This window comes from Strix uralensis, chromosome 2, assembly GCF_047716275.1.
Source record: "Strix uralensis isolate ZFMK-TIS-50842 chromosome 2, bStrUra1, whole genome shotgun sequence".
Classification (NCBI taxonomy): domain Eukaryota; kingdom Metazoa; phylum Chordata; class Aves; order Strigiformes; family Strigidae; genus Strix; species Strix uralensis.
In genome coordinates, this window is record NC_133973.1 from 113502939 (window position 1) to 113617457 (window position 114519).

Below are 114519 nucleotides of genomic sequence, written 5' to 3' on the forward strand. Positions count from 1 at the left end.
TGAATAATGTTTTAATGTGATTCAGAAAACTCACTTCCTCCTTGTGTTGCTCAGTTATGGAAGAAAAAGTTTTGTTTCTCTCTTACCCTCTTTTTCTCTCCACTCTTCCTGTGCTTTTTGGGTGGAATGTCTGCCCTCCACACCAGGGGTGAAGAGCTGTAGCACTGCTTGTTGCAGGCAATGGACAATGTGAAGTTTACAATCATTTGGTTCCCTGAACACGGAAGTTGCTTGGGTTGATTTATAGCCCTTAGTGACTAGTTTTTGAGTAATGTTACAGCTGCTCACTAGTGAAATCCCTGCACATGAACTCCTGTGAGACTCTTTCAAGTAATTTTACTCCATGTACTTTACTGCTCCTCTGGCAAAGGGGTATGGGTGATGTGGGCAGAGAGGTACTGCTGGATGCTGAAGCTGGTTGATGTATGAACTCCAGGTAGGGTCCTTTCCAAATCAGGTTTCAGTTTGCAACAGGACCCTGTGATTTTGATCTCCCTCTTCTCAAATGAGACCTTCATACCTGGCTTTTGTACTGACCCCCTCCACTCAGACGTACAGCCTGCTCGCCCTGGATTTGCTGTGCCATGGTAGCCCACGGTGTCTGCATGGACCAACAGCCTTGTACTAGGGGCTGCACAGCGTGGTTTGGAGGGGTCTCTGAGAGCAGCACCTGACACTTTCCACACCTCACATGTGACAAGAAACCCTGGTCCCCGGGTGCACCTCCCAAGGAAGGGTGCAAGCAGTAGTCAGTGCCAACCTTGCACACTAGTCTGCTCTCACATGAAGGTCTCCTGCTTTCTTGCTACCCTTCCCTGTCAGACTCATCTGCTTTGCTGAGGGCTTGGGAGGCACAGGGCTTCCCAGGGCTCTGGGTAGTCTGTGTCTGCTGTCTGCAAGCCCAGGGTGGCCAGGGTGCAAGACCAAACTGCTCTGTGCCACTTGAGGGCAGCAGGGACTACATACACAATTTTACCCTCCCGTCGGCCCCCTGACTGATCTCTCTGCCCTGAAGGTCACCTCCTGCCCCACGGGGATCCTTCCTGAGATACCAGGAAAAAGCTGGGTCTGGGATGGGCTGCCCTGAATCTTCACCCAGCTTTGAGGCAGAAGCAAGACTCCTTTGCTTAGAGTAACCAGTTGTTTCATGCATGTGCCAAGGAGTCCTCCAGGAATCAAACCAAATAACACATTAATCATATGGTAAGATCCTAGAGCAAGTATGTTAGAGTTCAGTTAGTCCTATCCATTTATTCCTTTATAATGTGAAGTTATAATAATATGAAGTTAACATGTTAAAACAATCCTCTTTTAGGTATCATTTCCAAGAAGAAATTTTTCAGAAAGTTCCCCCCACCCAATCCTTGATGAAAATACATGTGTGCCAATGGTGCTGATGCCAGGAAAGTGGAGACATCATAAGCAATCTGAAGACAGTGTTCAATATTGCTCTGATTTGGATGAAAGACAGCATGCCTTCTGCATCAGGATTGCCTCTGCCTGGTGTTCCCCTGCAGTGTTCAGTTCACCTCGAGGGAGCAAACATTGGCTGTGCAGGTCTCAAAGACCTTTTAGGGTCTTTTCCTTGATTTTTCTTAGAGGGAAACAGAGTCAAACTCTGTTCTGCATACCTCTATTAACTGTTTTAAGAGAGATCCGCACCTTCAAAAGAAACTCATAAAACATGCAAACAAACATGTATTATTTAAAAGCAGCTGTTGTTGTAATGACTACGTGCAAAGAAAAACAGAGCCACGAATCCTAAGCACCATATCCTGCAAAGAATTCTGTGCAGATGTAAACCTAAGACCTCATAAGCCTGATGGGACTAAGTACAGCTAAGCATGATGCTGATACGGGCCCATGGCTTTAATATTTTGCAGTCCAAAACTCAGTTTTTCCCCTTACTTCCATCTGTTTCGTCCAGCCCTGGAAATTTTGCCACTGAGAGTCAGACAGGTTGATAATTGTTGCTTCAGCTCAATTTTCTGCATGCATGAGAAAACTTGTGGTGGGTTGACCCTGGGTGGATGCCAAGTGCCCACCAAAGCTGCTCTATCACTCCTATTCTCAGATGGACAGAGGAGAGACAATATAACAAAAGGCTCATGGGTTGAGATACAGACAGGGAGAGATCACTCACCAATAACCATCATGGGCAAAACAGACTTGACTTGGGGAAGTTAGTTTAATTTATTACCAATCAAATGAGAGTAGGATGAGAAATAAAACCAAACCTTAAAACACCTTTCCTGGACTCCTCCCTTCTTGCCAGACTCAAATGCACTTCCAATTTTCTCTACCTCCTCTTCCCCAGCAGCGCAGGGGAATGGGGAATGGGGGTTGCAGTCACGTGTTGTCTCTGCTGCTCCTTCCTCCTCAGGGGGAGGACTCCTCACACTTCCCCTGCTCCAGTGTGAGGTCTCTCCCACAGGAGACAGTCCTCCATGAACTTCTCCAACGTGAGTCCTTCCCACAGGCTACAGGTCTTCATAAACTGCTCCAGTGTGGGTCCCCCACAGGGTCACAGCCTCCTTCAGGCATCCATCGGCTCTGGTGTGGGGTCTCCCACGGGCTGCAGGTGGAGATCTGCTCCCCCGTTAACCTCCGTGGGCTGCAGGGGCACAGCTGCCTCACCATGGGCTGCACCAGGGGCTGCAGGGGAATCTCTGCTCCGGCAGCTGCAGCACCTCCTCCCCCTCCTTCTTCACTGACCTTGGTGTCTGCAGAGTTGTTTTTCTCACTCCTCTCTCCAGCTGAAATTGCTGTTGCACAGGTCTCCCCCCACCCCTGTCTTCTTAAATATGTTATCACAGAGGCGCTGTCACCGATGGGCTCGGCCTTGGCCAGCAGTGGGTCCGTCTTGTAGCCGGCTGGCACTGGCTCTATTGGACATGGGGGAAGCCTCTAGCAGCTTCTCACAGAAGCCACCTCTGTAGCCCCCCTCCACTACCAAAAACCCAAGTACAACTGTTAACACATGCACTGAGTCCCAGTAGTAGACAATGACAATTTTGGATGTATTTGGCCTAACAATGAAAAAACGCAGTATCAGTGATGGCTTGTACTAATTAAAGCTACCTCCCTAGAAGTAGGCCATATGCGATATTGATTCATTCAGTCACGGGGTTTCTCAGTGTATATGTAATGATAATGCAGAGACAGCAAGCTGAGAGGCTCTCAGCAGTGTACAGAGCAAAATACCCAACAGACACACACCACCAAGAGAAAATAGCCAAAAAGCACTAGGCAAAGCTCTGGAAGTACTGCTCACATGATCTTGGTGAAAGTTCCAGAAGGGAGCTTTTTGGATGCTGTTTTAAAAAAACAGAGGCTCGAATCTGTTCAGTTTTCCATGCCCAAGGCACTGCAATTTGTGTAAGTGCACACTGAAAACCAGTAACTATTTCTGTTGCATTTTCTGGCTGAACGCTGAGGCCAAATGGTCAGTCAAGTGAGCAGGAGAAGGGTTGGTCCCTGTTAGGGATCTTGGGAGAGACAATTTTGTGCATGACCATTGTACAAGATGAAGTACAGTGCCAGTGTCCCCAGCACAGACATTTATCACCCTGCCAGGCACAGGGCGTTGTTAGCTCACTTCTCACTATGAAACCACAGATGTTACAGGTTCTTTGATAATTGAGCACTGAGGAAAGCTCAGCGACCTTTAGAAGTTTGGTTTCACTCCAATCTGCACTGCAAAGGTGAGGGAAGATGTTGCAGCGACACTGACCCCCCCATGCACGGCTCCACTGAGCTGAGCCCAGACAATCCAGACTGCAGCAAATGCTGGCCTTAAACTCTTGCTTTTCATCCCATGTCAGGGCAAAAGTTGAGACATATGATTTTGAGGAATATCAGAATAAATCTCTTCAGCATTTGCAGAATTGGGGTACTTTGTTTTGACACACTGAACTGATCTTGTCACTAAGTTCATTTGATATTTTCTACTGCTTCATGGGCATTTCAGCTCAGGGTTGATGATTACCTGACTGATCCCTGTGAGCAAGAGTTTGGAACAAATTCAGGGTGGTGTGACCTCCACAACATGCTGTGTAACACATCTGGAAGGAAGCATGTGTTGTCCTACGGGACATATCATTTTCTACAAACCCTGTCTCATGAGAGGAAAGGAAAGGGAAAAAAAGCCAGAATTTCTTGAATCCTGCAGTATCAACACAATTCATAACAGTTGACAGAACACTTCAGACCTATACAAAAAGAAATTTTCCCCAGGAAAAAAATGATTTAAAAAAAAAAAAAAATCCCTTAAATGTCTTTCTGATTAAAGTTTTCTGGTCAACTCTAACTTTGTATTTAAAAAGTATAATCAGAAGTTAGTTTTTTGAAGGCATTTTTGTAGACTTACCAGCTTGGACTTTTAAATAAGGTAGGAAATCTTTTCTGACAACAGAATATCAGAAAAAAAATCTCTTGTTCTTGTTCAGATTTATTGAAATGAGTAGAAAACCCAAGGAACTGTTTTGAGATCCACTTCATTCCCATGAAAGACTATCCCAGGCTGCACAGTATAAGATGGACTGCATAACACACTGCAGAGCTTGAACATCACTCAGAGAGAAAAAGGACTCCAAAACCACCAGGTCATAGGTATTCTGCTCTCCATTACTTGATAAAAGGATCATTTCAAAAAACTCCAAGGAGTTTAAACAAAGCCAGCTTGCAGAGGTTACATGCAGACACAGAGGAGGTTTCGAGAGGGCTTCCTCAACGGGTTCCCATCCTGTGCTTGTTCCCGTTATCTCACTAAGGGTGGAAGGCAGTTATTCAAATACAACATTCACAGAAATTTCCATTTTGGCAAAAGCTTAGTTTGCACAGCCTCTAAGAGGTGAACTGGACAGACAGTACCTCTCTCTTTGATCCCAAATACAATCCCTGGGGATGGGTTTGAGCGTGTTACATTTGTGGTGGAACCCTACCCACCACCTCCTCAAAGCAAAGCCAGCCTCCGAGCCTGCTTTTAGTTTGCCATCTGCCACGAGGCAGTTGCAGTGCTTGCCATGGCAAGCAGTCTTACATTAATCATGTGCGATAAGACTGTCGGGCAGCCCTGCCTTCCACACAGCTGATGCTGCGGCTTCCATTTATCTTCCTGTTTTCTTTGAAGGCAAACAATTCACCTCCGCTTTAATCTTGAGTTTAAATCAAGAGAAATATTTGTTTTTTCTTAGACTTTTAAATATTTTAATCTATTCCTTTCTGACAGGCAGATATAGCTAGAATTACCACTAATGGGTTTCAATACATTAAGTTTTATGACTCTGTGGCTGACATTGTTTATATCATATAGGTTTTCATTTATGTACATTCTGTTTGTCTCAATTCCCAAACCTCAAATTTATTAGCAAAGAAGATCTGGCAGAGCTGATGTAAGGAGCAATATTTAAAATATATTTCTCAGCCAAAATGAATCTGTGATATAAAGTGCCTCTCTGTGGGTTTCATAAAAAAAAGCCTTGTTGAAAAGCTTTTTTTGCAGAAGTTGTGCAATTACCCTGCTCATATCATAGAATCATAGAATACCAGGTTGGAAGGGACCTCAAGGATCATCTGGTCCAACATTTCCAGCAAAGTCATGGTCTAGGCAAGATGGCCCAGCACCCTGTCCAGCTGAATCTTAAAAGTGTCCAATGTTGGGGAATCCACTACTTCCCTGGGGACATTATTCCAGTGTCTGAATGCTCCCATTGTGAAAAGTTTTCCTCTTGTGTCCAGTCAGAATCTCCCCAGGAGTAACCTGTACCCATTACCCCTCATTCATCTTTTCCATGTGACTCCTTGTAAAAAGGGAGTCTCCATCTTCCTTTTATACTTTGTATGCTTTGTATACTCTTTAAATAGTGGAACATGGTGATAAGGTCTCCCCTAAGCCATCTCTTCTCAAGGCTGAACAAACTGAATTCTCTCAGACTGTCCTCATATGGCAGGCTTCCCAGTCCCTTGATCATATTTCTGGCCCTTCTCTGGACCCTCTCCACAAAAATATATACGTGTACCAAACAAGTACCGATGACTCATTTATCATGTATAACACACAAGCAGAAACAATATTTACCTTAACCAAATATATAGTTTTCTGAGGCTACAGATTATTACAGTGACCAGGAAACTAAGGTAAAACAAAATGAAGACCCACATTTCACTAAAGGTTTTTTGGTTTCAGGTATCTAGCCTTAGATATCTGATTTACTTTCAAATCCACAAACTTCCATGGACTTAAGAGCCATGAAACTGGTACTGGTTGACATCTGAAGCTATCACATCTCACCAAGCACAAAGCAACTTGCCTGAGGTCATGCTAGGTTTTGCAAAAAAACTCAGAACTTATTTTTCCTGTCCTGTCCTGCCTACTTCAACCAGTATGTGCCCTACACCCATTGTCTTGCTGGCAGACTGCTGCTGCTTCTGCAGCACTGCTGCTCCAGCTTCTTCTTCATGTGCCCCACTGATGCTGCTCTCCATGGAAGAATGTCCCAGGAGCCAGCAGAGGAAGGTGACTTTTCTAGCAGTCCCATAGAGGCTCCACACAGAAATTATGTACCCCACAGCGACCCTTGTTGGGGGTTGATTCACATTCTCTCAGTCTCTGTGGAGCTTCATCACCTTTGCCAGGACTGCAGCACAGAGCAGTGCTCTGGAAGGAGGAAACACCCTTGAGCAACATGTATGTGCAGGAAAAATTGCCACAGGACTTGAAATTCGGCTGGGAAGGCATTTTATGGGATGACCAAAGTGTACAAGGAAGTAGAGACTGTCTGGAAATCTGCAGGTGGAGAGAAGAAACTTTTATGGCTGACCTCTATTTAAAAACCTTGATCAAAGATAAGCCATTACTGGGGCCTGGTTTTGAATAAAATTTTGCTTAGAGTCATAACTAAATCATCACAAAAAAAGGATTTCAGTGGAAACTGACATGATAAAATATAACTGAGATGCCATCAGTCTGAATATTTGAGTTTATGTACATTTTTTCTAATATTCAAGCACAATTTGGAGTAAAGATCCATATTTATCTATACAGTAATATTTTGGTTTATAGATGCCAGTGAAAGCCATGCACTCCAAAACATGAATTTTACTTTTTTAAAAAGGAAATAAATTGGTCCCTTCAGTGTTGTATTTTTATTGTAGTTAGCCCTTAAAGAGATCTTACAATAACAACAGAGCAGCTGGTCTCACACTGTTTGCTCTGGTCTCCTTTCCTTTCCTCTGCAAGCCTTAGAGCTCCTCCCACTCCTACCACATGTATCCCCTCTGTTCCTGCTTTTTGTGACCACTCAGCCCCCCTAAATCCATGTGTGCTATTCTCCTCTTCCCAGGGACACTGACATGCCTCCCTCCAGCAAGGTCCTGTCTTGACCACCTCACTCTTCCCCCAATTTTTGCACCCAGCATCCCAAAGGGCATACGGCTTTCATTCTGCAGCACATCAGACTAGACAGACTAGATTCCTTCCAATCTTAAAGCCTGTGGCTGAATACAGTGATATTCATAGTGAGAAGAGGATTGAACCCTGTAATTTCAGGTACCTTTGAGTATCTGTTACTTCTCGGGAGACCTGCTCTAGTAGCGGTGAGGAGGTCCCAAACACATCGGTTTACAATGGGTACATGTCCCAGAGAAATCTGCAGCATTACTTTTATGCCTTTATTGTTTAAATAGAGAGAAGCAAATGAAGTTGTGGAAATAAAATTCTCCCCATGTCCAAAATGTGAACACCGCAGCAGGGGAACTGTAAATTCCAGTTAAACTTGGAAGTACAAACACACAGAGCTTGAAAGCAAATTTGATGCAGGCAAGGGAATGTTTCTAGAAAGGGATTATTGAACTTTTTATATTCAAGAACAAAGATGAAGCATCCCTTTTTCCTCTTAATGTGGGGAAAGAGCCTTTCCATGTGTCGGAGAATAGTCCCTCTCTCTGCTGGGAGCGTGAGGCTGCTCTGGCATCACCTGCTGAAGCTGTGCAGACCCAACATGACACCCTGTGCTTCAGTTAATCGGGACTGCCCTGACAAGCAGCGTATGAGGCTCATTAAGTTTTTCTGAGTAACAAATCATTTCATTTCACCTTTAGGAAGCACAACATGTGAGTGCAGGACTGGTCCCTGGCTGTTGTCCATCTCAGCACTTGCGTGAGCTCCCTGGGGTGGTGTTTTGATGCAGTTCCCAAGGATAAAAAGAACCAAAAACCAGAAAGCTTTTCTCACTGTGAACATAGTTAAGAAGCACTCTGAAGTTGTTTGATTACTGCCTTAATGTAATACTGCCTCTTACTAAACAGTTTGAAATCCCATTGTCAAATCCTCTAAGATCTCACTGGCCTGCTAAGGGCTGCCTCCAGCTCTTTGCTAACCTGTGTGATATCTACTGAAGGCCATGGGGGTTTAACCAGTGCAGCTGAAAGCAGCATGTAAAGCATAATCCTGGACGGTATTTTTAGAAATTAGGGGATTAAGTAAAAAAACTCAGTCAGTAAAGTTTGTCTGAAATCCCCCTGATGCTGCTTGGGATCTGCAGCAAACGGAGAGAGCCGAAGGGGAGGTATGAAATACCCAGCAATGAATGGCAATACCTCATGTACTTAAGACATCATGGGCAGTGCTGTCCCCATGAGCGCAGGAGAGAGAATGGGTGAAAACTGAACATTTTCCCAGATCCAGCTCTGTGGGGTAACGGGGGATATAGGGATCTTGCAGCTGAATGCTATATGGGCATACAGAGCCCTGGCTGTGTGTTGGGACCCTGGTGAGACACAGAGCTCCTCTGCCCAGGCTGTGCTGTTGCAATTACAGGTGCTGGAGGAGGCTGTTGGTGGCTGGCCTGCCCATGCAGAGCAGGCTGAGGGGTGAAGGAAAGGGTGGAGTGAGCCCCAGATTTGTTGCTGCTCTGCCCCAAAGCTGGTGCTGTGGGCACCAGGAAAAGCCATGCTGGCACAGGCTCGAGCCTGAGCACAACGACCATGGGATTGTCCAGTCCTCTTGGCACTCCTGAATTCAGACAGGCACTAGGTGCACGGACCTGGAGACTCTTAGTCATATGTAGCAAAACAGCCTGATTTCTTGGGAAAAGGATGTTAAGAGGAATCCCACTGGCTATGGAGAATTTTTCTCCCAGTTTTGCAGAGAAATGATACCACTGCAGTATTCACGGGTACTGGGTGCAGAGGAATTGATTAAAGACAAAATAGCAACTGTGTACTGGTTTTTAAAAGGCTGCAGAACTCCCCCCTTTTCATTGGGTTTTTATAGCACTGAGGTCTGTCTCCTCCTATAAAGCTATTCAGTTTTGGATGTGTTCTTCCTTCACAGTAACTTAGGCCAAATCCTAAATGCATTCAGCATTTACATACAGGGACCTAAACATCAGGGAAAAATAGAGAAGACAGATTTGCAAAGGTGCTGCCAAGTGTCCGAGGTGGCTGAGTGCTGTTAAGCAAGAAAATACGATGGTTTTTCCAGAGTATTTGTTGCAGCAGGGACCAGTGGAAGTACTGACACTTGGTGGACCTGGGACGCTTCTTTGTGTCATCCCTGTCAGCCGACGGCACAGCTGTCTCCTGTGAGAGCAAAATGTACTAAAATATGCTGATATATGAGTACTAGAAAAAAAGTGGCAAAAATAGCAAGCAGGAGGAGCATGAGAATAAATCTGAGGTGCTCTGGGCATTTTCTACTTCACAGGTAGCCTTGGTTTAAACAAGATGGCTGTGCTGATGTCAAAGGGCACACCAGCCTGGTTGGGATGGGGGGATGACTAAGGTCCCCTCAGCCTCCCTGAAAAATGTTAGGATGGTTCATTAGGAAAAAAAATAAAACCAAAAAACCCAAAAAAAACCAACCTCTGAGGGGAAGAAAAGTATTGAGAAAGAAAGAAATAGAGAAGAGCAAGGAAGTCAAATTTAAGACTGCATGAAAAAGAGTTTAAGTCTTCTATGCCATGGGATTTGTTAAGCAATACTGGTTCTGAGAGCCAAGTGGTGTGAAAGTTTAATTGTTTCAGGAGTAATCAACAGACTTGCAATTATCCCTGCAGGATTGGTGAAATGTCTGGAGCTTCGCAGCACATCTGTGAAGAAGCCCCACCAGGTTATTTCACTTCCATTGTTTTTACAGAGCATTTCCCCATGCCTGTCTGACAGGGCTGATTTACAACCCTTGACAAATAATTAGAGAAACATAAAATTGTTCTTTTCTTCTGCCTGTGAGTAAATCTCCTTTTTCATATCCCTTAAAGAAAATGATTTGAGACACTTGCTCAGCAAAGATGATAATGTTTGCTATTCAATATCTTCTTGTATAAAACTCCTACTTCCTTCTGCTAGGTAAAACAAACTGTCATAATTTTCTAGTCAATAACCTCTTCTAGTAAGCAACTGCAACTTAGGCTTTACCCTGATTTTGTTTAAAATCAGACCATGGTTTTAGATCAGCTGTGGACTAGTGCTGGCTGGGAAGGATGCTGCTGCTGCTGCTCGGAAATGGAAGTGGTGCGGAGAGGTCTGAGGCACGAGGCTTGCTCTAGAAAGGGGTGCTGCAGGCAGGGTGTACCAGGGAGTCAATACGTCTTGCAAGAACTGTTGGTGATCTCAGGAGCAGTTCTGCTCCCAGAGGAGTCAACAATGTGAGCTCACTGGTTGCTGTCAGGGCGACACAATGTTGAATAAAAAAGGATTCAGGGATTAAGGTATGATTTTGTCCAGGGAGCTCTACATTCCAGTGAGCACAAAACTTGTAGCAGTATGCTCAGTTATGCATGGGTGTTTTATACTGGCTTTGAACCTATCTTGAAACTAAACAGAAATTCACAAAGGTATTTGAAGCTATTTGTTTCCTTCTTAATAAATTTTTAAACGTATATGATAATTTCAGTAGGAAGAGAACTCTTATGCAACATTTGGATATGTACTTCTTGAATAATTAATTGTACCCTGAAGGGGATGACTCAGTCAGCTCAAATGTGATTTGTATTTGTCTAATGCGGGCTATTTCTGTTTGTGCAAAGTTATTCCATGAGATATATTACAAAGAGTGCATTTAAAAATAAATTCTAAAAAGACAGAATTAAGATAGTCTGGCAACATTACTCAGAGTGCCTGAGATGTAAAAGTCCGATATCGACTAACAAACAGAACTTTTATTTCTTTACTTTGGTCTCTCAGCTACTGTGAGAGAGGATGTAAATGACCCTCTGCTGCAGAGAGACACTCTATGTCCGCAAAGATATAGCCAGAACTTTGCTAAACGTTTCTCAGTAGGAAAGATTGGCAACGGCAGCCTTGTCACCTGCATGTGGACCTTATACCTTTCTTTATCTCAGCAGATCCAGCAGCTACTCAGCCAGTAGAGAGGGTGACCTGGGATCTATATATACTGCTCCTCTGTAAGTACTCCGCTCAAAATGGAACATCTTCAACAGCAACCTGTCCACCACTTCTGCTCTGTGTAGTCCAGTGGCTCCAGGTAGCACAGAGGGTTTCTGCTTAAAGCTTAGAGATGGGCACTCAGGGTCCCTCTCAGATGACTTCCCATCTTGTAGGTAGTGCTGTCACCACCACGTGCTTGAGTAATGCAAAAGTTTGTGCTCTGAATGGGATGAATGTTGCCGCACCACCACGACTGAGGATGTTCTAGCTGTTCTCACTAACGGGTCCTTCAGCATCTGAATAGCATAGATAGAAATAGTTGCAGTTGTGGAGTCTAAAACCTTGAACTTTAATGCTTGAATCCCTTTGGGGTATTTCAGCCCAGGTGAAGAGGCAACTTCAGAAATGTATTTGGCCAACAAAGGCATTAGGAACACCTGAGAAAATTACACAGGACAGTATAAATCCTTAACTGTATGCTCCCCTATATTGTACCATTATTACCCAGTCCAGTGATAGTGAGATGTAAATATAGGATCTTAGTGTGGTGAATGTAAAATCAGTTCCTTGGAGCTATTAGCACAGGTTTGACAGAATTTGAAATAAGTTGAAATGGTCTTTGAAATAGGTCTTAAAAATGTACATATGTAATGTATAAGAACACAGATCTATAAATTCTCTTAGGGCACACACTCCACAGAGATTGCTACTGAAATTTAGGGTTTTTTTATTTGCAGGTGGGAGATGAGAATATATCATGGCTATCTGGAAATCTGCAATTAATAACTAATTTTTCACTATTCAGGAGGACTTAATGGAGAAGAGAACACATTTTGGAGGGTCAGAAACATTACAGAAAACAATATTCAAATCTTACAAATTTAAACAGCTTACGATTGTCTTCTCTAAGCTATCACCCACAGGTCAGATCCCTGAGAGCTGACTAAAAAACATAGTCATATTGCCTCTTTAAATGATTCCAGTGAAAAACTTTGCTCTGCTCAGCCCAGCCCTTCACCCAGCAATCAGTAATTCCTCTGAAGGCTGACACAGAGGCACGAGAAGCCAACAGCAGCGAGGGGCTCCTTGCAAGAGGGCAGCGATTCAGGGCTCCTTTGCAGATCCTGGCGCACTCTGCACTTAGTGGTGGGGCTGCCGTTGAGCTAATTGGCTGCTCCTGATGTGCTTCAAGGATAGAAACAGGTTCTTCAGTCCTATTGGGGCATCACTGAAGAAATACATTAATTTTTTTCTCACCATGGAAGCAATTTCTTGTGAACATTAAGGGAGATATCTGCCTGCACCAATCCCTTAGATGCTTTGAACCCTCTGCTCAGCCTCAGCAGCAAACACTTTTCTTCCATTCTTTGCACCGGCACAGAGGCTTCTGGCATGGAGAAGTCTCAATCTGATGCTCAAATAACTGACACAAGGAAGTGTGCACTTTTACGAGCAGATCGCCTGTGTGCTGGCGGGAAGAGGGCACTTCCACACTGGAGTGTCAGGGAAGCCACAGAGCAAGCAGGGAGTTGAAGGAAATCACTGATCCTGTCCCCAGCAGCTCCAGTGCTTCGCCTCCACCATCCAAGTAATGCAACCCCTAGGAAGGCTGCAGTAAACCCCTAATGCTAGATACGGGTAATGAGCCCTGCAAGGGGGCAAAGTGTTAATTGAAAACAGACTCTCCTTCATAAGCAAAAGATTTAAAACCTTCAGATCACAGAGGTAACTGCCCAAATAATTTCCAGCAGGATGAGGGCAGCAGGAGGAACATACTGCATAACTCACTGCAGGTACTGGGGGACTGATGTGCAGATCTGGAGAGCTAGATACAGTGACAGGGTGTCTGGAGGCAAAACCAAGCAGGAAAGTGAGGTAATAGGAGAGACGGGCTGAGCAGTGATGTGAGGTAAGCGATGCAGACAGCCTGAGCAGCTTCCTACAGGGGCATGAACTGCAGGCAATTCATTCTGCAGAAAAGTGCCATGTGCAGGGTGCCGGGGCATTGAGGAGCTCGTGTGTCTCTCCAGCTCCCAGTGCTGCTGGCACCAGCCTTGCAAGGAAGAGAAACGGGGCTCTGGGTGGGGGATTTGCTCTGCATAGCAATGCAGGTGGGATGAACCTCAGGGATCGAGGACTCACAGAGGGTTTGTGCTGCTGCTGACAGGAACTTTCAAAAGCAGTAGCATTTTGTATAAATGTTACATTTGAATCTCTCTGACATTTCCTCTCAGTGCTAATTATTCCCAGCAGCTTCTCACCATGCAGCAAATGCCTGGCACTGTGACAGTTATTAAAAACCTGTAAACAGGCTCTGGAGGAAAGTGCCTGGAGTCACCTTGCCTGGTTAAAGGGAGCCTGCCAAATAAGCAAAAATAAATTGGATCTAAACCCCTGTTAGGCAGCTTCAGAGAATTCTCAGAGGCTGAGGCCCAGGGAGGATCTTATCAATAAGTATGTGATGGGAGGGTATAGATTAGACAGAGCTGAAGTATTCTCAGTGGTGCCCAGTGACAAGACATGAGGCAATGGGCACAAACTGAAACACAGGGAAGTCCAATTAAACATAAGAAAACCCTTTTATATTGTGAGGATGGTCAGACACTGGCACGGGTTGCCTAGAGAAGTGGTGGGGTCTCCATCCTTGGAGCTATTCAAAAGCCATCTGGACAGGGTCCTGGGCAGCCGGCTCTAGGTGGTCCTGCTTGAGCAGGGGGGCTGGACCAGGTGACCTCCAGAGGCACATGTGCTGTTTTCTTCAGGCACTCCCCAAGGCAGGCAAAGTACAAGGGATCTGCTCACCCAGAAGCATCTAGCATAGCATTGGCGCCAAACCTCTCAGGGATTGAGTGTTATAATACTGACAGGAGTCAATGAAATAATCACCTGGAGTACATATTTCAGCCCAGCTAGAGCTGGGCTACATTTTCTTCTTCTTCTCAAGCCAGGAGAAATGGCATGGCTCTGTTTACAGGTCCAGCATTAAAGGGACCGTGTAGAATGTACAAAGCTAGAGTTTCTTCCATGAACAAATGGAATTTATAGACAAGACCAAGAAACTTCCCTGCTTGGAGGTTCAGTTTTCAAGAAGCAAGTCCCTGAGAGCAGGGTTTGGACGATGGTGGCGCTGCACTGGCTCAAGGCTGTGTTTCCACACAGCTACTTCCCTCATCTCTCTGCCAATATGCTGTGGTTTTAGTAATAAATTACTAACTTTGGAGCCAAGTGGCAGCAGAAATTGCCATGTATCAGAAGCCACCACAAACCTTGGGGGGAAGATATCACTTCTGAATTACTGGAGTTGTCTGAATGATAATTTACATGTAAATTCAGGTCTTATGGGCCCATGTGCTGTCCAGACGGGGAGCTGGTGGAAGTATTGCTCCATGGGTTATCTGTAGTAGGTGCACAGGTCCCCTGATGGTGTATTTGCCAGAGCTGTGCTGAGGTTGCTGTTTGCATAAAGGTGTTCAAGAACATTGGGCGTCAACCAGATGTGTAGCCTAAAATGTCCCTTTCTTTCAACCTGCAAAGCCAAAAAAACATGGTGTAGCAAAGCACAAGGAAGAAAAAGCAGGGGGTGGGGAAGGTGGAATGTGGATCTCTAAGTCTGAGAGAAGTTTCAAAGAGCTGGTAAATCACTGCTTCTTTGGTCCTCAGATGGCCATCCAAACAATCTGAGTTGCTTGGCAGAGCTTACCAGAGTATCAGCAACCTGAAAGGAGACTATGAAGTCCTGTAGGGACACTCAGCACAGCTTTGCCAAGCCCAACCCAATTCCTCAATACCTCTGGGCTAACAAAGTGTCTGAGGAAGCAGTTCCCACTAGCTCATCCAAGGACGTCTGGAATGAAGATGTGGCCTAGCAGGGCTATCAGAGTGACTGCTGGATTATGTCCAAGAGGTTTGGCCCTGTGAATCAAAAACGACAGAGCTTTCTTGGGATCCAGCATACCCAGGATCTCAGTGTTGATGGTGTTATGTCTAGGGAAAGAAAACAGGTCATCTGAACACCTAGTTTAAAGGAAACTGTCATAAGCATGGGAAAAGCTTCAGATATCTGAAGGGGCATCCCACTGATGAAGAAGTTTGCTAAGGGTGACCTACCACTATTTTTAGTATGTGCCCAGCAAAAGCACTGGCTATCAGGAGGTCACCTTCATGAGTAACTATGGCAGTGAGTAAAATGTCCAGAAATTCAAAGGAAGATGCTGTGACAGACATCAGTCCTTCTGAGGTGGGGCATCATTCAGGAAAAACCTTAACTACGGCCCACAAAAACCCAGGAGAACTGTGGGATGTGGAAATCTTTGAAGAGGCTTTACTGGAAGGTGATCTGTGGAAATCACCCACAAAGAACTGAGTCGCTCACCCCTAGCAGACAGCACAAAATAAGCAGTGGGAAGAGAACAAAGAGTCTGTTAGGCAGCCGTGGGTGGCCACCAGGTCTCTGGCAGCTGCTCGCCAAAGATGAACGTATTTCACCCAGCACCTACGCTGTGATGGAGGACAAGTCTGCAGAGCGGGTCCTCCCTGAGTGCTCTGTGAGCAACCGGGGCAGGAGGGGAAGGGGCTCTGGGTTTCTCCCTGCCACATTAGGAAAAATGGGAAACAGAACTGTTTTGTCCAGGTGGAGACATGCTCAGTTATGGTGCTCTCTCTGAGGACCCTGGAAGTCAGCCAAATGATGGAAAGGCATAAATTATTCCTCTGAAACACAGGATTTGGAAAGAATCCAGGTTCAGACATACCTTCCACAGAATATCTGGCATTTCTAGTTAGACTTTGGAGCAGATTCACCTCAAATCACTTTGTCCTCAAATATGATCCCAGGAGACCAAACCCTAACTCCCCTTTGTAACGCAGGGCTTAGAAGTGGTTGAGACCATCTCCCAAAGTGATCAGCCCTACTGACAGATAGGTCTGATGCTGTTGACATACCAGCTCCAAAGCTCATTCAGTTCCCGATACGAAAAGTTGCTCAGTTTCTCTGGGATCCTAAAACAATATTCAGCAAAGAGAGCTTGGCTGGCTGCCCTGCAGAGCCCAAGCTTTGCGGTCTTTGTCTTTGGCATGTTTCTTGGCCCATAAGTGGTGGTGAACCAGCACTTAAGTTTGCATGCATGCGTGGCCCATCGTCCAAGCCTTGAGAACCATCTTCTTGTCTGGAGTCTTCAGACATTGTCACAGCAGAGGAAAGCAGGGGTTTGACAGACTCTCTATTTTGATCCATTATCTCTGAGGTAGCTCTGGATTTGTACAACCACAGGATACTCTGATACTCTATAGGCACAGGAACCGAAGCACTACCCGTAACCACCACTGGTAGAAACCAAAAACTCCAAGCTTTTGCTTTGAACTGAACTGTGTACGTACCAGTATTGCACAGGAAGAGTCATACTGAGTCAGGGCAAAGGTCCATTTAGCCCAGTGTACCTGCCCAGTGCCAGGTAGCAGTAATTCAGAGCCTTACCTTGAAGGTGTTGAAATCCATTGTGTTTATTAACCATCTATGAACCTTTCTATTGTGATTTTGTACAATCCATTTTTAAGCCCTTTTGCGCTTTCCAGCCTCTGCCCAGCCTGTGCCATCAGGTTCTGCAGTTCAGTTTAGTGCTACAGAAACGCACTTGCCTGTATTGAAAATACCCTGACAAGTTTGTTGTGTACCTCTCTACCCTTGTTATGAGAGAGTAAAAAATCACTCCCTGTTCACCTGTCCCATACCATTCATTAGATGGACTTCTGCTCCACTCATGCCTTTTCAAATGGATACTTCTAGCCTATTTAGTCTTTCACCGAACAAAAACCGCTCTGTATTTTTACAGATATTTATCGCCCTTTTCATTGTTTCTCACTATCTTTAGAAATAAACCCAAGCAAGTTCTGGAATATGTTACTTTTTAATCTGAAAGGAAGATATTTCCTACTTACATCAGTGTTGACAAGCAAACAACTCCAGGGGCCATAAGAATTTGACTCATCTCACTGCATTTAATGTTTCCATTCAATATCTCTTCACATGTGATACAGGCAATGACAATGCAATGAGCCAGACCACGTTTTCGCTTCTTGGGATCTATTCAGTCCCGTAGTTGGACTCTTCTGCAGCACAATCTTGCCTTTGTCAGCGCATGGAGAATTGTGGTGCTTCAATAGAGCTTTCCAAGAGGAGCAGCACTTTTATTATGTTTGCCCAAGGAGCCATAAGCAGCATTAGCTGTGTTGTTTAAAACTGCCTGTAACTTCAGCTATTTTGGGATCTTGCCTGTGGGCAGGTGGACATAAAGGTGGGAGTTAACTCACCCACTCAGAGTCCCATTTCTGCAGAGGCTGGAGAACAATCACAAATTTCTGCGCATGAACCAAAGCAATGAATTGCAGCATGAGCTTGTCCATCGATAAGGTAAATCCACAATCCTTTGACCTAGCAGTAATGAGTATGATAGAAACTTCCCAGAAAGGTTTTCCAAGACTGACTCAAACGTGGAGATCTATATCTAAATCTATGAGCATATGGCTGCATGCACTAATGTGAGGACATAAAAGCTGCACAGATTCGGTACGTTTTTACAGCTTAACTTCGGTATCTCTTTCCTTTCCTTTCTGCATTTCCACCATCTCTACCCTCTTCACTGTAACCCATCCAACCTTCCAGGATATTCATTCAAGAAACCAGGTAAGAATGAAGTGGCCAAATTGCTAACAAAGGTCATGAAAACACTCATTATAAGCAGCATCTGCAATGATACCAGAAAGGCAACAAATATTTTATTAGTTTTTGAAATATTGGCAGGACAATTACAGGCTTCTAAAGCAAGTATTTGTTGAAGTGTTAATTATACCACTTAGGTGAACTAATGGCAAGCCATGATAGAGACAAGTCAGGTCTTGTAAAGCAAAATCATGTCTTATTCTGATAGGCCTTTTAATCTTTTTCAGACATTCAAACTGCACTTAACAGAGTTCCTCACAAGGTAATAACCTGGTAATTATGGGATGATTATCCACTTTTTTTTGTTAAAAAAATATATTTTGCTGTTTATTAAGTGTAAAGTCATTCCAGAACTAGCATTTATAAGATCAGAAGCGTTCTGGTTAACATACAACCCATCAACAGGAAAATTCTAGCCTGAACAAACCACAACGGAAAGAGAAAGAACAAATGATTCACTTGGTTTGCGGGACGAGAGATAGACAGAGACCTTCTCAGCAGAGCTACGTGAGTGGGCAGAATGTGTCCATGGGACCACAGCATAGGCTGAATCAAAGCACCGTGCCTGGAGCAGAGCTCCTGATCTGCGCCGTGTGAAGGGCTACCTCAAGCACGTATCCCTGATGAACAGAGCCATACTTGTTTCCAAACGCACGCAAAGGCAGCTTGCAAAGAGAACAACAGTGAGATGAGTAGTCTTAAGAAGTTTTTGGAAAAAAAGGCTGGTGAATTGGCCAACACCACCCATCAGCACTTGTGATTGACTGTCCTTCATAAGCACAGAGCTACTAATGCCTCCTGAGCTGTAATGGAGCTTGACCTGACATGGGCTATTATTTCCCACGTTTACTTAGTGTTACATTCTGTATCACTTCCACTACCTTGCTAGCTAGGGAACAGCTAACTTACTGAAGCAGGACCAGTAAGAGCTCTACTTAAGACAATCAAGGAACTCACAAGATCGTCAGTTGTACAATGTTTCCCTCCTTCCTGAGGGATACATGCTGTATTTCTTGCCCTTCTCCCAGGCTTTTGGGGAGCAGGTGCCAGACACTATCATGCAGCACCCCTGTAAAGATAGGGTGCAGTGCTTGCCTGGTCAGTATGACTAGGGCTAACACATGAGTTCCTGCTATGAGGACCTTGATGGACTTCACTATAAACAGGCTGATTAGGCCTTCATCTGGACGCCCAATGCCTCCTCCAAAGCTCACATGGCCTATCCCCTTTGTCTTTGACCATGGTCCACAACTGCTACACTTCAGAAGGAATTTCAAGAGTAAATGGCAAGGATGGCTGAGAACTTGAGTTGTAACATTGGCTATGGTTGGTGTTGACTTATTTCAGCATCTCTTCTTTCCATTATTTAAGTGATTTTGAGTTAGATCTGAGTACACAGCATACACACCAGTCCACTTCATTACTGCTTTCACATGAAGAGAAGGCACCTTAACACTTTGTCCCACAGCATCAACGAGCAACAGATGTTCCTACAGAGCAGATGTTCCTTCCTGTTTGAAACACATACAAGAGAAGTGGGCACACACTAGCTGATGATACACAATAATTTTCCCAGCAGAAAATTTTCTTTACTGGCTTTTTATTATGACAATTAACAAACTGCTTATACTCTAGATTTTTTTTTTTTTGTAAGTCATCTATAAAGTATAAACCTACTGCTTTTTAGTTTTTTGGAGTTGTTCTGTTTAAGAGCTAGACTCTTAAGTGTTCAAACTTACAGAAACATTGCTTTAAAAATTTATTTCTCACAGGAATAGCTTAGCATTTTTTTTAAGCTTGCAAAAGCAGCATGCCTATAGATTTTCCATAAAGAATGTTTCATGCTACTGCATTGATGTAATTTCCTATCACTCCTCTCCATAGCCTGATTTCCAAACCAGTTCTTCCTTTCTTTGACTGTGAATCCTTTTGGCCTCTGTATGCACTTGCATAATATCTACTAACCTCTTCATCTTTAAACACATTGTTTCTATTGTGTATTTTCCCCTAGTGTTCAGAACTAACCAGTATACAGACACTCTACCAAAGCTGTTTCAATTCCTGCCATCCAAATGCAAGTCCTAGTTAATCTCATGAGATTCTGCTGATTTCAGTGGAGGCACTGCTGCTTCCTGACTGACAGGGGCACAAATAAACACAGATGAGTCAAGGGAATCAGCAAAAGCAGCTAGATGCAAACAGACAGTTCACTTCTCTGCTTCCTCTAGTCCCACAGGTCGTTAGGCCCACGGGTATCTTCCTGTAAACCACAAACTGAGATTTGAAAAGCCTGCGGAATTTTCTTCTCGGGACACAATTTAAATAATCAAGTAGTTAGCTACATGATGGCTACCACTACAAGACTGTATTAACAAAGCTAATCTTTATACATACACATAACATGCAACAAACTGAAACAGAAGAATTAACCACCTACAAAGTAATATTGCATCTATTTTTTGCTGAATGAAAAGATTACTTAAGGATATCATCCTCAGTGTGACTAGCGAGGTGAATTTGTTCTATGCTGACAAGGCAGGTGTGTGCACCTGGGTAGTTGGGAGGGGGAAGCAACCACGCTGCTGTAACCTCGGACCTGAGAGCCAGAGCTGCACCAGGCAGCGTTAACGGCAGAGATTCAAGTGCTTTTAGTTTCCTCAGTAAATGTATGATGAGGTGGCATCATCAGGGAGCATTTTGCTCATTATTCTAAATGTCTCCTTTAGTTTTGTATCAACAATAAGCAGAAGCAATTCAATTAAAGCAAACTCAAATATATTCATTATCATGAAGTTCAATGAACAAAAGCCTTTGAAGTTTTATGGTGCTGTAAAAAGCAAACCTCTTGCTACTTTTCCACGTAATGAAGTGGTATTACTGGCTTTGGAGGCACTTCACAGTAGCCTCTTATGGTAGTCTTTACCCAGTGTTGACCTCACTTTCCAGAATTCTAATGGAATGGCGCCTTGAGCCTCTGGCTGAGATATATCCTAAGAAAAATCCTAAACCATGAGAAATTAAGGAACTAAAAATAAAGTCATTTGGACTCGTTCCTCCAGTCAGCATTCATTAGAACTGATGTTAGTTTTCCTCCACAAAAAAGAAAGTTACCCAGCTGGCAAGCTGCCTCAGACTCTTGCCCATTTTCCTGCTCACAGAGGAAGAGACAAAGGTCAGTTCCTTTTGGGACTCTCCATACCTGGGCCATCTGCAAATGTAGGTTAATAAAACCAGATTCACAGTCCTCATTCTCACTTGTGATCAAATATAGGACTCAAATTCTTCAGCACTCATCATTTACATATGCTGCTATATTGAAGGCATCAGTATTTCAAGATTTTTTTTGGCTCCTGAAAGCAGATTAACCAAACGAGCAAATTATCAAGAGAATTTCATGAAATAAATATATTAATACATCATAATTTTCTGTTATAAACATTAAAACCAAACAGTCAATAATGATTCCCAGATTTTCTTTTTCACACAATTCTCAAATGTTCCAGAAAAGGGAACTTCAAGCAATCAACTATGCAGCCCCGTCTTAATCTGCCTGTTATGGAAGTGAGTTGTGAATTCCCCTTCACTTGCTTTTCTTCAACATTACACCATTTATAATCCCTTTGATATTCCTTAGAAACATTAGTACTGTTCAGGTTCATTAACGTGCAATTTTGTCTTTAGATTTCAGATAGTAGCAGCCTTGCTGAATCTTCTAAAACTAAATTTAATATAGAAGGCTTCACATCTTGTTTTCAGAAACTCTCTGGGATCCGCTGCGAGAAAAAAAAAATCTTTAATTTTTTAGTTCATGGAATAAAAGGTCACTTTTGTTATGCTGCTGCTAGGGTTGCATATCATTAGTTATGTCTCAAAGTCAGAGTTTTGGGGGCAGAATACTTGAGTAAATTACTGCTTTATTGCTTTCAAAACTATGAAGGCTGGGATCAGAAGTCTAACGCTTACTAATATGTCCAGAATCCTTGCAGTGAAACCCAGAGCTAATGGCACGAGAAAAGATGGACTTTAAGACAGCTACTATTACATTTATCAGACCAGAAGTAAAAGTCCAAGTAAGAAATGAGTTGATGGCTCCCAATCTCTAAATAAGTCAGAAGTCTACAAGTGCAACACAGCATGGATCCAAAGCTAATTGTCTTTGCCTGACCTATCCTACCTTCGCAGGGCTCAAGGAGATGTAAAATACCACCAGTTTGAAGTTGAAAGTGATTGGACTACACTGCAAGACCTTTGGAGAATTTGATAATGACATTTTGTGATAGCATCAAGATTCCAAATCACATGAGGTGTCTATTGCAAAAGCATTTTTCATTTGCACAAAACCAGAGACTTGAAAATTAACCTAATCTGGTGAAGCATGTCAGGACAGAATATGAAAAAAAAAAGTTTAAGCTGCCTTTTAGTACAACTGACCACAGAATACTATTCAGGTGATAAAATTCTGACACGGGTGCTTAAATAATCCTGTACTTGGTTTGCAAAGAGGAAGAAGGCAGAAAAGGTTAAAGAAGAATGCTTTTATTCAGCTTTCATCTCTCACAGTTCTAAACAGTAAACATAATTAACAATTCATCCATGGTACTGGAGAACATAGTCTTGGCATCAGTAAAATGTCTACTGTTTAAGGCACTGATAGTGGGAAGAAAAAAGAAAAAAAAGACATAACATGGACTGCTCCTATTTAATCAGAATTTGAATCTGTTATGAATATGTGGTTGCTATTCAAATGCTTAAAATTCCACAAGCTACATTCACAAACAAATTTTATACAACTTCAGTAATTACTGAAACAGGAATCAGTGGCTCCCCTATTTTGACTTAAGAGCAAGTATTGCATTACTTTGTAGTGGAATCAATTTTTAACCTACTGAAAGAAAACAAACCACAATTTACTTCAGCAGTATGACTGTAAGACCCTGTATTTGGTTACAATATAGCAAGCAAAGTTAAATAACAGCATACAAGTGTCATGTAGTGTCATCTTAAAAGGAGTAGTTTTACAATATAAAAATTAGTTTAGAACATACTAAAGCCAGTTTTTGTACAAACATTTTTACAAAACTGAATTACTCAAAAAAAAAAATCAACTTTTTAAATATGAATCACTCTTTACATGCTGTATGCATAAAATTACTTACCTTGATGATATAAATTAGGAACACTACAAACTTTTTAAAGCTGGCACCCATATACTATTGAAATGCACACATCAGAAATACTGAAGTGTTAGTTCTGCAAAAATCCTTAAGAGTCACATTTATACTTGCCAAATAGATACACAGTGACTTAGGTTTCTGAAGGAGCCACAGTGACCTCCCGCGGCCATTTAAAGAATCCCCGTCCTTAACCTTTTTTTCAATTTTGAACATGACATTTCTGACAAATGCTAATAAATTTAAAAGGTACAACAATGGTTCATGCTTGGTCCACCTATCCCAGGAAACTATAATATTTCTATTTGAAACGAGTATAAAGGAACATGGCCTTCACACAATCTAGCTCCTGGTCACAGAAACAGTGTCATGTCTCCTCTCTGATTTATTAAGAACCTGTTCCAGAACAGCTTAGAGAACCGTTTTCTGTAGGTCAGTGGGAGACGATGTTCAATAGATGTTCAACACATGTTCAATATCAGGCTCCCAAATACACTTCAGCTTTTGAGAGAACAAAGGAAGGAAATGTAAATTGATGTTGTCTGACTCAAAGTCCAAACCAGAACACAGGTAAAGTTGTAAGAGACATTTTAAATGTGTGTCAAGTTCATTGGTATACAAATCCCAAAAATATTTTAAAAAGAAAACAAGTGTAACAAAAGAATCCAAAAGTCAATTTAGGTGCCTTCTTCCATTGCTCTGAAGGAATGCAACAAACGGGAACAAAACATTTTCTTCTATGTCACGAAGAGATGAACAACGTGAGAACACCACAAAAATCACAGTAGTGACTGTCTCTCATCTGCAGGACATGAATTGACACTTACATTCTTCTACTGCTTATAAATCCTCTCTGTTATATCTAACTTTCTTTCCATTAAGCGACTCTTCTGTGTTTGGTGCCAGCCATGTGAAATATACCTTCACTGGATCAATATTCCAATGTTTGTGAAATGATACTGGAATTTGATGAGAAAGGTAGTCTTTTGGGTAGTCCATTGGCCTTGCCTAAGGTGGAAGAATAAAGCAAAAGCACTAGTACTCAGTGATGAAGAATAATTTTAGAACAAGAAAATATCACTGTTCAGTGGTCTCTGTATCATAACAAAAGCAATGTGGCACTGACGAAATATACAAGATGATAACAAAGGGGTTTTTACATCGTTGTGTTAAATCGATTGATAAGCATTCAGTTTAGATCTTCAACTCACGCTGCAGTCACCATGCTATGAAGTACACTGATATTAAATATGCCCTATTTCTCAGGATGAAATGGTCACCATCTCTGAAAGCAAGTGACAAACTGTATCGTTTGTATGGCATCTTTTTAAACATACAGTTTTGGTTCAGTAATGACAAAATTATTTCAAGTAATATTCTCTTGCTCCTCCCCTTAATGAGAGTTGCCAGCACTGCCAGTGTGACTGTACGATCCTAATAAGGCCATAAGCAGCTGAAATACATGAAGTTTTTTCATGGGGAAAGGTTACCAAACACAGGAAATATTGTGGTGCTGGAAAACTGCATTGTTATTCTTTATCAGGTTATATCAAAAGAGACAGAATAACAACACAGCTACATGATGCAGCTGACTTCTTAATGCACCAAGCATGTTTCATTTCCTCTGACAGTTTAATGGCATGTAAGTGCATCATTGTATAAAAAAGCCCCAGCTGCAGTGGTCCCTGGTAAAATAACTAGATTTTGCCATTGTAAATAGTTTTTGTAAAGAGAAACGCATGAAAGGCACACATTTGGTTTTTTCTAGATGTAAAACACAAGAAGAAAATTGAGTGATTTGGATACTGAATCACTGATTTGATGCCTAAGCTAGTAACTGATTTAATACTGCACGCTTCACCTACTTATGGTGGTATTAATGAATTCCACATGCTGTGTTCTTCACACAGTTCCTTATACACTCCAGTCATAAAATTAGGCAACAGAATTTGACATTAAGAAATGTGAATATGTGTTGCTGTTGGGTATTTTTATTTTGACATTTAAACCACAGAGTGCTTATTTTTAAAAATTCCACTGGAGGAATCAAGAGGGAGCCTATCTCCCTCAAGACTTTTGAAAAAAACTTTAATGAACATTTAGGTTGGAAAAACCTGAATAATTTACTTTGGATAGAGACAGTTTTTAGATATCTGAGACCAAAGTTTACTGCTGTTTGAAAATCAATCAGCTTTTTATGGAGCTATAGACAAAATTTTGGTGTTCTGATAATTCTAAAAGAATGAGAACTTCTCTAATAGCTATCATTTTATTATATTACTCTCTAAGAATCACACCACTTCATAGGTGGTTGACCTTGAGATATAAATTCCCTGAATTTCCTCTTCCTTACATCCTGTGGAATCAATTATTGTAATCTTCGCTTTTTTTTTTTTTATGGTAGAATTTGTATTTGGTATTCTACAAAAGCCAAGTATGTTGCTCTTGACCAGATTTTATATTTTAAGACCCCAATCCTGGCTGCTACTCAACATGGGAAGGTTCCTGTTCTCTTTAAGAGTTTCACCATATCCAAAGCCTCTGAAACAGGTTACAGAATACGTATCTACCTTAGCATGCAGCGAACAGGAAACCAGTAAGAGTGAGCAGACACTGTAACATCATAGACATTCTAAGGATGAAGATATCTTTGCTTCTGTTTAATAATACATACTCAGTAAAATTTTGGATTCGCGTACTTCAAGGAACATTGTACACTGTAATACTTCAGTCAAGTCTTTAAAAAATAATTTTCTGGTTCACAGAAAATCCAATTTTGGTTTTCTCATTTTTAAAATATTTGTTGCATAATAGTGGAATTCATAAAATAAGCACACTCAACTTTTATTCAGTAGTTTTCCACCCAGGCTTAATTTTTATTCAATGTACGTTAAACCAGAATTTGTTATAAGCGACACTGAAAGATAAATTACAATTCAAGTGTAATTTTCTATGTGGAAAATCAAACTGCTAGGATTTTACATTCAAAGTGATTAAGTATCAAATGAACACTATTAAGGATTACAAGGGGGTGCTTTGCTTTGTTGTATAAGGGCCATTCCTACAAATCTGTAGGAAGAACTCTGTTCTTTCTCACTCTCCTTTAATTAGGTACTGATTTTTTAAAAAACACCTGTGCAAGCTCAAATTATTCAGTAACTGTTGATTTTATAACATGCATTACTTGCTTTCTTTCTATACTGAAAGGACTGATGATAAACAAAACAGGAAAGTAAACAGATATGATTTTTTCATATGGACAAGAAATTATTAAAATACTGAATAGCGTGTTCTCAGTCTTCCCATTTCTCTGAATAGTAAATGTAATCAGAAAGAGAATCTTAATACAGGAAAAACTGATAATTTAAATAGCAAACTTATACCCCCCCACTGACAGCTGCTTTGAATTACATAGCAGTTTACTAATGTTCAAGTAGCCCATTATCTTAACCTCAGTTCACATTCAAGATACACAGGTCTTCCCAGTTTTTAAACTAGATTAACACCCGAAAAACATCAAACACTACACTGATTTTAATGCTGGTTTTTAAAAAAGTTGTGCACTGTTTGGGAAAAATCATAAGTCCTTCTTCTCTTTAGGGAGGAAGGTAAAGTGTTTATTTGGTTTACAAGGCAGCAAATCTCTCTGCAACTCAATGCACTGTGTTTTCCACTGTGTGACACAGATTGTTAAATATTCCGGAAGACAGAAACAAGATTCAAATCTATTCCAAGCCACTCCTCTCAAACAGGAGAATATACTCACAAGACAATTATGTTTTGTGACTTCTTTTTCCCTTGTGTTAGCATAGGGCAATTTATCATATTTATACCATTCTTCAGAATCCACCACAAAAGCAACAGTGCTGGGAATACTTTTACATTTTATATCTTCACTAATGAGATGTTTCAGCATAGTAAACACTGAATCAATAGAAAAATTGGGTAAGTGGAGAAGACTAATTTACTGAAAAATTTCACAGTCACTTCTCCATTACCTGATGAAAAAAGTATTGTGGTGTGGGATTTTTGCTTGATCAGACTTGTTCTGGAGAGAAATAAAGTATAGCAGCAGCATCTTGGTTATTATTACTACACATTGATCAAGTTTGCAATATTTATGAGTCCTGTTTTATGTGTATACTTAAAAGAATGAAATATATTTTAAATACTAGTAAAAATAATTCTCTGACCTGATGGAAAAGTGGACTATGTGTTATAGGGATTCCTAAGCCACTGAAACACATCCCAAGGACCATATCATCAGGCGCATCCATGCTGTAACATCGGCATTTACTAGCAAGTAGTTTCTGAACAGCTATTCTGCTGAAGACCATTCTGAATAAAAAAAACAAACGAAACACATAAGACAATAACTACTAGTGAAGCCAAATGACTGTAATTAAATACTGCTAAAAAAATATTGCTAAATGATATAAAACTGCACGACAAAATATAGCCCTCTGGTACAACATATCTGAAATTTCAAAATTTGAGGAGTCAGTACTGACAAGTAGTGCAAGAGGCATTTTCTGAAAGACTTTATATAATGAAAATTAATTATACCAATTATGCCAATTGTTGTTATTCCAACAATTAATTACTTATCCACCATTTTTACTGCAGCTGATAGTTCTTCCTAAATTTGGCCAGGACTTTTAAAGGGATATTCTTCTCTATCTTACTCAAATGTACTGTCCAGCTGGTTATCATGTAGCAATTAAATGAAAAGAACTCTAAATCGGAACTGTCATTCCTTGAATCCTCTGTTATACAGAGTTCTCTCCAGAAGTGAAAAATGTTCCCTGAAGCTATTGCAAGGCTCCTCTATACATCCTAATTTTCTTGCTCATCTAAATATCAACCAGAGCCTGGAGCTGTTAGATCATTATCACTAAAATAAGCCTTTAATAGACCAGAAACATGATGATGTTTTAAATTCAACAGCTGATGGAATATACTCTTGTCTACTATTCCATAGCTGCCTTTTCTGAAGTTACGTCATCCACCCAGTACAATCAGAACACAGGGTACTCTAGCTACTACAAGTTATACCAGAAAGATTCACGCTCTGAAATCACTACATGGCTTCATGAGTTTATTCACTATATAACAATCCTTTGCTTGACACTGTGACATGGCAAAACTACAAATACTGAATGCTAAGGCAAAAAGACTGACCTGAGAATATTGTCAGACTGAAGTTGCAAAAGACTCCATCACTATCATTGCAACTTTGAAGACAGCATGTATCATAAAAAGAAAAAAAAAACGAGAGCACAATAGGAAGTTGTATCTCAGTACTCAGATCAAACAGAGAAGGAATAATAAGCTAAAGACATGGCGGGGGGGGGAAAAAAAAAAAAAAGAGTTGGAACTTGTGACCAGCATGTGTTGGTACACAGAAGGTGTGATGTAAATTGCACACATTTGGGGAACGTACTTGCTAGTTGATTATCTGGACCATGTCCCTTCAGTTATATAGAATTCTTCACTTACAATGAACCCTCTCAAAATTAGGGTATGGAGCAAGATGGATGATCTGTACCTCTATCTGCTCAAACCTAAGAATGACCCAAATTTAGAAACTAAGAGATAAACGCTAAAAGGATATAGAAGTATAGGACTGGTAACCAACAAACACACCAACACCAGTAGAAGGTTTATTTCGCAACTCAAGCATAAACCCTACTTACATAAGACCTTATGCAACTATGCAAAACAATGAGGAGGCCAGTCAATTGATTTTTGCTTCCTCATGGATGCATAAGTATCTAGGAAGTTAGTATAGCCATTACTTTTCACAGAGAAAGACACTAAGGACATTCAGCCATCCACAGTACTTGCTTTAGACACACAAGATAGACAGATCTTAAGATCGTTCTTACTGCAATATGATCCAGCCTGAAAGTTCATATACATGCTAATTTAAACCAAATTTGGCATACAATCACAGGGACCCATGTGTCTCATGCATGAGATCAACCCACAATGATCTCTTTCTATGAGAAACTATTTTCCAGGATATCAACATGAAACTCCTTCCTCAGCCACCTCTCCATAAATCACCACATGAAGTTCAAAACCAGAAGGAGAATCATGATCATTTTTCTCCATGCTTGGACAATGAAAGAGAACAGGAACGAAAGTTTTCATTGCAGCAGTTTGTATCCCCTGGTGTGCTGCTTTCGTTCTCCTGCAAACTCCACAACAGTTCAGATCATAAGGGGGTTTTTTTAAGCAACTATCCCAATTTTTTCTGCTTACTACACTTCAAATCACATTGTAAGATGGTCCCTGAGTATGCAGAATGAATTCTATCAGATGAAACAGGCCTGCATGATGTGTATCAGGAGAACTTGTGGTGTAGATAACTAATAATAGGCACTTAATTCACTGGACCAATTAAGCCAAAATGACCCCTTCTGAAGCACACATGGTCCTCAGCACCAAGTGTTTTGCTCTAGAAATCTGTTCCCAGTGGGCAGCACAACTTCTTACTAGTTAGGACATTTGTGCCTTTGAGCATCATTACATTTTAATCGTACTAAGACACATCACTGTTTCCGTTGAAACTGATTTGTGTTGTAATTCAAAACATATGCACCCGAAGCAGGGACTGAAGTAGAGTTTAAATAAATTACCCTCCTCCGCCAGTGATATAACTATATCCTCCTGTTCCCAAGCCGTAACCATAACGCTCTCCAAGAAATACTGGTTCATTTGGATCATAGCAGCTGAGCAATTTTCGGAGTCTGAAGATACTATAATATGAAAATCCATTAAAAAAAAAAATCATGTAGACATTCATTTTGAAACAGACATTGCTAGCCTAAATGGCATTCTATTAAACAGCACAAAAACTATAGGAGAAATTAAGAAATTCTAAAAAAACCAGAGATACAAACTGTTAAACAGAAGTTTATGATGAGTTATTTACTATGAGATATAATGGCTGCATTCGGTCAAATAAGGAATCAATTAGCTTAAAATATTCTCCTGAAGCAGACAAAGTTTCTCAGCAAAACTGAGTCTCCTCTCAGAGAAAATCTGAAATTATTTTTTCCAAACAATGGTTAAGATCTTTGCAAATGATCTTTTCTCGCCAGGAATTGAAAAACAAAAAGGTAGATTTAGGTATACAAATACTGCTTTATCTATAGTTATAGCCTCTTTCCTCACATGATTTAATGCAAAGTATTGTCCTGAACCACTTATTCTCATGTTCGTGACCATGTGATCCTGCTGGTTGATCACCGTGCCTTATTTCGCTTATACTGCAGTGTCAGTTTTCATATGAATGGGATCTATTTTCTAGCAAAGGCAAGTCCATGGACACTGTTCTGGGTGGCTCTGACAACTGACCCTAGCTTATGGAACCTTTTCTGATGCATTTATGTGAGGAATACACCTTAGAAATTGTATTAGCAAATGACTAAAAGCAATTGGCTCAGACATACCTACACTGAAGAATCACAACGTGTAATCATATTCAGACTATATGACTACATAACACCAATATGCATAGTCTTTATCAAGTTACAAGATTACATGGATTTTAATATCAGTCAAGGAATGCTGAAGGAAAGTGATAATTTTTTTCCTTAAAGGAATACAAAGCTACATAACTAATAAACCAGCTGTATCTCTTAAATACAGAAGAAGAGATGAATATTGCTAGAACTCCTACTGACATGAACAGTGGTAATTCTTGAAGTATTGCAATGTATACCTTATCAGTGTGTCATCATCCACTACAACTAACCAAGGAGTTCTGGGAGAGCTATGATTTGAAAACCTTTCTAAAATGGCAAAAGTTTTCCCACAGTGACCTAAAGGAAGAGAAATAATAGAATATACATTTAAATAAAATGAAATTTTGTAATAAACAATTATTCATTAATTAAATATCTTACTGCACTATGCAAAACATTTTAGAAATGACTGGCAAAATATTTGAGATGCAAGTTTAAATTACATCCTTTGTTGTGCTGAATGGTATTTGTACAAATTGTTCCAACACAACCATTTCTTTCTATGCAGGAACATACTTTTGAAGGATGCTGAAGTATGGAAATTCTTTGAATTATGGAAACCTGAAAAATAAGCTTTATTCCAGCTAACATGTTAAGCTGTCGGACAATACCGGGCAAACTGCTACTCTTAATTTCGAACACTGTAAAATAAGGAGACTATGATAGGAACATGTTCTGCAAAATGCTCCAAGATATTTCATTGCATTTCATGATGCATCAGGCAGGTCCACTGCTTTTACATAAATATTTCAGTCTACATTAATCTACTGTACTCATCACTGGCAACTCAGGTCCTGATAACTTCCTACAGGGAAAGGTCTTAACATTTATCACAAGACTGTAATGAAATTGAGAGGTAAAACACCCTTTACTAGGAGTTGAGAAGTTAAACAACCTTGTTCCCAATGAGCAGAACAAGAGACAAGTTTCAGATTTTGACTGAATCTTCTTTAGATCTCAGAAAAATCTAACTGCAAACAGTCTTTATTCATCTAGATTACAGTTGACTGTCTAAAGCAATTATCGCTATCAATATTACACAATATTATAATTACTACACAATCATTAAAATAATTAAAAAATAAGGATAGGATACTATATTTGAAGCTACTTCCAGCTAAAATATTATACATGAAATATACATATCATCCGTAAAATTTTCCATCCTTAGACAGTTATTTGTGCAAAACTGACAACAGTCAATAGCTCACCTCTGTCAGTATTAGGTATGCCTAAATCTATAGTAGGAATGGAGATGTCTGCATAATCACTGTAGTATTCAATAAGGGCAGCTTCTCTTTCCCAAGTCTGCTTTACAACTGGTACTGCAAAACAATCATTGACATTGAAACACAAGTAACTTGATTAAAATAAGTACTTGATCAAAACATGCATGCACCTTGTTAACTGACATACTCCTTCGCATGGTAATGAAAAAGCTGTTTCAAATACAGCATCATGGTTCTAAATGTTCATTCTTTTTTCTTTCCTACAATATTTAGAGACAAACAATTTTACATTTTTATGAAAGCTAATCATGGCAGTTTTATTTATAGACTAATAAATTTTCTTTTAAAATATGACTATAGTTTCATTCATATTACATTGAAAACTGTGATGTTTACATTTATGCTAACCAAAGTATGGAATTCATTACTTTTATACTTGCTATGCTAGAATTTATAGCACACATCAGCATGAACACTATCAGAGATCAATCATTCTTCCAGTATTGAAAATGTAGCATTTTAAAACAGCACATCCAACTGTACAGCATATAAAATATTCTGAATCAGAAACAGACCAAATATACTTTTGAAATACTACACTTGTGTTACACGCATCATATCTGACAGCACATATTAATGCTCAAAAGCACCTGTCTGGAGACACATTCACAGAAAGACATTTATAAATATCATACAACCAATTGTGATCCCATGGAGATTTTATTCAAAGCAGGACTGCTTAATGCTTCTCTACAAAAGCAATCCTCCTCTTATTAGTTTGCCACTTCACATAAACATTTAAAATTGATCATACAAAATTCTAATAACAATGCTATGAAAGTTTAAACTATATCCAGAAGAAAATAAATTACGAGTAACACAAAAAGAAGCTGAACGCCTGCAGGGTATTTGGAAGAAAACTATTCAGATTAAAATAATGACCTTTTTTCCATTAAAAAAATTAAGTGGACTTATATGAGCAACTACTCTGAAACACTGTGCTGCCATTGTTTGTCTGCTTTATGGTCTCTGACACCATCCAGTAGGTCTCAATGGTAGCAGCTAGTTATTTAAATGGAAGAAATATTTATGTAACTTCCCTTTGCTGCTATGTAACTGATGCTTGTGAACAACTGATTTTAGCCCCCTGCTGGAATCATCCATCACCTAATTTGATTTTTCCTGCTGTACTGGGTTTGCATGCAAAGGTTTTGGTAGCAGGGGGATACAGGGGTGGCTTCTGTGAGAAGCTGCTAGAGGCTTCCCCCATGTCCAATAGAGCCAGTGCCAGCCGGCTACAAGACGGACCCACTGCTGGCCAAGGCTGAGCCCGTCGGTGACAGCGCCTCTGTGATAACATATTTAAGACAGGGGTTGGGGGAGACCTGTGCAACAGCAATTGCAGCTGGAGAGAGGAGTGAGAAAAACAACTCTGCAGACACCAAGGTCAGTGAAGAAGGAGGGGGAGGAGGTGCTGCACCTGCCGGAGCAGAGATTCCCCTGCAGCCCCTGGTGCAGCCCATGGTGAGGCAGCTGTGCCCCTGCAGCCCACGGAGGTTAACAGGGGAGCAGATCTCCACCTGCAGCCCGTGGGGGACCCCACACTGGAGCAGCTGGATGCCTGAAGGAGGCTGTGACTCTGTGGGAAGCCCACACTGGAGCAGGCTCCTGGCAGGACCCGTGGACCCATGCTGGATCAGCTTTGCAAGCAGAACTTGTGACCCTGTGGGGGAGCCACGCTGGAGCAGTCTGTTCATGAAGGACTGTACCCCGTGGGAGGGACCCACGCTGGAGCAGTTTGTGAAGAACTGTAGCCCATGGGAAGGACTTGTGTTGGAGAAGTTCATGGAGGACTGTCTCCTGTGGGAGGAACCCTATGCTGGAGCAGGGGAAGAGTGTGAGGAGTCCTCCCCCTGAGGAAGAAGGAGCAGCAGAGACAACACGTGATGAACTGACTGTAACCCCCATTCCCCGTCCTCCTGTGCCACTTGCAGGGAGGAGGTAGAGAACTCAGAAGTTAAGCCTGGGAAGAAGGGAGGGGTGGGGGAAAGATGTTTTAAGATTTGGTTTTATTTTTTATTATCCTACTCTGATTTGATTGGCAATAAATTAAATTAATTTCCCCAAGTTGAGTCTGTTTTGCCTGTGATGGTGAATTGCTGAGCGATCTCTCCCTGTCCCTCATCTTGACCTTTTGTTATATTTCCTCTCCTCTGTCCAGTTGAAGAGGGGGAGTGATAAAAGTGGCTTTGGGGGGCACCTGGCATGCAGCCAGCATCAACCCACCAGTTCTTTAAATGGAGGAAATATTTATATAACTTCCCTTTGATGCTATATAACTCTGACATTTGTGGATAACTCATTTTAGCCCCTTGCTGGAATCATCCATCATCTAAAGTGATGTTTGCTGCCTACCTACTTGCTTACTTGACCAACAGTCAGTTTGATAACACTAAAATGAATTGAAAGGTAACTGTTAAGACAGAGTAACAATAACTCAATGCACTAATGGAGAGGCTTTAATATTTGGAAAAAGAATATATCTTCACTTCTGTAGCACTGTGAAATTGCCAATACTGCTTTTAAAGGTTTTTAGAGAAACGTAAAACTGCTCTCAATTTCTGCATAAAAAAAATCCAAAGGGAATTACGTACAAGAATTTGTTCATACAACATTACAGTGGAGTTTTGAAATGCAAAGCCAGGAATTTCACAATGCATTAACTCTACCTCTTATGTAATAAAAGTCACATTACCTCATATAACATTGCATAATCAGGCATTAATTGGCAGAGAAAGCCACACAAACATTTATTTTTTTTTCAACTAGAGTAAGAAAACAAGTAGGCAGGAAATTATTTTCTTACTTTGTGGAAATGTTCTATTGAAAAAATGTTTCTCAAAAGAACAAAACCAGATTGCTTTCAGAAAACAAGGCCCCAGTACAGAAGCATCACAGATACACAAAATGCTTCCAACCTTCACCTGGCAGAAGAGATGCACCTCTAAAGTCTGTTTTACCTTGCTCCAACCAAGGACCTCAACCTCAGTAGGGTGCTTTAACAACTATCTGCTATTACAGACTGAGCCTCTCAGTTTCTTCAGTGGAGTGCCCCTTCTTTGTATAAAGTAAAAATGTCCACTGAAGCAAGGACTGGAGTCTCACCTCAGTTAAATGGTCTAACAAGGAGGCTACTAGCTGAAGTGTCTTTCTCATTTCCTTGCTTGTTTTGACTGAAGTGTCACCATCCAGACTAACGTAAATTGTAAACTGAATCCAATACTTCAGAATTTCTAACGGCTCGTATGTTCCAAAGAAAGAGCAACTGTATGAAATTTTGGACTAGATATTGATGCAAATATTTATCAAATTGTATTAATACTTGTGATCACATGGAAGTTTTAATACCTACAAAAATATTTATAGAAGGTCAGCTCTAAGCTCTTAATTATATTTTACTTGTGCTACTTCTAGAACCTTAACACATGTTTGCAGTCTTGAAATTTTCTCACATAACTATATGGTATGTGCAAGAAGGAGAGTTGTATCAAGTAAATTCTGAAGTAAAATTTAGCTTCTTTTTCACATTGAATTCCAAGCCTTAATGTTGCACTAATGTAGTTTTTGGCATACAATAAAAAATGACTTACCAGGTAAAAAGAGCTCTCTGAAGCTGGCATCCATTAATCTTTCAAAATCTTGAGTAAGATTATCCTCTATTGCATAACACTGGAAGCTGTGAGGAAAGTTCAAGAATTTTCCTCAGTCTTCAACAGGTGTTTCTTGAAGGATGTTTACAGTATCTTTTTGAAGCCTTATGTTCTTTTCTGACTTTGTAAGGGTTTTTTTTGTTTGTTTTAATTTTGATGTAAGAAAATAAGCATGGATCCAGAAAGGAGAACTCTTCAGTGAACTCCAATTACAGGACAGTCAATTTTGTTTTGTCAAAAGCTACTTTAAAGATAGCCTAATAATTAGGTGATTAAAATACGAGAAATGTGCTTTCATCAAGTGCAGTAACATTAAGAAAAAAATTCCATAAATCTTATTTTGAAGAAAAAAAACAGCAATCGCCAAATAGTCTAAATTTAGAAGTGACAGAACCTACAGTTTTGGATGCATTAGCAAAGGGGGACTTAGTTAAGAAAAGAGCTTTTATCTTCATCCTGTCCTCTGACAATAGGTGTGGCAAAATGCCCAAAAAATTTGGTACAACTACTAGCCATTACTCAATTTTTGCCAGTAATAATCACTTTAAATTACTTTTATAAACAATTGAGCCTAATGGCGACAATATTACGTACCTGGAGTATTCAAGGGCATACAAAATTCAAGTACATTCCTGGAAATAAATCCATTCAATTTCTTTAATAACAAAATGTCTAGAAGTAAAATAGAATGGAGTGGTAGTCCATTCCTACCACTGTACCTACCAAGTAGGTAGAGTGTCTTCTGTTAAATCAGTGGATTTGGAATTTTTCCTTCCAAGTTTTGTAGACACTGGATCTACCTCAATTTAGCTGAGCCTTACTGTGTACTAGCTGAAGCTGAGTGTCTCTCTGTGTCTTTATTTTCCATGTCTCTGAGCAGGAGGTTAATACTCGCTGGATGTATCTTGCTGGGCTGTGCTAGATTTTGTTTTTATCACAGATATCATGGGCATTTTTCCATGGCGACTATCATTGCTTGTATAACACTACAATTTCCAGATAAAATATGCTATAGTGTTGGACACTTGGGAGACTCTTTATCTGGGGCATAGTTTGGACAAAGACCAGATTTCTACAAGAGACAAAATTTCTCATTCCAAGCATTACAAAACATTATGTGCACATCCAATTACATAGGGTGGCAATGGACAGAAGCAATAGGACAGCATAAGCTGCTCAGTCTTTCACTGGAGGGAAGGACAGGACAAAAAGAAGGAGGGCAGAGACCTTTCAGCTTGTTCAAATTTCTCAATCAGCCACCATACAGCTGCACAATTATCACTGTTAGTACAATGAATAGAAGTGAACCAGTTAGCTGGGGGAAACACACTGAAGGATATTAATAACTGCTATGTTAATTAATATTGCAACAGCTCCAACATACAACAATATAAGCTAACTTAAAGCATATTTTTAATTTAGTTATTCAATTTCAAGATTTTTGCCAACCAGTTACTAGTGATGAAACATCAAACGACCACAACTTTTAAACAGTTCACAGCACTCCTGGAGAACTCTGAATAGCAAAAAAAAATTCTACTTAAAACAAGTTGTTTACAATTCTAAAGCTTTCATGTTTTCCAGTGGATTTTGCAAACATTTAGTCCCAAGAGCTACACAGACAGCATATATCAGCTTGGTTTTTAAATATAAATTTCATAAACTATATTGCACAGAACTACTACCTTGACCAACCGACAACTTACTTCTGTCACCATGAAATTTCCGACATGTTTTTACAGCAACAAAAATGTCTTCCTTTTTCACTGGCTCTCCCTATATCAACAGAACAAAAATTATTTTTTTAACTGCAGGCTCTGCCTGTTACATTTCATAGGATATATGTGCCCATACATATAATAAAACAGAAAATACCTTTTCATTGTATAGCATATTGGGTAGAATAGTGTACTACTGATACATTAGAAAGTACGTTTCTATCTCTTGAAAAAAGGTCACTAGTGGTTTAAAATTCCTGAAATAACATTATTGAAATACTTTTTCCATCGGTGTAGTATTCTAACATGAACTAAAACACCTATCACTAGGAAAAGAGAATGAGTAGTAGAACTTGAGGAAGTAAGAATGATTCATCTGAAAAAGAATGTTTTCTTAATTTCTTTGAAATGAATCACTATGTGAACATGTTGAACTGTATCATGCTTAGAAAAAGAAGCTTAAATGTTACACACTAGAAATCTCTGAATTTCCTCAACTGTAATAAAATCATTTAACAACTTTTATTTGTTTTCCTTTTTGGCACCTACAATTTTGCTCTCCTGAAAGCACTGAACGCTTTTTGGCCTCTAGCAACACTTAACCCATAATATCATAAATGTATTCTCTAGAGGTGGAATAGATGGGTTGTACTTTAACGCACCAAATACTACCTTACATTTTATCTTTAGCCTCAAGTTTTAGATTTCCATCTGTGAAAAAAAGATTATCTATACTTCAGTATCTCACAGAAATGTAAGGATAAACACTTTATAGAACATGGGCTGATCAAACATTGTTGTAGAAAGACCCATTAAAGCATATGCAATATTTGTTTGCCAGGAAATATTCTGTGCCACAAAGACTGAAAGCATATCCAAAGACAGATGAATGCCAGAACAAACTCTTTTTTTTAACTTATTGAATAATATTTTCTTAAGAGTTTGAGATTTTTAAAGTCAAGTATTACGCATTTTAGTAGGAGTTTTACCTTTACTAAGCAAGTGGTATTAAAAATATGGTACTTACACAAAGTGGCAGAAAATTACTGAATGTTGTTGCACAATGCTCAACCTTATATGAGTTCACATCATCTGTGCAGAACTCAGGCACTGGAGTAAGATGTGGTCCTTCCCCTCTCTGCCAAATATACAGGGCAATCTACCAAAATAGCAAACATTTATATCAGTAATGAAACTGGATAAAAATTCTCAGGGCATACAAAGAAATCATATTACAGGACAAACTTAACAGGAAAACTGAAAAATAGGAGACACTGTAGAAGACTTGTTGATTAACTAGCCGCATACCTTACTTCTTGTTCATGTTTCTAAAGCCAACATGTAATTTTTTTGCTATAAAGGAAATTCTATAGACATACAAGTTTTAGAATTTGTTTCATAGAATTACAATTTCATATATTTAAGCATGTCAGAACAACTCAACTTCTATAAGAAGAGTGAAGTAAAGTAAAGAAAAATCCTTATTGTGTTGCTCTTTTAAAATTATTTTGATAATTTGGAATAGCTAGGCCTTTTTCACCCTATGTGGCAATTTTCTGCTTTACAAAACAGAACCATTCTCTGGTGACAATTTAAAGTGCTCAAAATCAGTAATGAAACTGTGACAAGCTGTAAAATACAATGAAGGATAATGTAATAGATATGCTTATCCTATAGTAGACTCTTGTACATTTTAAATGCAACAACAAAAAAAAGCCAGCCAAAATCTAGAGAAAAAGGAAGAAGCAAACCAGTGATTCTGAAGATTAAAAAAACCCCAACCCTTTGTATTTACATTCAATTCATAATAAAAAGAGTAATATTTCAATCTGTACTTCATGACACATCAAGAACACTTAGACCTGCCCAACATTTCTATTGCAGTATTTTTCCACTGCTTATAACTTTGCCAGAGTAAGTATTCAGGCAGGAAAGTTCTATGCTGGGTGCCTACCTCAGAACAGTTAAAAGATTAACTTAATTTCCTATAAAAGTGTTCAGAAACTTGTAAGAACAAAATTAAATTCTTAAAAATCTGAAAGGCAGAAAATAACATCTCAGTAAGTATGTCGATTCAGAGGTTCCCAGCTGCACTGTCATACACTCCAGATTCTGAATGGTTATGTCTCTCTTGAGGATAAGCCAAACATACGGAGGTATCTTTGGACAAGAGCTGTTCAAGCATATACTAAAGATGTAGGAGATCTGGGTTCTAGGTTTGCTTCTGCCTAATGCAGTCAGAAGTTACAGCTTCTAGTTTTCAAAAGGGTGCCTACACCCACAAACCACAGATATTCTGGGACAGAGACTTTCCATGCTACCTCATGAAACTGCGTCACTGTGCAAAAAGTAAGATTCATGGAACCAACAAGATAGTGTAGGGAAGGGGAGCCTGACTCTACTGCACAGGGGGAAGGAGACTCCTCCAAGGGAAGAGAATCAGTCTTTGGTTCTAGTTCCTGTTTTCCATGTTATTTACACATATTCCCAGTGATTCCTGCATGGAAAACAAGTGCTTCACTGGAATATGGCACCAGACCAAGCACACATCAAAGGCATTGAAAACGAATCTCCTTTTCACTGTTTTACTCAGGAACCATTGGCTTTAAATGCTACCAGGGCCAGAATTCAGCTCTTCTTTTAGCAAATGTGATCATTAAGCTAGTATTAAGAGGGCACAACATTTCCTCTCCCCAGCGTTCAGGAAGAACTCAGTGCAAACCAAGTGCATTAAGTATGGTCTGGACAAGCCCAAGTCACCAAACCAGTTACAGATTTCAAAGTTATAGATGACAATTTTCCTGCTCACCTGTTCTGGTTTTGGCTGGGCTAGAGTTAATTTTCTTCACAGGAGCTTGTATCGGACTATGTTTTGGATTTGTGCTGGAAACAGTGTTGATAACACAGGGATGTTTTCATTGCTGCTGAGCAGTGCTTATACAGTCAAGGCCTCTTCTGCTTCTCACCCCACCCCACCCCACCAGTGAGCGGGCTGGGGGTGCACAAGAAGTTGGGAGGGGACACAGCTGGGACAGCTGACCCCAACTGACCAAAGGGATATCCCAGACCATATGAGGTCATGCTCAGCAGTAAAAGCTGAGGGAAGAAGAAGGAAGCGGGGGACATTTGGAGTGATGGTGTTTGTCTTCCCAAGTAACCGTTACACATGATGGAGCCCTGCTTTCCTGGAAATGGCTGAACACCTGCCTGCTGATGGGAAGTGGTGAATGAATTCATTGTTTTGCTTTCCTTGTGTGCACAGCTTTTGCCTTACTTATTAAACTACCTTCATCTCAGCCCAGGAGTTTCCTCACTTTTACCCTTCTGATTCTCTCCTCCATCCCACTGGAGGAGAGTGAGCAAGTGGCTGCATGAGGCTGGGGTTTAACCTGGGGTTTAACCCTGGCTGGGGTTAAACCACAACACCATCACATTTAGGTTTCAACATCCTCAGAAAATCTCACCTATCTGCGCACAGCCATTTCTGGAACTTCAAGGGAATAAAATAGAAGCACCAGTTTGTTACAGGCCCTGCTACAAACAGAACATTCTTGCTTGAGTATACAATCAGATTTTTGAAACTTAAGCTTCCAGATTTGAAAGATTTTCAATAGGGTACAGTGACATACCAGAACACAATTACCTGATGGCTTTTTAGCAAGTTACTGTTTGTAACTGGACTGTCATAACTACACATGCACTCTTACACCACCTCAGCTGCAAAGTAAAAACATTTAATTTGATTGCACTGAAAAGAGCTCAAATTACTGTATTTGTCCTTGTAATTGAGTGAAAGCATACAACTGGGAGCTGTGAGTATAAACAAGGTCACTACTACTGCTCACCTGACACTGACTTGCTAAACCACTCTAACTCAGCTGCAGGTTCTTTCATTAGAATGAGTTTTGTAGTTGCAAGTTCTGATTTCTCTTAGTCTTGCCATTATTAAGTGGTCTGTTTATCTGTTGTTTTAGCAATGCTTCTGAAAACACAGATGATCTTAGCATTACAGATGAGTTCAACAAAGTACTAAAGGAAATGGCCACTCTATAGGGAAGAAAATGCTTAAGCCTGAGTGGCAGAACAAACACTGTTCATAGTGCTTGGAGTACAGGAGGAGTATGGAAGTGATGTGTAACACATACACACTCGTGGTAAGGAGCGGACAATAAACACACATACATCTCCAAAGTTATCTTTTTGCCTTGTCACCACATTCTCATTATGGGATGTAAGTGGTTCTTGACTCTGCCTTGTAGCTGGAAAACTACAAAACAGCAAGGGATGGGATTTCTAAAGAGCTTCCAGTACATATTAAGATTGTATTAGTTCAGAATTCAGCTATTCAGAATTAATGTCTATCACAGGAACCAACAAAGAAGCAATGCTCCTGCAGCACAAAGAATATTTAACAATTGTAACCTAACATGAATTATTTATGAAAGTTCATAATGTGCTAAGATTTCCCACTAAATAATGAAATGTTCAGTAGAAAGCCTTGGAATGGTGTGAAGCTATCATATTTCAGAAGTGAGGTTAGAGTGCCATTCTGGGTTATGGAACAGTATGACAGACTGTTCGTAAAATAATAGAAATGGATTTACAATAAAAAGACAAAAAATAGTCTTAGTCCTAGTTCAAATCTAATGCTAGATATACAGAAAATCCATCATTTGCTTCCAGTTTTGAATAAGCATCAGAGAATATGCTATATATTGTGCAGTTACAAAAAGTCTAAAAAACAACCTACAAATGAGCAGCAGCATGACAAAAACCCTTCACCATATTTGCAAGATAGGCCTTCCAGATGGAAAGCGATATAAATGTTACGAATATAAGAAACAGGGACTTGCAAAGTAGTAGGGTGAAAAAAACCTGACACAGAGCACAATAAAATACCAAACACTAGAGGCACATGTTATTAGGACTCTGTCAAAGTAAAACATTTCTTAAAACATTTATCATTCTTTATAAATTTAAATATTACACACAATCATTAAAGATCACAGATTATATCCTTTGATTTGTTGTCAATCTTGATTCACACAAGGAGGATGTAGAGATAAAAATGATTTAAGAAGGAGAAGATGGTGATGTATAAAATAAATGAGGGGGAATAGAACTGTCTCAAGGGAGACACAAGACTGTGCAGAAAGAATAACTACAGGGCGGAAGTAGGTTATCAGTGGCAATAAATTTGAAATGAAACATATGCAAGGAACTGCTAACAGAACAAGAAGTGAATGGAAGTAATTTTGCCAGTCGATTCATCAATTGTTTTTCATTAAGCAATCTGTGGCACATAAAAGAAATGTCTACTAAGGATTTATTTTTTTTTATGACACTCAGTTTAGAGGCTTTGTCAGTGCTGAGGTAGACTGGAATATTGGGAATATACAAATGACTTTGAGGTAACTTATAATAAGATTAACAGTGTGAAGCCCAAGGCCTTGCATTTAGAAAAATTAACAAGAGGAAGGAAACAGCTTGTTGGCTTGTTTCACATAGCAAAATGAAAGCTGAGAGGGGTCCAGTTGCTTTTGAGAAATACATCAGTCAAAGAGGGAAACTATGTGAAATAATAATGTGGGCACAAAACCAAAGTCATTTAAATATGCTACCAATTTATACTCTATAAATACACTGTTGATTGATGTTGGAACTGAAGAGGTTTATAACCATTACAGAATAAAGATCTGGAACAGCAGCAGTAGATTTAAGATTTTGGTTTTTTTCCGGGCCGGAACCACAATTTATAGCTGACTTTTGGGAGTTTTAAAAAATTAAAATGAGTTCAACATCACTCATAATTTTGGTCCAAAATCAGCAAGCTTATTCCAGATTCATCCTCCCCTTCCACCCTGGTTCAGCAGTTCACTTTGGTGACAGTACAAACATTCTAAGGGCAGAAAAAATAAAAAAGCTTCAGAAAAAGTAGCACTAACATTCTTTCAGATCCCCCCAGTCCTTTTGTCTCATGTTCCTTTCAGTCAACTCATTCTCTGAAAAACCTAGTGGCTACCTTTTAAAACTTCTGCAAAACTGAGGCCAAAAAAAAAAAAAAAAATCCAGACTTCCATGCTGCAGGTTGCAGAGTTGATTGTTCATACAACAGTTAGGTTCCTCAGACTGTTTAATACAAACTCCATCACGTTTAGCTCTTAGAGTCTGATTTAGAAAGTGAGTGAGGCTGACTAGTATGTGAGATACTATTCATGTCAGCTTATGCTTAATGAATTGAAAGTCTCTCTCCTTCTCTATAGAGCAAGCCTTAGAAGATACCTTACTGTATACAACCATATATGCATTCATGTGTGAATGCAATTTTATTGAATTCCTCTATGCTTGAAATATATTTTTAAAGTATCACAATATTCTAAAAGAAGGGAAAGAAATTAAACATGCCTGCCATTGCAGTCAAACTTTTTAACCATGTCTAAGAAAAACCTGTTATTTCCATTTTCAAATATATAGATTTGAGACAATTTTTTTTCACCACATCACTGCTTACCTCATGCTTTAAATCTATTGTAAAGTCTGACTTGAGTGGTTCACTTTTCAACTTCTTTGCAAGCCTATACAATTAAAGATGAAGAAATTCACTCAAAAAAAATATTAAAAAATAAACAATCACTAGTGTATGCAGCAAAGTGTGCTGGTATTATTGACCATCTTATAAGGAGAAAAAAAAAAAAAAAAAAAAAAAAATCACACTTCTGTATTTATTGCCCCAAGAAGCAACTTACATTTCTTTTTCATGTACATTTTTTTTTATTCTGAGCACAGTATGATGATGTTTAATTTATATTTCAGGACACACATTTTGATACATTCTTCCTGCCCAAGAAGAAAGATGTCATCTGGAGTAGATGGGAAGTGTGGCATAACATTTTCAATAGATTTGAATTTCAATGCATTTGAAACTCAATATTGATCAAAAATTTCAGACAATATTATCTTTTTATGTATTCCAAAGCACAGTATCTAGGCACTTTTGATTTATGAAAACATCAATCCTTGCTACAGCAAGATGTATTCAACTTCTGAAATCTATGAACTTTTCATATCTCATTTAAAAACTAAGCATCTAATCTTTAATAAGTATCTAGGTTGTCTCTGTACCATGAGGAGCATTGCTAGAGGGCAATGCAGTCACTCTAAGATCCAGGAATAAAACTTCTGTCTGGTGGAGAACACATTTTTAAAATGACAAGTGATGGTATTGAACTAATTGAACTACTGGACAGCTATTAACTAGCTGACATGATGTTAACTTTCAGATAGGCAGAGTGAAGCAAAATAAATCACATGCACAGCAATGATACAGAAATCTGTTTCTGTACCCTTGTCTACTAATGAATTCTTAAGTGTTTAATTATAATAATTATGCTTGGAATGTGTAGAATAAGGAAGAAATGGAAATTTATCAAAGCAGTATTTTCTGGGTAAGTTTATAGAGGAAGCACAAGTCTACGTAGGCATACCCAGAGCTACCTGTACATTATTGTGCCTGGTTGAATGTCTTGCTACGCACCTTAGATACTCAGACTAAAGCAGACTTACATGTATCAACATGAATGCTGATAATACAGGTAGCAGCAGCAAAAGCTCAGCAAAGGCTCTGAAGTCAAATCTATGAGAGGCCAGCCTGCATTGGTTGAGTACATCCCAAGCTGTCTGCCATAGCTAAGCTGCAACCAGCAGTTTCAATTCAAAGACAGCTCAAAATTAAAATTGGAATTTGCGTATCTACATGATCTGCAATATGACCTTCAACTGCAGGAACACCTCCATCTTTTATAAAAAATATTAATTCATATTAAATCATAACTCATTAAAATAATATTGATTTACATCTAGAAAAAAAGTATAAATTAAACATTTTTAATTCTAACAATAAACAAGGAGTGATTAAAAATTCAATTCTTACTTGTTAACAAGTGGAATGCTAAGTGCCCAACCAGCAGCAAAATCTGGAAATTTAAAGACTGTAGGATTTTCGGCAAAGGCATAATGGTGAATTATTGTAGATTCTTCATCATATAATGCTTTACCTAAAAACCACTCCTGTAAAGGAATATAGGAAACAATTTTGTTCATCTACAGTATCCTTTTAGTGAAGATGACGACTGCATTCATGCTGAATAAAGCAAACCTGAAAACAAAAACAAGGGAAGCGTATTATTCACAATAATCCAGACAAAAAGTGTACTTGGTAAGAAATGAAACTAAAGACAAGTAATTCAAATACACACTGTATTTTCAAACTCCAGCATAATCCCTGGATTCCACCTGTTCAAAGTGCACTGAACCTCAGAATCATAGAAGGAATGAGGTTGAAAGGGGCGTCTTGAGATTGTCTAGTCCAATCCCCCTGCTCAAGCAGGGTCGGCCAGATCAGGTTGTCCAGGATTCTGTTCAGTCATGTTTTGAATACATCCCACAACCTCTCTGGGCAACCTGTTTCAGTGTTTGACCACCCAAGCTGACTACTGATGAGACAAGACACTCAAAAGCACTGCATTTAGGAACTTTATATACATTTCCATTTTGAATTTCCATCATCTAGCCTCTTCTACACTAGGGAACTTAAAAAGCAAATACATTTTAAATACCTTGATCTTCAAAAGAGTTAAATGAAGAAGGTCCCAAGTATGCATTTGTAAATTAAAAGATTAAGTATTATTATTAGTTTTAAATAACAGTGTTTAAGAATTTACTACTGACTCTGCTGTATCTGAAAATAATTAACGACTTACTTTTTTAACATTACTGTCAGTTATCTTAATCTTTCTGTTTAGAATGGATATAAAACAAGTATACCCTCAATTTTTTTCAGAATAAGGACTGTGATGAAGGGAAAAAAGAATATATGTGTGTATATGTAATTTTAAAAAAAAAAAAATATATATATAAACTGCTTTTCAGGCCCACAAGTACAAATGATGAATCAGAATTCCAAATCACCTTAATGGTTACATTAGATCTTTAAAGTGTGAAGTTCTTTGCATTATGACAGTAACTCAGGTTTTCCTTTTTCATGAAAATTTATCAATTCCTGACAATTCATCACTAACATAGATACATAGATTCATAGTTAGGGCAACTGTTTTTCACAAAAGATTCTATTTCTCCAGCCTCCCTGCCATATTTATTTTTTTTTTAAAGAGGCAGATATTAGCAACAATGAAAAATTCCTTCAAGGCATTAGCACAGTTCACATACTTCACATGAGAGAAATAAATTTACACAAAATTCAGGACAAAAGGGAAAATATTCAAGAAAAAATACTGTAGAAACATCCAGGGAAAAAAAACGGTCTAACTCCAAGAGGATCTTGCATCTCAGTAGCCATCCTCCTAACTCCAAGCAGATGTGGCTATACAGACTGAGCTAAATTTTATAGCTCCCCAGAGTCAATGAGGAGCGATGAGTGACATTTGGCCAGCGTGCAGCAGAATCAGCAAACAGCAGAAGAGAGGTCTTCATGCAACAGGAGACACCTCCAGCCAAAACCAACTGGCTGAGCCCGGCAGGAGCATGCAAGTGGGGCTGCCCTAGAGGACACTCAGCCTGGCAACCCCCCTGGCTTCCAGCCAGAACTCAACCTGGCTCCCCAAAAGGCAGTAAAAGGGCAGCCCTCAGGAGCTACCAGGGATGTGTGTCTTGCCACACACACTGAGTCAAAGCTATGGGCTGCTGTCTTCTTCAAGAACCCCACCTCTGCAAGGATGGCCAGGACCCACATAAACAACCATGAGTCAAAGATATGGGATGCCACCCATGCCAGGAACACTGATTCTCTGAGGGACTGGTCTAAGTTTAACGTGGTATGCACATGCATGTGTACGTGTGTGAGGTGCTAAGTGCATTTCCCATGAATTCTTCACATTTCTCCCCTCTACTTTGATCAGCTACTCTCAACAAAACTAAATTGAATATATCTTGTACTTGACTAGTGACTTCTTAAGGTAACACAAATGCTGAAAACTTGTTTGCTCCCATAATCCCAATGTGCCTCCTGAGGCTGAGGTAGATGTTCAGCAATCTGTCGAGGAAAGAGCCAGTTAAACTGACACTACTCAATATATGGAGAAGGCAAGGATGGAGATTTTTTCCCCACCGTTTTTTTAACCACCTTCATAGGAGTTGCTACCTGGTACCTACTCAGATTCATACCTTCAATCACAACAGACCCTGCTTTCTCCCTCCCTCCTTTATTGGAAGGATTCAATAGTGTTCACTGGATGGATTGAAAAATAAACAAAATATTGGGAGGTAAAATAAAATGGGTAAACATACTCATTTTTATGCACAAAGATGACTGCCTTGAAAGAATCAAAATAATTCTTTAGAAGCATTTGTGCACACCATTTTTTAACTCTTTTAAGGCTTCAAAACATTCATAACACAAGCACACTACTCTGTTTCAGAAATAGTTAATAAATAGTAACATTTTAATATGATAATACCATCTGCAGACAATTTTTTCCTGGACTTCCACTTTGTTATGCTACAGAGTGAAAAAAAAAAATCTTTACTTACTCTAATTTTGCATGTTAATTTTTACACCAAAACAAGCTATGGATTTAAAAAACCAACCTTACTTTCCTTTCTCTATAAAGCATAGAAAATTAAACCCATACATATACCCTCCTCAGGCTTTCACATAATATTATTTCTGGCAATATTAAGCCACAAATCACAGTGATGGCATTCCAGGTTACAGTCAATACTCTCCAAGCTTATTTGGTCATAACATTTTGTGCAGGCTGGCTTTACAAGATTAAATTAGTTATATGAGAAGGAACTTAAGGAATGATGGTAATCAAATTGCATATAGGAAAATGTGTGGATTAAAAAAGGAATGTGATTCATTGCATTATAGATAACTACCATCCACTTGGATCAGACACATACTGTGCTTCAAAAATGGCAAAAAATCAGCTAACTTTACTAAGAGCACTCAAAATTCTTTAGAACACTTTAAACTAGTAGCTGAAGGAATGTGATGCCACAAAATTCAATACCAGACCTCAGAGAGGGCAGAGGTGACTTTACCTAACTTACTAATCAAGTTGATTCTACCCACTCACTGTCGTATCCTCTTATTCACAAATACCAAGACAAGTGTGCCAAATTAATCTGTTCAAGATTTGTGTCTGACACACAGGACAGGAGATTTCAGCTGTCACATCCTCACTGTATCTTACTACATCATCTTAAAAGAGTTCTTACGATCTCAAAGACAAACTGTTCTTTAGACAGATCTTTTATAGCCTTTAGGTATCAACAGCTACTAAGTCAGCTTGGTTTACTCATTCAAAGTATATCCATTTCTTTGGGGCTGTAGTCTATCATCTTGTTAGGATAACAGGAAGAGGAGTGGCACATACAATTTGCTTTAACCTTGCTGCCATCCTTCATTATGAAAGCACAGGTTGAATCAATCTGCCATTGAAACACAGAATCACAGCGGGGTTGGGGTTGGAAGGGACCTCTTGGGATCATCAGGTCTAAATTCCCCTGCTCAAGCAGGGCCACCGATACAGCAGTTTGCTCAGGACCATGTCCAGACAGTTTGTGAGATATCTCCAAGGACAGAGACTCCACAACCTCTTTGGACAACCTGTGCCAATGCTCAGTCATCCTCACAGTAAAAAGTGTTTCCTGATATTGATATAATTCACCGTCTGAGTACTTGCCTTGAGGTCTGTATGTAAATCAGATATTCCTCACTCTTTTTTAGTTTTACTGCAGTCAATAATGTCCTTGATTAACAATGCAGGTCATTCTCTTAACATTCCTCCACAGTCTCTTACAATGCTTTCACACATCTGTTTTCACTCAATATTACATTCACATCAGTCTCGGTAGTTCTGCTACTAATCTCTACATATCCACATTGAAAAGCTGCAGATTCATCAACTATCCACATGCCCCTTGTAGACCTTTTATTGTGATTAATGTATATCAGCTTTTTATTATGCAGACTGCTGACATTTTAAAATGAATAATGAATGAGCTCATTCCAGTCTAACTCACCTTAAATTTTGTGACTGATGGATTACTACTATATATAAGGAATCAGTTATGGACTGTTACGCCATGTACAAAAGCAAAACAGTTTATTTTCCTTTTAATGCAGGTTGGAACATAATTTATTACTGTAATGGAATTTACATGTAATGCAAAGAAGAGATTAAAACTGGCACAAGGGCAGCAACTAGAACAAAAATTGTTGTTTCTATTTTGAGAACATCAAGTAGGAGTAGTGTTCTGAAACAGAAATAAATGGGTATTGCAAAGGCCTAAATATATTCAGTCAACTATTGTGAAGACACAGTGTTTAAAAATGTAAGATCTCTGAATTATTATTATTATTACCATTTTAGAAAACAATTGTGAGAAAGCACGACAAGGCCATGTGCCTGCAAAAGAAGTAAATATGCTAAAGTGAGACCCAAAGTAGAGTTCAATACTCAGTCAAGGTATCAATAAACAGGCAAAACATATTTCACACAGGAGATTTTGGTGGCTTCTATTCCAGGCAGAGGATGGACATCAAGCTGAATTTTTTTCTGAACCCTGAGAATTCTAAACATTAACAGCTTTCACGTTAGTTGTATGGCCAAACTTCCTTTGTTCCTTGGTGACTGCATTTTTCTTTTGTTCTGCAAGTGTTTTGGTGTTGTTCCTTTTCCAGCAGGTAAAGAAAACTGTCTCATCACCATGACAGTTCAGAAACAGAATGAAAATAAAATACCTTACTATATTAGATCTGAGACAGTTAGTCAAACTAACATCTGTCATTCTGCCTGATGATAATCAGAACTGACGACAGACAAGAAAATGGGAAAAAGGGATCACACAGCAGACTATACTCATCTTTTTACTGATGCTACATCATTTTCAGGCTATCCACAGAAGGAATCTTTTCTCTGCTGAATTTTAACAGTTCTTTAACAGCTAGACAGGTGCTCATACTGCTTCATATTAAATACCTTGCTCACTCTCAGCCTCAGCAACAGAAATCTATCCCCTTATTTTAAGCTGTTTGGATACATCTTTTCCAATGACTGGAGCTCTGAGCCATCCAGGCAGTGATATAAAATTAAATTATGGGTCACAGATACCGTTCCATAACTAGGAATTCTAAAATTCTGTATTTATCATTTTGTACTTACTTAAAATGATTTCACATTTCATCTGAAAGCACATTCAAAAGAAAGTTAAATATCTAAATTTTTATTTCACCTTAGACCCGTCAAATCTTCCAAGTGTTTCTAGCAGCTTTACAACTTGTATTCTCGTATCTTCTTCACAGAAGAAAATCCATGAGGAGTTCCTACCATAGGTAACAGAGAAGCTAACAAAAGAAATTAATATTTAACTAATAAACTGGCTTATGAACAGAATGATTGATTCAACCCACATTGCCCAAATATAATCAATTTGCAATCAATTATTCATTTACACAGAAACAGAAACTTTTACTACTTAGAATTACATATCAAAGGACTACAGTGAATGGATAAAGATATTGCCTCTGCTGCTATCTATTGATATAACACCAGTTATTCCAGAAAGAAGGGAACAGAAACACATAAAGAATGTCCACTCAGAAATGTATAGGTAGTACAGGTCTAATAGCCATCTGTGAATTCAGAAGTTTGTAGATAGCAGTTTAAGTTACCTTCCCCTCTGTATCTTAACTTTCTTCTAAGCAGCCCCACTGTTGGGCATCTAACACCATTGCAACAATCATGAAAATGCCTAATGACAGTTTTTCTTACAACTGATAATCCCCAACCTAAAACCTTTGTTAGCTTTTTCAGTACAGTGAAACTACACAGATTAAAGGGACTCCCCTAGCTTCCTCAAAGCTAACACTAATCTCAATGCAGGATTCCTGACTCCTTCAGAAAATTCTCATTCCTTCTTTCTCTACTCCTCCCAGCCTAATTCTTCCACAACTTAACAAAACAAAGCCTTATTAAATCATGACATCCTAATGGAAAAAAAACCCACAATTTTTACTTGTCCAGTTTCCTTTGCATAGCTTTTATGTTGATTTAATTAAACACATCATCTGAAAAGAGGGATAAGAAAATTAGCACCTATAAAATTCAGATTTCTTCTGCTACAGCATTGTCTACTGATAAAATCAGCACTGAAATTAAACAGTAGATATGTAAGTCAGCAAAAATAAATAAAAAAGGGTGATAGGATCATTTATGTTTTAGGGAACAGTATTTGCCTAAAAAAAACCCCAATCCCCCAAAAAACAAACCCACTATCTGAGAAATACTTATGCTAGAACATGTGATACCTGCCTCTGCAGCTCTTATAATTACATGCTAGAAGCACCAGAGAGTTGCCAGGTGCTAAACTAGTTCAGTCTTTTTCCATCTGGGACAAGTCATTGTGCTGGTTTTGGCTAGGATAATTCTCTTCACAGGAGCTTGTATGGGGCTATGTTCTGGATTGTGCTGGAAACAGTGTTGATAACACAGGGATGTTTTAGTTATTGCTGAGCAGTGCTTACACAGAATCAAGGCCTCTTCTGCTTCTTACATCACCCCACCAGTGAGCGGGCTGGGGATGCACGGGAAGTTGGGAGGGGACACAGCCAGGACAGCTGACCCCAACTGACTAAAGGGATATTCCAGACCATATGACATCGTGCTCAGCAATAAAAGATGGGGGAAGAAAAAGGAAGGGGTGGATATTCGGAGTGATGGTGTTTGTCTTCCCAAGTAACCATTATGTGTGACGGAGCCCTGCTTTCCTGAGGATGGGTGAACACCACGCCTATGGGAAGTGGTGAATGAATTTCTTGTTTTGCTTTCCTTGTGTGCACAGCTTTCGCTCTACCTATTAAACTGTCTTTATCTCAACCCATGAGTTTTTTCACTTTTACTTTTCCAATTCTCTCCTCCATCCCACCAGGGGGGAGCGAGCAAGTGGCTGTGTGGGGCTGAGTTGCTGGCTGGGGTTAAACCATGACAGTCATCTCCTTATGAAGCTACCTTTCCTCTGTGTCTTGCAATGGAATTTGATGATTCACTGCTTTCTGATTATGATACTTAATCTGCTAAACTGTAATAGCCAGAAGAACTCACGATCCATTCATCCTTTTAGTACATAAAAGCATTTTTTGTTGCCTACTCAACACTGAAATCTAGGCAACTCTTTGCTCAGGCAAGCAAACAAGATACAATCAGCCAGGAAAGACACCTCCTAGCTGTTCCTTCCAAACTTGCCAAACAAGTACAAAAAGGGTATCAGATACTTTCACGTTTGTAAATACGTACAGTATTCAATGCCCTGTGAAGACTGAAGGCTTTTCTCTCACACTTTTGTGTTCATCTAGAACTTTAGGAGAGAAATAACTGGATTTACATGAAAGCAGCTGCGTTAAGGGCAAGGAGAAAACACTAGAATGCTCCCCACAAAAAGATTACTCCGTCTTGTGAATACAGCACATAAAAGTTCACAAAACAAATAATGTGCTCATCTAGCTATTGACGGACAAACAGGATGATTTTCAAGGCTAAGTATTTAAGGCCTGCAGAGTCTTACGAAGACCTCACAGCACACAAATTTGGAGTTCAGATTGCAAGGGGCCATTGGAGATACTCAGGTAAGATCCCATTTCAGAGTAATAATTTAAAAAGGACTCCTCGTCTGCTTAGTGAACATGGTTACTAAGAAGAAATGTAGTGGGCCTTCTGGAGACAGTCATAGACATCCATTGTTGTCTTATTATTACATCTTCTGAAATGAAGTCTTTTGTGCAAGTTAACCTGTGCCCAAGAACTAAAAATTTAGAATTGTCATAACTGTTTAGAGGCCTCCTTAAAACTGACAACTACAGAACTGAGGTAAGCCATTCTTCTGAAACCAGTTTTCAGTTAAGAATGCACCTTATATCACAATTCCAAGCATGATCAGCTGCTGCAGAATGGGCTGATCTCCCTTCCTCCTCCTCTGTCCATTGAGAAAACTGAACAGTATAAGCCTCACAACATCGATACACTTCTAAACTACTCCATGTCTTTATTCTGCCAAAAGCGGTAAGCGAAACAGTAGACACAAAGAAATTCATATTCCAGAATTCTCAAGATGGAAATCCTCTACTTAAGATCCTCTTCTGATTTCTGATGAATTTTCTTCTGCTTTATCACACAAATGAACATTTGTATTTCTGGTTTCAAGTTTCACTATCTTGTAAGAGCTGTATCTGTAAACCCTGTCACCAAGACATAAATAATTCAGAAGATGAACCACTAGGTCATTGAAACAGGAGCTAAGAAGGAATAACAATGATGACTGATAGTTGAAACATCATCTTCCAGTCTTTCAATTTAATTCTCCTTTTGCGTCTTTTCAGAGTTTACATGTATTTCAAATAGAGCTATTATAACAAACACTATTTTCATGTTTCTACACATACAGAAAACAATGGAAAGCAGGAGCATCCTATCCTGCAATCACTCTCATGCAAAAACCTCAAACCAAAACAGAAACATTCTTCTGAGTAACTCTAATAAATTATATTAACTAAATTAAATCTCAAGAGGCTTCAGTGCCTCTGGCATCAATTTCAAATGCAAGTTTTAGGCAAAGGATAGCCTTCAGCACCATGGAGCTTTAGGACTTTCTAAAACAAGAATCATTGCTTTGTGATGGTTTGCAACATACTACCATGTAAATACAGCACGTCTTCCTTGGAGCCATCTGCATAAACTAAGAAGAAAAGATATTTGAGACTATCTGTCTTCTCTGACCATACTAAGAAAACTGGCTATATAAGCTTCTAAAAAGATGTTGAAACCTACACCTTTTCACTCTAAAGGCATACCACCTCTTAGAAACGCTGTAAGCAAAAAAAGACAGAAACCCCAAACAGGTATTATTATCTATTTTTTTAACAATTATTTATCCACTTCATTCAGCCAAGTAATCTGAAAGGTCAAAATTCTGAAATACCTCACACCTTACACTGTGAGAAGTGGGGACCAAATAGGAAAAAACACATTTTTAAGTGGTATTTCTTTTCACTAGTTTACTTCCCTAATAATTTTAAAGCCCACAATGATTTGAAGAAGGTAGTTGTTCAGTTACATTATATTATTGTTGTTCTTTTATTTAAAATAGCTTTCTCTGATTTAATGAAGTTTAACAGAAAATTGCTTTGAAAAGCCAAAAAAAAGTAGAGTAAGAAAGTGAAAAGATAAGGTTGCAACTCTCATTCAAAAACTTTACTTCTGAAAAAAGAGGTCTCTTTATATTCTTGATTACCAAAAATTCTGAAAATAACTGGCATTCATTACACTTACTCTCTCATTAATGGTAATATTGTCCATGCACCTTCATGCCCATCCATCTGATGAATAAGCAGAACCGTAGGCAATTCCTTTAAGAAAAATAAAAATACTCCCATTAAACTTGAATTATATGCACTTTTTTTTCCTAAACACCAGATAATCTTAAAAAAAAAATTTCTGGAATGACTACTTAGTTCTTCACTGTTTTTTACCAGCAAGTGGGCCCAAAGAATAGATGACTTCGGATGATACGAAACAAGGTGACATGCCATTTAGGGAAAGTGCTTATTCCAACTCATGATTTCTTAATTCTCTATTAGATATAAAGCTAATACAATTCAAGTGAAATGTTTTGTATAGGTCTCATGTAATCAATTAAGCAATATATCATACTCATTTCTTTACCATATCATGAAATCCCATATTGTAAAGAAAAAACATAAATATGTAGGGTATTCTACAAAGGCTTCCTTTGGACAATCACGTTACACAGAGCTTATGTGAGAGTTTTAACACACTTTACTTTGCCAAGGTCAGCTTTGACCTGTCACACTAACATCATGACAAAACCCCATGGGTTTATGCAAAAATCAAAATGAGGAGTTAGCATTTCTTCTTACAGGAAAATCAAAGAAGCTTCCTAAAAAGGAAAATCTTGTCATAAATTTCTTTGCTCTTTTGTTACTTGAAATCTCTTTGGTGTGGCAGATCCTGACTTCTAGCAAACAAGCTATCATTTTGGGATAGTTCCCAAGAAAACACCCTTTAAACACGGCCCAGTGATAAACCAAACTGCATAATTAATTCACTAGTTCATACAGGTTAAAAGTGGGAGATGTATCTCCCATAATATAGGGAGAGTATCTTACTCCATTGATTTACTACATTTACGAGTACAATCCTCTACTGCAGCGTCATTAGGGTCTTAACCACCTCACAAATGTCTAAATCCTTTGGGTTAGGTAATTGTACTAGTATGGAAGCAAAAATCTTCCTGTCAGGAGATTTCCTCACCATCTAAGTACATCCCATTACAACAATTAACCTAAGAAGCACTGGTGGTGTCAATGCACTTTAACACAAATTACCTAACAGGAGCACATAAATGATCCCACCTTTCCATTACACAGCCTGTTAAATTATGTGATTAAAGGCTCATCACCATAAACACAAAGAAGCACTGAGGAACAGTAACAGGGTAGAAACCCCAATAATGTAATTGGAGAAAATGGAGCACCCTGACCCAGCTCCCCCCAGGGCTGTCCCAGGAGAGCCATCAGCCTGTCCAGGTGTGATGCTCACCAGCTGAGAGAAGGAAGAGGCTCCCCACTCACCTTACAGTCTGACAGGGGGTTACTGCCTACAGGGGTATGGGAGTTGTTATAGGATTCAGGGGAAGAGCACTATGGGATGGTACAAAACTTATTATGAGATGCTTAGGGAAGACGAAAGCCAGAAAAAGAGGGATCAGGGTGGTAAACACAGGGAAAAAAGGGGTTGGTCACTTGAAACAGATCGCTGGTCAGGATGCTTGTCTGACCATGCCCTGCACTGACCACTGCAGTCTGTCCTGTCTTCTTAAATTCCATTTCTAACTCCTGGGCAGGAGGCTCTTGGTGTCTGTGTATTTGGAAGTTTCAGTGCTTGCAACTGGAGAGAGGACCATGAGTCATAGGGGTGCACATGACTGTGCTGTCAGGAACTTGGGAGAGTGGGGTGCATGCATGTTGCGTGGGAGCGTGTTTCAGTGTGTGCAATTGCTCACGAGCATCAAGCTGGAGTAGAAGAGGCTTGGGAGCCAGGTATCAGAGCAGCCACAAGTCTGAGGCAGACACTGGGGAGACCGAGGGGCCTGACAGCTGGTTACTGGAGGAACCAGAAGATCCCAGCTACAGGAGGGCCTCTGGGATGCAAGGGTTGGCTACTGGTAGGGTTGTAAGTCTGCACCAGGTACCAAAAAGACCCTTTGCATGTGTGTGTCTGTGCATGAGGAAGTAGAGAGGCCAGGGGTCAACTACTGGATACACTGAGTTGTCTGAAGCTCCTGGGAGGACTCACAGTGTGTGCACGGGTGCGTGTGGGTGTGCAGGAGCAGGGCTGAGCACCAGCAACTGGAACGGAGCTGCGAGCCACACAGCAAGCCTCACATGCCCACGTGCTGGCAACTGCAGAGACTGGGGATGAGAGACCAGCAACTGCATAGACTGAGTGTCAAAGACCAGCTACTGGAGGCATCCATACTGTAGATATGTATATTTATGTATATATATATATTCCACTAACAGGCTTTCATCCTAACCAGCCAGAAAGGTGAAACAAGGTCAGGCCATAGGTGCAGTTGTGTTTGTGAGAGTGCTGTGGTTTCTGCATTGATCTGTGTGGATGACCACGTATGTATGTGCACGTAGTGTGTGTATGCGTTCACATGTGACTATGGGGAACACGTGCTCAGCCTCGCTACTGGCTAGACCTGGGGGCATGGAGCTGCAGCAGCCTTGCCTCTGTCAGGCTAGCAGATTCAGCAGCTCCTAAGACAAACCACTTTGATCTTTCAAGGTCCTAATTCCTTTCCACTTACACCATGCATATGCCAAGCATTTTTGTCTGATGAATGCTTCTTATGAATATAAGCCAATGCCATTAACATAAAATTCACATTTAAACACAAAAATAATTTATTCACTAAGAAAAGCTATAAAGTTCACACTGCTTGCTGACTCTGTCAAGTTTACTTTAAATCCTTTTGAAGGACAGTTAAGCATAGCACGTAGAAATATGTAAAACCTCTAAACTTCATACACTAAAGGAAACATCTCTACCACTCTAAATAACAACTGTGTCTTTCTGGAGTGCACTAACCCTATAAAAAAATAATGATCTACTGCTTTTAAAAATATTTATGCTATTATGAATGACCCAAATTGAAAAGAAACAATGCCAAAACTCTAATTTGGAACAGGATATTCACCTGCATCTAAATTATCAGGAGTTCTGATTTACGGTTCTAATTCAAGCCAATCTACCAAATATGTTTCTGGTTAGTTTCAATTTATTGCAAAACCGAAGTAGCCCAGAGGTTTTTAGTAGAAGTGGCAAATCTTAGTAACAGTACGCTCAACACCTGGTATTTCACTAAAATGTAACCACTTCATGGTAAAACCATAAAAATATGTTTGCTTATGGGATTGCAGACAGGAAGATAAAAGGGCAAACCTCTCTCTTTACAAGAACATTTGTTTTTACAGGCATACAAACCCTGCAGTTACACTAGTATTTTTATGTGATCACATATTTTGTGTACAATAGGAACTAGACAGAAATAAAAATAGTTAATAATAATATACTCAGTGTCTATATCACACTACAGCCTGAAGTTGCATTCATTTTAGACACAAACAACATTTGCCCATGCAAATGGGTATGATGTAAATTACATGATCTAAGTAGCTGTACCATATATTCAGGTATCTCCTCTTCAACAAAAAAATCCCAATTCTTTCCTTTGTGCTGATTAAAGGAGTGATGCTAAAGAAAAAGCACTCCTTCCTGAGCTAATCAGATACTTTCGCAAGGTATCTTTCCTTCCTGACATTCTCATAAGCCTGCTCTCTTTCTCCACCCAACTTCCTCTAAAACATGGAAATACATGTCCTGCATATACCTTTCCTTCCACTCATCTCTAACAATGCATCAATTCTGATTTAATACAGAACATGCTTAAAAAACACTGTACAGGCAAAATAGCCTCTTCCAAAAATACAGGAGCATCTCTGTTGCTTTTTCTTTCTCATTTTATGTATTTTCACTCTGAACCTAGTGGAACTGGGCTGACTTACTAAGTTTATTTATTCTACCTTCAGTACAAGGACAGAAAAAAGGCAAAAAGTACCTGATGCCAATTTTGGGGAGTAAAAGGGCATGTGCAGGCTAGCTCATCAGGGGACAGCTAGATAGTCAAGGTAGTTTTAAGTAACTTACACACTGTGTCTGTGTATCTCATAAAACTCTCTTACAAATGCATCCATATCCTGTACTGTGTTCACTGTTTTTTATCATTAAACTATTGTTTCCACAGTTACAGAGCCCATATTCTTTCACATATATTAACACTACATATAACACAAGTCAAATTTAATCTCAATAAAATAGTTTAATCACTTTTGAAGACCAGGAAACTACCCTCTCCACTTGCACAACTGAGCTGACTTTAAAAGGGCAAAACCAAACAATGGAATCACTTGTGGTCTGAAATACAGTATGAGAATTTTTACCCCAAAGAGCACCTACTGTATCAGCACAATGAGAGCAGTAATACCTGCCACAGAACACAACTGCAAACTCTACACAAACAAAAATCTAAGTGTGAATAAAGGGGTTAGATCCACATCCTCAAAGCAATTCAAATGACATTGACACAGCCTCACATGTACCTTTAAAATAATTTAATGTTATATATGCAAGTCAAAGTACAAAGATGCTAGCGACATGCTCAATTTCACAGCAAGTCATCAACAGAATTGAAATCAAACTCTGGTTCTTGAATCTAAACATTAAAAGTCCCCTTCATTAACACATGAAAAACCTTGGAATAACATATCCAATGAGGAAAAAGATCATTCAGAATAAAAGAGTTTTTAACAAATAATTGAGAGAATTCCTAACCTGAAACAAATATCTGAAATTTTTCTGTACTACATTCAATTTCATATTAATCTACCAAAACCTATATAAGAAATCCACAATTACAGAATACAGAACAAAACAGTACCATGTGAAAACAAAGAAAAGGGCTAAAACTGCACAGACTACCAGGTCAAAAGGGACCTCTGTAAGCACCCAGGATGGCAGAGACCATCCCCAGCCAAAAGGGGATTTCCAGAGCCACAGCTAGGTCACATCCTCTAAGACCCCCCAGTAGACCCGCGCTTGCTTTGTTTTTCTGCAGAACAGAATCCATTGAATTTCATCTAAGCATAACCAAACCTTGCCTTAAGTGTATGGTTTATGAGAACACACTTTTTAGAACATAATTCAAATTGGATGTTGCTCACTAGTATTTATTATATGCCCTATGTGACATATTGTTAAGTACTACATATGAACAGACATGGAACTGCAATGAAATGCAAAAATGTGACAGTAATAAATTTATTGTTATATTACTGAGTCACCTGATCAGAGCAAATAGCAAACATAACATATTATACAAAAATAAAGTAGTGTATAGGAATCTGCTCTTAATGAGTCAGAGCAGTATACTGGTATCTGCAGATGTCTTGCATATATCCCCGTGCTTTTTAAGTTTATTAAACTGCCTCATGAAATCCAGAACTGGGGGGCAGGAGGGAAGATCCTAAACCCTAGACACTGCTGTTGAATCGCACAGTTCCAGAATTAGAAATGTTTTCCCAGTTTTTGCTCTGTGTGCTCTACACACACTTAACATTTTCCCTGCTCTCTTATCCTCTTTTCAGAATTTAATCCTCAGACACATTCAGAGCTAGCATATCTACCCTCTTCTTAGCCCTCCCTCAGGAGGTTAAATAAGCCAGGCTCTTCCAGTCATCTGTTAGCACTACTTTGACAAAGCAGAGATGTGGAACACACACTGAAGCCTCCCTACAGCTTTACTTTCACAAATACACCATTTCTGTAGACACCCTGAAGGATTTCTAAAGTGACAGAAGGTAAGAACAAATATCCTACCTCTAAACCCAGTTGGTCAGTCAATTTGCTAGGAATTGCCACCATCAAATACTACCCTGTACACTACACATTCTCCATATTCTAACAACTCGCTTAAATATTAAAAACTTCAATATAAGTTTCAAATATTTTTCATGTTTTAAAGACATAAGTATCAACATTTATCAGAGCATCAAGTCCAAGAATCCAAGGCAGAACACTATTTTAATATATCCCTTCAAACAAAACCCACGAATGATTTAAAGTACTATTTTACAATACAACTGTAACAAAAGTAACTCGTTTCTGTTTAACAAGTCAGTTATTTGGGAGCTTCTCCAAGATGGTCATGACCTTTTTAACCTTTGCTCTATTTCACCCTTTAAAAAAAAAATCCATATTTCTAACAAAGCGTAATATCCAATAAATTAGACATTTTGTCTTTTGCTCCTCAGGAAGCCTAGAGTAATAATCTACTATTTTCCATTAGAGAGTATCTCTACTTCTGTTCTACTCTCAGATGCCTGGTTGTCATTTTAAAAAAGAACCGAGTTTTCATAATACATTATGTGCAGTTTCAAAGGGTTCAGGGAAAGGCCACAGCAGTATCCTGCTTTCATAAATCATGATGCACACTGTGTATAGGTCTGTCATCAAATGATCTTATGTTAAAGAAAAGATGGAAGCATTTACCCAATCACATGGAGGTAATAACTGCAACTTAAAAAAGTGATTTTAAGTGTTCCTGACTATAACATCAGGTAAGAGACAAAAAAAAAGGAAGGGTTTTAATGAAGAGGAAGTAATTTTATTCCTTCTTCGTACTGTTCATTTTATAGAAATACCCAGAACACAACTTAGCTACCAGAAAATATACTTCAATACATAACCAAAGCACTGACTCCTGAGTGCTTGCATGCTAGATCCAACAACTCATTGCCTGGGAAAATGGCTACAATAAGTATTTGTATCTGAGGGGACTTTTTAGGCAGTTAGCTGCAATATTAATCCTTATGCAAAAATTTATTTCTTCAAAAAGAAAGGTTTCTACTACAATATATTTCCGTCTCAAACACATGTAATTATCATTAATGTAACTTTTTCATGTATGAAAAATGCTGGTAGCCACTGATTTTTTTATTTTACCTGGTTGTTCTTCAACAGCAGTGGGAACAAATTTCAGCATGCATATTACAATGCTGTCAATTGCTAACATGCTGCCTAGAGTTCCCACAATTACAAAAGTAGTAAAAAGTCCAGTAAGATCTTGTGATCAAGAAATAATTCACCTGTGGTCTGTAGTAATCAGTGGTTTACATCATGTTGATGTCATACCACAAGATTTTCCTCAACTACTGGTACAAACAAGTGTCCTGCAGCAAACTGAAAAACAGTCATACAAAGAATTTATAAATGTGCCTATGCTTTCCATTATCAGGAGCAGAATATGTGTTGACATCAGCACAATTGCCTCCAATCTGGTAGATGAAAACCTGAATAGATCATAATTCAGATGATCAGGACATGAGAAAACTCAAGAAACTACTAAACTGAAAAAAAAATTATTTTTTCAAACTATCTGTTAATTAACAAATGAATAATGCGCCCCCCTCCCCCAACTATTCAAAAAACATAAAATACTTCTATTTTCATCTGTTTTAATTTAGACCGGGCTACATGTTTCAAAGATCAAAATTAAGTCTGGAGTCTTTGATTAGTGCTTGCTGATAGAGTTGTCAACTCCTGACTTTTCAAACTGAACAATGTAAAAAAAAGAATTTATTTCATTCTTGTAATTACTGAGATGTGAACAACATTGAGGTATTGACCAATTTCAAAATTATCATAAATCTTAATACCTAGAAAAAAAAGACTTATTTACTAAATAAAGGTCAAACCTAATTGCAAGATTGATACTTAGACAAAAAGCAGCTCCTACTACTTCCTAATACTATTAATGTATTCAGTTTAGGTCAGTCCATTTTTGTGCATTTTTTTCCTAGTCACCACACTATCTTGCAGCATAGAGTGCACAAACTGTATGCCTTTGGGATGAAACTAAACCAAAGGATGTGCTGCAACTGCTAATGGACCTCCAGTTCATAGAACCAAAACAGAACTGGTTCAAAGTAAAACCCTTTGAAATGTCATGTAACACGAGTGCTAGCTCCTCAGCAACAACCGCACTGCTCTGTGGTTTGCTCCTATTACACCACACTACCTGCTAATGTAGAAATAGTCCAAATAAGCAGTATGGCAGATCTGTTACACTTTCAGTTAACCAAGATTTAATAAAATAATTGCATGGATTTTGAGTCAGTCTAATACTTAGTTTGAGCAACAGTCTGAATTTTGAAAACCAAGACTTTGAACCTGCTAATTAAAAAGTGTAGCTTTGGAGGAAGGAACAATCAATATAAAAGTTCTCCCCAATTTACTCTGCATTTCATCTTTTTCCTCCTCTAGAATCCCCTATCTTCCCCCTAGATATTCCTTATCTTCCCTGTTCTGTTCTTTTGAGAGTTTGTGACCACCAACATCCCAAAGTAAGCCTTAATTTCATAACAAGACAAGAAAGATGTGGAAAAATCTGGAAAAGTTTTGAGTGCTTATTATAATAAATGCTACCAGAGACATGTATAATGAGACAGTAGCCTTGAATGACAATACATTGCAGTACAGTGCCATTTGTTTGCTTTTCACTTGTGTGGATAAGAAGCAGTGAGGAATACTGTCTTCACAGCTCAGAGTTTATAAGAATTCTAAAGAAAAGCAGTCATACAGAAGACAGACATGTGGTATACAGTACACAGCTATTATTCATGAAAGTAAGTATCAATGGTGAACCATAATAACTATGTTGCCAACTGACCTGAAGAAGATTCTTTATTTAAAATGTGTTTAAGATAGGATTTTTAGTATTGTGGCTGATACAATTACCATGTAAAGTGAGTTTTTACTTAAAAACAAAATCCTTCTCAATCAGAACTAATGCATAAAAACATTTCAAACAATGAAATTAAGCTATTTATGGGGTCCCATTGATTCTTTTATTATTAGCAAATAGTCCTTTCAAAATCTATAAAGTCTATTTTAGCATCGGATGGTATACAAATTCCATGTGTCATACACACAAATGGACGATGGTTTACTTCTGTCTTCTGCTCTTCTCTCTCTTTAGTCTGTGGAAACAATATAAGCTCATTAACCTTCAACCTTTTATTGCAATATCTATGGACATTCTTAGCCTCACAGCAAGTTTTAAGCATTTCCACTTCTTACTAGATTTTTATATGCACAGACAAGTAAGTCTGAAGCATCTTTCACTGACAGAGTTTGAGACAGTCATCTCCCTAGCTAACTTAAGGTGATACATGTGGCAGCAGGTCCCTTCCCCCCACAGTCTCTTAGCAAGTAAACCTGAAATATGGTTTCTAACTAAGGAAGAAGACAGGGAGAAGGAAGAGGACAGCAAAGCAGAAAGAAGCTTCCACAAGGCAAGGAATTTGGTAAATGTATTTCCAGTGCTAGTACAGATGCTCAGGAGAATTTACAAGAACAGTGTCAACAGGTACTGATTTTAAGGGTTTAAATCTGATGATTTAGTAATTCTAGTCTCATGTATACTTGAGAGCAGTGAATATGGCACTCTATTCAAAGATGACTGAGCAATTTTAACACAGCAGACAGCAGTCACAATGGAAGAGAAACTTCAGATCCATCTCTTGTTCTTTACTACAAGATATACCTTAGTGAAATGGTTTTGTTCAAATCCTACTATGTATGCAGAGATAGCTGCAGAGGAGGCTGAGAGAGGCACCTTTGCCTAAAGCACTTTAAACTTCCCAATTTCATGTATACATTTTGCCCTGACATGAGAAGCCATCTCTGTGAGGTGACAGGTCCTATTTTCTGCATAAAAAAAGCCAATGCAGTTGCCATATATTTGGCTGGGAAAAGGAGCTATATAAAACCAGTATATGATGTGTAAGACAGGGCTGAGAGGAGCCCATTTGTCACTACTAAAACATTTAAAAGATCTCATTAGTGCAGAGTTATCCAACTTCTACAAATTCCTTCAAATCTACTGAATATCTATCATGGGAAGATGATCATATTCACCTTCCAGCATTACAGTGTAGGTAACATTTAGTTTCAGTAGTTAATGGGCTAGACATCAATTTTGCTGATAATAAAGCCTAGTAATAGTCAAAAGGATTCTGATACCTTTGCAGAATGAGAAGCAAGGGCATATCAGGTCAGAGATCAAACAAGTAAAACAAAAAGCTAAGAGAACAGCTGGAGGAAAGCAAAGATAAAGCAGAAGTCAAATCTGTAAACTCCTGCAACATGACCTCGAACAGATTCAAGACAACTCTGAAATACATTTTCAAAATCAAGTAGTAATTTCGTACACTTTTCCTGAAACACATTCAAAAGGTTTGATGATCAGAACTTAGAGGCACCTCACCCTTCAACAGATCAGAGTTCAGAAGCATTTCAGAAGTTGAGCACCCAAATATTGAGACCCCAAAATGAGCAGTTGAATATTAAAATGCAAATCCTAAAAGAAATGAAGCATTATGAAGACAAACTATGGACTCAACAGGAAAGAAAATGACCAAGAACATGCTAATATCAGATAATGTATGTAAGCAGAATAAGTAATATATCAGAAAACAAACAAATGCAGATGTTAATATAGATAAGAAAGGGGAAATATGAACTTCATACACTGACCACTTAAATGCACACACTTACTAGAGACAAGGTTTTTATACCTCAAGCTCTACCCACATAATAGAAGTGAAGTTTTATGGACAGACTTGGAAGGTAAGTATACATATGAAAGTTTTGGATGATGTTACAAATAGAAGTCAAGCAAAACAAAGGCAAGGGGGGAGAGAAGAAAGGTTGGATAGAATGAAGGTTCAACTAAACTTTATAGAGGAATCTGAAAATGAGAGCAAGTCTGAAACACTACATTAATCCATCAATTTGATTTCTGTCTTTTTTAAACAAGAAACCTAAATTGTGCAAGGTACATATATGCAAGTTTAGGAGAAACTGCAACTACTATGGTCATATCTAGGTGTTCATTCTCTAAATGCTAAATACTGTTTAAAGGCAGGGGGCAGGGGAAAGAAAAGGACAAAAATCTTGTTTCCATAGTTTTCTATTCATAAACCAGAGATAATACAGGGCTTTTAGTAGTTACTACCGGTACTATCATGTGACCCAAACAGAAAAAAGCATCACAAGAGCAACACATACCGGGTACTACGATGCTCCAAACTTCTGGACAAGGATTTGTGCGGTTTCAGGAGGCCACCAATAATGGCTGGAACTTCCTCCCTCTATTTCACTGCAATACCATGTTCCCTAATTACTCTATTTTTTTCAGTCCAAGAGTGAATCCCTGCAGAGGCTTCACTTCTTTGAGAAAGTAAGAGTGCCACATGCTCCAGGTACCCCACCAGCATCTCTGTCCTCACCACAGAGCAGTGCAGGACTTGTCATCTCAGCAAGATACTTTCACACAGTCTATTGCCAGCCATGTGCCAGATTCATCAGTTTGCTGTGGAAAATGTCTTTCTGATCAGTAAAAGACTAGCAAGACCTGGGCCAAGTAGAGTGACATATAAGATTAACATCACAGATGACATGACAGTATCTTCCCCAAGAGCTCTGGCATAGACTGGCATCTGATTTTTGTTCTACAAAGAGGGAAAAACGATGGAAAGCTAATGGAGAAGGTATGCCAGAGCCTTGCTTTTCATGAAGTCAACAAAAGCTTTCCTCTGCCTGGCAAGATAAACTCTTATATATTAAGGAATAAGCATTTTAAGAAATAAGATGATAAGCATGTTTCTTGAGGCTATGGGACTTATTTGACATGAATAAATCCTTGCAGAAGAAAAGAAAGCTGTTGTTAGGAAGGAAACAGATTGCACACTAACATTTTACTACCAAAAAAAGATACTAGATCTAATAACACTGGGAAATAAAATAATTTGAAGTTATGCATAAAACATACCTGATCAAATTAAAAAAATAGAGTTGATCTTGATGTTGTAGAAAACCTTGCCATAAAGACAAACTGTTGCAGATGTGGAGATGGAGGGACAGGACAGGATGTAGCCCCACACTTCACTTAAATATAATCAATTAAACCTTGTTAAAACTGCAAGATCCAAAAATGAATCATCTGATCAGTCTCAGCTGGAAAGCAGCTTCCATGGCATGGGAAGCCATTATAGGAGAGAGGAAACAGGGTTTTCAGACCAGAATCTAGAATTTGAGCAAGTAATCTGAAAGTTGAAGCAACAGATATATTATGGATTGCACTGCACTTATGGGATTAATTTTGAAAGGTCTCAAGCAAATTAAGTCTATGAACATTTTGTCTAAATATACAGATCATTTTAAAAATAACTCCGTTGCAGTGCCTGAGCAATCCTTCCACTAAATTTTATAACCACAACATTGTTAACATGCATGTGAGCTTTACAGTAGCACCTTAGTTCAGACCTACTGCAAGAACCATTGGGAAATTTTAACTATAGATCTTGTTGCAGGTCAGGAAGAGAAATTATGCCTGTTCATCTGTGGAATACAACTAACAAATAATAAAATAAGGAAAGAACTACTACAGCCCAAGAAAAACCTAGACACATTTTCAGAGTTGTTTCCATCATAGCCTGATAGTATTTAAAAATCTCAGGTGAGATATGGATCTCAGAATTCGTCATGGGAATAGTATAAAAACAACAACACAGGAATATATAAAGAAGCTTTTGGACAACAAAACTTCAGCTAGCTTCACTCCAGCATCTGAAATCAGATGTGGAAGTAGAGCCAGGAAGAACTTCAGAACACATTAATTCACCCAGAAAGGGAATGCATGCCTCACTGGCAAATTAAGAAAAAAAAGACACAATCTACAAATTCCCTGGAAGTAGTCTCTCACAGATGGCCAAAACATGAGCAGGAACAATTTGGAGACAGATCATTTCAGATAGGAATATGGTGATGGCTTAGCACATATACATTAAAATTCAAGCAATTACACTTTTTTTCCTCTCTCCAAAACTTTAACAAAGAAATCTTCCATATTATTGAAATAGTGCAATACTGCCATCAGTACAGCCTAGGCAATTAAAAATAACAGATTTTCAAAGGACATATGCCATGTCTAACAACAATTGGCATTTTGGCAACAGATATTGTGCCCATGAATCTAATGACATAATAGAATAGAGCTGAGATATGCACCAAGCGGCTTTTCAAATTTATAGATGCAGCAGCTAGGATAGTGAGTTACAGTCAATTTGTGTTGGAAGCAGAAAAACGGAGCCTTCTGTAGGCATGATCCCGTAACATAACAGAGACTGAAGTTCTGAGGCACAGACCACTGGCACAGGCCTGCTGGATTTCTGATCATTTTTGTTCCTGCTGTGCTTTAGGAAACAGGATTTTGCAAAATCATTTGAAATAAACAAGAAAACAACTGTAGAATGCTCCTAACATTTGTCACCTATTTTCACATTAGTCAAACTGGAAATTGGGAGATTGACAAAGAAACAATATTATGAAATTTAATTAAGATATTAACTAAAGCAAATCAAGCAACATAATATAGAGGTTTTCTATGTACAGTTCCATATTTTTGACTGTACTTGCTTCTTTTAAACTGATGGTAGTAGTCACTACAGTAATAGTCCTCAAACTGACAAACGAGCAATATTCCCCTTTATATGCAGGGATAGTTTAAACCTGTGAAACTTCATTGGTATGAGGTGGTACAAAATGCAGGATTTTGCTCAAAACAAAGCAAGCCTAAAAGTGAAAATACTGCAAATTATAATTACAATGCTTCTGCAAAATGGAGGTCATACTTCACATCATCTATTATTGATATGTAAGTATGTAATACTCATTTTCATTTTCCAATACTCTGTGGTATCAATCTTAAAACCTTATTCTTACATTCTTGGTTTCTTGCATTTTTTTTTACCTCCACAATGAACAGTACTAATTTGCTATATTTCTTCTGGATAATATACACACAAATCTCTATGCTTTTCAGGAAAAATGAAAGTTTTCTGAACGTAATGAATTGGCTGAGGATGTACAATACTCAAAGAAAAAAGGGCATACTAGACCAGTTTTCATAAAAAAATACAAAGACCTTTGTCTTCAAAACAATGTCACTATCCCAGGCAATTAAATAGCATTAACTGCATCTAAAACAGTATTTCAGACAAAAATCTATCATTTTTCAAAAACTGTATTTTACTTGTTTTCTAGTCTTAAGTGTAACAGCCAAGAAAGTAATCATGGTTTTCAATTTTTTAAGAAGATAGTATTTGGCACTGTTTCGTTTCTATCATTTCACACTCCGACAGCTTCCTTATCTGGTGTTTCTTAAGAAGGCCTAGTTTACAGAGCTTCTTAAACACTCAGAAATCTCAGAAAATTGGTAAAAATCTCAGGGAATTTTCTTCATGGCTATGTTCTAACAAGAGTTTTGGTTAATATTCATTAAATCGCTATGGAATGTGCTTTTCAGCATGAACACAATACTGACATCTACTGGTGACCGGAATTATAGATTAGTTTCACATGAAAAAAAAATGTTTTAAGTACACAGTGAAAGAAAATAAATGGAAAATTACTTGTAAAGATTAATGTAAAGTTAATATGAATGTCAGTGATTTAATCCATTTTAAAGCAGGCAGATATTCTAGTTTAATTAAATAACACAGATTTAGCAGCTGGCTTCCACTTCTGATTTTAGAAGAGCAGAAACTAATAACTAATGAATCCTTATGGACTAAACAGCTATCGTTTCGTTCTGTGACAACAGGCAAGTGAACCTGATGATTCAGCTGATCCAGTCCTTTGTTTCTATACAGCAGTTGTCCTTTAAAACACAAGGATTTAACCTCCTTTGCCAGAAAGTAATAATTTCATATATATCCTTTTTAATGAAAAATGTGACCTTAAAATGTGCGGGATTTCAGAGCACTTTTGTCCCTTCTCCATAATTAGTATTATTGGGTCATGCCTCACAGTGGCCTACAGTGGAATTGCGAGTTTACAAAAACTATCAAGACATACCAAGTACATGCTGGCTATGTTCATTTTTTTTTCCTGTACATTTCCCCTTTTCCCAGATTTCAGGTATGAGATTTTTGGTGTAATGTCTTTCTATCACTGCTTCTCCAAGATGCCACGTTTAAGAGATACCTCTTAATACTGGAAAAGCATTGCTATTTCAGCATTCCCATAAAGGAATCTCCTTAATTAGACAATGAAGTTTTCTAAAAGGTCGTTCAGCTTGCTCAAGGCAGAACTACTCACAAGTACAACTGTTTGATTACAAAAAAAGATTTTACCTCTCTCCCATAAAGCATGCCTATATTCCTGACTCACTGAAACTATTTATACTTCCACTTACTGGTCTTTTCGTCATTCATATTCTCCAACATCAATTACAGAACTCAACTAAATCCCTTGTTTTTAACAACTGAAGCCATAATCCTCTCTGCACACACTGTATCTGAACAGTTGTCTCAATCCCAAAGAGGACTCTGAAAGAGTAGAACTTCGCAGAACAAAGTCTGTTCACATGACTGATTTCATTAAGGGATTAAAACCTGCATTTAGAATGGATTTAATTACAACAGGTTTGACAAACTTGGATAAATGGAGCCTAAAACATCCAGGAATCTGATTTAGGCACTCCAAGGCCGAGATACATAAGACAATTTAAATTGGACTTGTTTTTCCTTTACCACAAAGAACCTGGAACTGAAAAATAGGTCAAATAACCTCCCAGCAAGCTATTTCATATCAGGGGATGTATGCCCCTCTTACTTTTTTCTTATTTTTACTGAAGACAAAGGAAATTGAACACTGTTTATGTACACTTAACTTGCAATGTAAGTCTCTTAAAAACGTCTTCTCTCTAGGCTGAAGCCTTGTAGGTAAAATTTCATAGAGTGTTGAGTCAAAACCAGACTTGTACAACACACGGCTCCCAGGCCAGCCTGGCCACCAGCAGGTGAGAGGCAAAAAGCTCAGTCTGCAGTGGGGTTTGGCACAGCAGCAGATTCACCAGCCTTGCACAGGGTGAAGGCCAGGAACTGCACATGGCATGATGTGTTAATGGATAACTGGATGAAGAGTTCAGGCCTTCACACCGCATTTTGGTCAGTGGGTGGCAGAGAAACAAGGAGTAGTTAGGGAAGGTACTGCACTGGAGAGGGAGCTAATACCGAGGCAGGCAAGAGTGGCATGGAAGACTATTGCTGTCAGAAGTAGGGAATCCTGTGCTAGGACTTTAATGTCCACTCACATTGCTGCTCTACTGCCACAATGCTACAGTCGTGCAATGAAATTCCAAGAAAATCTACATTACAGCACCTTCATTGGCTCTAATAAAATTAAGTATTCACCTAAAATCATTCTAATTATTACGTAAATGATTTTTTTTTAAATAAAAAACCACGCTACAGTCATATTGGAAAACTGTATTCTTCAAAGTCTATCTTGTTATCACTTTTGCATCAAATGTCATCTAAACAAAACCAACTGTTTTATACAAAAAGGTAGCTAGTTCAAAATAAAATTTAGTGACAAATCACAGCATACAAACAGAAAATACCCACTGAAACAGTTTTCTTATAAGCACACAGAAGACAATTGACAAAAGGAATAAAACGGATTTGAAAAAAGGCACAATAGAAAATTATCTTTGTAGTAAAATTAGAGAAAACATACATAATAAGGTACAATCTATATTATCTAAACATACCTTTCCCAGATCTGCAGCCTGTTTTAAAATATCTCTTTTTAGGTCTTCTGCTCTCTTGGAATGAAAAGAATTACTTTGACTCTGGATGATAAACACAATTCCTTTTAATTCTGTGAACCAGAAAATAAGAAGATTTAAAGACAAAAGTTATTTTCAATTTTGCTCCAAAGCTAATGAGAACCCAGGGGTGTGTGTGTGAATCTATTACATAGCAAGCTATTTCTTTAGTTATAGAAACATTTCATGAAATAGTAAAAAGACGTAATTTAACACACACACAAATTCCAGAACAGTTCTTATAAGGATTAACATATAAAAAGCATGACATGACTAGAAGACCTGCAGCAGATCTTACACCCACAGTTAACAGTAGCCACATTCATGAAGCTGCTTTTTCTCCTATACACCAGCACTCCTTACAACTAGTTAAAAGGTGTTAGTCATAGACCAGCATCTCCCCCCACTAGGCAATGCACGAACACGAAACGGAAAAGATGATTCCTTAATACAGAGCTTAAAACCCTACCCAGAAACAAACATCAGATGTAGAGAGACGCACATGAGGACAATGAGGTAATACTCTTTTATTTAACAGGACAGCATCAACATCTCACATGAGTCTTCATAGCGTTAAAAGGCACTACAGTTAAGAACTTTCAACAGGATAGCAGACTGTGAGAAATTTCAAAGCAAGTAATGAAGTAGCTTTGCAAACATTTATGAATAGAACAAAGTGCTCACTAGAAAAATACAAATAGGTGATGAAGTAGATATAGCCAAATTTTCTTGATGATAGTAGATAGAATAACCCCGCAACACTTTTAAAGCAAAGAAAACCAGGCAGATTTGATCCCATTCAGAAGCAGAACACAGCAGAGGACCAACAGAGGATGCCAAGGGGAAAGGAAGAGGAGAGGACAGATGCCCTTTCCAAAATTCTTAACAAATTTGACCTATGCTGTATAACCTACCCAAGACCATAACTAAGTACCAATCAAGGTACAAGATGAGGAGAACTGCACAATATTGCAGTTTCTGTTTGTTTGGCCAGAAAAGAAAGAACTTTTCAGATACTATGCAGACAGTGTGCAGACAAGGAAACTCAGAATATAACAACTTAAGAAGTCCAAGTCAATGACCAACCAATTACTGTATAAGGAACAAAAAAAAAGTTAGTAATGCTGTTGTCCAGTGTTCAAGGAGATAAGTAGAGGACTTGTGGGGACAGAGGACATTGAGAACTGCATTTAAATTCTGTCACTCAAGGTGACAGTCAGATCAAGCATAAGAGATAGCAGATTGTAGTTAATTCAATGAGGAGACAGCACAGAAAAGGCTGCTGAGCTAATGTTTACAGATGACATCACTCCAAGACAAGACAGTAGCAAAAGAAAAGAAATTGAAGTCCCATAGGATCTGTACAGAATGTCAAAAAATGTGGAGAAGGAATGAAGTGCACACCAATAAACTTATACAGGTAACAAAAAAGACGTAAGAACTTCAGAAAAGCCAAACTTCAAGACCACCATCTTTAGCAACATCATGAAAGCTGACACGAGAAAATAAAGATACAAAACCACTAGGAGAGCTTTCTAAGAACACTTTCTGGTATTCCATTGAAACCAAACTTTCAGTGAGATTCAGGAGATATCAAATTGAAGACAGTCCAGGATGAAAGTTCAGTAGAGAACTAGACAGTCATGGCTGACTGAAAGCTGCCAGATTTTACTACAAGCAATGTCTGTGAAGACAAACACCCCAAGGATGGAGCACCTTAGAGGAAGCACATGAAGCTTCTCGTCAGGCAACAGATTATTTCAACACTTTAATAAATCTGCAGTTTCACTGCAATATAAATTCAAGTTTTACATCATGCAATATTTATTTTTAAAGTGTATATTCTTGCATCGTAGATCAAGTCAACATAAGAGAATCTAAGAGATCCTAGTGTCACATCCAGACCTTGACCTGTAGGTTAAAAATGCTAATTTGGCAAATAGAGTAGAATGAGTGAAGAACAGTGGAACAAAGATGGAGAATAAATGTCCAAAGAAGGAAAGAAGTAATCTCAAGGAAAAAGAGTAAAACTGAGCATACGAAGAATGATCACAAGAAAAACAGTGGCAACAAAAAGAACATTAACCCCAAATATCTTTGCTAAGATTATGAGATTACCATTTCCAAGACCTGAGGATCAATTACATTCCTTTGTTCTTCCGAACAGTTACTCATTAATTTAGACCTATAACAGCTCAAAGCTGCAGTTAAATGTTTTTCTACTTTTCCCCTGATATTCTTTTCCCTCAATTTATTAGCTTATTCACCAAGACAAACTCTGAAAATGTCAAACTGTGTGAGGTTTCTGGTGATAAAGTTGCAGAGATGGCATAAGCATTGACATAGATATCAGTTTTGATGTCACATTTTTCCCACGCAGTGTTCCTTCATGCTCTGACCCACCAAACAAACTGCTTAAAAAAAACCTACGCACAATAAAAACTTCTGATTAGCAGCTCTTTGCTATCTAGCAGCATATTTGCTAGATTTCCTGTGCAAAAATTAAAATTAGTGCAAAAATTAAAATTATATTTCAGTGAGAGTCAAAGGGCTAAATCTACATGCACAGAACTGAAAATATCCCCAGAGATAAAAAGCAAAAACTACACTGCTTTATATAATTACTGTTTTAGTATCAGTACATTTACAGATACACAAGCAACTGAATTACACTCAGTTTCATTTACGGTACATTTAACAACAGCTGTGATATCCCGCAATAGAATACTTTCTAAGAGTAATCTAACACCTACTTTGGTGTTACTGCTTTAATCTAATGGAAAGAGTTTCCTCTACTATAGCACGTTAAAATAGTTCATAAAAAGAAATATTCACTGTATTAAAATGTCAACAGAAAATAGGTATAATTTTAAACACATAAATTGTTTCTCAAGTTGAGAAAGTCAACCAAGCAAGACAAAGAATGGAGTCTTTCGGAAGATTAATATCCAAAAGAGTACTGATACATGGATACTTTATTTCTCTTGTTGTCTCCTTTTCTTTTTCATTTCCCTAAGGTATTTACATATCTGGAAAATATCTTCAATAATCTCAAGTGCTGGAAAGATGATGCAAATTCACATTAAAAAAAATAAAAATAAAATAAAATTGGGAAACAGTAACACTGAGACTTCCTGACTCTTACCACAACCATGGCTCACTGCTAAACAGAATGGAACCTTAATCAACTTTTAACAAACCATTAACAGTAACATGTTTTACCAAGTATACAATGACAAAGGGAAGGTAGGGACAGGTGACGTTATAGTGGGGGTATGCTACAGGTCACCTGACCAGAAAGACTGAGTAGATGAGGCCCTCTATAGACAGATAGGGGCAGCCTTGCGTTCACAAGCCCTGGTCCTCACTGGGACTTCAACCACTCTGATATCTGTTGGAGGGACAGCACAGCAGGGCACAAGCAATTCAGGAGGTTCCTGGAATGTGTCAATGATAACTTCCTTCTCCAAGCGATAGAGGCGCCAAAAAAGATAGGTGCTATGCTGGACCTTGTTCTCACCAACAAGGAGGGGCTGGTAGGGAATGTGAAGCTCAAGGGCAGCTTTGGCTGCAGTGACCATGAAATGGTGGAGTTCAAGATCCTTAAAGTAGCGTGGAGGGTGCACAGCAAGCTCACTACCCTGGACTTCAGGAGAGCAGACTTTGGCCTCTTCAGGGATCTGCCTGGGAGAGTACCATGGGATAAAGCCCTGGAGGGAAGAGGGGCCCAAGAAAGCTGGTTGATATTCAAGGATCACCACCAGGCTGAGAGAGTTGGGGCTGTTCAGCCTGGAGAAGAGAAGGCTCCAGGGAGACCTTACAGGAGCCTTCTGGTACTTAAAGGGGGCCTACAGGGAAGTGGGAGAGGAACTCTTTATCACGAGTGTAGTGATAGGACGAGGGGTAATGGCTTTAAACTGAAAGAGGGTAGATTTAGATTAGATATAAGAAAGAAGTTCTTCACTGTGAGGGTGGTGAGGCACTGGAACAGGTTGCCCAGAGAGGTTGTGGATGCCCCTTCCTGGAAGTGTTCAGGGCCAGGCTGGACGGGGCTTAGAGCAACCTGGTCTAGTGGAAGGTGTCCCTGCCCATGGCAGGGGGGGTGGAACTAGATGATTAAGGTCCCTTCCAACCCAAACCATTCTATGATTCTATGATCCTATGCAAAATACTCCTCCTTCAGAATTATCACTAAATCAGTTCAAAAGATGGCAGTGGGGAAATACTGCTATTTGGAAGATAAGCATTACTGTATAATGACCAGCATGGATAAACTACCTGTATGATTTTTTTTTGTTTGCAAGGTTCATTTACCACAAGAGGCTGTTTTAATCAACTCAAAGCTACTGAAAAAATTAAAACAAATATTCCAGGCAAAAAAAGGAGGAAAAAAGCTCCTAGAAGAACATATGATGACGATGATGTCGCCTGCTAGCCCTTCTCTACTACCCAGAGGTTAAAGCATTCACCAAGGATGCAAGAAACCCAAATTCTTATCTGTGAGGCAGTTTGGGCCTGAATGTAGGTCTTTGGTGTTCCAAGGAAGTCTCTTAATTTCCAGGCTGCAAGTATATTCTGAAGTGGGTTTTCCCAATTCCCTTCTATTGTTCTAGAAATGGAGAAGAGTGAAAATTAGTCCTTAGCTTCCTAATTACCTAACTCTCCTGAAATAATGGGCATCTACAACCATGTCTCTGACTCACTGAATGTTTAAACACATCATTAAAAAGGTAGAACAAGCATCAACAGAAAAGACAGAATTCCACAATGATTTATATACTTCCCTGGAGTATGTGTAACATGATGCAAACCATTTCCACAAAAATTACAATTATAACTATGACTTTAAAGCAACTAGGATGAAGTCTAACCACTGGCCCCTAAAAGGTAAAAGAACATCACTGACATCTTTGCAGCTATGTCAACGGTGCTTAAATCTAGCTCTTTTTTTTTCTAAGAAATGATGGAAATAAAATTAATTTGTTTAAATGGAATATTTGTACAATGAAAATGCAGGGAGAAAAGTACAAAATGTCTCTATTTATTCAGACAAAAACTAAACTGTAGAAGCACTGCTGCTCTAACTCACAAACCAGAGACTACTGCATAGGCCAGAAAACTCAGCTTCCAATTTGAGTTTAAAAAAAATTAGGCCACTTGCATATTCTGTAGGCCTTCCCCTCCTTTTATGTCAACTCAAAAATCAACCTGAAACTCCAGGTCAGGATCTTTTAATTCTTATATTTTGAGCAGATTATTGCAGCCTATAATAAAGCTTCAACAGTTAAAAGTAGAGCTAAGTCTTTTCTCATGCTAAGAACAATAATTTGTAAATGTGTATATATAGTTATTGGGATCTTCCTGGACTAAAGGTAGTATATGCATACATATATATAGATATCTATACAGACACACAGTCTCATTTGTGTGTATATGCTTACTTATTTACCATATATGCCATAAGCATTGTAATGTATGTTTATGGCCTGCAGCATGAGAACTGAAAGCCATCCTAACTTCAAACACTCTCTCAATACAGTTTAAGTATTTCTGATATTTCTATTTCCTGAATTTTACTAAACTGCTTACCTTAGTAACATCCCCAAACCCCCTTTAAAATCAATTCCAAACATACCACTTGTTTACTTCTTGAAATTAGAAATAACAGTATCCAGTTGTTCCTCAAATTGCACACCCTTTCACAGTTTTGTAATACATGTTGTTTACCACTTCAGAACTCATGATGTGTCTTAGCACTTACTTAAAAAAAAAAAAGGTTCATCACCTACGCATTTACTCTGATACTAAAGAAAAAACGTATTTAAAACTTGTATGTGGTTCTCACCTTTCCAGCCAAACTTCCCTCACTAATTCCTAGAGAGCCTAGATAAAATGCAGAATAGGCCAGGCAGAATATTAAAAGGATAGAACTGCAAAATACACTTTTGATCCTTTCAGAATATTGCAGGTATTTGCAGATAAGAAGTACAACATCACTTTGTGTACAAATTCATTTGCAAGAATCAAATAAAAGAAAACAAGCCTCAAGACTACTTCATTCTTCTCTCATTTAACATACACATTATTCCTTGAGTTTCCAAAGAAGGCAAAATCATTGTACACTAGCCTGAAATAGCCAGTGCCTCACTTCAAGAAGAGATTTACTTTTGTTATTCAGAAGCTGAAAATACTGGTGGTCGGCAGTATAGCCTACCATTTGGAAACAAACACACCCACCAACAGAGTACCTATACATCCATCTGAAGGGCAAGACTTTTTCCATGGCATGGCAATGATGACCCAACATTGGTTAAGATGCATCACTTATCTTTTGGCTGGACTATAACATATCCATGCATGAAGCACTTTGCACACCAGCCAATTAAGAAAGCTATATCACATTCTGGGTACAAAGCAACCATGGGAACATGAAGTTCAGTCTCCTCTCTATTACACTTGTCTTCCCGGTGACAAGAATATGAAGATGTTGATACCTGTCTTCAAAGGCTTGACTAAGAACACTTAAAAAGATCTCTTAAAACTCTGAAAGGAAAACTACAAATGGTAACTTTGCTTCCTTGGTACAAAGCTATAGCTTATTTATAAAGGAGAAAGATTTTTTTTTTATAACAGTTTTAAAAAGAAGAATGAAAAAGCTTAGAAACTAAGGAATCATCAAGGACTTCATCCTCTGTTTCAAGTCCTTCTTTGATTTTACCCACAGAAATGGGTTAAAAGAGAATAAAAAAAATCTCTTAAGGAGAGGCAGAATCTCGTTAAAAAAAGCTCAAGAACACAAGAAAGATGTTTTACATTAGACCAATGGTACATGTAGTCCAGAATACTGTCTTTCACACTAGCAATAGGAAACACTATTTAAGATTTAAGAACACCACAAGACCTTCACTTTCTCTAGTGCTCCTCATATTCTAACAGCATCGACAACTATTGAATTAGGAAATGCCAGAAGATACACTGCTGTCTATTTATCTTACCATACATTTATGAACTTGTTCTCTCTTGAAACTGCTGGTATGGTCTGCTTCCATAACCTCCTGTGGCAGCAAGTTTCTAAATTTTGCTATCTGCTGCATAAAATACTTTTGCTTGTCTGCTTTAAAGTGATCTCCTACTGCAACAAACAATAGATGACAGTTACATCACTAATCTACCACTGTAACATCCCTAAATATAACTTTCCTGAGTAATGAGATGATATTAAAACTTATGAAAACATCACTGTCAAAAGTCAAAAAAAAAGAGTCTGTCAATGCCTCCCTGAGTGTTTTATGAAGTGAGACATGGCAGGTTCTGCTGAGAGTAACAAAAGCAGCAACCAGCACCTGGCTGTGCTGAGATTCTACAGAAAGAGATGAAACAACACAAAGAGAAAACAGAGTTTCTTTGACACTTGATAAGGAAGGGTGAACAGGAGAACAGTAATAAAGCTTCTATAGAAATGTCTTGACCTTGCAGTGGTAAAATGGGAGATTAGTGGGACAAGTGACTTAATTATTTTCCACAGAAATAGTTATCTGTGTTTGGGACAGAACTTGCAAATAAGTCCAAAAAAAGCCAGCAAACAAACAAAAACCAGATCTTACCAGCACCACTCAGAGTTCTGTTAGCAACTCCACTAAAAGCAAGCTAAGTCTTCCCAGTGTTCAGCTTTGATGTCAGAATGAACTCACAACTACTCAGAAACTGCTACAACAGACACATGGCTAAGCTGGCTCTTCTTAGAGCAGGCACACCCAAGCGCTCGGGGTCTAGAAGAGCCCAAGTTCTTTCAAGAATTTAATGGCTATAGTATAGCAGAGGCAGCACTAGTTTACAGTGCAGAGATTGCAAGTCCTCTGTAAACTTTTTGCTGGAAGGACATCAGATTTATTTTCAGAAAAGGCAGAAGCTTGCAGAACTTTTATTCTCATAATTTATCTTATATGTCCAATAAAAAAATTATTTTACCACTCAATATCCTCTTAATGTTTGACATGTTTCTTAAATACTTGCTTCTAGATATTAAAAAGTTATTGCAAGTTATTATATAGTTATTACATGTACCATGAGAGCCTAGCAGAATGGTAAAATTCAGTTTCGTGTTAAATTTTTACAAGAACAGCTACTAAGTATCATTAAATTTTATTTTAAAATATTGTGTACTACAAAAAGCAATGCATCAGTTTCATAGTGCAAATGCACATTTTCAAAAAAACAACTACAAGAACTGCAAATACAAACAAAGATCAAGAAGTTCTGTTTGATGAGACTAAATGAGAAAAAAAAAGTATTTGGGAATCAGCAATTAACTAAAAATGCTGTTGAGCATTTAGGCACTGTTCACCCAGTGAACACAATATACTAAAAAGGCAGTCACAGGTGAAAACAAATACAGACTATACAGTACTTACCTCTGCTTATTTTACTAATCGTTCCACTTTTTTCAGACTTCTGAAAGAAAGGAGAAAAAGCAAACGAAATATAAATGCAAAACCTCAAATATTTCTATAGAGACACATAGGGAGTCAAAACATTTATTGGATTGTAAATGCATATATAGAGGTTTTCACTCAAGAACTAATAAATAAAGTAAAAAGTTTCTCATCATCGAGAATTGAAACAGATATTCTACATGTTTGTATACTTTTACTTAGACAACACAGTAAAAGATTAAAAAAAAACCAGAGAGAATACTTTTCCATGACTCGATTTATACCAGAATTCTTTAACATTAACAGTGGTTTTGTTTGGGTTTTTTTAATACATATCTTCTGAGCACAAAGTTTGGAATATGGAACTCTATAATACAAACGCACCTGTCCAGTGTGTAAAAAAAAAAGCCAACACACTCTTACTCATTTGATCCACTATCAAGCATCTATTGAAATATAATTCTTAAAGGAAGACTCAAAAGCAATTTATATCAAGACAAATAAACATGAAAAGGTTGTTGTACATAACATGACTTTGCTGGGATTTACTCATGTATCAGATACATTTGTGATGGAATTTTAAGAGTGCTGAAGTACAGACAACAGTGATATTGCATTTGCATCATTAACCATGAAACCAAGACACACACATAAAAATATCTTAGGAGCATATTCAACTGCTTCTAAATAACAGAGGCTGGGTGAAAGGGTGTTGTTTAAAAACTGCTGATTGGTAGAGAGACAGGACTGGAGAAGTAGCTCTGCACTTCCTACAAAAATTGTAGAAAGGAAAACAGAGCCTTTATTTATTGCGTAATTTCTCCCTGGTAACAGCACCTCAGTGTTTTGGTTTCTCCACATGTAAAATCAAGATCATCTTTACTAATTGCATAAGGATGTTGAAGGATTTATCTTGGTTCAAGTGCTTTAAGACCTTCAGATAGAAATGCCATACAAGGTACTCCTCAGTAATAAGCTTGTATATTAGTTTTTCCTACCCTTGTGACTTAATTCCTATTTATAAACACTTTTTTCTCTCTTTTTTTTTTTAAATATCATATCCATCTAATCCTTTTAGTCCTGCTTGCATCAGATGATCTCTACCTCTGTCCAGGTCTGACTTTTACACTGAAATGCATAAGCTCCAACTTCCTTGGTAGCCATCTGTAAAACCTTTTCAAGAATGGCTGCATTGCATCCATGCTTATGACCCTTTTTTGCTCACTGGGTCAATAAAGCTTAAAGAAACTCTTGTAAGACTAAGTTTTTTTGATGACTATACACAGTATTGCCATCTTACAGCATAATATACACCACATTCTAAATTAACCTATATCATAAAAACCATGGGAAGATTAATTTTCTATGCAAACAAAAAAGTATGTGTTTTGTGGTACACTGTGTGACAAACAAGTCCTCTTTTACAATTACCTTTATTAAAACACAAAAGAATTGTTGCCCTTTACATTCCTCTTAACGTAAAAAAGAAAAAAAGAAGGATTTTGGCCTGAAGAGTTCTAGGAGGCACCTCTGACTTCATCTGAGGGAAGATTTTGAAACTCTAAAATAGTAGGAAAGCCTTCATAAATTATATCCTACATAAGAATGATAACATTAAACAGCTGGCTTGAGACAGTAGTGGAATTTGACAAACAGCAACTTACAAGTAATGTAAACAGAATGACATTATCTCGTCTCCCAGATACACTGCAGCAGATCAGCAGTTTGCAATAGGGATCTTTTTCATTTATGAAAATTACTGTAGATAGAGCAATCATCATCAAAACCAAAAATTATTTAGAAACATGGATCTCAGACCATACTTCTACTGCATTTCATGCAAGATCATTAGATCTAAATGGCAGTTATAGATTCTAACTCTTGGTTCATTCCAGTACTTTTATTTGATTTTCCTCCCTTAAGTCTCTTTTATACATACACAACTATCTGTTACAAATATATACATATATATATAAATAAAAATTGATAGACAGAAGTCTGTTAAAGGACATACATGCATATACACCTAACATCCATTATGCTGTTCAATGGTAGGGCTAGCTCTGACCATCAGTTCTTCTAATCTGTTAATTTGAAATTTCATACACTTTACTTGAGGCGTGACTTGGGTAGCAATATGTAATAATACTAATTTAGCAAAGAAGCAGCCACTTTGCTCTCAATATATTATGCATTTAAGAAAATCAAGAAGAACGGAAAACCTGCCTCTGAACTAGTAAAGGTTATATACTCAAAAACTACTCTCAACAGCAGTAACGCTATCAACTTGTAAAAGCTATGCAAAATCACCAAGGTTTCTAATGTACTCTTCAGCTGATCCTGGAAAAAAGAAAATAAATTGTTTTCTAAATTATAATTTTGATCCACAACAAAACCCAAAAAACCTAATTCTCTTAATACAAATGTCAACATAAATCAGAAAATCCAGTGTAAGAAAGAAATCAGAAGTGTTAAGTATAAGTTTATTCTCGTAATTCTAAGAATCCATAAGACAAATTAAGAACCTAGTAATACTAGAAGAGTAGTGCTGTATGCAACTTGTGTCCCATTAAAGGTCTCTTATATGCCACACAGAACAGACAGACAATATGACATTTAGTACCACTGAAGTCAGTGATCAAAATAATCAATGTCACAGATGTTAGGCTTTCTGGTCTGGTCTCATCTAGATGATTTTATAATGTCTGTAAAACATTCCTGCTCTGGCAATTAAAATTTATTACCTGCAGCACTGGTAGTTCAGTCTCATCTTCTCCACCTTCAGGAACTACACTTACAGCAAAAGCTGAAAGAAAAAGCAGACTTTTTTTCATATTATAGGAGCTCATTTTCACACTTGATAAAGTTCTGCAGCAAAAGAAAAAAAAACATTTAGGCAGATTTTCACATTAAATGATACTATACTGGTAGTAATCTTTATGAACATGAGACAGTCCATGCTTACAGAATTTATGTATTTGCTGCCTGACAATTCTATTCCTGTACATCGCCAAAAAGATCACTCTTTGATGTGAAGCCAATTTATCTTGGCTTCAAGGCAAATAAATTCCATTAAAAAAAAAATCAAATCTGTTCAGTCCAGTATTTCACTTGACAACAGCATAATGTGCCATCACGTAGGAGACCTGCATTCCACTCTAGGTTAAAGTTTGGATTACTAAAGCTTCACTTGGAACCACAGGAACTGAGGAAATTTCTATCAAACTTGAAGATAGCCGTCATACGCTTTGAATGCCATCTCTGAACAACAGTCAAACTTATTGATGTATAAAAGGCCCAAATAAATGTTTACAAAATGAACAGAGACCCCAAAGAGCTAATTTGCACAGACCTAGCATCATTGTAAACCTTTTATACTGACACCAGCCTATGCATACACTTCTGGTTTGTATTAGAAAAATCACCACCAAAAGAGTGTTCTCTTTTTTACTTGTTGATGTAGTCATCTAATCAATTTGTCTCAGCTTGCTCATTTGTAAAATAGTTCCATTTAACACAAGAAAGCTTTGCTAAGATTCTTTGTAAGGAGTCTTATTCTTAAAGACACTAAAGAGATGCAAATGAAAGTAAATTGCTATAATTTGGAAGGAACTCAAGACACTACTCATCATGGTCAAATAGACAGTTTTCTTAAAAACTGGGGTGGAAAAAAAAATCAGATTCAAGTGGAGTGTCTCACTACAAGTTTAAATCATTTACTGCTTGAAATTGATTTTGAAATGAATTGATAACAACTGTCAATTCCTTTGACACACTAGAAACGTGGAATGTAGGAAGGCAAGAAGACAAGATTGTCCAAAGCCTGTGGTGCTCCACCTCTGATTACCTATATCCCTATGCTCTTTCAACTGGAGACAAATTTCATCAAGTGTCTAGGAGATGAGTTTCACAATGACATCTCAGGTCCTGACTAATTTGAATCTCAGATCACACCACTAGATGCAGACATCCCCAAATCATTCTAACACAGTAAATTCATGTTGACCATAAAGATATTTCAATAAGGCATAAATGCCAGGTAGAAGAAAACAGGGTACAAGTAGGAGTGTCCCCTCAAATCCTGTCCTCAAGTAAATATTCTGCACTTCTAGTTCAAACGTGCACAGAAAATACCTCAATCTGCCTATCATATCATATCTGCCTATATATCCTTGCTGACTGCATGTTATGATCATTTTCCTCCTTCTCTTCCAATATAACAGTACTTAGAGCTCCAGATAAGGTGTATCTTCCCTTACATAAACCAGATCCACAACTTCTACTTGACACGATCCTAATTACAAGATCAATACAAAACACCCTTATTCCAGAAAATGTATTAACTACATAGCATTAACCTGAAGAAGTATCAGCTCATAAATTTGGCTTATTTGCAAAACTGAATGCAAGCAGAATTTTCGTAGCTTTCAGTTTTTAATATGCAGCTGAGGAATGACACACAAGGCCGGAAACAAGAGATGCTGCCTCTCTCACCTTAACATTCAATAGCCCATGTCACACTGCTTCTAAGATTTATAAAATTAATGCACATAATCCTTGAAACAAATCAAACAATACTTAGATAACCTAGAAGAAAAGAAAGACCTATTTCATACTATATCTTTGAGAGCACAGATAAAGCTCTTCAGGGAATTATTTTAACAACCTACTTCATTTTCATGTTACTGAACTACAGAATTGTTGAGGTTGAGAAGGATCCCTGAAGATCATCTAGGCCAACCCCCACCAGAGCAGGATGCTCAGGACCTTGTCTAGTCAGGTTTTGAGTATTTCCCAGGACAGAGACTCCACAAACTCTGAGCAACCTGTTCCAACGTTCAATCACTCTTATGAGTGAAAACAAAATGTATTTCTTATGTTTAAATGGAATTTGGAATTCCCCGTATTTCAGCTTGTGCCAACTACCTCATGTCCCGTTAGGCACTATGGAGTCTGGCTCTGTATTCTTTACTGCCCCCCATCAGGTAATTACACATGTTGGTAAGAACCCCCCTGAACCTTCTCTTCTCCAGGCTGAACAGTCACAACTCCTTCAGCCTCCTCATGTATCAGGTGCTTCAATCTATTAATAATCTTCATGGTCCTTTGCTGGGCTCACTCCAGCATGTCCATGTCTCTACTAGAAAGCCCAGACCTGGGCACAGCACACCAGGTGTGTCTCAGCAGGGCTGAGCAGAGAACAACCACCTCCCTTGATCTGCTGACAACACTCTTCCTAATGCAGCCCAGGAGGCTGCTGGCCATCTTTGCCACAATGGCACACTGCCGGTTCACGGTCAGTTTGTTGCCCACCAGGATCCTCAGGGCCTTCTCTGCAAAGCTGCTTTCCAGACAGTGTGCCCCCAGTGCACACTGGTGCATGGGGTGACTCCTTGCCAGGGGCAGGACTTGGCATTTCCCTTTGCTGACCGTGGTTTTCCAAGTTTCCCATTTGCCCACTTCTCCAGTCCACAGAGATCCCTCTGAATGGCAGCACAACCAGCTGGTGCATCAACCCCTCCTGCCCACTTTGTATCCTCTGCAAACTTGCTGAGGGTGCCCTCTGTCCTATTGTCCAGGTCATCAATGAAGAGGCTGAACACTACTGGAGTAGTGTTTATCCCTGGTATCACCCCCTTGAGTGTGCCACACCACTGATCAGAGCCTGTGAACCCAACAAGTCAGACAGTTTTCTATCCACCTCACTGTCCACATATCTAGCCCATACTTCATCAGTTTGTGTACAACATTATAGGAGACAGTACTGAACTCCTTGCTAAACTCAAGATAAATAACAGCCACTGCTTTTGCCACGTTCACGAAGGCAGTCATCTCATCACAGAAGTCTTTCAGGTTGGTCAAGCATGACTGTACCCTCATAAAAACATGCTGACTTCTCCCAATCACCTTCTTGTCCTTCATATGTTTGTCTTGTCCTTCCTTGTTTGGCAAGGGTATCCAGGATTACTTGCTCCACCACCTTCCCAGGGATTGAGGTGACAGTGGCCAATCTATAATTTCCCCAGATGTCTTCTTTGCCCTCCTTGAAGAGAGGGGTGACATTTGCTCTCTTCCGATCTTTAGGAATGTCCCCCAGTCACCACAACCTTTCAAAGATTATCAAGAGCGGCCTTGCATTCATATCACCAAGCTGCCAGCACTTGTGGGTGCTTCCCATCAGGTTCTGAGGACTTCTGTATGTCCAGTTTGTTTAAATGTTCTCTAAACTGGTCCTCCTCCAGTGAGAGTACCTCTTCCTCACTTCAGACTTTCCCATGAGTTTCAGAGCCCTGGGATTGATGAAGGAGGGTCTTACCAGTACAATCCAAGGCAAAGAAAGTTTTGAGTTCCTCGCCCTCTTCCATGTTCTTCTCTTAACCAAGTCCCTCCCTCCATTCAGAAGCAGGCCCACATTTTCCTAGTCTCCCTTTTGCTGCTGATACACCTGTAGAAGCCCTTTTCCTTGCCTTTCACAAGTTTAACCCGTCACCACATTCAAATCCAGGTGGGCTCTGGCTTTCCAAATGGCATACCTGCACTCTCAGACAGTGTCTCCGTATTATTCTTGGGGTGACCTGACCCCTTTTCCATGTCTTGTGTGCTTCCTTTTTATGTCTGAGTTTTGTCAGGAGCTCCTTGTTCATGCACGTGGGCCTCCTGCCATCTTTGCTTGCCTTCCTGCATGTGGGGATGGATCATTCTTAAGCTTGTAGGAGGTAAACCTTGAAAATCAACCAGCTTTCCTGGATCATCTCCCATATCAATCTTTCTGTATTGCTGAGGACAGTGGTAAACTGAATATGCCTGGCTAAAAATTACTTTTGTTGCAGCTGCCCTGACATACAGTGCAACTTCAACACTCGCAGGCATTGTTTATTAAACAAATTGGTATCTGTGATGAACACTAAAGTCTTTCTGTATACCATTACTCTTATTGCCAGTGATTTCAGACATGCAGCCTCCCCTTCTCTGCCAACAAATAAACATATTAAAATGACTCAGTATCTTTTATATTAAATATTCCAGGAAGACTTTTTCCAGCTAATACATTTTAATGATAAGACAAGAACTGCTCAGACTATTTTTAAACTACTGAAGAACCATTCACTAAACACACTAGCAGACCACTGAAGACACCACAAAAAAGCCTCAGGAGTCTTCACTCAACAGTAACCAAGCTTTTCGTTCAGGCAGACTGTATGAATTTATTTTAGCAACGAACATGCCATGGCCCCTCTATTACCCCATTAGCAAATCTGTTATGCACATATAATTTGATACAAGTAAAGCAGTCTTCACAAGTAAACTGGGATGCACTTGTGGGGTAAATTCAAGTCTTACTAACATATGGCCAAGACTGTTCTGGCTAAGCAACCTGATCTCTCAGTCTGGAAATAAATGTTGTCTTCTAAGGATTTACTGGGAAAAGGGTGGCATGAGAAGAATGTGGTAAATCTAGCTGGCATATGACTTATCAACAAAGGTAGGAAATACAGTGCCTGGGTGCAAGTGGACATCTCTAAGATTAATTCATCCACCCACAACTCACTTCCAAGACATTTCTGAAAAAGATGTGCCCAGGAGGGGATGACAGATAGAAAAATTGTAACTACACATGCAGCTCATGACCAGATCAGTTGTACAATACAGGTAGAAAAGGTAAACTCTGTGGCAAGGATATCTTCTTGCTGCGTGTGAAGTACACACACACAAAGGCGGCTCGCCTACGTCTGGGAGCTATCAGATGCTACTATAACAAAACAGTAACTTCTCATGTCCAATCATTATTAATTCAGACAACTGCAATAGACTTCTTTCAGTAGAGAACTCCCTAAGACATCAGTCTCTGGAGCTAGAGGTACCTTTGGTAAATCCAGAATTTCCTCTAGTCCCTTTGAGGTTTTTTTATGCAATGCAAGCATAGCTCAGGTGGACCACTGACTTACCATAGAGCACAGAGAAAAGAAGAAACTGATTAGCTGGTAAAAGTTCACATTGTGTAGGCACCACAGTGAACAGAAAGGCTAGGGTGATTGACTGTACAACTGCTCGCAGTTATCTAAAGTGGAAAAAAGCAGCAAGGCACTGTCTTAAATGCAACCCATAATTTTGTGTTTGCCACTTCATTATTTAATGCATTGTGTTCTTCGAAGTTTGGTAACACACATAGCTATACCCATCATTTGGCATAAGCAGACAGAAGCTGAATATGTCAATCACCAGTCCTCCCCTCCTTTTGCTAAATGCTCAGGAGCTGACGATAAGTAAGAAAAGGAAAGAAATTTTATAAATACTTTAAAGCTCCTTGTTTTCATCAATCTTACATTTATTTCTTTTGAAAACAGGACTAAAATCCACTGAAAATGCTAGACAAGATTTTTGGATTCATTCAAAATCTAGAAGTTTAATCAGAGAATATTATATAAGCAGCTTCAGTTCCTATTTATTTTTCTTAAGTTTTCCACTATTTCCATTAAAATTTATAGGGGTAAATAGACTTGTTTGTAACACTAGAAAGTAAAACTCAATCATTTATTTTTATTGTTCAGCAGCTGAACTTCAGGAATACATGCCAACAAACTATTAGGAAAATGGATGGAAATACTGTCATATTTAAATACAATATACTGTATAAATATATATAATGATATAATACCACATTATAAATGAAGAATTAATCCTTTCTTCAGTACTACCCTTTCGAGTGTGAACAACTTCCAAACGTTTACAATTATATGTCCTTTAAGTGCAAAAGATGTTACAAACAGAGGAGTTAATTCTTTTGCTTTCATAGACAAAATCCACTTGAGGCAGAAAGGCAACACTTCGGTTATCTTCCTCTTTTACAGCCTGATTCAAGGCTGACCCCAGAGTCATTCTGACCACCTCACTGGGCTGTGGGTCAGTTTAAATGAGCTACAAAAAAGTTATGATTCTATGACTTACGTATTGCAAAACCATGACTAATAATAACCACTTCAAATAATGAAAGCCATTGATTATGTTGTACACAGTAGGCAAAACATTTAAAATAGAATTTCTTTATACTTCTAATTTAACGAAAGGCCTATTTTTGTTGTGGTTGGGGGTTGGTTGGGTTTCCTCCCCCTCCAAATTTTCGAAGAACATAAGATTTTATGGATTGACATGATTCCAGAGAAAATCTGCACCAACGCTGTCAGTCAAAGAGACAGGATGGAAGATTATGGAAGCCATTATGGAAGATAATGAGACAGCCTGGGAGCACTAGCAAGCAAAATAAATTAGTTTCATGTATTTATATGCAAACTTGTGTAATATTTCTTCATTGTTGCTATCCTGTCAGCAAAGACCCTGGTCTAGCCAGTAAGACTGAAGACTTAGAGATTTATCAACCCAAAATGGAGAGAGAGCAGGGGGGAGAAGAGGGAGAAAAGGGGGTGATGCAAGCACATTTCCAGCATCTGAAGCTTTTCATAAAATAAAAGCAACTAATTTTATTTCTTTACTAAATTTAAGCTAATGGCACATATGGGAAGAAGGCAACTGAAATCAGCACTGTGAACCACTGAAATGTCTAAATGAGTGCTGTGTACACCAGTATCTTTATAAAAGGCGAGCAAAGAAAAACAGTAGAAGAAAAAGCATCATCATTACCCCTTCCGATTGTCTAGAAGTTAACCCAAGCAAAATCATCTGAATATGTTTTCCTATTCTGCAAGCTGCCACCTGCAAGCTGGAATTTATGAAATGACTTAACTACCAACAGACAAGCTGTTTTATTCTGTGAAATGCAATCCAAATTATTTCTGTTCTCCAAGAGCAAAGCTGACTGTTTTGCAAAGTTACTATCCTGGTCATCTCAAAAGCATGGGGTATTTACGAAAGAAAGGACTTTAATGTAAAAAGATATTTGAAAAAACTACAAGAAAGCCATGATACTGCAGTAAGCTTCAGGTGAACAAATTCTATACAAGCATTAATCAAGACCTACTAAACAAGAAATAATTGCACAAGAACAAAAGTTTTTCCATTTTTGCCTTCTACCTGCATGTATGTATGTATGTACAATAAACATACACAGAGAAAACTGAAGCTGCTGTTCTCTGACTGTGATTACAATCTGTTCGAGGTTACAAGTGCTACAGTATGTTGCGGAAGCACTGAAGCAAAACTACTCATCCCAGAAAGAATGAAATACAGCTTTAGGAAAAGCAGTAGAGTATTAGGACTCCTCCAAAAACCAAGCTGCGCAGGTGAAAGGAAAAGTGTTTTACAAGAGAAAAATCAAAACATCACAGTTTTACTTTGCTGAAAACAGGATTTATTTGTACCAGGTTTCCACTGAAGGATTTTGATTCACAAGCCATAGTAATGCAAGAGAATCAATTCCAAAGGCTTTGAACAAACTGACAAGCCTGTGCTGACAGAGATGGAAACATTCAGGAAGCGAAATAATGAGAAACAGAACAGATATAAACATTTATTTCTGTCTCTTACACTCACAGCAACAGCTCCTAACTCCAAGAGCCTGTAACGATCCAACTGCTGACATACTACTAACCCTTCGCTTTTAATCTTCTCCCACCTGCCTAGACACATTAAAAACGCTTCTAAATTATAGTAGGGTTTTTTTTTCCTCTATGCTAAAATTTTAACCAGCCGGTATTACCTCTCCACCTCCCCTCAGCAACACCCAGTCAGTAAGGCGCTATTTCAAACACGGGCACGAGTGGCTTCGTGGTGGGTTTTAGCTAAGTTTAATGAAGATTTTCTTGACCGGAGCGGCTGGCCCCGGGAGGGCCGGTTTCCACGGCGAGGGCTTTCCCCTGCCCCGCCCCGGCCCGGCGGAGAGGGCCGCCCCTCGTCCCCACACAGTGCCGGGGGCCCGAGGGCGGGAAGCGGTCCCGGCGCTGGCCGTCCCCGGCGCCTCGGAGCCGAGGCCGCTGAGGGGAGCCCGCGCTGCCCCTCCCGCGCTCCAGCCCGGCTCGCTAACAAACTTCGGGGGAAGGGGCACCTCCCGTCTCCCCGCCCGCTTCCCCTCACGGGGTGGGACAGAGCGGGGAGGGAGCGGTGGCGGCGGCTCTGGCGCGGCCCTCCCAAGCTCTCCGGCTCTGTCCCGTGCCCTCCTCCCCCTCATCACGGAGGGGCGGAGGGGCCGAGCGTCCCGGCTCCCCTCCCTTCACCTCGCCATGGCGTCCCGGCCCGGCCCCCGGCCACTCACCCCGGGTGCGGAGCGGCGGGAGAAGGCAGAAGAGGTGGGCGCACGCAGCGAAAAGGAGCCAGCGGCTGCAGCCGGGCTCCCGAGACATCTTGGCAAGGGCCGCCGAGCCGCACGGCGGGGGGAGGAGAGGGGCACGGTGCAGCCCGGCTGCCCGCCTCTGCCGCAGGAGCGCGGGCGAACGGCCTCCGGCTGGTGGCGATACCGCCGCCAGCCAGCCCGTCCTCCTCCCCTCCCTCCCCTCCTTCCCTTCCCTCCCCCCCGCCAGGGCCCGGCAGGACCGGTCGCCAGCGCCGGGAGGAGGGCGGGGGGGGGGGCGGAGCGGGGGCCGCGGCGCCCTCTGGCGGGCGGCAGCGGCAGAGGCGGCGCCCTGCGGCCCCGCGCCGGCCCCGGCCTCCCGCCGCCCGCGGCCCGCGTCAGGCGGCCGCCCTGAGGGACCCCAGCCCGCCCGGGCCGGCAGCTGCCCGGGGGCACCCGAGCTCCCACAGCCGACCCAAAATAGTCCCAGTAAACATAGCTCTCCATGGCCATTACTGATCATCCGGCATCTGTTAGCAAAAACAATCGTGTCTTTAAGGCTTAATGCTAAATTATTAACTCCATGGAAAGTCCTCCAGCGAGGTTTCTAGGTTGTCCAGTTTGAGCAAAAGAGGGCTTTTTTTTTGTTATTAGCGCCATCCTCCTCCTCTCACAAACAAATTTAAATATTGTCAGTCAAATGATATCCAGTGCTCTGACAGGAACCTGGTCTACAATAACAAGTGGCCTCATTCATCTCTTAAAACAACCCTCACAAACTGTCACCCCAAAAGAGCACATTACACCCCCAGACAGCCATTTCATAACTACCAGCGCAACCAGGAGCAGAGACACATGGTGCAGCGCGCAGCCGGGACATGCACAGGACAGGAGCGGGGCACAGCTACCCCATCGTCGGTTAAAGAAATGCAAACCTGGAGCTGCACAAAACTGGTTTTAGGGATAACACAGAGAACAATGTAGTATCTAACATGCATAAATGTCGTGTAAATTTGGATGTAACAGAGCTGCAGACCAACAAAGAAAGATGCAAGAGTGTAAAACCTTGTTAGGAAACAAAAAATGACCTCACATGAATCCTGGAGAAAGGAAAAAGAAACCATCCACACAAATGTCATATTTGTGCCAGTGAAGCACTTCATGTGCTGGCAACTTGCTGTGACACCCCCCATACAGCCCAGAAAGAAACTGCCAACCCTCAGACCCAGGGGAGCCACAGAAAGGATAGCAGGAAAAGGAATAGAAACCTAGCAGTGTGCATAATACGTTCACTGCACTGTCATTCTTTCTTTTTCTGTAGCAATTAGATCTGTATTAATAATTACTAGATTCTTCACATTTCAACTATAGTAACAAGAAATTCTTGGCTTTACTTACATATAAGCCATGCTTCCTCTTTGCCTTTAAACACTATTTTGAGTGTAACACCTAGGTAATGATTCCTTACCTGCTGGGTACACGTAGATGTGGGTTCCGGCCAGGTCTGTATGTACACATTTTCCCATTGAATACTTTCCACATAGCGGCCTTCTACCAATCCAATATGCACTGATCTCACTGGAGACAAATGGTGCAATGTCCAGATCAGCCACATACTTCACATATTTTTAACATAGTAAGGCCAACAGTATGCGACCCAACTTGGACCTTTCCTCAAAACTTTGCAGCTTTTGGATCTACTGCATTCTTTTCCTGACAGACCAAGCAGTTACAATAGGGTACCTTAAGTATGCTGGAGATGTGATTTTGAAGATGAGTGGAAATCTTTTCACAGTGATAAATGCTCACTCTCACTGCAAGTTCAGGCAAGTACACCTATATCACTGTAACTTAGTAGCAGACTTCACACTTTCCTTTAAAACTATCTCAATAGAAATAGTAAACCAGACTTTCCTGGGGTAGTAGACTTGCTTTATATATTTGCTACCCCCTTATATTGGAGGAGATTGAAGAGAAGGAAAATGGGACACAGGTGTGAGCAACTACAGCTTGTTATTTGCCTTACAGAACAACTGATTGTTGCTGACATTCTGATTCACTACATAAGTTACTGGCCTCAAGAATAATAATTCTAATGCAAATTAAATAGAAACTTTCATACTACATTTCTCTCTCTGATTCTATGTACATGCTCATTATCAGGAGAAAAAAACAGAAGTGTGAAGTTATCCTTTCATTTCTATAACAATATAAAAGGCGTAAATCCTCCTGCTTAACACATATATCTGCATATGCTTGTTTTTCCTTATAAGTTTCAGCAGTGTTTCCTGACCTTTCTCCCATTTCTCTGTTTTGTGCTGGTTTCTGTAAGTATTCACGTCACAAAGATCATGCCCACAACAGCTGGGACAAACATAAGACCTTTCACTTTCAAAATGGTTAAGACACACCCGTGTTCAAATGTTTCCCCATGCAGCAAGTCAGTAAGGAAAAAAAACCCAACCTTTTGCTGAGATGTAATCAATGTTTTGATTTCTCACAAATATGAGAAATTTTCATTGCAACAACCTCCCTAGAAATATGGAACTCTACCATGAAACCTAATGTTCTCCAACTGTTAAGAAAAATAGCACTTGTTTTGAATCTTATATTTGTGGCTGGGAGGAGGAAGGAGGAAATAAATATTTTTCTTGAATTCTACTCTACATACAAACTCAGATTGTGTTTGTTTGTTGTTCTAACTACCCCAGTGAGAATTTCCAGCTCAGAAAGGATGAAAATAATGAACTTTCTGGTAAGGAACACAGAGGTTCTGAACACCACCAAGCTTCCTTTCCTTATAGTGTTACATATATCTTACATTCGTAAACAATACAAATATAGCACCGTTGCTATCCCACCTCTCAGATTAACAAGAGGGACTGCGAGTATAAAGAAATCCTATCAGATATATATACATAAAGTTATACATATAAAATTTATTTTGTCCTGGTAGGATATCCTTTACAGATTTTAAATACAATTAAAGATTTTAAATTAATTATTGATCACAGGTGAGATTTTTAGAAGAAAAAAAAGCAAAAACCCAGTATTTTTTCCAGAATGAAAAGTAAATCTGGACTTCCTGGAAAAAGGGTAATTAAAATAATAAAGTAAATGACTATGTCCTTTGAAATATTTATCATAGCAAGTACGTTACAGCAATTTTGTATCCAAGTCACTACATTTTAGTTAATAACATTCAGTATTGTATTATAAATTGTGGGATTATGAGGTCTGCAGAATTTCTGAGGTTGTCTTTTCTTATGGATTTGTGGAAGCTCTGCTAATTTACTTCAGCTTGACAATTTGATGTGAGAAACAAAGCAATGTTTCACTAACCAAAAATTGTCACTAACTGAATTGTCACTAACTGAAAATTTCCCCTACGATTTTGGTCCTGAAAATATTTTATGTGCATAAGAACTTAAGAGATCAACAGGACCATTCACATGGTAAATTTAAGTCCTTACACCTTTTCAGAGACCCAGTGTCACTATTTTAACCTTTTCATTAATCATATGGCTACAAGAAATCAAAGAATCTGGAGCCCCAGTGGAAAAACAAGCTTGACATTATGGCAAGTGTTTATATTTTACCAAGCATAAAGTTCCACAATATATACAAACCCTAGTTGTATTCCAACTGTGCCATTTGGGCTAACGTGTTATTCACCCATCTCTTTACATAAACCAAGGGACAGCTAACCTTTCTAGCTCAGAAAAAATACTCAGATTGCCATGTCACAGAAAAAGGGAACAGTGGGAAAAGTTCAGAGACAGGTGACAATAGTGTCCACCTGATACTGGCCAGGCTCAAGGGTGGTTTGCCCTTGTGTGCAGGCAACCCAGCAGCAATTCAGGATACTCTAGTGGCTCTGTCATCTGTTCCTATGGAAGGACTATAATATGGGAGAAAAGAGAAATTATGAACCAGACAGAATGGCAATTACTGAGTTAGAGAACTTGACTGGAACTACTTGGTTTTATTAGCCATTTGAAAAATGTTTAACTACTCCAGGAATGACAGTGCACTCATATGGTTTCTTGCAATGGATGGGGCGGAAAGGCCCCTTCGGCAGAGACAGGCCTGTTAATAACGAGCGGAGTTCTGTTCCAGCTCTTCCTTCCAGGCTGCTGCAGTTTCACCTCTCTGTCCTACTCAGCAAGTTACATAAACAGGGGCATAACTTTAAGCTATGGCTAATCCTGCAGAAGTCAGCAAAACCAATCCAAATGAGTTCAGTGATAGTTCCATTCCATTAATATCCCAATGTCCCGATGTCCAGCTAATACCCTGGAAGTACATCTACATTTGTCAAATGCTAGGCAGTGAGCTTAAGCATTGGAGCTCTGTTAGTCTGCATTGCTCAGCCCTTATCTACACTCCCTCAACCCATACGGAGCACTCTAAGTAGCTCTCCCCAGGAGAAATCTGCGGTAGCGGGAAAAGCTCTGAGCGCTGTAGACATGACTTGGTCAGTGACGCTTGGCCTGGGACTTGTCCCATCTTGTTCAGAGGAACTGATAAAGTTGCAGTATCAGAGCACACACATGCTATAAGCCTAACAACAAAACCACTGAGGGAGATCAGCGCTCACTGTGGTAGCCCACAATGTAGTCAGAGTTTAAGTGTCTCTCCTTCTTGGGTTAATCTGGGAAGCACTTGCTCTTAATTAAAATTTGAGGACTCCATCTTGAGGTAAGTCTTAGGGCATTCAGTCAAAACTTTATAGAGAACTGGTCTGGGGCTGTAGCAGAGAGTCCCAGGGACAGAGTTCAACCAAGCAATTCCTCGTGATAGAGACTGCTGTAATTAGATTACACACTCTTTAGAAAGGACTTGGAAAAACACTGGGCATGAAGTGATCAGTCACAGATTCTTAGAAGATTGTAAAGATGGATCAAAGACAATTCCTTTCCTAAATAATGCCTGCTTAACAGATCCTGTCTGTCATCTGGCACAGAAACACTGATAATTACCTTATGTAGTGTATTTTCTGAAGCTCATGATAGTATCGTCCAAGAAGCAGATTGTATACACTTGGGGAGGGGGGAGGACACAGGTACTTCAACACCTTTGAACTATTACAGACTAAGCCACGGGTGAGAAACAGGAGATCTATCAAACCATGGAACTTGACACAGATCCCCAGAGTGCCTTAAAACAGCCACAACAGATCATAGATGTCAGTGCTTCAACCTCCCTTATAGACCACACCTTTCAATTTCTGATCGGATCATTCTCATGGGCATCACTGAAAATCTGTTGCCTCAGGACTGTCAGATTCCAGATGTGGCTTACCTTCTGAAATACATAACCGCCAAGAAACAGCATGAAGAAAACCTAAAATGGTTATGTTTATTATTCAGGTATCATAAACAATATAACCTATAGCTGCAGCTTTGTCAAGTTCATATTTCTTAAATTTGTGGTTTAAAACACACAGTAGCAATATATCAACAGGTCTGTGGGAGAGATGCAAGCTTGGAATCTGGAATCCTTTGGCAGGTGAACTAGAGGGAACTAAACTCCCTCCCTCCCCCCACCGTGCTTGAAACCTTTCCCACTTCTTTTCCTCCACTTCAGTCAATAACTGGGCTATCCCTCCTTTCCACAGGATTGTAGTTTAGTTGCAGAATCTGATTCTTCTTCTTTCTTGCCATATTGGTTCAGATATTAAATTTCACTGACTAGATCTTAGAACATCCTCAGATGTTCTCTACAGCTCTTTATTCTCCCTGCAAAGTCACCATGTTGACTTTAGCCATTCTGCACTCCTAAACTTCTACCTCCTCTTTGGCTTTGTTCTAACTACACTATATCTAATCTGTCAAAAAACCTACTACAAGATTATCCAGTCTACCTGCAAATTACTATACTATCCTATCATATCAGAGAAGGAATTCAGACTGTCAGAGTCCTGTGGAAAGGACCTTATTATCCCTAAATTAGTATTAATATTTTGTAACATTCAACTATGTACAATTATAAAGTTTTCCTTTTCTACTTTTGGAAGATCAGTGTTGTTTTCAGTTTTATTTTATGAAATTACTTTTAAAATTAAATAATTTGATTATAAATTTATCTACATTCAGAACTGACTGAAATTATTTACTCCCATATGATACTGACAGGAAGATGCTGTTATGAATTATTTTTAGTACAACATTCCTGAAAAGCTATAGTATAAACTCTTTTCAGAACCAGTATCTATGGATAAATAGCTGCCAGGTTAAAACCAGGGGAAAAATGCATTAGTTTGATTTCTTGCAACTGCCAGGTGATGCGAGGAAGATGATTTACGCTCCTGTCTTTGTACTGCACACAGTCAAGGAGAAACAAGGGTAATACTTCTACAGGCAGATGTAGAGGACTGAAGCTTTTCAGTCTTGATTATGAGCCAAGGGCATATTGCCCACTCCTTGGTCAAATGAACAGCTTGCCTAAATGAATTGTCAGACTTTATACTCTGTCTCCTGCTGCTTCCATCTGACACAGAACTGCCTCTACCAAGTGTATCTGAGCTCTTCATATTTTCCCTGATGGAGTGCAGCTATCTGAAAATACAAAACATTAGTCCTAAACTACCTGATAATGTCTTTTTTATCAATATATGAAAATATTATCTTATCAACTGAGAGACAAAGTATAGATAGCAAGGGATTTAATTGAGCAAAACCATGTATGAACAGAATGCTTCCATATATTTTAAAGAATTTAGTGGCCATATTGACTACTTTCCTCTGCTTCTATTCCTACAAGAAAAGAAATAGTGGTGTAAGGAATCACCTACCATTCTCCACTGTGGACTAAGTCACAGTGGCAGGGAAAAAAACAAGGTGAACTGCTCGGGGAACACTGGGGTAGATGGTCAAAAAGTGTCCTCTGAATTTGTCTTTAACTTTTCTGCTGTTTTGATGGGCTATAAATGATGTGATCACTCAAGCATTGACTAACCTGCATCAGCTGTTGGGATTACTGCCTCATGATGTCCCATGTCTCACAAATAGCATCCACATATTTTGTTTTACCTTATTACAGCTGCACTGTAAATTATGACAGTTCAGGAACCAACTCAAAAGTTATTATAACATCTCAATTTGGCAGAAAATAAAAAAATAAAAAAAATCTTTGGGAGTAGAAGAGACAAATAATCACAGTAACATCCAGAGATGTTCAAACAGCATGCAACATCTGAACTAGGTTTTAGACTCTGGAAAAATCCATCCTGTAAGATGGTGACAACAAAGACTTTGGGGTATGTCTGTTCTACAGCTTTTAATGCCAGTATTCCCAAGAAGTGCAAGGGGTTTATACTTAGATAAGAACACTCTAAGCAATGGCAGGAACATAGGAGCTAGTTTCTTTAGCTGAAGTAGCTATCTTGTGAACCAACTTGGGTGTGCACAATAATCATACCCCTCAACAAGTAGGGTTGGAATATCCCCATTAGCTGGTAGGTCTCTGCATTTTATTTTAATATACCTAGATTAGACAGTTTTCTTATTTTGTAATCTGTGTCTCCATAAACCTTTGTAGCTATGTTAGGTATCATAAATATTTTGCTCTTACCTTAACATTCTAACATACCTTAATATTTTGTTCTTAAACAGGCTGGAGACTGGCTACAAAGCAACTTTGCTGGAAAAGGCCTGGGAGTCCTGGTAGTCAAGCTGAATGTGAGAAAGCAGTGCCCTTTTGTGATAATGAAGGCCAATTATACACAGGCTGCATTAGTAATAGCACAGTCAGCAGGACAAAAAAGTGATTAATGCCCTCTACTTGTTATTTGGAGGCAGCACCTGGAGTACTCTGTACAATTTTGGGCCCACCAGCACAAGAGAGACTGTCGAACTGGAGCAAATTCACTGGACAGCCACTAAATTGGCTAAGGGCTTGAAGCACGTGGCGCACCAGGCAGATCTGAGGTAATAGATTGTTCAAGATAGATAAAAAAAAAGGACTAAAGAGGAATCTAATCACTGCCAGCAGTTACCTAGAGGGGGGAAAGCTAGAGGTTCTTCTCAGTAAGCCCACAGCAAGAGCATAAGAGTTCACATGTTGCAGTAAGGGAAATTCTAAATGAATATAACAGAAAAGTCACAGAGATTAGACACTGAGACAAGTTTTCCCAGAGAGGCTAAAGAATCTTCATCCTTGGAGACATTCAGAACTTACTGAACAGGAGCCTGAGCAACTCCAGAGGTAGCCCTGCTTTGAGCTGGGTGTTGGACCAGATGACTTCAGGAGGTCCTTCCCAGCCTAAATTATTGTCTTATTCTGAGATGGTAGGGAGAAGAACAGAAAATTATATGACACCTATCTGGCACATACATATAGACAAAATCAATCTATAATTTTGCTCTGTAAAATGTTTCCAAGCATAGAAGTTGGTATCTGCTGCTTGTTCCAGCCCCCAACTTAGGCAAAAAAGCAGTTTAAAATAATTATTTCACAGAAAGGTCAGTCATTATTAAAGGTAAAATGATTCAATTCTGAAATTGCCAACCATGTTTGATCACTAATAAAGTCACCTAACAACCACCTCTTGACATGAACAAAACCACAAAACCATCCTCTGTACAATAAAAATAGTTTTAGTTATGTCTGAAAAGGACTTCTGCATTCTGATCTTCACTCAAAGTTGGGCATCTGACTTGTCCTGCTGACTGGGGATAAGCAGAAACAAGGGCTGGGACAGTTAACCAGATAAAGAGCTTATTGAGCAAAACTGACAGTAGGAACCACAGCACTCCTCATTCCAGAAATTTTCTTTTATGAAATGGCCCTTAGGAACTATTACAGACTGATGTCACTTCAGAGCAACTGCACTCATTGCAGCCTGTATCAGCCTCAAAGCAGTTTTAGATTATGTCCCCCAGCAATTGCTCCCTTAGGGCTATTTCATTCTGCTTTTGATACAGAAAGTCAATCAAAACTGTATCAGAAAAACACAGAATGTTACATGTGGTACAGAACCGTTCAAATACAGCAACATGAAGTGAACATGAGACACAGGAAATACAAAAGTCAAAAGAAATTTAGGAGATTGATGTCAAAATTATAAAGAAAAATATTGCCAAACCCCCCAGAATATACAGTTCTAAACCAAAACCACTCAGTTAAGACTCTGGAAAAAACTGCTTTGTGGACATGCCCAGTATGCTGTGCTGCTGAACAGCAATAACAGATCTTTACAGCTCTACAGAAAACACCACCGATCCTAAAAAAATGCCTATGAGATACACAGTAATCCTCAACAGCTGAAGCTTTGTGTAGACAGTGTGGAAAAAAACCTGATTTGTTGAATTTTACCTAAAAAGCCGTAAAGACTTGTTATACTGGGTCTGTCCAGGATGGAGTTAATTTCCTTCATAGCAGCTCAGATGGTGCTATCCTCCCCCCTAGTTGAGCAAGAAGTTGAGAGGGGACACACCTAGGACCCACAGTGGCCAAAGGCATATTCCATACCATGTTAAGGGAGAAGCTGCTGCCTGAGCTTCTCCCTTCTTTCACACACCATTCAAGGACTTGTGCACACACCTCCTGAGACTTTAACTGCTAGGAGCAGGGTCCCTTTGCAGCGGTCAGCTCCAGTGAGCCGATAGGTGTCCCTTCCGCCTCCACACCAGACACACAGAGTCTCCAATACGAGGTACACAGATGAATTTATTGAGTGGTACAGCGGTATACAGCTTGAGCTGGCTGCCTACAGAGAGGGACCCCAAACAAAGAAACCTCTGGGCAATTACACCCTTACAAGTTCCCCTCCTCTCACGTGATGGACTGGTCCAGTAGTAATATTTAGATCTGGGGTCTTCTTGCTCCTCACTGGGTCCTTTCTCTGTCTCCAGGTGGGTCATTCTTTTTCTTATCTTGAGGATGCAGCTTCTGCTGATGGATGTGGCTACCTTATCTTTCTGGTTTGCACTGGTGTCGGGGCCTTCCTTCATGTAACCAAGTAAAAGTTTATCATAAGTTCAGCAGCGTCGAGGTGAAAGTTCACAGCTCGTGGCCTAAGGGTTTAGCAAGTCTTTCTACTAATGTAATACAATGGATCCCCTCTGAGCTAGGAAGTGACTACTACAACAGTCCTCCCTTTGTTTTTATCAAGCATTCCTGCTTAATACATTAGACAAAGGTCAGACAAAGTTCACAAAATCTTTCAAGAGGAATAATTAACCTCTATGTTCTTATATATAAGATAATTATAAGTAACAAACACAATAAAGCTAAGCATAGTACTATTATCATGAGATGCAACATGTGATCACATTTTCCAATGGCTGTGGGTGACCATCAAAAAAGGCATTCCTACCAATGGTGGTCACTGTCCTTTTTTACCCTTTCACGATCACGGTGGATTTCTTCCACACCATGGTGGACAGTGACCAAGTTTTTGTCCATTCCCTTTTACTTTCTTTCATATCTGCTTTAATTCTCTGTGGTGCAGCAATTTTCTTATCATTGTCAGATTCATTCCAGTGGAAGTGGGTGACAAGTCTTGATATAAGGAATAATCTGATTGTAGTAATTGATGGGATGTAATGGGAGCTGAATAAGTCGCATCCCACAATCATAGTAAAGTTACAAGTACTTGAATAATTATTTGTATGCACAAAATTATCATCTCCAAGTATAAAATCAAAGAGTTCTTATGCAGACACATCCTTTTCGGATATATGTAAGTTTAGTTTCTATGATTTCATTGGGGTGTATTTCAAACTGACAGATACTTTGCTCAGTATCTAAGCATGTATCTTGAGCTTTAATGGTATTACTTTCACAGATAAACTCTTGTTCTCACACAATACATGTGTCTATGTCAACTGTTTGCGATCTGTTTTCTTTTTGTTGGACTCATGTTCTGTGTTCTATTGGATAAAGTATGGTTCCTCCATAATTCAACCCTAATGCTATGATGGGATATATAGTAAGGACCAATGTATTACATATTGTTAAAATGGAAGCCATGGCTTTTTGGCTGATGGGGCCATAAGTGAAATTAAGTAAATACCACCACAATTGGAATCCTATTTCAAATTGATTTACATTATCCCAAATTACTTTTTGAATCTCTGTAGGAGTCTGGGCCGCGCTGGGAGAAAGTTAGTGCAGACAGAAGAATGCAAGGACGAAGACAAGGCCAGCAAAATAAGGCTGGCAAAAACACACAAGATAGCAGATAAGTGAGAAACACCTGTGGTCAGCAAAAGCACACAAGTCTGAGCAAAACAGGGTATGAGATAAGGGAGTTTTGGCAAGTTTTGGGCTTTACGTGCTAATTGCAATTAACCAATGCAAATGCTTGTAGAGGCGCGTGAACAGCGCGTGTAGATGACCTGTAGCCTATTAGAAGATAGATGAGTGCGTGTACGGAACTTAGTAGAGTATAAATGTAACCAGAAAAGGAATAAAAAAAAAACTAGAACAATAACTATAATAAAAGATGGACGACCTGATCATCACATTGGTGTTGCATCGTTTCTGTTCCCGCACGGAGAAATAAGGACCCCGGCTAATGGTGACTCCGACAGAATCTCGGTGGGTGAAATGCCTTCTTCACCTTCTCTTATAATTGCTGCTACTGTGGATTTTATCCATAATTGCACCTGTATGTAGCTAAGTGCTAATGAGATATTGTTTTGGACTATTCTGAGTGTATCTATAATCAACTGGTGGTCTTTGTCATTAATTCTCTCCCATTGGGGCATTATATCAGACAAGAGACATTCATTAGTCCCTAATCCTAATAGAGACGATCCTAAGGGGTGTTCCAGTTTGTCCAAGTTGCTAGATGTCATGCTGAGTTTGTTTCCAAGTACTTCAGCATCTATACCATTAAGTATCCCAAGTCCTGCTCCTAATCCTGAGAGGACACTAGTCATACTTCTTTTCATTCGTTTGGCAGGGGGCAGGGCTCGTCCATGTAGCCAAGCTAGCCACCTTTCAGAGGGTGTACTAATGAATGATGCACAGGTTGATTTAATGGAGGAAATATTTACCTGCATTGACAACTCTACAAATTTTAATGACCATGAGGGATTAAACAATACTAATTTTTGATAGTGTATGGCGTGATTTCAGATATTTGTGGTGTCAGCTTCTCCATTCTCAAGGGAGCTGAAGTTGGTAATGTAGTGTCTGGGAGACAGTTGTCAATACTGGCATAGTAGCTCCACAAGTTACATTGACAAGTACCCTATTAACATTTAATCTAGGATTCTCCTACACACAACACCTAGAGACCAGCATTAAACAGCAGCTGGTTTTATTAAAACACTATGATTTTTTTTCTGCTAGTCAGTTCTAGTAGAATTAAATTCAGAGCTGTATTTGTTTCACAGCAAAAAAACAAGAGTTTTTCTTTCTTGTTCCCTAGGGACTGGAACAGCTGTTCCGTGATAACCCAGGTAGACTCTCTTCCCTTTATTATCAATAACTTTTGTCCACTCGGGATCACCCATCCTTTTCATACTTAGCCATGCTGTTGCCGTTGTCAGGGTTGACTTTATCAAGAGTAGTGAGATGTCTCCCTTCACTGTTACTGTTGCAAGGGTCCTTCAGAGTTCAATTATTGGTCAGCTGGTTAGCTATCCACCATTCACTTGCCTATGAGTGGTGTATCCAATTTTCTTTTCCTGAAACTTTGACAGCAAAGAACATAGTAATACAGTATAGTGCCCTTTCCATTTTGGTTCTAGCTTAGACTTTCGAGAAAATACCTTTATTAGAACTTTATCCCCAGGCTGTATATCATGTACTTGTATTTCAGGTGCTGTACATTGGTACCATTGAGCATATTTTTCATCGTCTGCAAACTGTTTCTGCATACTTATAACATATTGGGTCAGTCATTCATCTCTATCCAACAGGCTGGTCTTAGCTAGGTTGTAAGTCCCTGATATGACCAAATGTCTTCCAAAGAGAATTTCTGCTGATGTTAGTCCTATGGGTTGTTGGGGGCATTTCACACATCCCATAAGGCTAAGGTCAATGCAGCTGGCCACTTTAAACCATTGTTTGTGGATATTTTGCCTATCTCTGCTTTTAAGGTTCTGTTCATTCTTTCTATCTATCTGTCCTGAGGATCACAGGTGACAGGGAGTGTGCAAATTCCTCTCTCTACCTAGCAATTTATATAGTTGACCAATTATATTTGCTGTAAAATGGGCACCTCTGATTCAATTGATTCAGAAACTTCATATCTGGGTATAATTTACTTTAATAATGCTTTCACTACTCCTCCTGTGTCCACTATTCTCATGAGGAAAGCTTCTACCCAACCTGACAACTGATCTACTATAACTGATAAATGTTTGTATCCACTGGCAGATGTCATATCTGCATAATCTATTTGTAATCACTGAAAATGCTCATGGTCGTCCCCCTAACTCTGAGCTTGAATTGATACTTGAAAACTTTTGCCAGGTTGGACTGCTGCTGGTGATTCTTTTTGCGGCAGCATAAATTCCTGGTGTTGTCCATACTTTTTGTACCTGGTTAGCCACCACCTCTGCTCCTCCATGAGCTTCATCATGAAACCACCTGGCCATGGTAACTAGATATTTCTTTGGCAAAACCAGCTTTCCTCCAATTGTCCATATTTCACTGTCATCTTGTTTTCTTCCCACTTCTCCCATTGTTTCTTCTCTTCTGCTGAAGAGTCCTTTTCATACATGGTTTTGGGGCTTGTTAAATTTGGCTATTCACTCCAATTTTCCATTGAAATTGCAACCACACACTCTATCAGAGGTTGCTGAGCTGCAGCCTTTGCAGCTGCATCAGCTAAGGCTTTTCCTTTACTAATGTCTGTAGTGTCCTTGGTATGGGCTGGGCAGTGTATCACAGCAATTTCTTTGGGTGGCTGAACTGATTCCAGTAAATTGCATATTTCCTCTTCATTGGATACCCTTTTCCCCAGTTATGTGGAAAATCCTCATTCTTTCCATGACATTCCTGTTGCATGGCACACCCCAAAGGCATATCAAGAGTCTGCATAGATACTGACTCATTTTCTTTTTCATAGATGCTCTGTGTGTGTCAAGGCTATCAGTTTCACCCCTTGTGAGCTCAGCCTTGCTGGGAGTGGTTCAGCTTCCATCACTTGTCCTCAGCTGACCACAGCATACCCAGTCCGCTGTTGTCCATGTAAGTAGTAGGATGAGCCATCTACAAACAGAGCTAGATCTGGATTCTGCAAAGGAACATCAGTTAAATCTGTTCGTGGTTTGATGGAAGTAAACATTACCCATTTGCACTGATGGTGTTCCCCCCCTTCATCAGGCAACGGTAACAACATCACAGGGTTCAGGGTATTGCATCTCTTCAGAATAACATTATGCCAGTAAGAGAATTAGTTCATACTCATGTGCCCATTGCCGTGACAATCCTTGGGTCTCATATTGCTTCAGTAGTATTTCTACTTCCTGTGGGACATAAACTGTCACTGGATGTCCTAAGATGAGTGGGCAACTCTTCTCCAATATAGCCAGTGCTGCCACTACTGATTTAATACAAGCTGGCATCCCTGTCGCCACTGGATCAAGTTGAGTTGAATAATAGGTGACTGACCTGTGATGCAGACCCAGTTTCTGCATTATCACTCCACTTTCTATGCCCTTTTTACTCATGTACATGCAAATTAAAGGGTTTTGTATAGTCTGGCAGTCCTAGGGCCGGAGCTGATGCTAATGCTTCTTTTATTGCTTTAAAAGCCTGTTCCTTTTCTGGTGCCCATGTAATCGGCTCTACTTCTTCATCCTTTGTAGCCTCCATTAAAGGTTTGATCAGTTCTCCTAATCCTGGGATCCACAGTTGACAGTACTCTACCGTTCCCAGGAATCTTCATATCTGCCTCTTTGTGATACAGCATGGGAGCTTAATTATGGTTTCTATTCTTTCAGGATCTATTTCTCACTGGTCCTCCTTTAAGATAAATCCTAAATATTTAACCTCTTTCTGACACAGTTGAAGCTTGGATAGAGATGCATGATGTCCCTTTTCAGCTAAATTTGTACATAAATGAACAGTGTCCATCATACAGATACCTGGTTGCTTTTGCTTGCTAATAATAAGTCATCTATGTATTGTACTAATGCTGATTCTCCTGGAAATTTTACATCTTTTAAATAATTTCTTAATATCCAGGAAAATATTGCAGGTGAATCCCCAGACCCTTGGGGCAGACGCATCCAGGTCATCTGCTGCCCTTTTCACAGAAAAGCAAATAACAACCGACTTTTTTCATCTATTGAGATGCTAAAAAAAGCTGTTGTAAGATCAATAATGGTCAAGTATTTTTGCCCTATGTGGTATCTGTAAAAGAATATTCAAGGGGTCTGGTACTACAGGATGGGGAACTTCCACATGTTGGTTAATTGTTTGTAGATCTTCCACAAACCGGTATTCTGGGTCTCCAACCGCAACTAATCTATTCTTTTTTACTGGGAGTATCAGGGTATTGTAGGGTGACATGCACAGTTTCAGAACTCCTTGGACAAGTATCAATCTATTTGTTTCTGTATACTCTTTTCCACTTCTCGTGGGATAGGATGTTCATTTACTGCTGGTGGAGGCCCTCCTTTTATTTTTATGTTTACCAGTTGTGCTGAGAACAATGACCCCATCAGTGACTATGTTTATGTTTACCAGTGTGCTGAGACCAACAACCCACCTCAGTGCTTGTTTTACTCCATAATTTAGTCAGCGTGGATTCTAATACCTTTGGCACTTGTGATTTGGTTTTAGATTTGCTACTATTTATGCTTCCTCCCATTATTATTAGATCTACACTCTCTTGGGTTAGATGTATCTCTTTTAAGAGATCTCTCCCTGACAAACAAGCTGGGGAGTCTTCTGCCAACACAAACCTCCCCCATATGCTCATCTCCTACTGTTACTAACAAAGGTTTACTTAAATTTTTTTTCCCTTCCCCCATGACCCCACGTATTAACACAGTCTGCAGACCTAGGCCCCTTTGGAATGAAGTTTAAAAGTGATAATGTAGCTCCTGTATCTACCAAAAATTCAACTTCTCGATCTTCCACCTTTCCAATAATATGACTCTTTTTGTCCAATTGGGTTATGCACATATTAAGAATTTCTAGTTCCTCAAGCCCTTCCCTGAGATTCATAGGGAGCCCTTCCTCCAGTCACTGTGATTGCATATTCTCCCAAGTTAGTTCTTCTTGGTGATAGGTCCCTTCTCTTGTCCTTCCCTGTGCCCAGAGTTGACAATCCCACTGTATGTGTCATAACTTCCCACAATGATACCACTCTCTCCCATCATTCCTTCCTATTCCTCTCTCTCTATCTTCTCTAGTTTTAAGTTGTTCCCCATCCTCAGTCTCTTCTCCCCTTGGCTTCTGTCTCTCACTTGCAAATTTCTTGCTAACACCACAGGAGAATTGGAAGAAGGTGGAGAAGGCAAAGATGACAGATATGGTAGAACTAGATTTGCTGGTGCAGCAGCTTCTGCTACTGCTACAATCACCCCCTTTTTCCTTTTTCCTGGATGTTTTCTCTCCCCAGACCATGCTTGCCATACACACCAGTAATCTATTTGGATTACTGGTGTCCGATCCTCCAGTCAATGTCTTAAATACATTGATTTGGGTGGATCGAAGGTTCCCTGGGTTGGCCATAACTGTAGAGGGCTCCCTCTTGCCATTCTTGTAATAAACAGCCATTCATCTTGGTACAATTTGATTGCCTGCTTTTTAGGTAATTCCATTGTACCATAAATTTTCTCCCAAGATCTTGGCCAAGGGCATCCCCTTTTCTATTCCAGATACATTTCCCATTTCTTTTTCTTAGTATCAGGGTCTCACTTACATGCATTTTACGCTGGTCAGGCCACACACTAACCCTTTCTTCTTGTGCAATTTACACTGATCAGACCATGCACTACTCAAATCACTAGTCTTGAGTCTGCTCAGGGAATGTTAACACTCATCTTTCAGAGCTTCCTGCTCCAAAGGTCCCAGGTGAATTCACCCACTGCCAGCAGTTGGATGTTTGGAGGCGAGAGGATCGAAGGGTGCTGTCCTAGGATCCCATCTGGGTGGCCAAACTGTTAAGGGAGAAGCTGCTGCCTGAGATTTTGCACATCATTCAAGGATTCACAAACACACACTCTCGGGCACTTCCTCTTCCTCAGGCTTGATCCTAGGTCTCCCAAAGCAGAGTCAAAGTAGGATTCTTCTATGTTAAACCACTGACCCTCACTGGTTCTTGTAATGTATATTTAAAGAATTTGTCCCATTTTTCAGCTCTGAAGATGGATTATCTGTTACTCCAAGTTTAGTTGTGAGGTTTTAAATATTTGAAGAATGAAAGATCTTGAACTTGCAAAGATGCACTGCTATCAGTTCTAGAGCAGTATAAACAGATAGAGCTGGTCAGATTATGCATTACAAACAGATAACCCAAGAAATTTATTTTAATAATCTGTTCTTCAGTTCTGTAGTTGGTTCAGATTCTAGCCAACACATTCCTTACAAGGCTTAACAGTGCAAACTTCTGTAGGTAGCAGGTTCATAAGTGGTTTATAGCAGATACTACTGATATATGATTTGTTACTGTTTCTAATAACTCAACTGGATGGCAACATTTTCAAAGAATAAGAAATACTTTTATGCAGATTTCTATTTATGCTAAAATTGTGGTATCTTTAGGTTGAACAATCAATATACATGCAAATGGCAGAGGGAGTAGGGGGTAATAATAAAAAAAAAAATCACTGTTACTCTTTCAGCTTTCATCAGAATGTTTTCCCTCAGGTAAGTCAGTCCTAACACTGATCTACATAACCCCGACATTGCTCTGCTATGAGACTTTCTGAAACAGCTGCAAAAAGTAATTCTGCACTTTCACCTCAAATACATCCATAAACTACAAATTAACCAAAATACTGTATTTCTTTTTACTGGCTCATTCAGTTCCACTGTAGTAAACACAGTGTAACTGGTCAGTCAATTTTCAAAATGGAGTCTCTGACAGTTTACTTTAATTAATCTAATGGCAAAATGCTATTAGTTATCTACTATTATCTACTATTTCAGTATTTTTCTCTGTACAATAAATTTAATGAACCCCAGAAAAAAGATTTATACCAGTAGCTAAAAGAGGTATTTGTCATATGTTTTTATACCAGTAATACATTAAATTTGAAAGTGGTATACATACAAATGTCTTCTGATCTGGAACAAACTTTGTATCTGCCAGCCAGGAGACAAAGATCCAATTAAAAAGACCTAAATACATCTTAAAAGTAGACTTAGAGGAGATCTTGCACTTACAGAAACATGTAATGGTATCTGATACGTCAGCCATGTCACTGACGCAAATTAAAAAATCATTTTACGCTGAAGTTTTGTAAAGCCAATAAAACACACAGGTGCTATTCCTACTTTTTACATTAGTGCACAGCTTCACAACAGGATGGTGATGTGCGGAAACAGACTCTACAACTTGAAGAGAGTTATAAAGCAGGTATGTTTATTCCGGTGCTGGGGTGCAAGGGGATTTCTCCACAAAGCTTGCACACCAACAACACATTTTACCAGAAATTTATAGAGTGTAGATATACGTATTTATAGTCACACAATGCATACGTATTAATAAGGCAGAGTTAGTTCAAAAGGCTTGCATCAGCAGTTTATGTTATCTTTACGCCTGCTCATTGCCTCCTGGTGGTCATCCATGGGGGTCTTCTGGAGGAAGGCTCACAGTCTTCCTCATCTTGTACTTTTTACCCTGTTCCTCAGAGCACGCGCAGATTCTCCTAAATAATTTCTTGAACAACAAGAGTGGTCCCAGATGGTTTACTCCCTCTACCTTATTTAAAAGGACTAGCATACTAGTTTCTACTGTCCATACGTGGCTATCTGTACTCTGCAAAGACTCAGCTTGTTAGAACACATCTGCTTCCCAAGGACATGTCTCTTGTTTTTGACGAACACAGTAGTCCTTGGTAAGTTTCCACAGAACAGTCAAGGCAAGCAGGATTATTAAGCAATATTCAGAAATCATTATAAGTTGCCTTAAGTTACTATAAGTTGCACAGCAGGTGATCATTTCCCTGTATCAATGGCCAGGGCACACGCACACAAAAGCAGATTGTCTGTAGAGAGTATCTTTCTGTTTCAGTCAAGAGCTTCACAGAAGATCTGTAGATCAGCACTTAAAATCAAACAACAGTTCCTTAAACTAAGCAACATCAGTTCTTGGTCAAAAATCCACTACCATTTAAAGCAAAATGATTACTTAAAATCAAGCCAAAAAAAGAAAAAGAAAGAAGGGTACCAGTTCTGCTTTTTGACTTGCCTTATATAGTGATGCTAAAGGAAAAAAGGGAGCTGAGCCAGCACTGTAAAACTTAAGCTAGAAGGCATCTATGTGGTGGTTTATGTGAGGCAATGGTGCCACCCAATGTCCAGAAGTTATACATAAACTTGGTTTTCTTTATTGATCCAAGAGCAAGAAAAAAAAAAGCCCAAACAACGAACTGTATGTACTTCTTATTAGTAATGATATCTGCATGCCAAGGCTTGGATCAGGCATAAGGTTAACAGATGTGGCAAATTTCAAAACAGGCAAATATTTCATATTTTGTTTCAGCTTGAATTCTCTATAATGGATATTAGCATAGCCCAGGTGAATCCAGACAAGATGTCAAAACACATTTACCAGAATTTTCTTCAGGTCCTCATTATTTTAGTTTCTCATTTTCTGGGCACATCCGGTTGGGGCCTCTCATAGGGATCAGTCTTCAGCGTGTTCCAAGCAGTTCATGGACTTTACTATGACACTACTAAAAGAAAATCTCTTGCACAACAATCCAGTTTTCATCTATAGAGCCCTGAATCTAGCCCGTGTTCAAAGGACAGTAACTTTTTAGAAACCCAGCCATCCATAAGTATAAAGAATTCAAACAAGTTTATCATAGTTGAAAACTTTATCAGACCATTAATGACCATCACTGTTAAATGCATACATCTCGGGTTTGTTTTGAATTTTGCTCTCATCCTTCTACTAGAGGAACATTACATGACTATGTCTAAAATTAAAAAAAATGCTCTGATAAGCTTATACCTCTTTCTTGTATAAGTAATTCTAAGTCTGTAAGTAAATCTAAACAATGGACTATTTATACCATTTTGCAGAACATGCTTTCTGCACTATAAAGCATGCTGCCAACTCTTGGAGCTATCTTCAACTCTTCCAAATCATCTATAAATATAAATACTACACACATGAAGTCACACTTGTGTTTACATAAGAATCCACATCACAAGTAGTCTTGTGTTAAGATCTATATTCCTGTAGTAGAATGTTCTGATAGTTTTTCAAATATTACTTCTTTGATCCCACTTATTAGTCCTTTATACAACTATGGGTTTGTGCTGCCTTATTTTCACCGTATTCATAACTGAATCTTATGGTCATCTAACAAATAAACAAGCTCCCTTCATAGGCCCTTAATTTCCAGAATACACATAATATTTCTTTGTCAAGCATATTCAATTTCTTTTTCCTTCACAAGAATCATTTCCATGGTTTTGTATGTACCACCTTTGAGACATTTCTTGAGTGGAAGGGAACAATTTGACCTGTTAATTACTCAGCCTCTCAATTTTTAACTTGCAATATTTGATATTTTATCCAACAAATTTTTGTAGCTTTAAATTTTCAAAATACATTTTATTAACAGATTTCCACGGTAGCATGTTTAAGATAGTCATATATTTATAGTAGCTAATTTATTCTAAGTGTAGCTATAGACATGCTATAAATACTCAAAGGTAACTTTTATTGTACTCCATTTGTAGCAGTTGTTGATTTTGTAACAATGCAAGCAGAGAAATAATATATCATTTCCTTTTAGAAAAAAATATACAAGTGTTGGATTTATGCATGCATAGATAGGCACAGTACCATGCACACACACTTTTAAAAGATATTTTATTAGATGCTCTTTCAAAGCATGCTTACTGTCACCTGTAGTGGATATAAATCTATCTAGTTACCTTTTCATGCTGTTCAGGTCTCACTGCCTAGTCAGTTAATTTCAGTAAGTTAGTGAAAAAGAGAAAGAAATTAGTTTCTTAGTGTCTGTACAGAAGATACTGATGTTATATTGTTGGGGTTTTTTGTGTTTTTTTTTTTTTACATAAGTCAAAATTTGAACAGCCTTTGAAGTGCTTGGGATATTTTCTAGTGAAAAATGGCTTGGATTACTGTCAGAAAATCATAACAAGTACATGTCATACTAATATTGCAAGTGTTATTTTTAAAACATTCTACCAATGTTGAAAGCACAAGAAGTCTGCATAATCTGTGCACATCTAATTAGCACTGAGTCATATAAATGATACATAATGATTTGGCAGCATATTGCCAGATGGTTTGCTATCAGATCAAGTAGTAATAACTTAGCTTCTTTTTCTCCATCCCCCCCTCCCCATTTTTCATTTATATCCACTTTCATTTCTTTACTTCAAAATAACATTCAGTTCCTTTGATTTTATATACACAAACCAGTCAAAAAACATTTATTTTTTTTAAATCCAGACTGCCTCCTTGCTTTTCAGTCTTTTTGCTTTTACAAGTGCATTTATTTTAATAATTGCACTTAGACATCAGAGAGTTTATGCAATCTAATTCCATATTTACTTTAAAACTGTTCAGCTCTTCACTACTTCCAATTAGTGATGTGCAGCTGGTCACCTACATTAAATTTGTTTAGTGCCATAATCCTATTGTCTGATTTTCTTATTCAAAACACTTCTTGTGTCTAAGCAACAGAAAAAAAGGTTATGAGGGAATTATAAACACATAATCACTGAAGTTAAAGTATTTGAGAGTCATGAACATTAGTTTAGTATTATTTGAATGTTCCTGAACTCCATACTTTTGTATCTTAAAGCATTTATAGTACACTAACCTGCTGTACTAAGTCTATTAAATACAAAGTAAATTAAGTGTAAGTGTTCATTTTCCTAAAATCTTCACATTTTAGGACAATCCAGTTTAAGTGAAAGGATGAAAACATCTGTACATCTAAGTGAATAGAACTAAGAAGTTTACAATAACCTTGGCACTATAACTTTTAACTTACCTTCTCCACCTTTGCATTATTTAGTTTCAGTCTTAGTTTTGTGTTTTTCTAAATCCAAAGAATGCTTAATCAACATCAGACAGTAATGGTAGTTTCCCAGCAATCAAAGCAAACATTCACAATTACAATTTTTGAGAAATTCACAATAACCTCAAAAGCAAAGCCTGCTTCATTTTAATTCATTTTTTATAAGCACATAGATCTATTAATAGGTGTGAAAACTAAAGAAAAAAAAATCACAGGAAAAGGACACCCTTGTATTTGGATTAAAAAGTTACTTCTGGGTTAAGAGTTTTATTCAGAGTGTCAGAAATATAAAGCATCACCCCCTTGGTTACTCTGGGATTTGGATCCATGCTATGCTCTGTGTTAAAGTATGCTGATATATGTATGGGCAGAGTCACAAAGAGTCACATTAGAATTTGTCAGGTGCTGAGACTTTTATCAGGAAGCAACAAAAACCAATCAAGTGAGCTTTGCCTTACCTGAGAGGCTGTGCATTTTGTTTAAAGTGGATATTCCCCACAGCAGAGATGCTCTAAACCATACAGCTCAGATTTCAAACCTTTGGCAAGCAGTGCCCATTGGTTGCCATGCTTCAGACTGCTTACATTACTGTGTTGGTGACAAATGCTCTTCATTCTTTCTTTCTTTCTCCAGGATAAGTATGCAGATCGATGTATTAACAAAGATAATACTGTAGAACATTATGATTAACACTTCCTATACAGAAGCAACCAAAAATGCCAAATGAAAATACTTAGCTATTTTGTAGGCATAATGTGTTACCTACTGCTTCATTTAGTTGAACAAACATCTGGCATTTCATATTATATTCATTATTACTATCCTCTTTTTCACTTGATTTACAAAACATTTATATACACAAAAATAAATAGCATACAGTGGTAACATAGTAGTATGAAATCCAGTCTAACAAAGAAGCTGCTGTACAGCATTGTACAGCAAGGGTGAGACTACTGGAGCTACCTAGTGAATTAATTCATGTTTCCAGAGAACCATAACGTGATAGGAATGTCAGTCTTTCTTTGGAATAAGCGATGATCTCAAATGCCCTTTACCCTTTAAAACTTAGCCTGGAACCCAAGAAAAACTGAACCCTAATCTCATCGGATTTGCAGCAAAGACCCTCTCAAATGATGAGAGACAGAAATGGTGCAGAAGCTTAGACTGACCAGCATGTCCATCACGCACTATCATAAGAGCCAACTGCTCACAGTTACAGAATGCCAGCTACAGTAAAGCTGGCCTAGGCAACCTCCAGAGAGATTAGAATGATAGCATGGGCTGGAATGCAGCTCAACCCACAACTGGAAAGTGAGAATATCAAGTCCCCAGAGAAATGATACAGAGACCTA

At 39.0% G+C, this 114519-nt stretch overlaps 1 protein-coding gene across 1 annotated transcript; it reads right to left on the minus strand.

Moving 5' to 3' along the window:
* Positions 1–22623: 22623 nt before the first annotated feature.
* On the minus strand, positions 22624–91207 carry B3GLCT (beta 3-glucosyltransferase). The gene is made up of 15 exons (XM_074859871.1): positions 90999–91207; positions 82540–82601; positions 79775–79814; positions 71307–71416; positions 54812–54888; positions 50724–50835; positions 45397–45533; positions 43978–44041; positions 38494–38625; positions 37455–37524; positions 32021–32134; positions 31007–31106; positions 29919–30038; positions 27468–27612; positions 22624–24282 (listed from the first exon to the last, which is right to left on the minus strand). Exons 1-15 carry the CDS (start codon positions 91084–91086, stop codon positions 24115–24117), a joined length of 1539 nt encoding a protein of 512 aa, XP_074715972.1. The 5' UTR covers positions 91087–91207; the 3' UTR covers positions 22624–24114.
* Between the last annotated feature and the right edge of the window lie 23312 nt (positions 91208–114519).

Excerpts from the sequence above, each read along its gene's own strand:
- B3GLCT (XM_074859871.1), bottom strand. The coding sequence starts at position 91,086 with ATGTCTCGGGAGCCCGGCTGCAGCCGCTGGCTCCTTTTCGCTGCGTGC. Across the intron at positions 44,042-45,396 it reads AGCATTCCACTTGTTAACAA|GCTTGCAAAGAAGTTGAAAA; the intron begins GTAAGAATTGAA and ends TTAATTGTATAG. Across the intron at positions 30,039-31,006 it reads GATGATGACACACTGATAAG|TATCTTCAGACTCCGAAAAT; the intron begins GTATACATTGCA and ends TTCATATTATAG.